Genomic DNA, 144,179 nt, shown 5'->3' with positions numbered 1-144,179 from the left:
GAAGGGTGGGGGGTGAAGCTTTGGGATGAAAATGGGGTGAAAATGAAACAACATGGAGAATATGGCACCAGTGGAACACAGCTCAGTCATGCGTTTGATGAAAGTCAGCAAGCCCATCCCCAAGGAATGTCTACATGCAACAAGGAAACTGAGGCTTGGGCTATCTACCATTCAACCATGGGAACCGACAGCCACACTATCCCAGTAGGACCTGATTCTCCATTTTACCTTCATGGTTGGTTAGGGCTTTACCCTGAGCAGAAAGACATCTCCAAACCTTCCTTCACCTGCCTGCAAAGAACAAACTCAGTCTGAGAGCCCTTGCCAGCTCTACCATGCTTAAGTTACTAAAGGGTTAACTGGCATCTCTTGTGCAGGGGAGGTCTGTGACTTCAGGATAATTCTCAGCGATGAGTGATACGATTTTATCACATATATTTAATAAGACATGAAAAAAGCCATTTCTCAAGCCAACAATCTGCCGGTCAATTTGAATACAAGGAAGACATTAAAAATATGTATTATCACAGTCCTGCTATGTGCCAGAAGACTGTTTTCAAGAGCCTCAAAGAGAAAGGAGTCTCCGAGTTAGCTTATCACTGAAGAACAAGGTACTGGCGATAACTTACAAGGATGAAAGGTTTATTTTGCCTTTCCAGGGTTGAGCTATTATTTAGACCATCTCTGTTGTATTTGGGTCATGTTGGCACACACCAAGGGAGCACATTTCAGAGAAACTTCCTCACTTCATGGCACCAAGAAGCAAAAATAGAAAGTGAGCAAGGGTCAGAAGGTTCCAGTGTCCCCTTACTCTGCTGATTATCTCAGGCATTTGTTACAATAAATAAAAATTCTACAAACTTTTCTTCGAAATTAGAAAAGGAAATACTTGCCTTCCATTTTTATGAGCCTCTGATTATGCTGATATTAAACTGCACTGTGCTAGCTTCCTGTCACTGTAATGAAATGTTCTTGTAAAGTAAACGGGGGAAAGATTCACTTGGGCTAATAGCTTCAGAGTTTTCAGTCCATGGTCATTAAGCCCTGTGGCTTTGGGTCTGTGGCAGGATCTATAATACACTGTGGTGAGAGCATGTGATACAAGAAGTCTGTTCACCTCAGGGCATCTCACAAGCAGAGAAGAAAGGGAGACAGAGACGGGGACAGAAACAGAGAAACAGACAGACAGAGGGAGACAGAGAGACAGATTTCTAAGTCCTGTTCAAGATCATGCCTGTAATGAACTACCTTCCTTTCAGTAGCCCTACTTCTTAGAGGTTTCTCCACCTCCCATTTGGACCACAGGCTATGGATCAACCCTTTAACAAATAGGATTTGGAAGGATGAATATTCACAATCCAAACTGTAGCTCATGCCAATATTTTTGTGAACATAGAGGGAAAGCACAGAAGCAAAATTTTAAGAGGCTAATTCTCTGTGAATAAATAGTTTATTTTAGGAAGGAATTCAGAACTCATTCAGCATTAATCAGTTAATGTATTTCATTATATTAGTGAGGAAAAATGATGTTTATTAATAATATTTGAAAATTTTAACATCTATTTATGTTTTTAAAATTCTTAGAAATCTGTTAATAGAGGGAAGTTTATTAACTGCTAGAGAAGTGGCAAGTAGTTAATATTTAATGTAAAAAGACTGAACACTTTATTATTTTCCAACATAATATTTTTGTTGATTATTTGGGAACTTCACATCATCCACCCCAATCACTTTCACGTCCCAGTCCTCCCAGGTCTGCCCCTCACCCTCATGACTCCCCCAAACACTGTTGTTGTTTTTTTTTTAATGTAAAACACTGTGAGGTTATTTACTCCTTCCATTCTTATACAACATTGTACTGAAGGTCTAACCAGTGTGATAAGGCAGAAAACAAAACAAAACAAACAAACAAACCCAGAAGCAGACCAGAAAAGATGAAACAAACCCTCTTTTGTAAACAATTATTTCTACATGCCCACGTGTGTGTGTGTTGTGTGTCAAGTGCGTGTCCATGGCTGCAGAGGCTGGAAGAGGATGTCAGATCCTCTAGAACTGGAGACTAGAGTTAGAGTTTGTTGTGAGCCCCTTGATTAGAGTCCTGGCGACCAAGCTCAAGTGCTCTGGCAAAGCAGCATGGGCCTTTAAGTGCTGAGCAGTTTCTCTGGCCCCTTAATCTCTTTTCTCAGTAAACGTGATTACATAGAAAATACCAAAAAATCTAAAGAAAAGTTCTAGTGCTAAAAAGTTACAATTCACTGAAACGTCAACATACAAAATTAATTTTATTTCCATATACTTCCAAAGAGAAATTTAATATTGAAATTTTACAGGTATATTATTTATAATAGTACCACCAAATGGCCTATTAAGAATAAATATAGTCACAGGATCTAGCTGCTGAAAATTGTAAGCCCTGATGTTAAAAGATTAAGACGGTCTATAATAATACATGCCTGTAGTTCCAGGACTCGGTAAGAGGATGGGGTGGAGGTGGAGGCAGGAGCATTAGGAAAGCTCCAGACCATTCCCTACTACACAATGAGTTTGAGGCAGGCTGGGACTTCATAGGAACCTGTCTCATAACAACAGCAACAACAACAACAAGACCAAATCTCAAAGAAAGCCTAAATAAATAGAGAGATATATTGTATTTACAGACTACTGAGTAATTAGATGTCTAATACTGATCTATACCGTCAATAAAATTTAGTGGAGATAGGAGGATTTCAACAACTTGAGTCAAAAATGAATCATAGGGCTAAAGCTGCTAAGTTTTAGAAGCAAACAGATGAGGAAATTATTACACCATACAGTTGGCTAATAGAATCCTTGAATATGATCCCCAAACATGGTTCAAACATGAAAAATTCACAAAGTGAAATTAATCAGAGGTTGAGAATTTTCCCAACATAAGTAATGGCATAGAATGCATAGACAATCCAGACTACTACAGAAACATTTTTAGAATAATTTAGATGCCAAAAGACTTGCATCCAGAAAATACAAAGTACTCTAAAATGTAACAAAATGGAAACAATAAGATCCTAAAACATGACATAAATTTAAAGAGTTACTTCAACCACCATATGTGTGAAGGTACATACGTATGCATATGCAGAGAACAAATAGCCACATGAAAAGACCATCAACCACATTAGTCATTAGGGCAAAACAACTCAAATCCAAGGTATTCATAATCCAAATTATGAATGAGAATGTTTAGATAAAAATACAGCTCTATAAAATGCTAGTGAGAACTCAGAGTCACCTGAGCATTTGTGTGAAGAGTTCATCATATACTGTAGGGTCCAACACACTCCTTCTAAAGGAGCCAGTGGTCTCCCTTTAGAGCATTTATCCCGAAAAAATGAAAACTTCTGGTGGTACAGACCCACTACACAAATGCAATGCAGCAGCTTGTCTGTAATTCACTAAAGCTGGAAACTACAGAGATGTCTATGAACCAGTGGATGAACAATGAGTAAGAAACCCAGTCAAAGACCCAAACAAATTGTTCACATGAGCAACATACATCAAACCCATTATGCTACATTTACAAAGGTTCAAAAGCTATCTGTGGTGAGTCTGTTAACAAGAAATCCTGGAAAAGGCAAAACAATGGGGAGGAAGAACAGGCCAGAGGATGACAGGAGTTCAGAGAGCTAGAACTGTGAATAGAACTACTGAAACTCTTCTTACTACAGTAACAACGTGGGCAAGTGCTCTACACAATTGTATGAATTTGGAAAACTTGTTTGTCCCGCAAATGAGTGAAGATCATTATATGTAAATTAAAAAATTTAAATTAGTGTCATGTGTTGATGCAAATAATTACAGCTAGGAGGCTGAGGCTGGAGGATTTTGAGTTTGAGGCCAGCCTGTACTACATAGTGAGTTACAGGCCAGCATGGGGTACAGAGTGAGACCCTTTATCAAGAAAATGAAAAAGAAGAGGCAGTGGGAGGGAGCAGGGGACATTCATATTAAAGCAGTTTTTCTTTGTAATAGTTCTCATTCATAATGGGTTTTAAGCCCACTGTCTGGTTCATAACAAACCTATGAAATAGATACATTTATTTCCCAAATTACAAGTGAAGAAGAAACCCAGATTTAGAGAAGACAGAAACATTCATTGTCATGTAGTTAGCAATCGGCAGAGCATTGAGAGTCTTCTGGCTACAAGGTCTCTGTCCCATGATGAGTGATTCACAGACAGCAACACAAACACTACACACACTACTTGTGAATTCAGATGCCTAAGTGAGATTGTGCAACACAGCAATATGCAAATGTGTAAATAGGAAATCGTGTTGTTTTTCATCACTATCCTATTAATTACATATGAAGTGCCACACATTGCAGACCCTTGTCTCCTTGGTCAGAAAACAGCAATTGTGTTGTAGCAAGGACCATTCCAAACTGCAGCAAGTGAAATGGGGATGGTGCCTGCAAGGGCAGACAATCAAAGCACAATAAACAAGGAAATGCAGAGAGGCACATAAGGTAGTCATAAAGTCTAGGAAGGCAAAATCAGGCGAAGCAAGGAGACAGAGTAAGGGAGGGGCTTTGAGACACAAACCCCTTCTGAGGTGGTGACTTTGATGGAGAAATCTGACTTAAGCAAAAGGTGGGGTGGAAGAGTATTGGAAAGGTCTGGGGAGATTTTTCCAGACTTTCCCAATGACTAGGACAAGTGTCAGAGTACTGTATGTTTGCAATGGGGCAGCTGGCAGAGCTGAAAGTGGAGGGGGTGTGGCTATGGCATGCACTTACAGGTAATTTCTAATTTTCCTGGGTAAATTTATCTCCCTGGTTAGATTCAAATTCTTTGTAGGGCCATCACTTGTGCTCACAGTCTTGCTGTGTCTGTCCTTGACACTGCACTGGGCATAGAGCAGATTCTGAATAAGGCCATGCCATATGATGATGTCAGAGTAGCCCTACAGAGGAAACAACTGGGGGATCAATAAACACATTCTAGAACAGTCACGATTTCCCAGAACTACTTCATATTGTCCTAGTTTGTTTCTGTTCTTTGATAAACATCAAAACCAAAAGCAGCTTGTGGAAGAAAGGGTTTATTTTAGCTTATAATTCCAGGCCCATCATCTGTAGAATCCAGGGTAGGAGCTCTAGGCAGGAACCGAAGCAGAGACCAGAGAGAAATCTGCTTGCTGGCTTGCTTTCTTATAGCTGTCCAGAGGTAGCACTGCCCACAGTGGGCGGGGCCCTTCTACATCCATCTTTAATTAAAAAAAAAAAAAAAAATGTCCCCACAGACATGTCCATGGGCCAGTCTGATGGAGGTGATTCCTGAATTGAGGTTCCCTCTTCTCAGATGTTTCATTGACAAAATCTAACTAGCATACTATATTGCTCTTGAGACTAACAGGGAGTTCTGCTGAGGACAAGGTCCTCATTTGGCTATGGTGACATTCGGCATAAACTAGCCTTGGCTGACCCGATAGTTGTTCTGGGCTAATGCTCCATTGCAACACTCCAGGGATGGCCAGTCAGGCCACAAAGAATCAATGTCCTCAGAGTAGCTAGGACCCTTAGAGAAACTGGTGCTTCTTAAAGGAGGGTGTCAAGAAGGTTGTTTTCCTACTGGGTACTTTGTAGGACCATGGCTTTCCATTTGGGCAAGAATGCTATTGTTCCACTGTGGGTTCCTGATATGACAGGGAGCCAGGGGAGACACCCCCTGCACCTCATCACTTCCCTCAGAGGATTTCCCCCACACTACTCCAGGAGCTCTGAGACTCTCTGAGGCAAATAAATTAGGGTGAGGGGCCAAGAAAAGCCACACAAGCTTTGTGAAGCATTTGTTTCTGCCCCAGGACTTTGCAAAGCCTGAAGCATGCTAAAATGACAGTCTTTCTTGTAAAATGCTTGCAAACCTCTTAGTGAATCGGTGTCCTGTGAAAGATGATTTAGCAAAATGTACTCTATGCACATCTCTGCTAGCTTCACGACTGTATACTGCCTAATTAGCTGCAACTGAATTTGTTTTAGAGCATAAGCAAAATAATAACTAGGTTTACCATCTGGGAAGCTTCCCCTGCTCCCACACTTTCCTCCTCCTCCTCTTCATCCTTCTCCTTCCCTCTCCCGCTTCTTATCACCTTCCTCCTCCTCCTCCTTGTCCCCATTCTCTTCTCCCCACCCCTCGTCTTCTCCTTCTCTATACTGTACAACAGTATCTTGAATAAAATAAACCCTGAAAGCAAATAGAAGCTTGGCAGTGACCATCTTAACTCGTCACAGAGTTTATGAAAGGAAAAACTATGAAAAAATGAACGACATTTTAAAGACGCAAATAATACATAGTGATTGAATTATCTCATTTATGGATGCTAAATGAAAATATATTACATGTATCTAATTGAAAAAGAACTTCTAATGGACATTGGGCACAGTGCCTCTGCAAGGCTGTACACTAGGGGGAGCCATTCAATGGGATTCTGTGTAAAGCATTCCCTGAAGCACAGCCTTGGAACGCAGCAGCAGAAAAAGCTGAGGAAGTAGATGACGATTTAGAATCTTAACAGGGAATGGTTACCTCAGGAAATAAGCTTGACCAAACCAGTAACACGCACCCAGAACACACATTTTCCCTGCAGATTAAGCCAAATATGAGTCCAGGGACAGGATGTAAGTTATCAGGAAGCAAGCAATATACTGTGGGCAGGTGGGATGACTCCCAACCACCTTTGCAGTACTGTCTGTGCTCAGATCGGAACAGACTATCTAGTTATGAGAGGAGAACTGGCAAGGGAATGAAGGCAGGCAGTAGGATCATCGCCACCTCTCAAAGAAGCCAGAGCCACCTGCACACAGCAAGATTCCAGGAAAAGCCAGGTTGTCCCGAGACTGTTCCTAGCGACCAGCAGCCATGGGGTGCATCTGTGATGCATGACCAGGGTGGGTGGGAAGGAGCTGCTTCTGTATGCCATCGGGGGAGGGGACACGGGCTGTCAGAGGGTTGGTATAATGCCTTAACCTCCTCTACTTCCCAAGGCTCAGAAGTCATCTGGTTCATTCTGCACTGAGTGGATAAATTGATTCTGAAATGATCCTGGAAGTCACTTTCTTGCAGCCTGGGGCACAGAGAATGACTCCGAGTTTCAGACCTTAAAACAACAGCAGACATTTATTATCCTACACCGCTTTGGGAGTTAGCCACACTCAGCTAGTGGGGTTGGGTAGATGACTGTCTAGAGTTAGGATTCTCTTGGGAACCTTTCCATTTGTAATGCCCTGAGCCTGGGGTGGGAAGACCTACATGTCTAGGGCTGGTACACTGAGGATGCCTAGCACCTCTCCGTACCGCAGTAGGGTCCTCCTTATGGGTCTTCTAGCATATAACGACCTGGGTCCAGGTGGAATTGTCAATTTCTTTTGTGATTAGCTGTGATTAGCTGTGCTTGGTGACCTGCTTCCTGGTCACCATGTCACTTCTAGCATGCATTCCCGGGGACAGGGAGGAATGCTGTCTGGGATCTAAGAGCAGGACTACAGACCTCAGAATCAAAGGACATATAAGTTGTTTGCAAAGTTCAATGGGCCTCAGTTTCTTCCTGTGTTAAGTGCAAATAATAACTTCTGATAGAGTTCTGTGGAGGGTGGGGAATAGCCGGGCTGAGGCAGGACTCATCTGGTGAACACTGGCATACTGTCATAAAACAGAAGACAGGAAGACTAACTTTCAGTTGGCATTATGCTGGACAGCTTTGAACCTGAAAACCACGTTTTTTTCATGCACAGTGTTCTGTTGAATAATCAGCCAAATCATAAAACTATTACCTCCCCCTTTAAAGCACCAATAAAGTCACTTTGAGACAGAAATATTGCCAGTTAGTAGTTTTGCTTTTCCCTGACCTTACCCTTGATCAAAATAAAGTGCTTACACTTATTGCCAAATCTCAGTGGTGGCCAGGCACCCATCGATTGAGTCTTTACAAGGGAAGGGAGTTAAGAGCCATAGAAAGCTACCTTTGGCCTAGATACCAAAAACAGTTGTATTTGTATAAGACAGGTCAATTTTTGTTCCATAGTCATTTTAATTGTCATACAGGCAATTTCATTAACTCTTGGTTCAGAAACATAAAATGACAACAGTGTGAACCCACTTAGAAAAATGTAGGGCGCTCAAGTACTGGAGTGTCGGGATGTGGCTGGACTTTGGGAAGGGCCTAGAACCAAAGACTAGTGGCAAGTGGCATTTTCTGATTCACACACTCTATATCCTCCCCCTGCTCCTTCCCTCCCTTCCTCTCCCCTCCCTCTTTTTCCCACTCTTCTCACTGTGGGGCATCCCCCTCCTAAGCTGATAGGCCGCCCCCCCTATGTTCCTTTTCTGAATTGGATCTCCACGCTTGCCCAGACTAAATGCTCACCCAGCACAATAGTATTGTCTCTCAATCACAGACTTAGGATTTGTGGTGGGAGCTGTCTTACACAATTTGTTGAGGGCAGGATCAGGTTTTGTTCACATTTATCCTCAACATCAAGTCCACTGAGCAGTCCCTACTAAGTCCTGAAGGTACAAGTCAATGTTTTTGTTGTTGTTTCTCTTCCTTCCTTCCTTCCTTCCTTCCTCCCTCCCTCTCTCCCTCCCTCCCTCTCTCCCTCCCTCCCTCTCTCTCTCTTTAATTATCACATTTCCCAACTAACAAGGCCTTGAGAATCTTGAGCTAATTACCAGGCTAGGTGAGATTGGATCTTTTAAACCCATTGTGACCATTTGAAATCTAACCAAAGGGCCAATATTGATGCTTGCAAACAAACTTCTCCCAAAAATTTCTCTTTTTTAGTGCAATATCCTCAAATGCATCCTATGTAAGAATTTGCTGGAGGGGAAGGATATATAGAGACTATATAAAAGTATACAAATATGGAGAATATTGAAACCTTAGCATTTATACTCAGCCATTATATAGATTCATTGGTTTTTTATCTAAATAATGCTTACATGGGTTGAACAGCAGCAATGTACTGCTTAGTATCTTCGGACCAGATACACATAGGGGCTCCACTAACCTATTCATTTGAAATGAAAGAGAAAGTAATTTGGGGGTGGATTTCTGGAAGAAAATTGAAGGCTAGAAGAAATAAGCAGTGAGCAGTCAGAGTTCACCCTTTCCGGTGGGAATAGAAATCCATCTTGGCTTCATTTTTATCAAAGCTTTGCAGATTTTCCCAGCTGGATAGGAATGATAGAAGTGTATGCTTCCTCTCCTCAGGCTAGCATTGAATGACTTCACCAAAGTCACAAACTGCCCTGGCACACCAAATGTCCCAGGAAGCACCCACAAGTCCTTGGAGAAGCCCCAATTTCTTCCCTCATGGTGGATCACGTGAACTTTCAGAGGGCATTCTCAGCCAGGGAGAACTGAAATCCTTGGCAACAATAAATCTGGGCTTTCCATCCTGAAGCCTGGGGCCCCCCACAGATGTCCTGAAGCTTATCTCTGCAGGCTCCCAGCAACACCCCCATCCCCAGTCCCGATCTCCACTTCTGCACCCCAGGCCTTGGCTGTATCACCAACTACGTTTTTTGTCTGTTTCCAGGAAGGCTCTAAGCCAGGAGACTGACATGCACTGCTGACGTCTTGTTCTGTGCACATTCCAACTACCTTTCCAACTTGGTTATATAAATATCTCCCCGCTCAGGTTTATTTTCCAAGCCATTGGGTTCCTAGCCATGGTGGTGTCACAACACACTGGGGTGTTGCAATGGGCTGTCAGCAGTGGAAAAAGTCATTTGTTACTAACAATAGTTTGTCAGTCTGCAAAGGGCCTATTTATAAATATATAATTAAAGGGAAGTCAAGTTAATCCCTGTAAAATGCTACACTCTGTTGCTTTGAACATACTGTGAAAGCCCATGACTGTAGTGATGGCCACATTTTCAAAGAAGCAATTTTGAGTTTGTAAGGGAAACTACAAAACACGGCGCCTGCCTTTTATGAGTACTACACCTCAAAGCAAGTGCAGTAGTATCAAGGGCATAATCATAGAGACCTGTTTGAGTCTACTCTTGACTAGCTGTGCAACCTCGAATGAGTTACTCGGCGTCTCTGTGTCCCTGCTCTGCAATACTGGGGGTGACAGCATGCCCCTTGCAGATTGCTGTGTGTGCAGGACTAGAACAGTGCCTGCACCCGGCGAGGGCTAGCTTTTGAGTGTTACTATTTGGAACAGTGAGACCTCCCCCTTCCATTTGTTCTGCTGTCTGATCAGTTTGTCTGTCTTTGGGTATGAAGAACAAATGCACATTTACTGTGTTTACTGCGTTGAGTCACACTGCACATGAACAAGTGGGCTTCCTCAGCCTGGGGTGCTTTTCTTTTGGGGATACCGAGAGCTCTTCACATCTCTCCCTTGCTTGTCTCCTGAAGTGTTCTGTGCTCCCGACTCTGGGGGGAAAAAGACGAAAAACAAAACCTGAAGATTCTCCCCGCTGGCTGTCGGCTGTGTCTTGCTTCCTTTCTCCCTCCACAGCCATAGCTTTCAGCTCTCCCTGTTTCTGGCCTGTTGCACGAAGTGGTGAAGGGTAGAGTGAGCTCAGGTTGCCAAAGCTACAGCCCAGCTAGGGCGGGCAGGGCACTTTGTAACAAGTGTTACAAGCACGTGGTTCTGTGGGCTGACGCCCTGGTCCACGTGCTCTTCTGGATCCTCCAGAAGAGGTTCAGATAGAAGGGGGACAGTTGCCAAGACAACCCCCGCCCCAAGATGTGTGAAAGAGAAGAGAACCCAAATGAGGACTAGTGTGAGACATGCTCCTCTCAGACTCGGGAAAGCCTCTTCCATGTTTCAACTTGCCATGTGAGAGGCAGCCGTTTGTTGTCAGCCCACAGCTGTGGGTCTCAGTCTGCCCATTTGACAGAGTCACTTCAGGACCATCTCAAGGTACTGGAGTGAGGGCTAGGTGTCAGCTGTTCTCAGGTAGCTCTCCTGCTCCAGAGATTTGAGGATAGAATATGGGCACTGTTTTAGTTGTTTTTCTGTTGCTGTGATAAAAACTTTGATCAAAGCAAATTAAGGGAGAATGGTTTTATTTTGGCTTATAGTTCTAGTAGGGTACAGTCCATTGTGGTTGGGAAGAAATGCTGGAGGTGGGGAGAAGGCACAGTGGCAGGAGGTTGGCTGGTCACGTTGTAACCATACTCTGGAAGCGTAGAGTGACCAGGAAGTGAGGCTGGCTATAATGCATCAAAGCCTACCCCTGGTAACACACATCCTCCAGCAAAGCTCTGCCTCTTAAGGCACCTTCCCAAAAAGCGTAACCATCTGAGGAGCAAGTGTTCAAATGTGAGCCCATGGGAGATATTTCACATTCAAACCACAAGTATCCATGGAAATGCTGTGGGTGCCCTAATTACTCCTTCCTCTCTGTTTCAAAAAGGGTGGGATACCTTCCAACGTTCTTCCACCTCTGGAATATTCTAGTGCTCAGATTCCTAAATAATAAAAATGAAAACAATTTCATGAATAGTGCTTGTTCTATAGTTATCTGCTTTGTTTCCTTGGCAATATTGTCAAGACCTGGCTTCAGGACCCCTCTCAAAGGACCCAAGAACTCATGTAAGTATTCACTAGCTACTCCTTTACAACAGGGCTTCAAGAAAGACGATAAAAGATCAACTATGTGAAACTCCTCTCTATTGCTTTTTCCATGGCTAGAGAGACTATATATGCTTGTGTTTTTTTCTGAATGTATCCCTCACAGGCATATGAATTACTAAATATTAGTTGAGGAAGAAAATATTTGTCCTCAAGAAACAGAAAACAGAAGGGGATACTTATTTGGAAGTGTGACCTCCAACACTCATAACTGATTTTTTTTTTTTTTTTTGCTGTAAATGAGACATTGCAAGATGTTTTTAGTTGCAAGGTGTGGTCAGAAACAACAGCATGTAGCACCCTGGCTAGAAATGCAGACAAGGTTCCCTCTCAAAGCCTAGGGACAGGGACTGATAATCTGCATTTTAAGCAAACTTCCTAAAGCTTTTTTCTTGTTGTCATTAATAAAGGTAATAAGAATTCATGTTATTGTGAATAAATATAATAATTCATTATTACTATTATTGTTTTATAGCTGATGCATGGTCTTTAGCATGAAACTGTAATTTGGAAGATTGCTAACCAAATTAGGTGAAGGTGGATGTCCTGTAGTAGATGCAAACTGGTGAGGGAGCAACCTGGGCTGGGCAGGTGGCATGGGCCTCCAGAGGGTCCTCTTTGAGGCCCTGTATCCAGCTGTGAGAGAGACTCCAAACAGCATGTCATCTCTGCTCTGGTTTCCAATGAACTGCTCCTCTGCTAACTTGTCCCCTTCCTTCTCTCCATCCACCTTGTCTCTTCTACCCGTGATGTCCTTGATAGGGTCCTCTGTCCTCCTTATATCTCACTGTAATCTTTCTCCCAACAATCTTATATAGTCAGGGGCTTTGAGAATACACACAGTTGGCAAACATAGTCATTGAAACAGTCAGATGTCCATGGTGTCTTGATAAGGCTGACTAACTTCTCAGACATTGCCTCTGGCTTGTGGAATAGTTAAGTGTTGTTACAGCCACTTCCCTGACTATCCTCTGCAGCTGGAGTGGGCTTCACAAAAGTGTGTGGCTCTGCTCTGATTGTCTGAGTGTTGTGGAATATTTGTTTAACTATGCAAAAATGTGTTGCATTTGTTTATGTTGCAGAATATTTGTTTAACTATATAAAGATGTATTGCATATGTTTAACTACGTAAAGATATGTTGCATTTATGTTGCAGAATATTTGTTTAACTTTGCAAAGATGTGTTGCATTTGTTTATGTAAAGATATGTTCTATTTGTTTATGTTGAGTAATATTTGTTTAACTATGTAAAGATGTGCTGCATTTATGTTGCAGAATATTTGTTTAACTATATGAAGGTGTATTGTATTTGTTTATGTTGAGGAATATTTGTTTAACTTTGTGAAGATGTGTTGCATTTGCTTAATTATGTAAAGACGTATTGTTGTTTTACCATGTCTGTCTAAAGCACTTGACTGGTCTAATAAAAAGCTGAATGGCCAATAGCAAGAAAGGAGGTATAAGGGGAACTTCTAGGTAGGGAGAGTAAGTAGGAGGAGAAATTTAGGCTGGAGGGAGAAAGAAGAGGAGACACCAGGGAGACAGCAGGAGCTAGCCAGCCAGACACAGAGGAAGCAGGAAAGTAGGACATACCTACTGAATGAAAGAAAGGTAAAAAGCCCTGAGGCAAAACAGATGAATAGAAACATAGAAACAGGTTAAATTAAGTTAAAAGAGCTAGTGGGATGAGCCTAAGCTAAGGCTGAGCATTTGTAATTAATAATAAGTCTCTGTGTCTTTATTTAGGAGCTGGTTGGTGGCCCAAAGAAAATTCCAATTACATCTGGGCTGCTCCCAAGTGCTGGTCTTGTGGTGTATTGGATACTCAGTAAGTCTCTCCATGCACATGTAGATCCCGTGAAAATATAATACTGATTAAACGTTGAGGTTAATACTTAAGGATTGTGTGTTATGTTTATTTCATCATGGTAGAGAGGAAAGGCAACAAACACATATCTGTGTGAGTTACAGGGCTACAATAAGCTGCCAAGGGAACCACAGATCAATCTGTGTCAGCTCACCTACAAAACTATTTCAGATCCAGCCATGAGTAAACTCTGTTGCACCAAGCAAACCACAAAACTGACACATCACCAGGGAGGACCATTGTGTTATCTGGTCAAGGGAATCCAGAGGCTCAACTTGATTTTCTCTGACTTCCACACTTTAAACACGTGCTAACTGAACGAAGTTTGGAGTCAGCAAGGGCATGGACCTGCAAGTCCCATCAAGTTACTGTGTTCATCCCTAGTCATCACCCTGTCTCCCCGACTCAATCCTCAAGCCTCAGTGGAAGCCCATTGCATGTGCAGTTACAAGACCAAGGATAGAATCTGGGGCCGCATGCTTAGTGGAAACAGCTGACTTTGTTGACTGTACGTGAAGACCAACTGCTTTCCTCCATCCGAAGGCCTTCTTAACTCACAACACTGCCAGCAGGGTTTCCATTCCTCTCAAGACTTCTTCTCAAAGCTCATGCAAAGTGTTCCTTCCCAAGGCTGCTGGGAGCCTACTGTGGTTTTCACTGCTCCACAAGCAAGGTAAAGGCCAGTACCACATGATTCCACTGAACTTTGCACTTTGGCTCTTCTCAAGTAATATTGATTTCTCAATGCCCAATGGCCACGGGCCAGAGGCAGAAATCAGTGGGTGTAACTGATGCTAGTGAGTTCTCTTCTGACAAGGCAAGTTCTCTTCCATCACTTGCCGCCTGCTACAAAACCTAGACAGTAGCAACATAGAACTTCTTGGTAGGCACAGCAGAGTGTTCCCTCACTTAGCAGTGTATGCACTGGGTCATCTGGAGGTGGCGGTGAATCATCTCCTGCTGTCTCTTCATGTTTAGTTGACTGACAGCAAAACAAGATTCCTAACATAAGCTGAAGTGAACTGAATACTTGCTTAGTGAGCAAAATAGCTAAATCTCTAAACACCTTAGTTTTAAAATATATCTGCAAGACGACTTAAAAATAATGTCTAATTTGAAATGAACAAATGCTTTGGGAGGGTGAACTTTCATCCATCTGTGGCCTACTCATCCAAAGTCTGTGTCAGAGTTCTGCCAGGCAGGACTGATTTGCTTACACTACAGATACATACTGTGAACTACTAATGAGCTTTCTGTCACCGCCAATGTGGAGACCATCGACAGGAGAAAAGATTCGTTTTGGCTTAGGTTTGAGTGGTTGCAGTCCATGACTGGCTAGCTGTGTTGCTATTGGCCTGTGGTAGGGGAGTACATTATGACATGATAGAGCAAAACTGTGCACTTCCTGTTCAGAAGGTAGCTTGCTAGTTAGGAATCATGCTGCGGAAGGTTGATTGGCAGTCATAGAAGATTCGGAGACCAATTTAGGTGTTGTTGAAGGCTTTGAGGGATTATACAAGGAAAGAAATGACAGATGCCCATGAGCAAAATGCCCACATTATGGATTGGTCAAGCTTGAGGAATGACAAGAAGGAAGAATGACTTCCTGGATTGAGGGAATGGTTAGTTGCTGAGATAAGGACAGTAGAGAAAACACAGGGTGAGGTTTGGGCATTTGAGGTACCAGGAGAAATTCTACTAGAAGTCTGTGTGGACCTGAATGTATATGGGTCTGAATGTCAGGGAAGGGAACTGATACAGGTTTGGATATGTGTAGCAAAGAATGTGATGGTTTATCTTCATTGTCCATTTGAATAGCTTAGAATCTCCTAGGAGACCAAGATACACCTCTTAGTGTGTGGTGAGGGTGTTTACAGTAAGATTAACTGAGGGGGAAACACGCATCCTGAGTGTATTTTAGCATGATCCCATGGGCTGGAGGCCTAATTGGTTCCTCTTCCTCCCATGACCAGGCTGTCATGATGCAAACAGCTGTCTTCTACAGTACACTTCACTGCCAATATATGTATCTACTGCAAAGTCAGAGTATTGCCTGGGAGAAAGGGAGTAAAAAGAGAAGAGGCAGCTTTCAAATTCTGGGGAATATTAATACTTGTAAATAAGAGGTACCTTCAAAGGAGAACAGAAAAAAGCAGACAAAGGGATCACCAACAACTGAGAGAGTGGTTCAGAGTGACCACAGGAAGTGAGTGATCAGATTCCAGGGCAGAAGGTGATGTGTTCCTATGGCTGATAATGTGAAGGTTGTTATGGCCTTGGCAGAAGAATAGCTGTAGGACATTAACTGTAAATGCCAGGGTTCCATGAGCCTGGTAGGAAAATAAGTATACAAATACAGCAGGTATAAGGAGCTCTGCTGAGAGCATCTATGGATGAAGGAAGAAGGGGATGGTAGCCTTGAGATACTCGCTTGCAGGAAAGTGCTAGTTAAGATAGGTAACATTTGACCTTGCTTGAAACTTGGAATCACTCAGAAGAATCAAGAGTAAACCAAGCATCTAGTTGATAGAGTGAAACACAAAGATAATCGGATGCTGTAGGCCACCAACTAGAAGAGAGGTTGGATATGAAGGGGGCAGCTCCTCTTTTTTTTATCAAAGGGAAGGAGACCAAGGATGACTCTGAGGAAAAATATGACATTTCCTTCTAAAAGTGTCCAGTGGCATGGAGGAGGATAAGAGATCATCTTCTAGGAATGAGAGGCCTGGTGGCATGTGTAGGTATAAAACATTAAGTGGACATTTTCTACACCTGCAATGGAGAATGGGGTTAGAAAAATGTAAAAGGTAGCTGTTAGGGTCTAGTTGGTGAAAGAATTGAGAATTCATAGGGGTTCCTACCTTCTAAGTTGTGGCATTTCCCTAGCATTCCTTAGCTGCATGGGTGCAGATCTCAGAGCTGTGCAGTGAAATTTTGCCATGTGGGTGAGATGAAACCAACCTGAGTTGCAGTGGCGGGTCTGTCATTGACTCAGAATAACAGACGATGGAATCACTAGATTTGGATAACTTGGATTGTACAACGCAAAGGCAGATTGGGGTGGTTAAAAGGTACATGATGAGAACATAAAACTGAGCAGATGAGATGGGTTAGGGATGCAGGTCCCGGGTGAAGGAAATGGAAGGAACTGTTTATCCGGAACTGTAAGGGAGGATGGGGTAGGGTTTGCTACAGTGAGTGAAGAGTGGAGAACAGAAAGGCCAGTACTACAGATAAGGGTTCAAAGAGTCTTTGCAGGAGGCAGAAAGGAAGTCTGGGAAAGTACTGTGGTGAAATGTGTGAGCCTGCCATAGGTTTTAGGGGAAGATCATGGACAAGGGCTGAGAGTGTTGGGTCAGACTGGATCTTGGGGTGAATGATTCAAAAAAGGGGGGACATACCTGCGCATGCACAAAGATTCCAGGCACTTCTAACTTTCTATTGGTGTGACAAAATAACCTGAGATGACTTAAAAGAAGAGAACTTGCCAGGCAAGTGCCTTTAATCCCAGCACTTGGGAGGCAGAGGCAGACAGATCTTTGTGAGTTTGAGACCAGCCTGATCTACAGAGTGAGTTCCAGGACAGCCAGAGCTACACAGAGAAACTCTGTCTCAACCCCCTCACCTCCCTAAAAGAAAGGAAGAAGAAAAAGGGAGGAGGAGAAGAAGGAGGAGGAGAAGGAGGAGGAGGAGGAGGAGGAGGAGGAGGAGGAGGAGGAGGAGGAGGAGAAGGAGAAGAAGGGAGGAGGAGGAGAAGGAGGAGGAGGAAGAAGAGGAGGAGGAGGAGAAGGAGAAGAAGAAGAGGAAGGAGAAGGAGAAGTAATAGTCAAGAATTTTATTTGAGCTTATTATTTCAGCCAAGGGGCATTTGGCTCAGTTGCTTCAAGGTGAGGCGAATCAGAACATCATGGTAGAAGCACACAGGGAACAGACCCAACTACCTTGTAGCTTTCAGGAAACAGAGAAAGGGCTAGGAATCCCTCTGTTTCCTTCAATGGTCATTTGGAGGTACCTTTTGACTTACTTTGTTCCCTATTACTATTTTCTATACCCAGCCCCTATTTCCTCAAGAGTTTACTTCCTCCTGATAGTGTCCCTAGCAGGGACTATGCCTTTAACACATATGCTTTCTGGGGGCATTTCAGATCCAAATTATAGCATTAGTTACCTGGCCCTGAAAGCTTCCTGTCCCATCTCACAATGCAAAATGTATTCAGTTCTTCTCCGAGAGTCACCAAAGTCTTAAAGTTTCTAGGATCACTCACTCAAAATCCAACCCAAAGTCTCTTTTGAGATGTAAAGCAGACTCTTAGCTTTGAACAACTGTAAATCTTTAAAAATAAGTTCCATACTTTCAACATACAATGGCACTCCTATTACAAAGAGGAGGAATGAAATACCAATAGCATAGGACCAAACCCCAATAGAGAAGCATCAGATTCTGTAGTGCCATGTCTAGCATCCAGACCAAAGAGATTGTTTGTGTATGCTGGGGTGTGCTCATGTATATAAAGAGGCCAGAGAAAGATTCCAAATTTCCACTTCTATGCATCTTCCCTTTAGTCCCTTTGGTATAGGTTAACAAAGAAAAACCCTCTTTAATAATAGCACACAACCGGTTCTTGGCTAATGCACAAAAGGGAACCAGAGCAGAACAGAAATCTTCATCAGCTTATATGGTTTCATAGCCCCAAGTTATAATTTTGAGTTATTAAACTTGTTTCAAAGAGACAGATTTCAAGGCTTTGTTATTTGGAGTAATGGGGAGATTAACCATGTAAAATATTGTCGTAGGTATCTCCAGAAAGACCAGGGCTGCCTTTGCCAGGAGATGTTACCCAGGGTTGTCCTGTCTGCCTGACAGAATTACGCTCTTCCTGAGAAGAATGACATCAATTTATCATTCTTAGTTTCTTCTGTATTAACTTGAGTCATGATTGCTCATTGAATCTGAAGTTCACTTTTTGAAGACTTGCTTTGTTGTTGTTGTTGTTGTTGTTGTTGTTGTTGTTGTTGTTGTTGTTGTGAGTGCTGGGGAATTAAATTTTCGTTCTTATTCTTGGACAGCAGATGCTTCACATGCTGAGCCAGCTCCCCAGGGCTGTGGCCTGTGTTCCCGACACCTCTGTTACCCTGAACTGTCTGTCACAGCTGTGGCTTCACTCAGTTTCATAGATTACCTTCTCCTAGACTGCCTGCAGGAACCCTGACCCTGCCACATACTCCAGGCTTCCTTGGTTTTTAAGAATTCTGTATGGATGCCTCCATTACCCCACAACTCACATTTATTATGCTCATAAAACCAGTACAACTGGCTGATTGTGCAGAAGCACATGCTTGGGGACCACTGTCTTTCTCAAAGCGAAGGTTTATGAATGTATACTTTAAGCTTGGGAGGGTGGCACTTGCTGATCCCTGAGATGCCCTCAGACATATTTCCCTTCTCTCGGTACAGAGTGCTTGGCTTCTTTTCAATGGTGTTAATAACTTCAGTAATCAGAATTTAACAAGCTGTCATTTTGTTCAAATTGTGAGTTTTTCAAACATGTTTTGCTCATGATTTTTAGTGTAAATCTGGCTAGACATAATCAGCAATATCCATGCCAGTGTCTGCATGCTGTGGTGCCTAGAATTTTCCTCCACCATGTAAACAAGTCCATCATCTTTTAAAACTAACCATTTTACAAAGTCTCCTGGCACAGGCAGAATATAGTCAAGCTCATTGCAGAATGTCACAAACTTGACAGTTAGTTCCATTCTCAACACTTGATCTCCTTCTGAAGTTTGATCAGCACAGTCTTCCTTGTCTGCATCTGTACTGGGGTTCTGGTTTTCTGAGCCCCCATCAGAACCACGTATTAATATTTACGGTACTTCAGGCTTTTTCTGACCTGATTTTTGAACCTTTCCCAAGTTCCTTCCACAAGCCTGTTTCAAAGAATTATGAACTTTGTGCTCAATGCAGGCCATATTAATGCCCCATTTTCGGACTTTCTTTGTTTGTGTTGGCTAGCTTTCTGTTGTTACATAACTCTCTGAGATAAACAAAGGAAGAACATTCTTATTTTGGTATACACTTCTAGAGGTGTCCGTGCATCACCATTTGTTTGGACTGTTCTGTGCCTGAGGCAAGGCTGACCATCAAAGAGCACATGATGGAGCAAAGCAGCTCATTTCATGACAGCCAGGAAGCAGAGGTGGCAGGGGACGTATGCCAATATTCCCTTCAAGCATACCCTACTGCCTAAGACTCCTATCATATCCCAACAGTTGGGAAATCAGCCTTTAACCTGTGACCCACAGGGAGGCAAGGATGCAACTCAATACAGACCTGTGCACTGGTAATAGGAGACTGACCATATATTTTGAGAGAATTATCCCTAATCTTCCTGTAGGCAAGTGAGAGGAAGGGCTGGGATTTGGCAAGGAGTTCACAGAGGCATGCTAGGTGCTAGCAAGTTCTGGTCCAAAGAGACTAGAGGTGGACTCTTGTCTTCCATTATTCCCAAGACTACCGATAGTATGGATGAGTCTCGGCACTCTGGATGTTGTCCAATCTAGGCAGATCTGGGAGCACTGAAAGTCACACTATGGGTTGTACATTCTGAACATTTCATGGCCCATTTATAAAGTAACTCATTCAGTCCCTTCATTCCAAACAGGATTTTAGATAGTCATATTAAAACATGCTATCTGACAAATACAGATGAAGGGCATCAGAAATGTGCTTACCCCTGCTTATTTTGATTTGTCCACAGTCCTTTTTAATCAAAATATATGCCTAGGTCAAATCTCTGTCCCTTCCAAAAACTCCTCCATCATGTCAGTCATCATTTCTTGTTTTGAGTTTATTCCTTATATTCTAAATCATACACTTTGTTGTGTGAGCATATTTTGTTCTATCTTATTTTTCTCACCAATTAAACCTTAGGCTCTTCCGGGATAGAGATTTGGCATATGAATTTTTAATGTTTGTAATATGTGCTAAGGCACTTGGGTCCTAGTAAGCCCTCAATAATTGGAATTACACTTTAGTTCAACAGACACGCTCCTCGGCAATAGAGTGATTGACTACACGCTATAACTAAGCCTAATAATGAACTCTCTAGGGAAAACTCATGGGAGTATGAATAGTTTAAATTACAAGGTCAGATACAAGAAAGACACAAGATAAAATATATGAAAAGCAATAAACCAGCAATTTATGTACTTTTTCTCCCTACTTTAAGAAAGTGTGTTAAAACAAACACAATGACAGGTTAATGTTGGAGCTCTGCTGAAAGCCAGATGCTACACAGATGGACTTTTCTGTACCCAATGTAGGCTTCGATGAAGTGCCAGGACTGTTCTGGTTCCTCTCTTGGAGGAAGCTGGAAACCACCTAACTAACTTTAGGGCGGTTCTTTAAAACAGAGATCAAAGGATGTGGTTCAAGAGAACAAAAAATAAATACCAGAGATTCCACATGCGTCTGTTACCTGTGAGTAGGAAAATGAAGGGGAGCATTTGGGAGATCCAAATAAGAGCCTTTAAATGATAACACAGAGACCAGTTCCCAGCTCAGCCTTGCCTTGATCCCACTGACTTTCCTCATTACCCAGTTGATGTCTCCCTGACCCCACACTGAAATGGCATTAAGTTTCACTCTCTTCATTACCACTCTTGCCTTAGGGGGTTATACTTTTAATCTTCGTTCTGTGTTTACTTTGGTAGGATATAACTCTACCACCACCCCTAAAGTGACACAAAGTGTTTTCAATATAAAGCTTTTATGTCAATGGGAAAATATAGTTTTATAGTGAGAAAGGGATCAGATTCAGGGATCCTTTCTTGAGTAGTATTTCTTTCTGGTACCTGGCTGTTTGTCTCACGCTAATATTTCTATACTGTCACGGTAGGAATTGTCTTTCTGGTATATCATTAAAGCATAGAAAGGAAGCATAGTAAAGAACTGCAATATGAATGCTTAATTTAAATTCATTATAACCTTGAATTGATTCATAGGCTCATGCACGTATTATTTTATATTAATAGAATGCAACTTTCAGTTTGTGAGGTTTTTTTTTTGGGGGGGGCTGTTCTTTAACTATCCACCACTTTGCAGCAGGCACTGGTTTAAGGATACTGAGATGAATGAACTGTATTCTGCCTCTTCTGGATTTTATGAAGATTAAATCGAGTCTGGCATATCTTGGAAGATGCCATGTTCAGTGTATCACCTTCCCTGTGTGAAACATCCTCCCTTGGGGGGGTGGGTCAGGGCAGCAGGAGTGGTCTGCTGTTTTGTCTAGGCTTAATGATTCATGAAATGGACACTATCTTGTACAGTAAGGGAGCCACAGTTCAGATCTGAGGAGCTTGACACGCAAAGAATTGAGGGCCACTGAAGTCTAGGGCAGCCCTTAATCTCTTGCCTCAGAATATCTTGGACTGTCAGCTTAAGTCTCTGGCAGGGCAAAGCATCCTCCTCTTCCTTATCATTACCCAGTGCTCTGGACACTTAACAACTGCCTTGCCCAAGTCCCTTTAACCCTTCATAGAGCAACATATAATTGCTAGAAACTCTACCCTTTCTTCCTTTTCCTTCCTTCCTTCCTTCCTTCCTTCCTTCCTTCCTTCCTTCCTTCCAAGTTTTGCAAACCTGTCAAACTTGCCAGGTAGGTATTTTTATTCTCCTTATCACAGGATGGGGCAACTGAGTTCAAAAAGTGAAGGGCATGAATAGGAGAGTCATGCCAGGCACAGGAGCAGGAACTTTGATCCAGTTCTAGAATGATCACTTTGCAATTTATTTTATTTTATTTATTTTTTTATTTTTTTGACAGAGTATTGCTATGCAGCACAGGCTGGCTCCAAACTTGATATTCATTTGCTTCACCTCACCCCAAAGTATGTACCACATTGCAAGTATGTACCACAGTGCCTGTTAAAATCATGTTTAAAACCAAAACCAAAACCAAGCAAAACTCCCCAATTGCTCACACGCTGCCTTTGTTCACGGTTGCTCATCACAGAAGAGGAACTAAGATCTGCCCAAGCCCTACCTGGTCCCCTTCAAGTCAGTGGAACAAATTTTCAGCCAAGTTCTGAGCTCGGGTCCTTGATGTAGTTCAAGAGGAGTAGGACAAAGAATTGGTTTCTTCCAGAAACTCATACCACGTGGAGAAGGTGCAAGGGTTAGGATCATCTTGTTATGAATGATTGTTCGATTATGCTACTTCCTGCACTCATTCATTCATTTACTCAACAAGAAAGTCATCTGATAGAATGGTACCAGCTAAAGGGAAGTTGGTTTTTGTTTGTTTTTTTCTTCCCTGCAAGTTCCCTTACAGAGCCCAGTATTCATAGGAAACAAGCACATAGAAACTTTTTCCTTTTTGTATACATTTTATGTAATTTTTTCTTACAATATATTTTGATCCCCCCTTCCAGAACCTACCTACCCACCCAATTTTCTTCCTCCACTCTCTTAAAACAAAAGCACAAAAACGGAAATTACAACAAAAGACCAGAATGACAGAAAAGCCAAAACATTTTGCAACAAAAATTTCACAAAAACATAATCATAGAGTTCGTTTTCTGTTGGCCAACCACTCCTGGGTATGAGGCCTGCCCTGGAGCGTAGCTAATATATCCAGTGACACTCTTTTGAAGAAATTGGTTGAGAAGCAGTCCTTAGCCGAGAGACAAGCAATCCAATACTGTATCTCTATATGCTTCCTAATTAATAAATTATGCTAATGATGACTTTATTGTTGTCTTTGGCAGATGCTGGGTAAAGTTTCTTTTTAATCTGGTGGGTGATAAACTCATTATCAACCCCAGAAACATCACTAGATTGACCGGATATCTTGGTTCACCACACAAGCCTTCTGCACGACACAGTCAATCACTTTTCACATTCGTGTCTTACACAGGTGTTCCTTGTTTCAATACATATTTTAATATTCAAACTCAGGAAACTTACTAAGTGTTATACAGCGCTAAGTCCTTTCACAAAATCCATTCTTTTTGCCTGAGTTAATGAATCCTGATATTAGTAAAGTCGTGAGAAAGAGAAGCCACAGACACCTGAAACTCCTGTAATTACAATGGAGAAAACCGGAATCATGTAATTCTCCAAGGCTTTGTGCAAAGAGCGCTGGGGTGGAGGCAAGGAAGATTAACTTTGGGATATATTCGGGCTTCTTCATTTACCCTTACACTTGGCTATGAGAAGATTCGTTTTCAAGTCTTGCATCTTAGCAGTTTCCATCCTTTCTAGTAAGGAAGATAGGACGCAGCAGGGAAAAGTAACATGTTGGTAACCCTGGCTGGCAGTCCCTTTTCGTTTATGCCTTTAGTTGGGGTTCCTAGCTAGGCTTTTCAGTTCACACTCAGCTCCAACCCATCCGACACTATTTCAATACTCGGTCCGGCCCCACGTTCTCCTCGGTGAACCAGAAAGCTTGCTGCTTGGAACAGCGAGGCCACACTTTACTCCGTTAGTTTCACGCACAAGCCTAACGCACAGAACTCGGAAGCTCACGCCCTGAGACCTTCCGTGGCCACCCGGTTCCCTCTACGCGCGATCCAGGGCCACGCAGCACCAGAGCCCGATCGCTTGCCCCCGAGGGCGCACGGCCGCTTCCGGGAGGTCGTCCGCGCCGCTCCCTTGGCCGCCGGTCCCGCCCCGCTCGCGGCCCGCGCGTGCGCGCTTGCCGGCCCGCACGCGCCTGGGCGCGCGCGCTGGAGGGGCGGGGCCGCGGCGCTCGCAGGTTGTCCCCGCCCCCGGCCCGCGGCGTTCCGCTGTCGCCGTGGCAACCCGAGAGCGGCAACGGCGGAGGCGCGCGAGTCCGGCGCCGCCTCCCGGCCGCCCAGCAGTAGGCAGCGGCCGCCCGGCCCGCGCTGTCCCCGCCTCCCGGCCCGCCCTCGCCGGCCGGAGTGAGCGACCGCCAGTCCGCGGATCCCGGCTCCTGTCCGGGCGCGCGCAGCTAGCGGGCGCGACTATGCTAAGATGGTCCTGCAGGCGCGGAGCAAGCACCGGGACGCGGCTTCCAGGCCGCCCCGGCCGGCCCGCGCATCACCGCCGCCAGTGAGCGGGGCATCCGAGGTGGGCGCCGGGGAGCCGGGGCCGGAGCGCGCGCCGCCGTCGCCGGGGCGCAGAGGCGCGGCGGGCAGGAAGGGGCCCCGCGCGGAGACCGCTGCGCCCGCCCCGGACGGCCTCGCGGGCCGCCTGGCGGCCGGGCTGCGCTGGGCGCTGGGCCTGCGGCGCGGGCGCGGCCGGACCTGGAGCACGCTGCTGCTAGGTGAGCCAGTTAGCAGCCCTCTCCGACTTTTCCCGGGACGCTCCTGCCTCCTCCCTGCTCCTCCCGCTCCTTCCGGGGGCCCAGCTCCGCTCACCCTCCGCCCCGCTGTCCGCCCGGGCTTTTAAAAACACGGCCCGGAGATCGTGAGCTGCTGGGCTGGCGGGGCGGGCGGGCTGGTCCGCGCGGAGGAGACCCGGCTAAAGCCCGCGGCGACAGTCCACGCACTCTTCGCCTCTGGCGTGGCCGCTATCTCGGAGGATGGCTTGTTTAGGGATGGGAGCGATTCCTGGAGCTCGAAACACTCAGGTTCCTGTCTTAGAAAGTTGCCAAACTTATAATTAAATTTTAGCGTGCTTTTTTCTTTCTTGGCCACAAACACTGAGGGTGGCACTTTGTGATTCTCTCACTTTCCAGGTTGTGTTGTGTTTTGGATGCTCAAGCTTTACCCTTCCCTGCTGGCGTCTCTCTTCCTTCTGTCCATGCACCAAATGGATGGGTTGTAACTGTCTAAAAGAAATAAAGTTGAAGCATTCACGTGTGGACTGCCTTCTGGGTTCGTTTTCTGATTGACTTTGTCCGATAGGGCAAGTTTATTGAAATTTCGATTAGCAGGCCTAATTTTTTCCAAGTCCCTCATTAAGATCCTTTAATACTTTTGCCACAGTAGGCTTTGCTTATTGAATTATTTAGTTACTGGTGATATTTTGTTACTATCTTTTCACTGTTCCTTAGTTGACATCTAAGTGTTTGGGGGTGCTTCGAGCTTTGGAATTTGGAGTTCGATGGGCCATACAGCAAAATCAGCCGTACTGTGGGGTAGCCTCTACCGCAATCATTTAGTCACTGAAAGCCAGACATGGTTCTGTGTTTGTGGGTTCAAGAAGGCTGGCACTGTTACAAGGATATTTTCTCTTTTTATAGTTGGGCCAGGATTAGGCAAATTCATTATTTTTGTCATGCCTCCCTTCAGTAGCTAGCTTGAGAACCTGGCTGGTGTACAGGTTAAATCCACCTTGGGGAGGCAGCGTGGTACAGTGGATGAGGTGGAAGGCATTCAGAGCTAGTGCACAGAGCTTGAGGTTGGTTTATGCCTTACTTTGAGGGCCTTCCCTGTTACGTGGATAACCCATGCCCTACTTACTCACGGATGTCCTGAGGAGCAAAACTAAAAATTCGGTGGGTGATGCAGGCTTGTGTCTAAATCATTTAGCAGCATCAGTTTCTATTGTAAAAGCAAGTGCATAATCCCGATTTCCATGACAGAATAAATCTCCAGCTTTCATGAATGGCTAGGATAAACAGCAATTGAAGTGAAATAGTGGATGGATTGTTTTTATTTCAGGGAAAGACAATAATAGATTTTTAAGCGATTCTGCTTTTTTCATATTTTACGGTGAGTTTCCTTTGGGTTTTCTTATATTGAATGGCTTATATTTGAATTTAGTAATGCCCTTGCAGAAATACAGTTTTGTGCAATATAGCATTTCTCTTGATTTGCTCTTTTGACATTGTGAAGCATGATGAACCACAGTCTTAGGTTTTCTCTGGACAGAGGTCATCAGGCATGTGGAGTTTGGAGGGACACCAAAGTCTTTGTCCTCTTGCTTGAATGTCTGCCGTGAGGCCTCACAGCACCTGGAGAGAAGGTTCTGGCGAACGATCAGACCTGCTGTGCTTGGTTCAGTTCTGGCCCTGAACGCTCAAGACTACTACTCAAGCAGTAGTGATTCCCTTCTCGCACCACGTTGCCAAAACACCATTCTAGCCATTTCTGTGTCTTCGCAAGCTGCTTCCTTTCCTCTGACTTGACCTTCTCAGAGTGGGTGAACTTTGTACTGCAGTGTGGAACTTTGAAATGGCTCCTTGGTCTTTTGTGTTGAGAGGCATTGCATATCACTTGTTGCTTGAATTAACTTCAGTTGCTCTGCTTTATCAGCTATATAGTGGGCCATGACAAAGTAGCTTGATTCCTGTTTAAGAATAAATATCCTTCACTTGAAACTCCATGATAGTGGCATACGTTAGAACTGGTTAGTTTTTCTTCATGTGTGCTGGGCACTGATAAACCACTTAGCAATGGTGCCCTCTCCACTGTTGAACAGTGGTGACCTTTTAGTAAGAATGTATGCTTTTCTTAAATATGGATGTTACTACTTATTCAGTGGTGACAAAGAAGTCTTGAAATGTTTATTTTTGGGAGTTTCAATCTAGTTGCTTCCAGCTATGGGAGGCAGTGGAGGAGGGAGAACCTTGAAACTATTTTCCAAACTTTCCTGACCACAGTAAATAATATACATTGCTTCTAACATGCTCCCACCTTGGAGAGTGGTACATAGATGTGTCTGCAAAGATTTCCGTGTTCAGGCAGGAACCATTAATAATTTGTTTTCAGAGTCATGAATAGGTTTGAGAAACCTACAAAAGCTGTTAAGCCATTGAGGTACACTGAGCAGTGGGCATGTACTCATTGGTGCCATGTGAGGCTTGGGGAGCCAAGGCTTTGTCGGGAGGTGTGTGTGCTCTCGGCTGTGCCGAGAGAGCCGAGGGCACCCGAGAGGAGCTGCACAGTCTCCCCACACTCCTGCTTGTAGTGCCTTCCACTGTCAGACCTGCTGGAGCAGCTACAGCCTGGGGTCAAGGCAGAGAGGTGAAGAGTGGACACCAACTAGCAAAGGCCAGTTAGTACTGCCTTTTAGTAAGTTTTTCCCCCTTTCCTTTTGTGCTGGTTAATTCCAGCTGTCAATTTGACACTACTTTAGAATTACTTGAGAAGAGAGTGTTAGAAATTATCTGATTGGCCAGTAGAGATTATCTTGACTGTTGACTGATGTAAGAAGACCCAGCCAGTCATGGGCTGTACCGTTCTGTTCCTAGGCAGGTATCTTGAACAGTGCAAGAGTGGAGACAGCTGGTGAGAACAAGCTAGCAAAGATGAATCCATGTGTTTGTTCTCTCTCTGCTCCCGACTATGAGTGTGGTGCTTTCCGTTCTTGAGTAATGGGCTATTGCCTGGGATTTGAAGCCACGTGGACCTCCCCCTCCCCTGTGCTGCTATTTGTCAGGATATTTTATGATAGCAAGAGAACTGAACAAGGACTTTCTTACTGTCTCTTGCCTTTCTTTCCACACCTGCTTCAAACTTGTTGGGTTTCTGAGCCACATACTGAGGTTTTTGTCATTCGTTTGTGCATGTGTAAGATGAGAGAGCTGGATTAGAACAGCGATTCTTTTTTGTTTTGTTTGTTTGTTTGTTTGCTTTTTGTTTTTGTTTTTCGAGACAGGGTTTCTCTGTGTAGCTTTGGTACCTGTCCTGGATCTCTCTCTGTAGACCAGGCTGCCTCAAACTCACAGACATCCGCCTGGTTCTGCCCCCTGAGTGTTGGGATTAAAGGTGTGTGCCACAACCACCCAGTTTAGAACATCGGTTCTTAACCTGAGCTGCACACTGGCAGTATCAGAAAACGTGAAACATCCTGTGAATCACACATTAGACCACTTAATTGTGTGTCTGGGCCTGGGAATATGGCAGTGGGGAAGCACATTGGAGGAAGTGGTTTTTAAATGCTGGGGATTGACTCCAAGGCTTCCTGCATGCCAGGTAAGGCCTGTACAACCACTGAGCTTTCTAGAAGCAGATTGGCAACTCTGGGAAATGGAATTCCTTCATGGCTGCAGCCTATAGAAACTGTAAATGTATACCCCTCCTTTTATTTATTTATTTTCATTTATTTACTTTCTCTCTCTCTCTCTCTCTCTCTCTCTCTCTCTGTGTAGGCACATGTATGTGCTCGAGTGTGTATATGTGCCACAGTGTTTGTATGTTAGAGATAAACTTTCAGGAATCATTTCTTTCCTACTGAGTGGGTGCCTGGGCCAGAACTCAGGTTGTCAGGCCCGGTGGTAGGCACCTTTGCCTCTACTCTGCTCCACCCACTTCCTTGAAATGGTCACACGAACTATCGGTGGCCACAGTTCCTCACAGTTCCTCTCACTCTCTGTCGTGTCTTCAGAACTGGAGTTGTCAGTTGCCACTTCTGAGCCACCTGCGTCCTGGCCGTTATCAAAAGCAGGACGGACGTTGTGGTCATGGGAGAGGGCTCTGGTTTGGGTTGAAATTGGGGAATATTCCTATTGAACATGCATACAAAGTATGCTAGTAGTGCAAGACTGTAATGTAAGATGCCATTTGTAAGTTATTAAAAAGGTAACTGTGGTGGTTTGAGTGTAGATGCCCCCATAGGCTCACATATTTTAATACAGATGTGTGTGTCACTGGGGAGTGGTGCCTCCTGAGAGAGTTAGGAGATGTGGCCTTGTTGGAGGAAGTGTGTCACTGGGGGAGTGGGCTTTGAGGTTTTAAAAACTCTAGCCTGGCCCAATGTCTTTTTCTTCTTGTTGCCTGTGGATCCAGATGTAGAACTCTTAGCTCCCTCTCCAGCACCGCAATGTCTGTGTGCCAGCATGCTTCTGGTCATGCTGATGATGGACTAACCCTCTGAAACTGTACGCCAGTTCCTTTATTAGTTGCTGTGGCCATGATGTCTCTTCACAGCAATGGGACAGTGACTCAGACAGAAGTCATGTCACTCTCTTACACTTCAGACCCTCTTCCTGTGGCAGCTGCAGCGCAGTTGAGCCTCATGATGTTTTGGGGGACTGTTGTGTGCCTTGCAGGGGGATGAACAGAGTCCCAGGTTCTACCTATGAGAACCTAGTAGTAGCACTTCCCCAGTGGTGGCACCAGAATGCTTCCCAAGTACTGGCAAGTGTAAGGGGGAGGCAAACACCCCATTGGAACCGTTATCATCAAGGCATGGTTTATGAGAGCCTGGGACTAGCCAGGGACAGGGAGGAAGGCCGTGAAGGCAGAGAGTTGAGTCTGGGTACTGGGAACTGGAGTGGTCCAGCAAGGGGTGAGGTGGTGGAAGCCGACCTGCATTGGAAGCCTATTCTCCTCCAATGCCTCCCATTATTTCCTTATCTCTAAGATGGGGATGGTAGATGCTTTGGTTAGAGTACAATAGTAAGTGAGATAATACATGTAAAATAGTACATCTGGTTCCTTTATACTCCCCGATTTGAATGCCTGCTGTGCCAGGTGCATCCTGGGAGGAAGACGGACAAGAAACCTGTACTGCCTACCACTGTGGAGTTTGCATTCTGGAAGTAAGAATAAGTGACTAGGTAGTTATGCTTTGTAGTAAGTGCATTGGAGGAAAGGAAAGGGCTTCTGTGTTGGGGAACATGAAGCAAAATGAACAAAGGAAATCCCAAAGCCGGGGAATATCCACTTTAGTAAAGCCAAGAAAGGCTTTGGGAAGGGGCCTTGTAGTTGACCTTTGCCAGAGGGTGGAGAAGCGGTGGCGTCTGTCTCAGAACTGAGCCTGTGAGAATTGTGTGGAGCATGAGAAGATGGGTTCCTGATGCAGCCAAGGGCACGGGGGAGGAAGGAACAGGTCTCACCCTATGAGGGAGGAACGGTGGCCTGTGGACCAGATGTGGAATAGGAGTGAGTTTATTTCTGCTACAGTGGGAAGCCCCTGAGGAGTGCTGAGCAAGACAGGGGCATGTTTACATTTTAGTTCTGAGAAATCTGTGCTTGGAAAATAAAGCAGGCCCTACTCCCAAGGTGGGTCTTGTCCAGGGCCCACAAGGGTTGTTGGCATGAACAGAAGGCATGGCTGTGGAGATGGCAGGAGGGAGTAGATTTCAGATGGATTTTTGTGGTAAAAACTGGTGGACCTTGGGGTGAATTGGCCTTAGTGTGAGGGGATGCGGGGAGGTCTTCCTGGAGGAGACAAGAAGACTGTACAGATGAGGACCAGAGCAGGTTTGATGGAGAAGGGCAAAGATTGTGTCTGAACACACGACTTGTGAGGTGTTTGTGGGGTACCCAGTTTGAAATGTCAGGTTGATGGTAGGACAAAAGAACAGTTGTGAGTGGAATAGAAAATAGTAAGTTTTCAGCAAACAGGTGGTTTTCGGCATCAGGGTAAGTGACTTCCTATTCCACAAATAGCATCTTCCTCTGGGGGAGGGGTCTCTTGCCCTGCCCTGCTTTGTACCCAGTGCTGCAGATGAACACTCATTTAACGGTCTGACCATGGCATTGTAACTATTTTATTTACTAGAAGGGGGATCTGAGGTACATTGGAGCTTAGTAACCTAACTTATGCAAGGTCATCCCTGGGTTTTTTTAAGGTCAGGATTTGAACCCAAGTCCCATGTCTTCTGAGTTCATGTTCTTAGGTGCTATGCAGTGTTTCATCTAGTGAGCCTGTAGCAAGAGGACACATGGAGCCTTGCAGCAGCCAGTTCTAAGAAACTGCAGCAGTTTTCCAGTAACGTGTTTCTCCTGTTGTTCGAATCTTAGATGGTTTCCTCACGCCTTATATACCCTTCTCTGCCCAGCCATATTACCTCCTGGGGTTAAAGGCATGTGTGCCTCCCAAGCAAAGGTGTGAGATCTCAAGTACTGGGGTTAAAGGTGTGTGCTACCACTGCCCGACCTCTATGTCTAATCTAGTGGCTGGCTGGCTGCTGATCCTCAGGCAAGTTTATTAGGGTACACAGTGTATCACCACATTCTCCCTTGTTTCTTTCTTTAGAAGGAAGGAAAAGGGATCTGATAGACAGATACCGGGATGAAGACTGGAGAGCAGGCAGGGTAGTGGGCCTGTGACCATGGAGAAGCTGAAGGGCCAAGCCCAGGGAGTGTTGTCTCCTGTGCTGATCTCAGGCAAGAACTTGGACCCAGCCAAGCAAGCAGCTGTGAACGTGTGCTGTGTTAATTACTGGAATCCCATCAAAGCCAGAGAAAAAGTCAGAAATTTGGGGTTTTGCAACCATTTTCCTTCTTTCTAAACTAGGCTTCTGGTTAATTCTTAAGAATATTTATAATACCTAAATATGCATTATTATTAAAATGGTGCTCTACATAGGAAAGTCTCTGGGAATAAAGCGCTCGTGAGCACAGAAACTGCATACAGTCAGCTTATTCTAGTTCTTGTCAGTATAAGGCTGTGTTATTTACTTGTGATTTATTTTTTTGCTGACAGTAGGACATCAATACTGAAAGTAGATGGAATTTTAATTACACACACACACACACACACACACACACACACACACACACCTTGCTAAAGTCTAGTTATTTAAAGCCTTATCCTGCTAGATTGTATTAATAATCCTTAATGAGTGTAAAGGTGTATTAATGTCTCTTGTAAGTTTAATTAATGACATTTGCATTTCATAGACTACAAAGCTTACTATTTATATATTTGGTTCTAAATCTATATTGGGGGCTCATCTTTTGCCACGAGCTGTAATTTACCATTAGGTCATATCTAAGAAATAATTTGTTACTTTTCTTTAGTCCTTAATTCCATCCCTTACTAGTAATCAAAACTAGTAACAGTTACATCCATTTCAAGATCCACACCTTTAATCCCATGAAGAAATCACTCCTCTGTGGGTGATCTTTTATAATGCAATCAAGAGTCATTTAGTAAGAGTATATTTTTAAAGTAGAATTAATTTTGAGACTACATCAGTATACAACAGTTGTGGAACGTGCTTTAAAAATACTTTTTATTTTCTCAGCAGTATCATGATTGAATGAAAAAAGAACTAGGAGAAGGATGTGGCTACTTCTAAGGGGTTGAGATTTTATTATAGTTGTAAGGGAGAATCCAGGCAGATGCAGAGGCGTCTGGGAGAGTCCAACAGTGGACATGACCAACAGACTAGACCTGGCCATTTGAGAATAGGGAGGAGAGAGAGAGAGAGAGAGAGAGAGAGAGAGAGAGAGAGAGAGAGAGAGAGAGAGAGATGTGTGTGTGTGTGTGTGTGTGTGTGTGTGTGTGTGAGAATCAGGAGCAGTGGCCAAGACGGCAAGAGGCCAAATGGTAAATAAAATAGGGGCTCATAACAAAAATGGCTGGGTTATATAAGGAGAGCAGCTGGGAAAGTGCAGCCCAGCCCCTGGGCTGCAGAGTTCATGGTAGGAGGTGGGATATACCAGCCAGGATTTTATAATAATTCAAATCTGCCCAATTATGTGATTGTCCACCCTCATTCTCACACTTCATAGTAATCATGGCTCTTGCTTTGTTAACATGCTTACACACAGCCTCATTGTGCTCTGCTGTTTTACTAGTTAAATGCTGTTTTTAGAAGACCTTGTTTTTCCATTCTTCACCCATCTTTGATGTCTACAGAAATGTCCTAAGTATGTATAGCTTAATGTTATTGTTGAGGATTTTACCTATGGGGACATCATTCTTGAGTTCCCTGCATGTGCTTTGGGCTTGAAGCTAATTATTTGTCAGTCATGTTGATCAAATTGTAAGGGTTCAGATCTGAAGGCTTACACAACAGTGGAATGCACATCAGTGGGAAGAGGACCTCACATGTCCTGAGTCCTGTTAATTCTTTAGAGAGAATAGAAGTTTCTGTTTCTGCTCATTCTGAGAACCATTCTGGTTCTCTGTACCCTCAGGTCTCTTCATGTGCCCCCATTTTCATTTTGATTTCATAATTAATTTTTTAAAAATGAATAAATTCTGAATTAAAAAATCATAGTTGGTTGTTTGGCAGTGCTATTAAGTAAGATAGTTAATAAGTGTCATGATTTCTGAATCATTTAACTTAAAAGATAAGCTAGATCTTGTGATACCCGGGGACAGTTTGCAATTGGAAGGGGTTTCATTATCGTAACATTAGAGTGGTTTATTGGGAAATAAGCTTGTTAAAAATTACTAAAGATTCACAGTCTTTCTGCTTCCTTCTCCCCTATGATCCATGAGCCTTAGGTGAAGGACTTGTGTTGTAGATGTGTTTCAGTTGGCTCTGGGCACCAGCCACATGGTCACTTGATAATTTGCATTTGATTAGTTGTGATTTTCTGTAATGGTTTCCATCTCTTGCAAGGAAACATTTCTTTTGCCTCTGGGTATAAGGATAACTAGTTAGAATATAGTTAGCAATTATGCTGATATAGTAAGCGATGGTTGTAGGTTCTCTTTCAAGACCCATGACTTTGCTAGCCTTGGGCAATTGCCTAGGTTCTAGTACCAGATGGCTTCGTCTTGTTGAGTGGGGCTGAAGTCCGGTTAGCTGTTGTTTACCACTGAGATGTCTGCGCCACTATTGCACTTGAGTTACTGCTATTGTGCCATGCTGGTCATCGTTTTTGTTCAGAGGCATCGTAGTTGAATAGGACTATTGGTTGCTTTCCTCACTTGGAAGCTTGCCGGGTGCCTTTGATACCATGAAAGCTAGTCCTGACGGAGGAAGCTTTCAGCTCAGAAGCATCTTGGATCCTCCAGGTCTTGAATCAGTCCTTAACATCATATACATAAAAGTAACTTTATGTGGACCTAGAAGGCTGTATTTGTATATTTAGGTGTGTGTGTGTGTGTGTGTGTGTGTGTGTGTGTGTGTGTGTCACACCAGTGCATGTCTTTGTGTCTCTTCCTGTTTTGAAGAGACCTGGGTTCTGCACTTTCCCTACTGATTTACCAGATTTTACAGTTTCCCTCTGTGTGCTCAGAAGCACATTATTTGGTTGTATACTTTATTTATTTATTCTTAAAACAGTAAAATACATTGTGTTTTGCCAATGAGAAGGAAGTTACTGTATGGAAATTATCAGTGCTGGTCCTGTTTGATTTGGAAATATTTGTGTTCACATTGTGTAAGGCTCAGACTTTTTTTTTTTTTTTTTGTTTTTGTTCTTGTTTTTTCGAGACAGGGTTTCTCTGTGTAGCTTTGTGCCTTTCCTGGAACTTGCTTGGTAGGCCAGGCTGGCCTCGAACTCACTGAGATCCGCCTGCCTCTGCCTCCCGAATGCTCGATTAAAGGCATGCGCCACCAACGCCCGGCAAGGCTAAGACACTTAAAGGAAGATGGAATTCACTACCTATAAACATGTTTTGTGTAATCATGACTTGCCTACTCTAGTATTTGTACATAAATTAATATTTGAAGTATGTGCGAGCTGACTGTACGTTTTTTCTGTTTAGAACCCCGGCATGCTGTCCGGGGTGGTGGTGTGTACTTTCTGTGCTCCGTTGTTTCATCTGTTCACTTTTGAACACACCATCTTGTCTTTGACACTGTTGAGATTTCTAAGGCATTTCTCTGTATGTCACTCACTCTGCTGGCTGATGTGCTCAGCGTTTTCGTGTCTGAACCTGGATTCAGGGGAACCTGAGCTCTCTTGCGGGGTTTACTGTGTCCTTGCTACATGAGACCTTGAGTCCTTTGGGGAAATAAAAGCCACAAGTTCTTTAGATGGACTCCTGGATCACTTTTGCTTAATACCGATGAGCAGACATTCGATACTATCATTATAATTAAGAGTGTCTTAAGTTTTTTTCTCAGCTTTTGTCAATTTTCCCTCAATGCTAAATGGATTAGAAGACCAGAATTATCCAAAGTTGCTCCTCAACCTATACCACTGTGACTTCTAGACCTTCCCAGAAGTGGTTTCTTTAAGTCAGACTGAATTTTAAGAGCAGTTTTGCTTCTCATTTTGAGACTTAATGTCTTTATTAGTAAATTGAGCTTGTGCCTTCTTTTCCTATTTAAGATAGAACATTCCTTCTAGTCCCAAAGAAGGAACAAATGAAATGGATCAAACCTATCAAGGCTTTGAAGTTGTGGAACAGGAAGATAAAAATGAAAATAGAAAATAGGCAGAAAATCACTGTTGCATTTCATTTCAGAGAGTGTGAAGTCCCGTGCTAGTGGGAACAGCTGTGGGTCATACATTCAGCACTGTGAGTTGAGATAACCAAACACCTCCCCACCCCATTCTGTATTCTCTGCAGATGGGACCAGCGGCTAAATCAGTGATGTCTTAGAAAACGTCAGTGTTTCTTCTTAGCAAGGGCTTTCTTGGAAGAAGGGAGTTTGAATTTTAACTCTTTTCCTTTCTTATTTCTTACTTGTGGCCACCAAGTTTTAACTGTTTCTCACTCAGAGTTACCTTTTGAATTTGTATTTTTTTGTTCCCAGTTCCTCTTTGTCACTACTCTCCAGGCCTCCGAATCTTACCTGAATGAATGTCACCCTGGTCTTGTCCCTGGATTTGCTATCATAATGACCACTTTCAAAGTGTGGACTATATGAATCACTTGAGGGTTTGTTAATAATGTTTGCCTTGGAGTCCCTTTACCTGTTGAATGGAGATCTTTTCAGAGCTGGGACCAAGAATGCTGCAATGTGGTGATGTGCTCCTCCTGTGGCTGTGCTCCAAGGCCACCTAGCAATGTGGAAGGCTGCCAGGGAATGTCAGTGAGCTGTCTGTGTCTACCTCTAGCTTCTTAAATGTTGATTGTTGGCTGGGAGGCATGGTTATGGCCTAAGATTGAGCATATCCACCTAGCTGCCAGGTAATAATCAGTGCTGGCCTCTGGGACATGTGGAGTACTAAGGGACCTGAGTACTCACACTAAACCTTATAAAGAGCACCCAGCTTTTGTCCCAGGCATTCTGTGACAATCAGCCTTGATCAGACTGTCAAGTTTTGAATGAGAAGTGTCTCCCATAAGCTTATTGTTGAAACACTTCTTCTATTGGTGGCTGCGGGAGATTACATTTTCCTCAGGAGGTGGGTCTAGCTAGAGGAAAATGGGTGGCTGTGGGATGGGCCTTGAGGTTCATAGTTCCCGCAGAGCCAGGTTCCAGTGGGCTTTCTCTACCTCTAGATGGGTCATGTAATTAGCAGTCACTGTCCCAGCTTCCCACTGTGAAGAGCATCACCTCAGACCATAAACAAGCATAAATGTTTCCTTCCTCAGCTTGTTCCTCCATACATTTAATCCCGGTGGTGAGAAAAGGAACTAAACATGTATACAATGGAAATTCGCCTGTAATCCCAGCAGTCGGGAGGCAGAGGCAGGTGTGTCTCTGTGAGTTCAAGGCCAGCCTGGTCTACAGAGTGAGTTCCAGGAAAGGCGCAAAGCTACACAGAGAAACCCAGTCTCGAAAAACAAAAACAAACAAACAAAAACAAAACAAAACAAAACAAAACAGAAATTCCTAGAAATTCAGATGTATGACTCTTGGGCTAGTAATGTAAATAGGACTAGTTAATAAAACTAACTAGTTTTAGTTAGTTATTTAGCTATTTTATTTATTTGTATTGTTTAGTTAATGTAGCTATTTTATTTTCATAAAAATGTCTAGTTTTATTTGGTTCTGTTGGGGATTCAAATGCAATGCCAGGGTTTAGAGAACTGTGAGTCTATGCTGCTGTGTTCTGCTTTCTCAAACACTTATTTGTTTTCTGTGTTAGCTATCTCAGTCCTTCTTACATTGTGATGCATGCAGAGGGTGAGAGCACCATACTGTACGGTGAACTGAATGTACATTCTCCTCAAAGCCCAGGTAGTTCATCCCGAGGTGACTGTCCTAAGGGATTCCAGCTCCTTCCCTTTTGGCCCACCGGTGTGGAAGCTCTGGTTGTTCCACACTCCTGATGTTCTTGGGGTACTACAGAGAGAATGACCCACTGCACATGTAACAAGCGAGACCTCAGTAGATGTTAGTGCATCGCCCTTATTTATTCCCATGCCATCGGTACTGGTGGCGAGGATTCTTTTGTCATGTTGGATCCAAGTCCACATCTAGCTTGATTGTATTTATCTTCTGGCTGTCTACTGTAAGACCACATTGTAAGGTCTCAAACCCGGGACAAATGGCTAACTGAGGTGCCTGTTAACACATCCAAGTGATGCTGGTCCTCAGGCTGCAGCATCACAAGTACCCATTACAGAGTCATCCTGGCTGGCATACCCAGGCCCCTACCCCAAACCTCTCCATCCCTTGAGCTTCACCCAGCTTCTTTGTTTCTTGTATAACCTAGCCATTTTGGCTACTCATCCTCTTGGCTCCTGGTTCCTCACTTGGTCTCTTGGTTCCCATACACTCTCTTGTCCTCCCCCACCCCACTGCCCAGTCTTTTCTCCTAGCCTGGTTCAGTATAGATGCCTTCCAGATGCCTCTGGCTGTTTTCTCTCTCATATCTACAATAAAACCTTCTCCTCAATCATACCTAGGAGACTCATGTCCTCATGTTTCATTCACACACCAAGCAATATGCATGCCTTGACCTTCTTCCCAGGGTCCTCCTTGAATAGCTGTGTTTTAGGAAGTCACTGATGCACCTTCTTCGATTTCTGTCGTTCTTAGTCTTCATTAGTAGGTCTGTTTGAGTGCTTAATGTGTTCACTTGTTCTGAAAACCTAAATCCTATCCCTTGAAAATTTTATCCCCAGGACCAGCTACTTGCTGATTATTTCTCCAGTGTTGTTCTTGGTTTCTTGGATGTGTTCTGCACGTCTACAAGGCTTTTAGACATTTGTTGTCTCTGAAGCATTCAAAGCCTAAAAGTCCTGCTTTCCTTAAATTTGGGTCCTAAGGAGTATGTTTTTATTAGCTTAGGTTTTGTTTTCTAAGTACTATAGCTACAGTAGTGGGAGCACACTGCATATATGTATGTACATGTACACTCACAGGCAGAGGGAGGGGTTTGACTTTGAAGGATAGATACAAATGCCTAGTCATTTAAGCTCTGAGCATTTTAGAAGGTGGTTGCTCAGTACAATCAGAGTGAAGGGTATGTAGTGGGGAATGACTGGGAATAGTCAGGAGTATGTGTTATGGAATATTACTTTGACTATGTAAAGATGTGTTATATTTGTTTATGTTGTGGAATATTACTTTAACTAGGCCAAGGTGTGTTAATTTATTTATGCTATATTTGTTTATCAATATAAAGATGTGTTGCATTTGTTTATGCTTCATTTGCTTAATTATATAAAGATTAAAACACATAATTGGTCTAATAAAAAGCTGAATAGCCAATAGCTAGGCAGTAGAGGGATAGGTGGGGCTGGCCGGCAGAGAGAATAAGGAGGAAAGAAGAGATGGGGAGGGACAGGAGAGGGAGATAGATGCCTGGGGCCAGCCAGTCAGGTAAGAATAGAATCGAGACATAGAGAATGAAAGAAAGGTTAAAAAAACAAACAAACAAACAAAACTTTGAGGCAAAACATAGATGAAGAGAAATAGGTTAATGTAAGTTACAAGAGCTAGCCAGAAATGAGCCTAAGCTAAGGCTGAGTATTTATAACTGATATCAAGTCTCCATGTGATGATTTGAGAGTGGTTGGTGGCCCCAAAGAAAGCCTGCTACCTCTATTCTGTTTGTTCAGTGGTTTAATTATTATGTGGCGAGGGAACTTTTTTTTTTTTTGTGGGGGAGGCTGGGGGTGGGAGGAGGGATGAGGGGGATATTTGATTGGTGTGAAAATGAATGAAAAAATTTTCTTAATAAAAAAAAAAAAGAAAACCTGCTACAAGTATGGGCCCCGTCATGGGAGCCATGTATGGAAGTCATGGGTTTTCAAGGAGTGGGTGAGGTGCTTAGATCTGCACATTTAGAACCTGGCTTCATGCTCCAGGATGTAGTTGGTGTAGAATAGGGAGGCCATTTACAGAAGATTTTAGCCTCCACAGAGAAGTGAAGGCTCGAGAGTAGACCCTTAAACTATAAGGAACGGCTGGTATTAGAAATGGTGAATAAATAACTTGTCACGGTTGGCTCAGAAACCTTGTCTAGATGGTTGTAGGAATGCCTTTAACCTTGTAATGCCAGTTTGTCATTTGAGGACTACTGAGACCAGCATGCCTTCATGAAAATTAACTTCAGGAATAGGCTGTGTTGAAGTGAAATTAGTATACATTTTTTTCATGTGTAAATTGTTACAAGATATGCTCATCAAATGCTCACAAATGGGAAGGAAGGAGCTCTGCTGTGTGGAAGGAGATCCACGCACCTCTGGGGAAAGACTTTTAGGGCTCGGCTTTTAATCTGTAGAGTGAAGATAAATACAGGGTGGTTGTGGAGGTCAGAAGTATGTAGAGGAGATTGGTAATTTTTGCTTTTGGCTTTTGAGACAGGCAGTCTTTGTGTAGCCTGGAATATATGAACTCCCCAGTGGGGCTGAGCATTTAAGAAGGAAGACTTGGCTGCTTCCTTTCTGCTACTGACCACTGTGGACCTGACCTAGGGCATGGCCAGTTGATTCTCTCCCCTACCTGCCTTGACACCTATGTTGTCTCTGGGGGATCATTAGGCCCTAAAGAAATAGCCCTCCCCTGAACTTATTTTTTAATTATATATGCCCTTTATTTCTTACATATTTTTGATTTAGGTAATTCACTATTGATGATACACAGATAATTTTTTGACTTTTTATTGCTTGAGAATTTCATAGCTGTATATAGTGGTGTAATGTTTTGATCAAATTCACCTTCTAGTCCCCCTTTCCATTCTTCTCTGCTCCTCCCCCCATCCAGCTTTTCCTCTCAACTTATGTGCTCTGTTTAAAACCCACTGTCTCCATTCAGCGCTGCGAGTGGGTATACATTGGTGCAGCATAGTCTTTGGAGGATGGGCGGCTTCCCAGGGGCCATAGCCCTGAAGAAAATAGAGTCTTCCACAGCAGGTTTGCTAGTAGCTCCACAGTTAGGGGTGGGACTTTATGAACTCCTCTCTTGGCCATGTTGGGATTTTGACTGACTGAATCTTGTTACCATCTTGTGCATGCAGTTACTACCTCTGAATCCTGTGTGCAGCAGCGTGGCTGCAGACATCTGCTGCCCCTGGCTGTTCCCATGTTTCCTTGGCAATGATCCCTGAGATTTTGAGGAAGGGGATGTATTAGAGACGTCCCATTTAGAGTTGACCCCGCCATAGTCTCTTATTCTCCACATGTTGACCAGTTGTGGGTCCAGGCATCAATCACTATCTGCTGTAAAAGGGAGCTTCCCTGATGAGGGTTGGGAGACATACTAATCTATGGGTATAAAGATAACCTGAGAGGCATTTTATTACTCTGTTCATTTAGCGGAATAATAGTAGTATGTTTTTCCCTAGGGCCTATTACCTGGCTAACCGCAGGTTCTTGGCCCGGTTATTTTCTTATGGATCAAGCTTTAAATCCAATCAAAAAGTGATTGATTACTCCCATAACATTTGTGCCACTCTTTCATTAGTGGCATGTCTTGCCAGGGCAGTAATTATTGTAGCTTGCTTACAGGGTTCACAGCTGGGTAAGACTTGATTTTGTAGCATGCATAGCACCTTCCAGCAGTATGAAAGCTAGCCAGCAGGAAGAAGCTTTCAGGTCAGTCCCGGCTTGGTCTATCCATCCATGCCCTGTGTGTGACTCAGTATGTCATATCCATGCCCTATGTGTGACTCAGTATGTCTTTAATGCTTATGTCTTTCCATTACCAATATAACCAAGAGCAATGCAGTTAACCATAATCTTTTGGGAGCATAAGCTTGGAAAGAGATAACTCATACCTGGCACACGCTGCCAGTCCCCTTCCCGCCAGTCCTTGGACTCTTGAGCTGTGGTTGGAATGAGGAGTTGGCATCGGGCAGGTGAGATGTCACTTTGGCAGGAGCTACTTGGGTGCTGAGAGGATAGAATGTCCAGTGGCTTATTCCTCACACCTGTGGCTGGCCCAGAAAGCTGAGGCAAGCTCAGGGCAGCAGGATCCTGGGTTCCTTGCTCACTGATATGGCAGAAAATCCTGAGGCTTGGCCCTTAGCTGCCTCCACCGAGCTGTTTAATTTTCAGAGAGTAAATGGAGAAAAGATTGCTTATAGGTGTGTGTCTAACAAAAGGTTCAATTTAGCTTCTTTACATCAAGGACAGGATTTGGGTTAGTTCATCCCTCCCATCACACTTAGTTATTCACAGTAATTTCTGACTCATTCGAGCCCCAGCTATGTACTCAGGCTAACAAGTGCTGGAGTACATGCAGGAACTTTGTTCTAAGCTCTCATCTGCAGGGGAGTTAGGCCCTATGGTGCTTAGCTGGAGTCTGGAGGCAAGGAGAAACTTGGTTTTGTTTGTAATGTTTCCCCTCGATCCCTAAGAGTGAAGATACATTGTAACATGGAATCTGGTACAGATTCCTTAGTCATCTGGAGTTAATTTAAGATCCCAGTGTCTGATTGAGCTTGGATGTGGGCAGTAGGGATGCTTCCCGCCAGATGGGGATGGCTTTCAAAACCATCATGGTAGGGAGCGGAGTCCTCTGCAATTGCCTTTCCTTAACCTTCTTTGAATTTTCTTTTTTGAGATTCTTTTAGTGTCCCCCCCCCCAATAAAAACTCGGTTGCTGAAAACACATAAAGGTTCTACTTGTTTAAGTAGAAAAGTGGAGTATCTTTTTGTTAGACCCCTCCTACACACACACACACACACACACACACACACACACACACACAGGAGTGGGCCTTAACTATGAAAATTCATGCACTAAGGTGGTAAAAAGGTCGTGATACTTTGTGTATTTCACTTGTAACCCTGGCCCACCAGTCAGGGTGGCTCTTTGTCCTTAGGCACCCTTACCTGCTGATCCTGTTCCCCTGCAGTCTTTTGTAATAGTTTCCATCCATTGGTTCCTGTACAGTATCTGGCAATAGCAGGGCCTCCCGCACTCCTGAGTGAGTGAAGGAAAACTGTAGCTACAGCCCGAGAGGTGGGTTGGTGTTGTGTTAGCTTCCTCAGCAGGTTCAGTAATCTCTCCGGACTCTAAACCTGCTTGAGTCTTCCCACAGCCCAGACACTGCAAGTTCATCTGGGAGTGTTTGTGTGGGTCCACAGCCACCCCGCCCTGACTCTGCTGGATCTCATTTGAAGTGCTTATCTGTAAGGAGAAGGTATTTATGCTAAAATAGTAATGTAACCTTCTTTCTTCTTTCAGCTTCCTTTGCAGCCCTGTTGCACTGGTAAGATGTTTTTCTTCAATGATATGCATTATGTAAATGTTTGTAACTTACCAAAGCTATAGTCCATGTATTTAAAAGAATAATATCTGTATCACAAGGATGAATGTATCTTATTTATACTATAATACTCCGAAAGATTAATTTAATTGATAAGTCAGCATCAGAATAGTAAAACTTTTATATAAAAATATTCATTATTAAAGAGGCTATATTTGATACTGTAATTTGCTTAACATTAATATTGTGTGCATGTTGAGTGTTAGATTGATGTTTTTAATCTTCTGGATGGAGCGTTGTATGAATTTTGTGAACTAGGCAGTTTCTGAATGGTACCCGATGGCACATTCAGTGTGATCTATATTTTTATAGTATATCACTTAAAATATTGTTATGGTTCATTTTAATGTTAAAATCTAATTGGAATGTGTTTTCTTATGGAGAGGAATTTTAGTAGAATTGTAAAAACCTGGTAGAAAACAAATATAAATACAATGGTTTTTGAGTTTTATTGCAAACTGTCTACAATCTGTAGGCCGTCCCTCTTTGCTTTTGGAGAAATTTACAGCTTCACAATGTTGACTTCGTTGTTTTACTGTTTCCAGGAGCCACATAACGCATCTTTTTGAAAATGATCGGCATTTTTCTCACCTCTCAACCCTGGAAAGGGAGATGGCTTTCCGCACCGAAATGGTTCGTTTTGTGTGTGTATAGTATTTCATTGTAGTATTTTGGGACTCTAAATATTGTAAAGTTTTTTTAGCATGAAAAGTTTCAACAAGACATTCCCAGGTAAAAGGAGCAGACAATTCTCCCTCCTCATCTTGTAGCTTCCATGACAGAGAATCCACAGTCATCCATATCTTCTTAGCCATCTCTGTTTAAAGGAAGTTACAGTTGCTCTGTGCTAAGCACATTCAGAGTTCCTCAGAGGACTTCCTGTTGTTAGAAGTTTCTTAGCACCATCAAATATAGATTGGTGTTTGAATGAGCTGATTGGCACTTACCAGCAGCTGATGTTCTGAACTGTCTGCACTTGTGTTGACCTGTGGTATTGCTGAGTCTTAGAATCTCTAAATCCCTTTCTGTTTCGTTTTTCTGCCGTTTGTCTATTGAGGAACCAGAACACACACACACACACACACACACACACACACACACACACATCGTATACATATATATATGTTTAGTAGAAACTGTCCACTGTAACTCATGTTCTCACTGTGTTCCTGTCTCCTGGGTTTTCTGATGGAAGATATGACTCTGTGAGGTGCTTCTAGCTGGTGCTGGGGACTTTTTATTGAAATGTCCTTGCTGAGTCCTTCTCAGAGCCCAGCCATCCACGTTGACTCATCTTGTTAGAATAGACAAACTCCTTATTTTCCTGCACAGTTGACTTGTAACTCTGTAAAGAATTTTCCTACATTGTGGCTCCAACTTCTTTCTGAGGTTTACTTTGTGGTGGAAATACAGGGAAATGATCAATTCTTTTATTTACCATATTTTTTCATAAAAACAAATTGATTGTCTCATCTTCTAGTTAGAATCTGTAGGCTGACTGGAATGTATTTGTAACCTTTGGTGCCTGGAGCTGGCCAGTCTCTTGCAGTTGACTGTCCTGTCCCACAGTGCGACCTCACTAGTGTTTCCTTGGTGTCCAGGACCTTTATTTTGGGGTGCTGCTTAACTGTTCCTACCCAGGGCTGGCAGCAGCCAGTTTTCCAGGGAGCCTCAGTTCTCTCCAGTGGCAGACAGTGTAGATACCAGGAGGTCTGTGCTGCTGGTGTCCATTGCTACTTTTTGACGAGCGGCATTAGCTAAAACATTGTTTGTTTGTTTATTATTTATACAACAGTAAGTCCTGAATTGATATTAAGATTTTAAAATTTAGGGTTTGATCTGTTTTACTTGATATGTAATTTGTTTTAATATGAGACTATTAATTTCAAATTACTTATTTAATAGGATAAAAATGTCAAACTCATTACTAGAAATACAATTATTAAAAGAAATCCAGGGTTTTCTGGAAGTTGTCTCTGCTCCAGTAGGATTATTTGGTGTCTTTATTTTTGTTACTTAAATATTAAAGTTGTATGTTTTATAATTAAATAAAATGCTATATGTTTCTAGAATGAAACTCACAGAGCAGGGTGGATGCAGCAGTCCCAGGCCCTGCCATGACAATGTCCATCCAGGTTGGATGGAAACAGTGGGGATCTGTTTTTGTCAGTTCCCAAGTCTGGAAAGGAGTTCAGCAAGGCGGGCTTCTCTCTGAGGCCGGCTCGGGTTCCTAGGCCTGTGTTGCATCACTCCTTCATCCTTCATGTCTGCCTTTCCATGCCTTAAGGCTCTGCTCAGTTTAGAGTCTCCTGATCTGCTTTGTCTTTGCTTCAACTTGATTACATCATTAAGGACCCTATTTCCAAAGGAGGTCATGGTCACCTGTTCTGGCCCACAAGAAAGTTTTAGAGCCTTTGATAACTTATACAGTAGGAAATGTAAGTTTAGAAAGGATTATGTGTGAACTATGCAAGGCAGAATCAAACTCCCCCCTCTGCAGACACTGGGTAGTGGGGCAGGCACCCTCTGTGTTCAGAGCTTGGCAGTTGCTGCTGCTCTACTGAAACCACAGAGAAGGTGGCATTTGTACTCTGCCCATCTGTATCCCTTACAATGCCCCCGGACTCTTGCCTAAACTTCACGGACTGTTAGGGGCTTTATTTTATTTTAATTTATTTATGTTGAGGAGGAGTCTCATGTATCCCTAGCTGGCTCAAACTTATTTTGTAGCTGAGGACGTTCCTCCTGCCTTCATTTATGGGATTGCAGTGTTAAATGTGTGGAGTGGTGAGCCTCGAACCCAGAGCCTCCTGCATGATGGGCACTCAACCAAGTGAGCTACATCTTCAGCCCTGCCTCTTTATTTTTTTCTCACGGGTTAGTTCACTCTTGTTAGAAACCTTTCAAAGTAGCATTTCAGACAAAACTTCCCCATTTCCCTCAAAAACAACCCCCCAAGACTCCCACTCTACCCCAGTCCCAGTGCCAGCTCATTTGTTGAGTTGCTGTGGGGGAAATGATCTGTAAAAATATTGTTTAATAGGAATATGTATAACGTGCAGTCTTTTTATAAAACATTTGGATATTTGAATGTAAATCTGGAGGAAGTGAGATTGATACCATTTGTGTATTCAATAGACTTTTCATACATGTCATGTGCTGAATTACGTGTATATATATTTAAATTCTGAAACTACTTTTGAAGCTACTTTTCTACATAATTATTTTAATTAAGATGAAATTCTTCTAAAATATTTTTTACAACCTAAGAATTTATAAGTGACTAGAAGCCTGTGAAATTAATTGTAACTATTACCTGCTTGAGTGCTCAGTTTTCAAAACCAATGTATTTTAAATATTTGTAATCTAAGGAGATGAATAACTGTGCACTTTTTGTTATAACTGGAGCGAATCCTTCTTTCAGGGGCTGTATTATTCTTACTTCAAGACTATTGTGGAAGCACCCTCATTTTTGAATGGAGTGTGGATGATAATGAATGACAAGCTAACTGAGTACCCACTTGTTATTAACACATTAAAAAGGTTCAATCTTTACCCAGAGGTAAGTTGTTACTTTTCTCAGTTGTGATTTTTCATTAAAAAAATGCCTTTAAAAAATTAAATGTAATTCACCATACTAAGTTTTATTTCACTTTTTTTTAGAAAATATGCATTTTGGGGGAAGGAGTTTATTGGGGGATTTTGAATCTTTGGGAGCTATAATTGATTGCATTATTGGAAGCTGAGGGACTGTCTATATTTGGTGAGTTCTTGTCATGTGGCATTTGCCAGATAACAACCCTTCCCTCTGTAGGGTCACACCCTTCCCTTCCCTCTATAGAGTCACACCTTTCCCTTCCCTCTGTAGGGTCACACCCTTCCCTTCCCTCTATAGAGTCACACCTTTCCCTTCCCTCTATAGGGTCACACCCTTCCCTTCCCTCTATAGAGTCACACCCTTCCCTCTATAGGGTCACACCCTTCCCTTCCCTCTGTATAGTCACACCCTTCCCTCTGTAGAGTCACACCCTTCCCTTCCCTCTGTAGAGTCACACCCTTCCCTCTGTAGGGTCACACCCTTCCCTTCCCTCTGTAGGGTCACATCCTTCCCTCTGTAGGGTCACACCCTTTCCTCCGTAGGGTCACACCCTTCCTTTCCCTCTGTAGGGTCACACCCTTCCCTTCCCTCTGCAGGGTCACACCCTTCCCTTCCCTCTGCAGGGTCGCACCCTTCTCTCTCTAGGGTTTTTCTTTTAATCGAGAGCATTTTCTTGGGCAGGGCTAGGAGGAAGGTGGGCTCACCCAGGCGGCATGGAAGGAGGACTGTGATATAGATAATGTTTTTTGGACTTTTGTTACCCTTCCTGCCTTTATTGGACATACTTCTTAAGCATCTTCTGGGCCTTGGGCTAAGAAGCCACTTCCTTTGTGACTTGAAATCAGGATATCTTGTAAAGACCATGTCTGCCTTTCTACCTGCTTAGTACGTGGCACACAGTGGTGCCCTGATGGCTGGGCTGTCTGCTTAGGTCTCTGCTCTGCAGCTGTTCTTAGTGAGTCTACAGTCTTTTTTTCTGTTGAGAGGACTTCACTTCTGGATCAATGACTTGGTCGATTATTGAGTAATCAGCAAGCCTGCCCTCCACAGTTCAGTGTTTTCCCACAAAGTACTACTTTTGAGTATTTTCTGTGACTGTATGAAAGTAGACTTTACAAAAATGGGATTACAAGGTGTGTGCAATCTTTTTATGTGTGCATTTTGCTTTGGGGATATTTATAGCCATCGTCTCTACCACTTCCCTTCCATTGTGTCATTTTTGTTGTTGTTTGTTTTTAGTTTTTCGAGACAGGGTTTCTCTGTGTAGCCTTTCCTGGATCTCGCTCTGTAGACCAGGGTGGCCTTGAACTCACAGAGATCCGCCTGGCTCTGCCTCCCGAGTGCTGGGATTAAAGGTGTGCGCCACCACCGCCCGGCCCCATTGTGTCATTTTTAATGGCTGTGTGAGTGATCTACTATTGTCTCCTTTAGCCCATTTTTATGGACGTTTTCACTTTTCAAACTTCTGAATATTATAGGTAAAGCTGCAGCAAATGTCCGTGAATCTAAATCTTGATCATCCACTGCTGCCTTTTTAGGTTCCACTGCTTTGGTAAAACACTACAGCGCAAGGGAACCTGGGGAGGAAAGGGTTATGTGGCTTATCTGATGGCCATAGTCCATTGAGAAAGCCGTAGTAGGAATTTGAGGTAGGAATGGAGGAAGAGACCACGAGAGGATGTGCTTTCTGGCTTGCTCCCCATGACCTGCCCAGGAGTGGCACCTCCCACGTGGCTGGGCCCTCACATATCAATCATTAATCAAGAAAATGCCCCCAGACTTGCTGGCAGGCCAGTCTTTTGGAGGCATTTCCTCAATTAAGAGTCGTTCTTCCAAGATATGTCTAGATTTGTGTCAAATTGACAGAAAGCACCAGCAAAACATTTATTTATGGTTTTTAAAACTATAATTTGTGGATATAGCCCTCCAGCTCCGGAGAATATGTCTTGTAATGATTTGGGAGCCATATTGCCCAAAGGCTTTCCACATAGGTTGTAGGGATTGAATTCCTGCCAACAGCAGTTTGGAAATGTTGATTTGCATCCATGCTGATTTTGATGGACAAGGAAATTATAACTACTTGATGTATTTTATTCATTCATGTATATGTATGCATTTTGGTGCTATGTAACTATCCATTTCTATTTTAAAAAAGAATCCTGTTCATGCCTCCTTGTCTGTTTCTTTTGGGTTTCTTAAAGACTCATTTTTTTATACATAAGATGTTATTATGACATAATAATACATTTTTTTTAGCTATGGATACATACTTTTCTATGCAACATTTTATGACCACGAATCTTTTTTAACTTACTACTTTTAAAAATGCATGTAAAATATTTATTATTTATATTTATATTTTTAACTTATGTGGAATTTGTGTTGGTGGTTTTGTAGAATAAGATTTTTTTTTTTTTCATACTGGTCTTCTATATAACTTAACCCTGAGAGGCCCATTTTCTCCCCACTGATTTCAAGTAGTGTACATATAGATGACTGTCACCTGTGTTTGGATTTGATGCTCAGTATTGCCTCATTTGGGGTCCTAAAAGTGGGCTCTGATCTGTTGATTTGCTTGTAGCAAGTGTTTCAGGGAGCGAGTGCCCTTGGGTTCACATCTGAGCCAGGCTGATAGAACAGAAGGTGTTCTAAACAGGGTTGAGCTGTGAGGGAGCCTCATCAGAAGCCCCGGGAAACCTCGTGGGCTCGCTGGTGGGGATAGCTTTGCAGTTAGGCTCCCTTTGACAAAGGCTGCTGGACCAGTATCAGTTGGGTGGAGTCTGTTGTAGGATGTAGTCTTCCTTGTGTGACCTTGAGTACAGTACTTTCTTCAGCCCAGAGCAGTTCCTTAGAGTTGACAGCTGTCAGCTGCCAACCATCTGGGCAGCTGCTGGGGCAGGGAGTATCTCTGCCTGGAAGGCACATCAGCTTGTGTCCACCGCCTCCACCATTCCAGGGCTCCATCTGGGTATCCCTCTGCCGGCGCCATGCTGCGTCAGTTATTTTCAGTGGTAGACTTTATGTTCCTTAGGACTTTCCCCTTTTATTCTTCCTTGTACTTTTCTAGAATAATTTGAGGTATTGAGGCTTGGAGTAGGGTTGTTTTATCTTTATGAATTAATTTGAGATGTGAATTTACATCTTGAAAAATCAGACATAGTATATATATTTGTTTAGGCCTTTTATGTTCCTTGGTAGAATTTTATGTTTTAAAAATATAAATCTTGCAAGTTTCTCATTTTATTTTTCCTTCCCTGTGTGTCAGCAGTCAAAGACTTGTATAGTGAGGAGTCTGTGTGGGAGAGGCTGAGCCTCCCGTGACTAGATATAGAGGGAGCCAAATAGCCAAAGCATGAAAAGAAAGTTTGACAATTAAAAACATCTCTAAAACACATTCTAGTAATGAAAACTAATTCTTATGATATCCTTATTTTCTTTAAAAAGGTGATCTTAGCCAGCTGGTACCGCATTTATACCAAAATAATGGATTTGATTGGTATACAAACCAAGATATGCTGGACAGTTACCCGAGGAGAAGGACTCAGTCCCATTGAAAGCTGCGAGGGTGAGCTCCTTTGTCATGCTGTCTAGTTGTCTGTTGGAACGTAATACCCTTTAGTGGGAAAAATAACAACCATTTCATTGTAGCTCTTAGATTCTTCAAGTCACAAATTTGGGCAGGCTGGCTTGCTTCCATGGTAACAGGGTAATCACATGGCTGGAAGAAGTGAGCTGAACCGGAAGCTGTTTTAGTCACATCCAGCCCTTGGGCTGGGGTGGTTCAGGTATCCCCTGGGATGTTACATGCCACCTTTCTGTGGACTTCGAGCTTTTTTATAGCAAGGTACTTGGCACAGCGTAGCAGTGCTCTTCCCAAGGTAGCATCACTGTGGCTGCTGATGCCCTCTTCCCAGAGGCTATGGTGATGCCCCTGCCTTATTCTCTTGCAGCCTAACCCAGCCCCACTCAACCACCCGCCACCTCCTTAGCCAGTGTGCGAACAGGTTTGCAGCCCTGTGTCAGAGCAGCATGTCTGCAATGCTCTTCTCATAATTATTCTGCATCCCTGTCCTGTTCTCACACGGGAACCAAGGAAACCATTTATCTGGCAACCGCTTCACAGTCAGCACAGTTTAATGTAAATTGCTAGACTCATAACATAATTTGTGGCTAGAACATATGTTTTGTTTATTTTTAAAGGATTGGGGGATCCTGCTTGCTTTTACGTTGCTGTAATTTTTATGTTAAATGGATTAATGATGGCATTATTCTTCATCTATGGCACATACCTGAGGTAAGAATATTTCAATGTGTTTATAAAATATATCATAATAAAAAGCTTTTAGTTAATAATTGTTGATAACTTATTGCTCAGTTTTAATAGTGTTCCTAAAATGTCTATTTGTGATTATAATAGGATTTCTTATTTATCTGACCTCACTGTTAGTATGACAGTCACATTTCAGATAGTTTTAGAGGCTTAAATAGAGTGTGGTGGGCATATGCATTAAATGCTAAGATTCATAGGCATGTGATCATATGTAATAGGATCATTTTCATAAAGTATTAGAAAGCACCACCTATATCAAATGATAATAGCAGTCTCTGCTTTGCTGGTGTTAAAGCAGAAGTGTGCTCTGCACAATTCTGTTTCCTGTCTACCTGTCTTCAGTCAGACAGTGTTCCTGCAACTTAAATAACCATAGTGCTTAAAGGTTTTGTTTGCGCATTTCCCTTTTTAGTTTGATAATATATTGCAATAGGTGTCTCTGTTTGTCTGAACTATTGTATTTCATTTGTGTGTGTGCATGTGCATATATGTGGGTGTACATGTATGTAGGGGTGCACATGCATGTGTGTGGATGTCAGAGGAAGATGTCAAAGGAGGATGTCAGAGGAAGACCATCCTTAGGAGACTAGATTTGAGTGAGCTAAATGCACACTTGGTGTTCCCGCTAGGCCGCATGGATAGTTCTACTGCTTCTGTGGTCGGAAGCCTTCTCCCCCTTTATAAGAGTCAGTGTTCACACTGATTTCCTCCCAGGCTTGCCGTAACTTCTATACATAAGGTTCTGGCACTAGTGGCACATGCCCTGGACAACAATCTCTAGCCCTGACCTTTTGTGATAAACAAACACTTCTCCATACATGGGCAGTGCATGTTCACTTGTTCAGTCAGTTCCTAAGGCACATGCTGGGTAGCTTCTTACCTAAGACTGTGGGCCCTGACAAAGCGGGAGCAGGCAGGGCAGGAGATGAGGATGGTGGCATAATGTGTATCAGTGAATGTCTAGGATCTCGAGGGAGAAGTTTGTTCTGATTGAAGGGGCACTTTAGCCCAACCCTGAAGAGGATCTGAAGAGGTGGAAGTAGCAGGAAAACACCCCAGGTTAGGCAGAAATAGGGTGTCTAAGATGTGGAAACAGACAGCGAGGTGGCAGTTTTACCTGAGGGTTCATGTTCTCCAGGGGCTGGGGGCAACTCGAGTTACAGCCGTGGGTGGCCTGGAGGATGAAGACCTTAGTGTGAGGCTGGTTTCAAACTTACTCCAAAGTGAATGGAGTAACTTTGAAGTTTCACAAGCAGTGGGCTGTGATTCAAGCTGAGCTATGATCTTAGATGATCTTTAACTGCCAGAGGCACACAGAGAACCCCAGCACAACATCACACTACAGAGCATCACCCTTAGGAAGCTTTGAAATCAGTTTTGTAGGTTGGTACTCCAGTGTTCTTGTTGTTGTTTTTTCTTGGAGAAGAATATTTTATGGACTGGGAAAACAGCTCAGTTGGCACAGTGCTTGCTTTTCATGCATGGAGACCTGGGTTTTTACCAGAACCCACACATATTAGTCATTTTTTGTTGCTGGTATAAAACACCATGACAAGGCAAGCTGTGGAAGAAAGAGTTGACTTTGGCTTATTATTCTAGAGGGCTAAGGGTCTATCCTGGCGTGGAGGCATGGTAGCAAGTGGCAGCCAGGGCAGATCAGGAAGCTGAGAGAGCAAACTGGAAGTGTGATGTGAGACAAGGGTATAAATTCACCCCCACCCCCTAATTCCTCTAGCAAGGCTTTATAATCCCCACACAGTGCCACCACCTGGGGACCAAGTTCTCAAAGGCCTCTGGGGACATTCTTATCCACACTACTCTGCCTTGTTAGGAAACAAGGAGACATGCAGGCAGGTATATCCTAGAACTGGAATGTGGGGAGGCCAAGACAAGTGGATCCTGATGCCCCTTGGCCAGCCAACTTAGCATCCTCAGCAGTTTCCAGGCCGGTGAGAGACAGGTAAAGAAAAGCAGAAATACCACGAACCTCAGAGACATGGTAAACCACCTTCCCCAAAGGCAAGGCTCACTTTGGAATGGAGGAGGGCCCCTGTCTCCGTGCTCTAAAGCCTGCTGTCAGATGGGATGGAATGTAGTTTCTACAGTGTTTCTCTTCTGCCTTCTCAGATCTGTGCAGCTTAAAGGTTAATTCCCAGCTTGGTGTATGGGCATCTGGGGTGACAGGCAGTATGAGGTCTACTTTGTGGTTCCACAAACCACAAAGACAGCTGCAAGATGAACATGTACTGGTTAATGCAGGCTGTGATGGAGCATCAAGCTTGGGCAGTACAGAAGAGGTCAAAGGTAGCAAAGCAGGCCGAGCTGAAACAAGCTGCAGGCCTTGACCCTGGGAGAAGAACAGACCACTGTCTGGCAGGTTCGGACAGATTTGGACCCTCTGAGTCTAGATTGCTCCCTCACTACCACCTAAAAGTGTAGTGTAGACATTTGGAGGACTACAGCTACAGATAGAGAAAGCATTACAGCATAACCCAGCTCACACAGACGGCAAATACAGCATGCTTAGGTTTACTGACATCATTAAAGATGGATAGTCCAGCATCTACTTTAAACGTGTGTGTGTGTGTGTGTGTGTGTGTGTGTGTGTGTGTGTGTGTGAATTCCTTTCTGCAATTTGAAGTCCGGTGTGCCTTAGAACACAGAATAGAAAGTGCCTGTGTGCACCCCTGTCCTCTATCATTTTTAGTCCTGTCTGAAGGTTCCTCTGAAGGTCGATGGAAAACCAGCCCAGTTTCTCTGCTCACAGTCTCTATTTATCGTCACCAACACAAAAACTTCTTTGACATGTCTCCTGTTCACCTGTCCTTTGGCTGCATGGCTGTGGGCACAAGTTCAGTGTCCCCGTTCTTGACTCAGTCAGTTTGTCAGAGCTTCTGGTTAAACTCAGGAAACATGCGCCTGTGCTGCTGGGCTGCTAGAAAGCCAATTCCAAAGGACGTGATGGAGAGACATGTAGGGGGAGGCATGTGGAAAGCACAGGGCCTCCTTGTTCTCGGATTGTACCACTTTTCATGAACCTTTATCCTCTGCTTGGCCATTTGGAAGCTTTCTAAACTTCGTCTTTTTGTCATTTTGTGGAAGCATTGTCATGTAGGGAAGATTGAGTCACTGCTATCAACTTGACCTTTAACCACTTTCCCATGCCGGGGTTTTAGTGGTTGATAATGAAAACTCCTAAACCCTCAACTAGGCCTTCACTTTCTGAGACCAGTCCCTGTCCCCAAGCTGTCAGTGAAAAAGGAACCTGTCACTTTGGAGAGTGCAAGGATTTCAGTGACACAGCATCCTCAACTCAGAGGTCTTCCGCACTTGTCATTCCCACAGAGCTTGGAGCCCTTAGCGTAGTGGGCCAGAGGATGACCCTGGGGTATGAGACAGGGTCTCACTGACCTAGAAGGTGCCAGTGAGGCGAGGCTGGCTGTCTAGGGGTCAGCCTGTCTTTGCCTGCCCAGCACTGGCATTGCAAGTATAAAGCACCATGCTTGGTGTGGGCTGCGAGGACAGAACTCGCTCCCACTACTCCAAGTGCTTTTCCAGTTAAACCAGTCAGGCTGTCTCTCTGGCTGCTGGTTGTACTTCTACGTGTTGGTGTTAACCGCCATGAAGTGCTTTCAGAGTTACTATATTTACAGTTTGCTAGTGTTTTCTTATTTGAAGGCTAGTTTAATTACTTTTCTAATATTTTGAGTGGGATAAAGATGCAGAGTTTTTTAAAATCTGAGTTAAGAATAAAGAGGATGATATAAAAAGTTGTCATAGGAATTTGTCAATATGAATTGTGTTAGGTAGAGAGAAGTAAAATTTTAATTTTTGTCTAACACGAGAAATTTGCAGTACAGACTTAAGTGTATAACACTTTTTCAAATGTATGTTTGTTTTTAAAATAACATGACAATGCAGATATATATATTTGCAGAAGCCAGATGACTATCGCTTTTCATCAGAAGTAGAAGTAGAAGGGAAATAGAAAACAGTGATTGGGGCTGGCTCCCAAATTTGACTTAAGGAGACAAATGAGATATGTTTTCCAAACATAGCCTATTCACAGTGTAATCCTTTTCCTGGGATTCTCAGTATTTTAGTATTTCTCCTAATACCCCCTTCTAATACTCTTCAGGCTGTATTGTTAGTTCATGTTCAGTAGGGATCTTAGTATTTCCAAGATCCATATCTAAGGATAGCGTTTACTCCATAGTTTTGTTTTTTTTTTTGGGAAAATTCATACATGTCCAAGGCATGAACTTCTTTGATTGGTAACTACTTTGATTGGTATTTGTTGTTGGATTCCTGAGCAGATATCAAGCAGGCAAACAGTTCTTGGCAGTGTAGCATGGCTTCACAGCCATGGTTTGGAGTTAACGCTGGTCATTGTGCACTGAAAGGCAATTGGCCAGTTTATTGTGGAATTACTGTTTCCTCTGCAGTGATCACTGGTGGATGTTTTGCAACTGGCAGTCAGGAAAAATACACACACACATAAAATTCATTAAAAGTCACCAATGGAAGACATGTACCAATTACAGCATTATTCAGGCAAAGATTTGTTTTCTTTTTGGAATCAGTGTGTCAGAAATGTTTTGACTGGTACAAACAAAAGATGGGCTGCAGTGCTGGGACAGAGGCATCGGAAGTGAAAGGAAGGACACAAGGGTATCTGCGCCTGACAACTGAAGATGAGAATTTGAAAGCCCTGTAAACAAGAGGGCATTTATGTTCGCTTCCGATTGCTCACAAGCCAAAGGTTCAGCTTGCAAAGACATTTGTTCTGCTCACAGCTCTGGAGGTTCCACCTATGGCAGAGTGGCCACATATAAAAGGCATGGTGGAAGTGGATTATTCTTTATCATGTAAGCCTTACTAGAACTTACCACCTTAGGAAGTATTTGTGTGGTGGCATCCATTCTGCATTGGTTCCCATTCTCTCCACATAGTCTGATCATTACTGAAGACTAACTACTTTTATGATGAAGAAACTCATCTTATACTGTGTACCGGCTCTTTGTGGTGGCAAACTCACTTAGGCCTATGGTGCCTCTATGAGACAGGTGAGTAGGTTCTTTAGATGAAGCTGAGGTTTAGATAATAGGAAGTAATTTTTCTAAGATCTCCTGAGAGCTTTTCTGTTGCAGTGTTGGGATTGAGTGCAGACAGGGCTTCAGAATGTGTGTTCCACAGTCTTCGTGTAAGCACATTTCAAATGTTCTTTCTATAGAAGTTAAATTATCTATAGCTTAATTTATTATTTACACATTCTGAGTAATGAAAGAAAAATAACTATTTGATTTTCAAGGAGAGTAGTATTTTATTTTTTAAAAAGCTTCACCTAAAATACTTCAAAGATGAATGGAACGCAGAAGGATCTAGACTTTGTGTTCGTCCCCCATCTCCTCATAGTGCATTCCCTAAGGTCTTCACAGTCCCAGACTTTGGTGTTCTTATGTCAAGACTTCTACAAACCCTTCTATTTCCACTTGACACCTATAAGGTGACTGTTTTCAAAATTGCCATTTATCAGCATCTGGTTTTGTTCTGTTTCCACACTATTATACAGAGGATTTTTATAATCATTTGAGTGGTTTTCTCATTGATTGCTTCTTCTTGGAATCACTATATTGACTTTTTACAGCAAAAATTGGAAGAAAAGGTGACATGCTGTTCGCCAGCATGTCTTGACCTGTGGGTCATGACTATTGGAAAACACTTATTTCCCATGGTCTTAGGAACTGAGAAACTGCTCAGTAGCAAAACCACAGTTATGGAGTAGTAATGACAATAAAGCTATGGTTGGGGGTTGCTAGGACCATCAGAAATACATGTTTTCTAGTGGTCATGGTCTAGCAGCACACCTGCTGCTGTGCGGTGCTTCTGTGGCACCACAGGTCCCTTGTGACTGTGCCTGCCCTGGGTTCATTCTCCCTTTATCACCCAGCCCATGGCTCCATCATTTTCCATGATATGGCAATTGGTGTTTGCCCTAATCTGTTTTCGGGATAGTTGAATTAACCACATTACTATTTTGGGGGTATTGGTATGTAGGAATATCTGTTTTGATACCATCTGGGGTGTTTTCATGGTTTTGTTTCTCACAGTCATTTGCATGACAAATGCCAGTTGGCATCAAATCTGTGTCTATGAAGAACTGGCCCTGGTGGACGCATAGTCGGCAATGTCGTCATTACACATTGAGATTCACTGACCTGACCAGAAAGGTTTCGGATTTGGCATTTTTTAATTTGGAACATTTGTGTAAATGTATAATGAATGTAGTGCCTTGGAATGACATCAAAATCTAAAAGGGGATTTCATTATATAAATAATTGCTTATTAATTTGGTTTCCCTGGTTTTCTATATTCTGCTTACTCCTTCAATTTTACAGCTGAAGTATAAGTTCATATTTTTTACTTTTTATTTCATACCCCCCCCCCCCCCCGCCACCTTTTATGTTTCTCTTCTGGAGCTCCTCTGCTGCTGCTGCTGCCATCTAGATGGACCTTTTCTAGGCTGCCCAGGGCTGTTCCCTGGGCCTCTGTCTCCACCATCCTGAGAAGTCTTCCCTCTGGCTTTGTCTTCACCTGGAATTCTGTAGTGGTCTCTTATGTGTTCCTTTATTTTTGAGAATCACTTTTTTAGGTAGTTCTGAAACATCGAGAAAACATAGAGATCATCTTAAAATACATACATCTTGAAGATTTGAACACTCCTTGTTTTACTTTTTTTCTCTTGCTGTTTGCCTTGTTACAGAATTCTATTCTTTCTTAGGCACTGTTTTGCTGTCTTCTCAGCCCCATTGTATGACACTGTTTCTGGGAAGGTGTGAACTCTCTCATCTGTCTACTCTGCTGGGTAGGAAACTGACAGGCTAACATAAAGATACCAACAAAATCCAATTTGGTAAATCAGGGAGTTTTATTGGGATTTCTTACAGGAGTATGGGTGAGGGGTCACTGATAGGAGCAGACATGACTCAAAGACAGCAGCATTGCCACAGCCCACCCCAGAGCACAGGTGCTGGAAACTTGGAGTTCACTGCACAGCCTGCAGGCAGCTCATGTTGGAGAGTGACCTTCCCAGGTCACTCAGCTGATCTGGGCTTCTTCCAGGCCGCTTATCTGAACTGCCTTTTTGGGGAGCTCAGCTTGTTTCTCAGCAGTCCTTACATTTATCTATGTTTGCGGAGGTGGGGACCTGATGAGTCTGATCAGATTCAGGGATTTCCTGAGGTCTTTCAGTTGTTTACTTTATGGGCTCAATGAAGGATGAAGCCTCCATCCAAGATGGAGGTTTTATCTTGTAGGGAATTGCCTCACAGCAGGGATGCCTGCCATCAGTCCCTCTGACTGGTTCCCCTTCTGCCCAATATGTTCCCTTTGCATCCATCTTTTTATCTTTATCACTCAGAAAGTCTTAATGTAGAGATGAGAGTTCTTCTGTCTGTGGGAACTCTGGACTCTGCATCTTGGACAAATACTGTTTTCAGTTTGGATGAATACTTTGTCTAGTAGTATTTCTAAGATGACTTTCTTAGCCATTGTTTTTTCCATTTTTCTCAAAGTCCAATTGTTTGGATATTAGAATTTTTTAAATTAAAAATTTAGGGTTTTTCCTCCCTCATTTTCTCCACTAGGCTTTCTGTTCCTCAATTTCAACTTTTTAAAGAATCTGAGGTCAGATTTTTTTCTGGCTTTGTGTGTGTGTGTGTGTGTGTGTGTGTGTGTGTGTGTGTGTGTGTGTTGTTGTTTCTCAGGTCTAGTCTCCCCCTTTAATTGTAGTTTGCTTCCACACTGAGAGTGACCCCAGTGTGGTGACCCTTAGTGCAAACAATTCCATTTTAGAAGTAGAGTTTTTAAAATCTGAGATGACAGTGTTTAAGGGAACTTAAGACTTTGAGACTAGCAGCCTCGTGAGGCTGGGAAGCTCTCGGTGGAGGAGAACCAGACTCCTTTTGTCTGTACATCTTCCCTTATGGCCCCAGCAGCCTCCCCATCTGGAGAGAAAGGGGAAAGGAGGAGCTTCATTTTTAACCTTTTCCTCCTGAGTGTTCCCTTAACTTGGCCTATGGAAGTGATACCTTGCATAGTGCTACCCACCACAGGGAACAGTGATGAAGGAGGGCTGAGTGGATGCATGCTCGCCCAGGAACTCTCCTGTTCCTCCTTTGCCTTCATGTCTTGTACTGAGCTGGCTTTGTGAGAACTGACGGTCTTTTTCATGATTCCTGTCATTTCATATCTGCTGAACAGGGTTTCCATGGCCACTCTGACCTGTCCCTATTGCTTCCTCCTCATAGGGAATATTCATTTCCTTGTGTCTCAACTCTCCATTGCTTCTTCGTTTTGTAAACTAAATTAGCAGAAAATGCTCTTTCTTTGCACTATAAACCCTCCAGTCAGAGCACAGTGTATTCATCTCCAGTCCTTCCATTAACTTCCCTGGTCACTGCAGGTCAGAGAAGCTTACTTGGTGGCAGAGAAACTTTTAAAATGTGATTTTATTTCTAGATGTGTTACTGAAAGCCCAAGGGCCCAGTTCATTCATGTATATATTGCCCATTTGATTTTATGTCCCTCTTTATCTCTGGAATGAATATTCATTACAGTCTCCCCAAAATCCAATCCTAGGTACTGATCAAAAAATCTATTCTTTTGAAGCTTTGTGGTAGAATAAAATATTTGTTTTATTATCTATTTCTTATTTCTCCACTGGTTCTTGTCTATTTTAAGGGAAAGTTAAATTTCTCATGAGAATATATTTACCCAGTTTTATGTGACAATTTCTGATTCTTGCCTTAAAGCAGGCATTTATTGCTTATCCAGGCAGGATTTGGTAAAATGTGTCTTAAATAGGTTGCGTATTGTACCATCTGAAACTTGGCCAGCTGCAAACTTTCTGAATGTTCTAGTAACTTGGCCTACTGCCATCTTTAATCCACCCCATTTGGCTTAACAGTTGTATATGAATATTTAAAGTATTTCCTTTTGGTATGCATAAAATGATGAATGTTGTTGTTAGAATATACTAGCATCTTTTTTCCCAAGTCCTTTCCCTTGTATGTCTTCCCTGTCTGAGCAAATGAAAGAAAGACCGTGCCTGACTCCTTTGAGGTGCCTGTGGCCTTCCTCTGCCCTTGGCTCTGTAGTCTGGTGGACCCTGTCACTTTCCTAAATCCTGTCACTTTCCGTGGCATCCCAAGTCCTCCCACTGTCCTCTGCATCACCATCACCTCAGACCCCAAAGCCTCGGCTAACTGGTTTCCAGCTGCTCCATCAACCCTGCCCCTCAACACACTGTCCCATACACTGCATCTGTGTGCTCATTTTACTTGAGTGTGACAAAGACATGGTAGCTGGACCACAGATCTCAGGTTGGAAAGAAGAGGGAAGGGGTCTGGCAGTCGAGCAGGGGCCAAGTCTTGCAGGACATTTGAATATGCTCTCATGTTTGGATCTGAAGTTGAGAGAGAAATAGAATGGCAGTGACGTGTTGTTGAGGACAGTGGTGGCCTGTTGCAGTTCATGTATGATGTGCTATGTGGATGGTGGTGATGGTGACCTGAGGCAGTTCATTATGTTTAGAGAAAGGAAATAGGCATGGGAAAAGGAGGCCTTGAGGAGGAGAGGATGGCATCCTGGGCTAGTGCATGGGTATGCTTTGAGGAAAGAGTGTGCTGCAGAGCTGGGGAGAGTCTTCAGGGAAGCAAACACACACAGACATGACGGGCCTAGCAGCATCAGGAGGAAGTCCCTGAGAAGAGGCTGCCAAGGCAGAGCAAGTGGGAGTTCCCTGGTTGGAGGTTGTGGAGGGCACAGTGGAACGGCTGTGTGGGTGCTGAGACTCCACTGACACATGCTGTTGACAGTGAATTGCCTTCTAGGTCTGGGCAAGTAACTAAGGACAATAATGACCTGTCCCACAGCAAGTTTCCAAAACCAGTGACCACCAGCAGCCTTTTGATTGTGTGCCTTTTATGTGTTTATCCTCAGGTGCCATCTGTGAGTCTCTGCCATGGGCAAGGCTTGTTCTGGTACTAAGTATGTGGTTCCTACCATGGTGAGAGGGAGGTTTGCTTAAATGCTGGCAGACAGTTAAATTAAGGGCTTTAACTTGTTGTTATGTAAGATGGAGACCTGCACAGGGCCAAGCAGAGAACGATTTTTTCTTTTTTTCCCTACTTTGTTGTCATTTCCTTCCCTTGCTTTTACTTACTTCTTTAAATCATTATTATTGTGTCCATGTGTGTGCATGACATGTGTGTGGGCATGCGCCTTGGTGCGTGGATGGAGGAAAACCATGGCGTTATTTCTCTAATTCCACCTTTGTGTAAGCTCAGGGGCTTGAACTTGGATTCCAGCCTTGAGTGGCCAGAGCCGTTACCCACTGAGCCCTCTGGCTGCCTGACTTTCTTCTCTTTCTTGATTGCACCATTGTGTCCCGTAACTATAGGGAGAAGGGTCTCACCTCTGAGCCAGGCCAGCAAGGTCTCAGAGTCTTAGTTCCCAAACTAGGAACTGAAAATTCTCCGTTCAGCTTCCACATTTTTTCTCTTCCTCTTCTATTAAGTATTTACACAAGAGAAGTCATTCCAAATGTTATTTACTATAGTTTTAAAAACTCTGAATGTGCTTTTCTTCTCTTCAAATGTTCTATTTTGTGTTCCATCATCTTCCCTATGTGTTGCTATAGTCTGATTAACAAAACCCATTAAAATTTGATAATTGATTCCAATTATCAAGGAGTAAGAAAGATTATAGAATTATTAAATCTCAGAAGTATTTTTAATGAGTATTTTAAATTTTAAGCTTTAATGCCCCTCCTTACTTTTCTGTCTAAGATCATTGAGGCCAGAAGGGTAATAAAGAGGTTAGGTAGATGTCAGCTGGTAAAGCCTGCACAGGATGCTGATCTGAGTTCAGATCGCTGGTGTCTATGTAAGGTCAGGTACTGCAGAAGCACACATCTGTGATCCCCAGTGCAGGGGAGGCAAGGGGGATGGAGTGTGCCTGGAGCTCATTGACCAGTGGATTTGACAAGCTTCAGGGTCACTGAGAGACCCTCTGTCTCCAAAAAAACAAAAAAAAAAAAAAGTTGGAGAGTCACAGAAAAAAATACCCAGTGTTGACCTCTGGTTGCCACACACATATGTACAGATGTGGACACACACTGTACATATACATAGACACATACATACACATAGACCACACACAAAAAGATGAGTGAAATCTATGAGTGTACATGGCTAATGTTCAGGAGCTTAGCATGTTTTATAAATTTGCACAGCATTGGCCTTCAGCTTTCTGACAGTTGGTGATATTACAGAAGAGATTTTTTTTTATTACTTAGGAATGCTGAAATATCAAGTATAATGGAGAACAATTTAAACAATTTTAAATATTCTGATTACCACTCCTTTTTCTTTTTATCAAAGTAAAATCTTTGTGGCAATCTCTAGGCTCAGAATGGTAGTTCAGTGTTAGGGACACTAATTTTGACTATTTGCAAGTCACATCATTAAATAGTGTTTCCAACTCAGACTATTCCTTACAGACAAGCAGGCTGTACTCCACCTCACAGCTTTTTAGGTTGTGAAAGTGGGTCAGAAAACCTGTCTCCCTGGATAGTTAGGCACAGAAGACAGATGGTGCCAGACTGGAGCCTGTGCTGTGTGGTTTGGTGAGAGGGGGTGTTCTTTGGAGATGGTCCAGTCATGGAACCTCACAGGCTGGTGGCAGCCGAGTGACGATGGACAGCTAAGGCAGCTGAAGCCTGAGATTTGTTCAGGCTGTGCACCTCTTACGTGTTCCATCTACCTCTACTCTTTCATTAAGAAAAACTGAAGTTAGAAAAGTTTAGTTTGGGTTCTGTTTTGCTCAAGGGGAGTCTTAAAAAAGGAATTTTATATTAAGCTTTTAAAATGTTTTATTTGTCTTATGTTTTTGACTATTTAGAGAATGAGTTGCCTCCAGAGCCCCGTGCTGTAGGGATGTAAGAAGTAACACATTCTTTGTTTGGTCAGAAGGCTATATTTTTAATAAAATTGAGCATTTCGGCTATCTTCTTCAAATCTCTGGCATGTTTTCCTTGGCTTATGTGACCTGTCACATTCTGAAAGTGTGCAAACAGCCACCATGGTTAGAGTTCACCACATTCTCTGTATTTATAGAAGGTTTAACTTTAGTACCTGACTGCTGTATTATTGGCTTATAAATTTTTTTGAAGCAATATAATTAGAACTGAATAAATGGGGAGTGGTATGGTATATTTAGTGATTGAGCAGGCAGAATCAACACACACACACACACACACACACACACATACACACACTTATGTGTGTGTAATATATATGTGTATTTACATACACTTGAATTACTGAATTTACATACTGAATTGTGATAACATTGAATTTACTGAATTACTGGCACTGAATTTATGTACAACTTATGATGGACTGTTTATATATATGTATATATACTATGGACTATTATATGTATGTGTGTATACATATCTATATCTATCTATATCTATCTATCTATATCACAAGTTGTATATAAATTCAGTGCCATTTTGATGGAAAACAACATTTGTGTGAAAAGAAGCCTGTTAGACTGTATTCTGTGCAGAGTAAGTTGCTGGGAATCACCTAAGACAGTCTCTCTGTGTGGCTGGGGTTGGGGAGCTTTCTTTAGATGTATTAAAATAACCAGAATCTTACAGGATGAAAATGGTGCCATGTGACAGGAAAGGATTACAGAATTAAATCAGTTAATTAGACTAGAAAAGACTCTAGCAGTGCAGGAAATTACTATATGAGAAAGGCTAGATGGCATTTCTCTGAGACAGGGACATGCACTTGCTTGGTATTTTAGCATGAGTGGTGATTTCAAAGAAAATAGATTAGAGCTCTCCAGATGAAAGATCTAAATGGAAATCCATGGTACTAGAAGAAATTGTAGGTGTCTATCTATAAAATTTTGAAATAGGAAAAAACTTTCCCAGACCAGGCATGCAATAGAGAAGAAATAGAATTATTAGCATACATTAGATACATCATATTCTTCAAGTTCTAGCTGAATACTCTATAAATTATGTCTAAGTAATTTGTGACATGTGACAGCCAAACATTTGATCCCAACAGTGTTTTAGAAACATGCAGTCACAGTGGATGGATCCACAAGGGACAGTCCCAGGCAGTTCATCACGCAGTCATAGTGGAGGGATCTGCAAGGCACTTACAGGCAGTTCATGGGAGAGAAGTGCACATTTCACATTGAACAAGGACAATGGTCTGCCATACAGACAGGGAGAGAAGTAAACATAAAAATAACAGCGTGGGAGTGGTTCACCTTTCTGAGGGTGGACTGGGGAGGAACTGATGTAGTACTTACCAGCGTGGTTCATACCTCAGTCTGTCTCGGGAAGAGAAGCACAGGTATGTGCAGTCCCCAAATATAGACATGGTACATAGCAAGAGACTGAGAAATAGTTGCACTTCCATTCAAAAATAGATGAAGAAATTGCAGTACTTTGGGACTGCAGTATTTCACATTGATTTAAAAAGATGCCTTTGGTAACAAGTATTGATTATGAATAATCTTCATAATAAATTAGAAAAAGAACAAATGTCAGACAGATGAGGATGATACCCTCACACTAGAAATTGTTCACTTCTAGAGAATGGTTGACTTGGAAGGAGAGAAAGGTTCAGCACTGTTCCTCTTTCTTTCTTCCTTCCTTCCTTCCTTCCCTCCTTCATTCCCTCCCTCCCTCCTTCCCTCCCTCCCTCCCTCCCTCCCTCTCTCTCTCCCTCTCTCTCTCTCTCTCTCCCTCCCTTTTTTCTTTTTTGTTTTTTTAAGAGAGGGTTTCTCTGTGTAGTTTTGGTGCCTGTCCTGTAACTCGCTCTGTAGACCAGGCTGGCCTTGAACTCACAGAGATCCGCCTCCCTTTGCCTCCTGAGTGCTGGGATTAAAGGCATGTGCCACTGCCTGCCCATTTAACTTTCTTAAATGATTTAGTTCAGTGTTTTTCTTTTCTTTTTCCTGAGTGTGCACATTTTGTGGGTGGCAAATGAGGTGGTCGTTTTTGTTTTTCTGAGACAGGACCTCATACTCTGGCCTTAAACTAAGCAGCCAAAGCTGCCATTGAACTCCTGCTCTTCCTGCCTGCCCCTCAAGTGCTGGAATCAGATGTGTGTTACTTTACTCAGCTGACAAGTGTGTTTAAAATGCGTTTTGCATTTTGACTAGCTAGAGTTTGGGAACAGTCAACTATTTTTTGAATAAGCACAGAAGAAGTCTCTAGTGGCCAACGGTCTGGTGGTGGAGGGTTATCATGGAACTGTGTTGTGAAGTTTTCAGGATTGACCTACATTTCTGACACCGAGTTGTATTTTCTTACCCTCTTCTGCAGTGGCAGCCGACTGGGAGGCCTGGTCACAGTGTTATGCTTCTTCTTCAATCATGGAGAGGTAGGTCAGAAGATACTTTCAGAATCGCTCCTGAAATGCAAGCTTCTTCAAATTAATGTCCTTATGTTGAATCTGTAATAATGTTCCTTAAGCATTTGGTCTTTTTATTTTGACCCAAAATTTAAATGCTGGTGGTCTCTTAAGTGACAGGAGTCTCACTGACTTGAGCAAATAGTGAGCCTGGTTTTAAAGTTGGTGTCTCTTATGTTCAAGAACCAATGCACTTTTAAGTATTCTATTCAGAATCTTTGCTAAACCTAAAAAAATACAGTTGCAAGTCTTCAAGGCAGTCCAAAGGTAGCAGCAACATTGTCAGGTACATAGTCTCTGGATCCACACTGCCTGGATTCAAATCCCAGCTTTTCCATATAGCATCTATGCCACCTGAGCAAGTCAGTTAACTTGTCTCTGCATTCCCTTGCTTTGTAAATGGGATCATGGTGTTAGGCATCTCATACAGTTATTGCATAAATCAGATGAGCTCATATGGGTAAAGTGCCTAGTACAGGCTTTAAAACATAAAGTGCCATATGCTTCTTAGCTCAGATGAGTAGTTTTATTCATTACTAATGGTTTTAAGATAAAATTCTAATAAACTCAAATTTTCAATAAATTCCTTCCTCTAAGTTAATCATACTTGTAAATGAATTTTCTAGTAATATGTCAATCCAGACTTCTCATGGAAATGTTTGTATGGGGGAGGAAAAGGATGCGTGAAATGTCTGCATCTTTTATCTTCATGCTGCAAGTATCTGTAGGCTTTGGACATACACTGGTTTTAAGAGTGAGGATGGTACACAAACTGCAGTCAGATTTGGACTGTTAGCCAGTCGCTAATGGCTTCTCACCTGATTTGCACTCACTGTTTAGAGTTTCTGTAGAAACTCAAAGTGGAGTGGCCTTTGGTTAGAGCTTTTGACAAATGAGTGCAGCAGCAGCAATGCATTTGGTATAATGTGAGTTTGTGCCAACGAAGGAGAAGGATTTGCCTCTTTCTTGACTGGATACTGCACATTGTAATAGCCTGGTCTGTAGGATGTCTTGAGGCTGATTGTATGAGAATGATGTCCAAAATGGGAAATAACTGCTTAATAATGCAAGAAAGGAGCATTGTGTGTTAGGAGTAGGATGCTGGGGCATGGAGTTATTGAATATGTAGCTCCAGATGTGGCGAGAAAGGCACTGTTGTGGAGCACAGAGGGCCTTGTGCTATTAGCTCCTCTCCTTACATTTCCTTATAATCCTGATGCCCAAGCAGCAGGAACACTGTTTCTTACAATTTTCAATTTTACTCTGATTAGTGGATTTTTTTTTTTTTTAGGTTGACGGATTTTTCCTCTTGACATTTTTCAGCTATTTAGTTTATTTAAAACATGCTTAGTTAGATATCATTTTCTTAGGAAAAGGTACATGAAACAATGTGAAACAATTAAAATTACTTTTGTTTTATGGGAATGACCAATTAATTGTTATATTTTCTTTAGCTATCCTAGGACAAAAAATGTAACATTTTTTATATGACATTAAAATTTAGATCGTACAGTACAGTTTTGGTAAATATTGGTAAGAATGCAGGTAACTAAAAGCTCACTATAGTTTTGTGTGTCATATGGCTTCAGGTTATGACAGCTTTAGTCCCTGTTTTCTTCCAATCTTTTAAAACTGTTTCTAGCTAGGTGTCCACCATTTATCTCACCAGTCAAGGGGCAAGAAAGGGGCTCTCTGGAGTTTGAGGCCAGCCTGGTCTACATAGAGAATTTTAGGCCAGCCAGGGCTATACAGTGAGATCTTGTCAAATAAATCAGTGAATTGTATGTTTCTAAAGTATCTAATTTTTATATTCCAGAAATCATCTACTCTGCTTATACCTATTCATGTATCTAGCCATTTTTGTAGAACCTTGCTCGTTGAAATTGCTATTGGCTATTAATCAGTACCTTTATTTTTAAAATTAATTATATTTTTTTATTCAGTGAGTGTGGGGGGTGCATATGGCATGGCATTCATGTGAAGGTCATTGGAGAGCTCTCTGGCATCTGTTCCTCTCACCCCATGTGCACTCTGGGGATCAAATGTCAGCTGTTAGGGTTGGCAGCAGGAGCCTTTACCTGAGGATCCATCTTGCTGCCTGGGTACTTTACTGTCTTAGAAGAGATATTTATGCACAGAGTGAGTTATTCACATACTGAAACATAGTCATGGTTTGTTAGTTACTTTTAGGTTCTATTTTCAAATTAGTTGTCTTAGTAGTGGATCCAAGATAGAATTTGGTATATTATAATTTTTTCCCCCCACAGATGATATTACAAAGAAAAATTTTGCCTTAACAGAAAAACTGTAAATTGCATAGGTCAGGGGATGTTGCTCAAGGGTAGAATGCTTGCCTGGTATTCTCAAGGTACTGAGTTTGTTCCTACCTTACCTAAAATAATGTGTAGCACGAATGGATTAGTAAAGTTTTTAAAAAATAAATAGAAAATCTTGTAATCTGAAAGGTGAAAATGGAGCACAGGGTTTTCAGCATCCGGAGTGGCAGCACCAAGCGTCTGCATTCTGGGATAAGACAAGTAGATGAGTTTCTTCTTGTTGATTCCATCCCCGTGGGAAGCTGCATGGAAAGCCAGCCACGTGCTGCTTTTTCAAATGTTTCCTTGTCATAAGACCAGAAGTGTGTGCCGTGGGCTGATGCCGCAGCACACTGCTGAAAAGAATGCCTGGGCACTGCTCAGCCTTAGACAGGACATACATAGATCCCCACAGCTCAGAGATCTTCCAGGAAGAGCGGGGAGAAGAACTGTAAGAGCCAGAGGTGGTGGATACCATCAAGGAAACAGTGTTTGCAGCCACTCCAGCACAGGTGAACATGTGAACTCACACTGATTGTGACAGCGTGTGCTCGCCTGTGTTAGCTTCAGCCAGACAAACCCCAGCATAGAAGAGAGAAGATGGGCAAGAACTCCCGCCCCTAGCTGAGGAGCTGCCAATAGTCTGTAGCTTCTGGGAGAGGGAGAGGCAGGTTTTTTGATGTTGTGATGCCCCAGTAGGCAGACCGCATTCACTGGGCAGGCCCCACTCCTGAACAGCCTCTACAGCAGGAACAAACTGGACTTTACAGGGTGGGTGGGGAGGAGGGAAAGTGTGATTATGGGAGGGACTGGGGAAGTAGGTGAAGATGTTGAAAATATGTTGTGTGAAATTCTCAAAGAATTAATAATAAAAACATTCTTTAAAACAAAAGATGAGCCAGGTGGCAGTGGTGCACGCCTTTAGTCCCAGCACTCAGGAGGCAGAACCAGGTGGATCTCTGTGAGTTTGAGGCCAGCCTGGTCTACAGAGCAAGATCCAGTACAGGCACCAAAACTACACAGAGAAACCCTGTCTTGGAAAACAAAAACAAACAAAAAAACACAAACAAACAAACAAACAAACAAACAAAAAGCAAAACAAAAGATGGTGCACTGCAAGTCAGCAGAGGGACAGTGTAGGTCAGGTTTGCATTAGGAATGGCACCCATGTTGAGCAGATACAGTGGGAAGAACGGGAAGTTACAACTCCCAATGTTGGCATTCAGCTGGCAAGGTGGTTATCACAGGTTGAATCTGGATTAATACTACAGAAAGATCCAGCAGTAGGAAACCAAATCTCAGCAGTTAGGAAGGAAAATGACAGACAGAAGGAAGAGCACGTGAGGATGAAGGTTAAAGGGAGCTCACATGGTGTTCATCACAAGCCCGCTAAAGGGAAAAAAGAACATTTTTTAACCTGATTTTGTCAGAAACCTTTATACATGAAAGGAGTTTGGGAGGGAAAACGTGGGGAGAGTTCAAAAGAGTCCCTGTCCAGGGCTGGAGGAACAGCTAATGTGAGAGTGTTGGCCTAGCACCTGCAAGGCTGTGGGTTCAATTCCCAGCACCACAGAGAACCAAAGAAAAACAATGAAGTACTGTATGTTCTTCATCCTGTGTGCCTGTGTCTGTGTGTGTGCCTGTGTCTCTGTGTGTGTACCTGTGTGTGTGCATGTCTCTGTGTGTACCTGTGCCTGTGTGCATGTCTATATGTGTTCCTGTGTCTCTGTGTGTGTCTGTGTATCTCTCTGTGTGTCTATGTTTATACCTGTGTCTGTGTGCATGTCTATGTATGTACCTGTGCCTGTGTGTGTGCCTGTGTCTATGTGCGTATCTGTGTCTGTGTGTGTGCCTGTGTCTGTGTGCATGTCTATGTATGTACCTGTGTCTGTGTGTGTATTTGTGTCTGTGTGCGTGCCTGTGTCTGTGTGTGTACCTGCGTCTGTGTGCATGTCTGTGTGCGTACCTGTGTCTGTGTGCGTGCCTGTGTCTGTGTGTGTGCCTGTGTCTGTGTGCATGTCTGTGTGTGTACCTGTGTCTGTGTGTGTATCTGTGTCTGTGTGCGTGCCTGTGTCTGTGTGCGTGCCTGTGTCTGTGTGTGTGCCTGTGTACATGTCTGTGTGTGTACCTGTGTCTGTGTGTGTACCTGTGTCTGTGTGTGTATCTGTGTCTGTGTGCGTGCCTGTGTCTGTGTGCGTGCCTGTGTCTGTGTGTGTGCCTGTGTACATGTCTGTGTGTGTACCTGTGTCTGTGTGTGTACCTGTGTCTGTGTGTGTATCTGTGTCTGTGTGCGTGCCTGTGTCTGTGTGTGTACCTGTGTCTGTGTGTGTATCTGTGTCTGTGTGCGTGCCTGTGTCTGTGTGTGTACCTGTGTCTGTGTGTGTACCTGTGTCTGTGTGCATGTCTGTGTCTGTGTGTGTGCCTGTGTCTGTGTGCAGGTATGTATGGATGCCTGTAGAGGCCAAAAGAGGACATTGGATCCCCTGGAGGTAGAGTTACATAGAGGCAGTTGTAAGAAGTCCACCATGGGTGCTGGGAACTAAATTGTCCCACGTAAGAGAAGCAACTGCTTTTAACTGCTGAGCCATCCTACAGCCCTGCTTTAGGTTTTAGCTGTTAGAAATTCCTGTGTGTGTGTGTGTGTGTGTGTGTGTGTGTGTGTGTGTGTGAAATAAGACTTTTTAGCCTTTTCCATTAAGTAAAAATTACTGTGCATGATTGATATTTTAGATAAAACATACTGTCATCTATGAATAGATTCACATATAAATAAAAAAGCCTTTAGAAAATTTTAAGATTTCACTTTAGAAAAGCAAGTGAAGGCAGATGAAAATATTGTCTTGTAGGCTATATCTGATTCACCCTTTAAATTATCCACAGCATATTTCTTATTCATGTCAGTTTCTGAAATGTATTTATTTGCTTATCTTTGAGAACTTAGTAATCTGCTTTATTCCCTCTCCCCTCACCCTCCTGTGTCCCCTCCCAAGTTCATGAATGATCTTTAAGTATGTTGTGTGTGTGTTGAGTTCATTTAGCATTGTTCACATGGCTATGTGTCCAGGGATGACCATTGTGATTATACAACCTATTTGGGTGCTCATCCCTGGAGGAAACTGACTCTTCCTGTCTCAGCAGCTTCTGGCCAGGTGTACTTCATCTCGGGTGGGCCCATGTGCAGTTAGTTTCCCTGTCCACAGTGACATGTCCGTTAGCTTGCCACCGTGCTTGTCTCATCTTGGGCAGTCACATTGTTGAGATTTGGTGGGTGCATTTCCCCTCTTGTGTCTAGAGGAATTTCTCTCCACCGTTCCATGATTTTCCTTGAGTCTTAGGTGTAGGGATTGCATTGCGATGTGTCATTTGGGCTTGGGTACCTGCAGTCACTTAGTTCTGTGGGTCTCTGTGATGGTTCCCATCTGTGGTATAAAGAAGCTCTCGGAGGGGTGAAAGCTCCGCTGCCTGTTGGTATAAGGATAAGGCTTTAGACTAGTTAGACATTTTAGGAAAATGGCAGTAGCAGGTTCCCTAGTCATGTCTGTGGCCTTTCCAGCTGTGGGGAGTTAGTTGAGTTTATATTGCCAGGCATGAGTTCCTGCATATTGAGCAGGTTGAGTTTAATTAGGTAGCTACTGTTACATCCAAGATGAAAAGTTCCACTAATGCACCATTGCGGATATCTTTCCAGTCCAGACTTCGCTGTGGTTTACAGACTTTGTCACTGGATAGGACTATCGATGCCAAGGAGGCAGCTTTTGTAGGCCTTCTAATACCATGAGAGTCAGTCATCAGTGAGGAGGCTTGCTCCAGATCTTAGGTCCGAAGTGTGTGGTGTCTTCAGCAATAGGGTCTTAATGTTCAAGATCTGGAAGGTGACCAAAGGCCATGGAAATAATAGTCTGTATTGGTTTTGGAGGCTCTTGTTTCCTCTGACCAGCAACTTGAGGGGAAGATTCTTGTGTCTGGGACTGGGTTTTTTTTTATTAGGTATTGGAGGTAGCACCAACACCCTATGTAGTGTAATTCCATTAAACACATACACACACGTATACACACATATATTAAGTTATCTTATAAAATGTTTCCCTATGGCTTTTCCGGATACCTTTAGTGTCCTCTCTCCTCTCTGTCCTATGTTGCTGTCACCTTACCCCAGTGTCCCCATCTCTTCCTTCACAGCACCTGCTTTCTACAAACCCTGTCTCTAGAGCTTGTTCCTTGCTTCTGTACATCCTTCAATTTCTACAAATTGGAACTAGGAGCCACAAATATGAGAGAACACTCAGTCTCTCTGGTCTGGGTGACCTCACTCAGTGCAGTATTTCTAGTTCTATCCATTTGCCTGCAAATTTCTTGATTTCATTTTCTTTGCAACTGGGTAGAATTCCATTGTGCACATGTATCATACTTTCATTAGTCATTCATTGGCTGAAGGACGTTTAGGTTGTTTCTATTTCCTGGCTATTTTGACTAGGGCAGCAAAGGACATGGGTGAGCGAGTATCCCTGGAGTAGGAGATAGAGTCTCTTAGATGTTGTTAACTGGACTGTGATTAAAATATAAATCCTCATGATACTAATTACTTATTGGCATGATTAGTTTGCTTATAAAAGATTTGGAAAACAATTCTTAGGACACTGGAAACAGTTTTGATAATGTTCATAATGTTCTTTCATAGTGGGAAGTTAGAATATCCCAGTATGTATTAAGTAGAATCACTAAAGTTTTAGTAGTTCATGATTACTAAACAGGGAGATTTATTTACTTTCAATGTATATCTTTTAACTGAAAACAGTAATCATATGGTCTATGTATACATTGTACATTTAGTCAAAATAATTACGAACTCTTGTGATTAAAGGTATTAAAGTTCTCTTGGAGTCACTTTGAAATACGAAGTGTGTTCTTTGTCGTGGTTACAGCAGTACAGCAGGCCACCTTGATCTACATTTTCCCTTTCCCACACACCTGTCTCCTTCCTACCCCAGCCCTAGGAGGCACCAGTTTTCTTTATTTCTCTGAGAACATTTTGATTTCTTATATATGTAAGATCATGTTTACCTTCACTTTTATTTACCAATTTTTCTTTACATTTTAAAGTTTTCATTAGTGTGTGTGTGTGTGTTCATGTTCATAATGCATACACCACATATGAAAGTCCAGACAACTTGGAGGAGTTGGCTTTCTCCTTCCCCATGTGGGTCTTGGGCATTGATGTCAGGCCATGAGCTCAGGATTGGGGCATCCTTTACTTGATGAGCCATCTCACTAGCTCTTCATTTACCAGTTTGCATGTTTGCTTTCTCTTACTGTTATGTACACACTTTACCCTGACAGGCATTTTCCTGCTCCATTTGGATATGAGATGCAGGCCTGATGGCGTCTTGCTGTAAATACCTTGATATATGGTGCCTAAAAGCTGCTACGTTATCATGACTGACTTATGTTGCCTAAAAGCTACATGACTCATACTTAAGAAATTCAGTGATAATATATTATAATCCACAGTCAACTTTCCCCAGTTATCCCGGGAGTCAGTTCCTTCATGCTTTTGGTTTAGATGCAGAGTTTAAGGACTGCACCTGGCTTTTAGTTGCCATTTGATGTAGAATGCTTCTTCCAGTACAGTCCTTCTTTCTGTCCGAGTGAGTGGGCATTCTTTCAAGAATTCGCGCCTGCTGTTTTGTGAATGCTCCATCATTTGGATTTGTCTATTTCCTCACTATTGGGTGCTGATGAGACAGTTTTTGAAGACTATAGCAGATACATCATTTTTTTTTGTTATACATTGAGAGGCTTGTGAGACCAGTTTGCTACATTATTGGATTTCTTCAAGCAGTCCCATGATTCAGGTGGTGGGAGTCAGTTTATCTGTTGGAAAAATGTTCTTGTTCGTTTTTGCAACAGTAAGCTGTGTGGGTCTTGATGCTTTGAGATATAGAATGTCTCATTTCCTTAAAGTGTCTTACCAAATGCTCACATCCATTGATATCACTGCCTGAGTCATTTACGCTATTGACCATTCACAATGGCAGTTTCCTAATTCTCTTATTTTATCTGTGATTAATAATTGGTGCTCTATATAGACAAATCTTTTCTTTTTTTACTGTTACTATATATGTGGGTTCTTTTTATATGTAGTGTTCTCTAACCTGTCATCATAATTCTTGATGTTCAAATCATTACAGATTCAATGATAACCTTGACTTTAGATATTATATGATTTACATATATTAATATCCTGTGCGGTAACTGTTAAGCTGAACAGATTTTACATATGTACCCAATTATGTAGCCACTCTCTAGACCAGTGGTTCTTGTGGAAGCCTGTTTTCGGGTTCCTCATGGCTTTACCCAGCAGGTCCACATAGAGATGATTAGAGCCACGGCCTGAGTGCAGGTGTCTGAGATGGTCTGCACCTGGCTGTGCTGGGGAAGGAGGTCTTTTGCTCCACCCCCTTGGCGTCTTTATAAATATTCTGGGGCAGAGACAGTCAGGGCCCGTTGGAATAGGCTCCAGGTCCTCTTGAGGCTATTCTTTATTTTCTATCTGTTTGTCTCCACACTATAAATCCTTCTGTCTAATATTTCCTGCTGCTCACACTCAAGGAAACTCTGGGGAGCTGTGGGGTTGGTGGGTAAACACCCCACAGAATGGCGCCATGAACAGGGACTAAAGAAAAAAAGGAGGAAAGAAAAAAAGCAGGACTCTAAAGAAAGAAAAGGGACTAAAGACAAATGAACAGGGACTAAAGACAAAGTAACAGGGACAAAAGATAAAGGAAAATAATAATTTTATTAGAGTTTTTGGTGAAAGTGTGAGTCAGTCTGCCAGTGGAAAGTGGCATGCCAGTGTTATGGAATATATATATATATATATATGGGCAGGGATTTTATCCTCGAGAGAAAAGGAAACGGACTGGAAGGATGTCCAATGCTGCAGCGCAAAGTTCTCTTCTGTCAAAATTTCTATCTTCTATCCAAATTTCTATCTTCTATCCTGTTCTCAATTTCTATCTGTGAAAAATAAGTAAGGCATAGTGTAGTAATATAGTGTAGGAAAAACTTAGAAGTGTAAGATTGTGTAGAAAAAATAAGTAAGGCAACTAGACAGAAAAACTCTTCCATTCTCTAACTTTGGGGGCTATGAACGCAAACTGGGGAAGAAGACAATCTTTGAGCTTTGCGGGTAGTAAAAAAGCTCTTCTTTGACCTTATGGGGAAGAAGGTTTCCTATGGAAGCTTTTGACCTGAGGACAGCTGAAATGCTAAGTCCAAGTGGCAGGAGAAAGTGACTTTTCCATGAGGCAAAAATAAGGGTGTAAAAAGCCAAAACTTAAAGTTGGGAAGTTTTGGGGAAAGTTGGTCTTTCTCTTCTGGGGGAAAAATTCTCTTAAACTAAAAAGCTTTTCTTGAAAAATTTGGGGGAAATCTCTCTAAAAAGCCTTAATTTTTCTCTTAAAAATCTTAGGGGTTGGGGATTTAGCTCAGTGGTAGAGTGCTTGCCTAGCAAGCATAAGGCCCTGGGTTCGATCCTCAGCTCCACAAAAAAAAAAAAAAAAAAAAAAAAAAAAAAAAAAAAAAAACCTTAATCTTAAGAGCTGTCAAACTTAAAAACTAAAGCCTTTAACTTTCTCAAAAGGACGAATTAGAATCACCTGAAGGTTTTAGTATGGAAACCACCTGTGATTAGTTCTAAGGGAAAACAAACCTCTTAAGACAGCAAAACCTCTCTAAGTTCTCTTTCAAGCTTTAAAAATCGTCCCTGCAATGCAAGTTCCTAAAAACCTCTAAGCTCTGTCCCTTCAAGCTAGTAAAAGGCAGTGGGTCCGAGTCCCCTGAGGGAAACGCTGGGAGAGTGTGGGCAGAAAGCTACAGAGCCCAAAGGACAGAAAACCTTACCTGAAAACAAAAAAGCCAAGCTTTTCAGTTACAGCCGAGCTGAGGCATCAAGGGTTTCATTTCTGAGTGAGCTATGAAAAGGTGCTCCTAATCGTCCTATCGCAAAGATCCCCTGAAGTGATACAAACTGTTAGCATGGTATCCTCGCTTCTGACCAAAAGCCCAGAGGTGACTGGCCAGTGTCTCTGAGTTGGAGTGTATTTCGGGGATACTACGGATCCTGCAGTTGCAAACTTCTGGAGCGCACAGGTGAGGCAGGAAGGTGCAGGACCCAGGGGAAGATTGCTAATGAACAAAGCAAGCTAAAACCGGTGGGAACAGCACAATTGTCCACTTTCCTACAAGTCCTGGGTTGATAGGTCCACAGCTGCAAAAAGAAATCTGAGAAAAGCTTTCCTACCAGAGAAAGGACCTTTCTGGGAAAGCAGTGAAGCTGAACTGTGTCTGAAACAGTTGAGCTGCTGAATCAGTAACGCTGTCTGGGAAAAGAGCCCAGCCAGGGCAGAACAGAAATATCCAGGAGTAAAGCTTTCTTTTCTGGTCAGAGAAAGCATCTCTTTGAGGAAAGCTTTGTTTCAACTGACTCCAGGTGAGATGGAGTATAACCCTAAGGGGTGATTGATTGCCTCTGGCATAAGCTCTGTCCTTGAGCACCCAGACAAGCAAATGCAACCACTCGGGGGGCTGGGCCAGGTGAAGACCTGAGGGGGAGAAACACTTCTAATGCGAGTTCAGAGATGGCAAAAACCTCCCTTGTTAGATTTTCAGTCTGCAAACCACACCTTCAGTAGCAGGGAAAGCTGCCGCTGTAGTGTCGGAAACTGTTTCTGGGGCAGAGGGATAAATTGAGACCGAACTGGGAACTGTCAGGGAGAAAGACTCTGAAGAAACGGAGAAGGGACAGATTCCTCCCCAGAAAATACATGCCCTGTGAAAGCTGCTAAGAGTTTGAGGCAGATTCTGGGGGAAGAAAGCCCCTACCTCCAAAGGCAGTTAGCAGAGGAACAGAGCAGACTGAGATACCTGAAGCTCTGCATCTGGTGGAGAGGAAAAAGCAAACTGTGATAACGATCTATTAGTGGGAGGGAAAAAAAAAATCTCTGAAGGAGCTATGAAAAAGCTGTGTTGTAAAAGTTTTTCACTGACTGGCTAAGGCAAACACAAGCCCAGAGGAAAGTTGCTATCAGAAATTGCCCTATCAATGCGTGCTAACGAGGCAGGTGCAGTTCTAATTCGGGGGCCAGTGTCAAATGAGGAGAGACATCTGTTGAAGCCAGCTCAGAACAAATCTCCCGATGTCTCGTAATTGAGAACTTAAAACACTTGGTTCAAATCTCTTGTCGCAAAAGCAAACACTTCATAAGCAAGATCGGTAAAAGTACCTGAAATCGACTCCTAGACCCAAAAAGAACAACTATGGGAAACGACGTCCGAAAGTTAGCTCATAAAGTGAGCTGCTGAAGAGCAATGCATTCTGGGAAATGTATTTCAGCTAAAGATGGCGATACTGTCCAAAAACTTTTCAGCTCAGAATGAAGTTTCTTCTCAAAGCAATGCTAGAACGCTTAACCTTACCTCTCGAGAACTCAAATCAGATAAAAAGCTACCTATAAGAGCAAACAAGCCACTTTAAAATCCTTAAAACAAAGGAAAGCAGTTTATACACTGAATTTTGTCTTAGCTATGAAGAAACTTACGTTGAAATTAAAAAAGTTCTTTGCTTTTTGAACAAACGCCTACAATGAGTAATTCCTTTGCAAATCTAATAAGTAGACAAGGAAACAGGCATTCAAAAAGAAATGACTGCTTTATAGATGGGAAACAAACTTCAGAAAATCTGTCTTACAAAAGAGTTGCTTCACCTGAAAGTTCCTTATAAGAAATCAATGCTAAATATCACAGCTGCTAATCAGGAGAGTAAGCTAATGAAGGATGTGTCTCATGAAAGAACCTCTATTCTTGACTCCTTTGAATAGGAAGTTTTGGTGAAAATATTGGAACTAACAACAATCAAGTCAAAATGTTTCAATAAATTCAAGGCGCTATTCACAAAAGAAAGCTGCCATGCTTTGTGGGCCATATTAGAGCTCACTCCAATCTTCCTGGTCCTTTAGCTGAGGGTAATGCAATGGCTGATAAGTTAACCAAGACAGTAAGTAGCATTTTCCCAAGTAGAAATGGTTCAATAGTCACATGCTCTTCATCAAAATAGCAATGCTTAAGAAAGAAATTCAGTCTTAACAAAGAAGCAGCTACTCATAGTTAAACTATGGGATACGTCCAAAATATTTTCCTTTCCCTTACTTAGGGGTAAACCCTCGAGGTCTTCCTAATCATCTATGGCAAATGGATTTACGCATATTGCAGAATTTGGTAAATTAAAATATGTACATGTGACCATTGACACTTATTCAAGATTTTTAATGGCTAATGCACAACCTGGAAAAGCTACAAAACATGTAATTGTGCACTGCTTGAAGTGTGTTTCGTATATGGGTATACTAAAAATTATTGAAACTGATAATGGTTCTGGATATAGTAGTAAGGCATTTCAACAATTTTGTACCCAATGGGAAATCATACACAAAACAGGTATTCCTTATAGTCCTCAGGGATAAGGTATTGTGGAAAGGGCTCATAGCAGTCTTAAAATACAACTTCAAAAAATAAAAATAGAAAAGGAAGAAATTTACCCTCAATTGCCACATAATGCATTAAATCACGCTGTTTTTGTTCTGAACTTTTTTAATATGGATGTCCGTGAGCAGTCTGCCACAGATAGATTTTGGCACAGTGGCACCCAAGTGACTTTTGCTCAAGTGAAATGGAAAGATCCCTGCTCGGGATTATGGAAGGGTCCTGATCCTGTTTTAATATAGGGATCAAGGACATGTTTGGTCCTGGTAAAGAGCCTGGACCTAAGGAAGGTCAGCTCCAATGACGTTCCCATAAAGGAAGCAGAATGGAAGTGGCTCCATCAGTGTTTCTGAGGTTCTGTCACTAGTTAATGCAAATAGGGAGGAAATAGAGTACAGAGCTGCGCTGCTTTTGGCTTTACTAGCTCCTTTAGAAAAATACTTTATATCACCAAATAGCTGTGCAGTATTTTGTAAAGAGCTTTACAGCAACTACATACGGTAATTTCACCCTCAGTGTGAAGTGAAGTTTTTCGGTAGAACAAAAGTACTGCTGCAGTAGAAATGTTTGTCTGAATTGAAGCACTTAGGGGAGATATTATGAATCTGGGTGAAGGGTTAAAAACTGTTTGCCACTGATAGTGCATCTCTGCCATTCCTAAACCGCTGAGAGAACTCACAACTTTGGGGTGTGGCTTCGTCCTGAGAATGTTACAGTTCCCTAGCAACTAGTATCACAATTCTATAATGACAACACTCACTAGATCCCAGTGCTGTATAGCAAAGCTGACTATAAACTCTAAACTTTAGAAATGATGTATGTACTTCCTGTCTAGTTAAGAGAATTTAATAGAGACAGTGATAATAATTAAGAGTAAGAAGTAGAAAAAGATGAAAATAAGTTATGTGAGTTTGTAGAAATTATTCTGTCTTGTTAGATCTGTGTTAAGAAATCTTTAGGTGTTTGCTAAGTTAAATATATGCTAATGGTAGCCCTATAAGCTTGCAAGAAGTATCTAAGGTAGTCTTAAGACATGTGGTAATAAACTTGTAAGAAGTAAAGATGCTAGTTGTAAATACTAAATTTAAATAAGAAATAAGAAGATGGAATGAATATAAGTATATAAGAAGTAATAAGAAATATATTTGCTAAAGTAGTTCTATAGTTTCATTAAGAAGTGTAAATAAGTAGATGTTAATGTTTGTGAGTTTGTAAAAATGTGTAGATGTTGAGTGTGAGTTTATGCTTAAGCACATGTTATATGTGAGTTTGTGAAAAAGTGTAAATGTTGAGTGTGAGTCTATTCTTAATGTACATGGTGAAAGAACCTGAGACACAGAAGGTAGTGTCCTAGTAGACTGCAAAGCAGGCAGTCTGAATGGTTTCAAAAGCTCCAGCAGCCACTAAGAAGCTAAGAATGGAGGATGCTAGAACCAGCACAACAAGGCATCCACAGCTGAGATCCATGGAAAATCAACGCAACACAGAAAAACCTGAGCTAACATCAAAAATGGTGCAGTTTAGAATACTACTGTAACTAAAATGATCTCTGTGAGAACACAAGTTGCAAAGATGCTTGTTTGAACTAAAATTGTTAACTGCAAAGTTTTGGTTGTAAAACATCTCTTCGTATTTGGACATGAAAGCCTGATACCAGATTTTACTTTTTTGAACTTAAAATAATGAGATAAAACTACAAAAAAGATTTTTGTTATGGATTTCTTCATATTTGGAAGGCACTTACCAGAATTTATTATTTGAATTTTGGGACTTAAGAAATGAAATGAACAATAGATTTCATTACAATGGGACAATTTTGAGTTTACTTATAGTAATGACCTAGAAACTTTGCTGGAATTGGGTTAAATATGGAACTGTTTAAATGAAGAAATTTATTGTTTCTACCTAGAGTCAAGATGCAATTTTGTATATGCATATATGCTTTATTAACTGGTGATTCATGAATTGTTTTATGGAAAAGTTTGGGTTTTCTAACTGGGCTTGAGACTTTGCTTTAAAAATTATTATAAAGAAAAGGGAGAAATAATATTCCTTAGTCTATTTAATTTAAAAAATATTTTGAGTGGATTAATGTCATATTTTATTAATAAGAAATGCAAATGGGTATACTAAGATTACTTTAAAGTGTAAAGAGTGTGATTAAGAAACTGCTTTTGAATGTTTTGCTAAGCTTTCAGTGTTAATGGTTAGATTGAGAATATTGTTTTTTAATATGGGTTTGTAGGAATTGTGTAAGTTTGGGTTTTTTCTAACCAGGTTTGAGATTTTGTTTTAAAAAATTATAAAGAAAAGGAGGAGTTATGAGTGAATTAAGGTTGAATTACAATTGCAGAAATTGTTTAACCTATTGGTATTAATGCACCCTGGTTTTGTGGAGTTAAGGAAATATTTAAGTTTGACGTGAATACATCAGAAGTTTTTCCTATGTACTGAGTTAAAGTTGTAAGACTGAGAAAATTGTTAACTATATATAGCACCATATATGCTAATTCTAATGGTTCTGTAAAGAGTTTGCTTTGAGTTGTAAGATTGGGAGAATTGTGACTATGTATAGCAATATTTATGTTAACCTGTTAATGGTAATGATGAAGCTAAGGGATTCTTTAAGTTTGTAGTTGCCTTAAGAGTTTTTGGTTTAAAGAGGGCTTGATGCAGCTTAAGACTGCTGTAGTCACCTTGGACCTAATCCAAAAGAGAAATGCCATCTTTATCATCCTCTACTCCCATACTGGGAGGTATAACAGCTATGGAGATTGCTGTAAGCTATTAATGAGATTTATTTATATATATGTAAATATATGTAATATATATATAATATATATTAAGAAAGGGGGACCTGTGGGAGCCTGTTTTTGGGTTCCTCGTGGCTTTACCCAGCAGGTCCGCATAGAGGATGATTAGGTCCATGGGCCTGAGTGCAGGTGTCTGAAGTGGTCTGCACCTGGCTGTGCTGGGAGGAGGTTTTTTGCTCCACCCCCTTGGCGTCTCTATAAATACCCTGGGGCAGAGACAGTCAGGGCCCATTGGAAAAGGTTCCAGGTCCTCTAGAGGCTCTCCTTTATTTTCTGTTCATCTCCACACTATAAATCCTTCTATCTAATATTTCCTGCTGCTCACACTCAAACTCTGGGGAGCTGTGGGGTTGGTGGGTAAACGCCCCACAGGTTCTCAACCTTCTCAATGCTGCGACCCTTTAACACAGTTCCTCATGTGGTGGTGACCCCCAACCATAAAATTATTTTGCTGTTACCTCATAACTGTAATTTTGCTACTGTTATGAATCAGATATGTAAATATCTGATATGTTACCCCAAGTGGTAATGACTCACAGGTTGAGAATAGCTTCTCTAGCAATATATAGATGGTTTTAACCCTCAGCAGGCATTCCCCTGACTGTCAAATCTATCTTCCTTACTTCCTCCAAGGGGAACTGGTATAGCAGGAATCTTAACAGGTCTTATTAATAAAATCAAACCTGCGGCCAGTTAATTGGGGTGAACGCTGGAAGATCAGAGAAGCAGAACAAACCACAGCCACCTCATTTCACCAGTTCCTCAGCTGATCCTGTTTCCTCAGACTGGAAGCCTCTGAGTCTTATCCAGATGAATCTCAGCTGGACTGCTGCTCCAAAGCCTAAAAGCTTAACCAGCCAAAAACTTAATTCCTGGTCCTCACGCCTTATATACCTTTCTGCTTTCTGCCATCACTTCCTGGGATTAAAGGTGTGTGTTACCATGCCTGGCTGTTTCCAATGTGGCCTTGAACTCAGATTCAGAGGGATTTCTACCTCTGGAATGCTAGGATTAAAGGTGTGAGTGCCACTAGTTTCTAGCCTCTGTATCTAGTGTCTGTTCTGTGCCCTGACCCCAGATAAGTTTATTAGGGTGCACAATATTTTGGGAACATAATACCATCACAGGGAACCCCTGTCTCTGTCATTATTGAAGGTTTGGTACTTTAGAGACTTTATAGAAATGGGTTCCTACTTCATTTTTGAAATAGTGTTCTTCAAAAATTTCTTACATGTATATGGTATATCTTAGTCACGTCTACCTGACCTCCAGTTCCCTCTAAAACCTTCCAGCACATCTTCCTTCCTATTTCATGCTTTCTTTTTAATTATTATTGTTTTGTTTTAGTCCACTGAATCCAGTTAGAGCTTCCCACAAGTGCATGGGGGTGGGACAACCCATTGGGACAGGGGCAACCTAGCACCCTCCAGAAAAGTGACTCTCCTTCCCCCAGCAGCCATCAGCTGGCACTGGCTCCTCAGCCAGGTGTGGGGCTTTGGGAGCCCCTCCCACAACCCTACTGGATGGATCTGTAACTGGATTATGCAGGTAGCCTTAGCTGCTGTGGCTCATGTGTAGTAGCTAAGTCACATCCAGAAGACTGTTGATTAGCACTCTCCAATCCTCTAGCTCCTGCACTCCATGCTCCTCTACATGATGATCCCTGGGCCTCGGGGGTTGGGATGAGTTGATTTAGATGCCCCATGAACAACTGAGTGCTCATAGTCTCTTACTCTGAGCAGTTTCAACAGTTACGAGTCTGAACTAACCATTACTGCCCCCTCACAATAAGAAGCCACTTCTGCTAGACTTGAGCGTAGCACAAATCTGTGGATGTGAACCTTAGTACTTGTAAGGCAGTTTGATAGGATGAGCATTTAGTTTCTATCTGTAGCCATCGGGTCTGGTTTTGTTTACAGTACCTAATGGTTGGTTAATCCCACGGTAGTCATGCCACTACTGCAACACGGGCACACTTGGTCCTTGTTGGTCCTTGCTGGCATGCAGGTGTTGGTATTGCAGCGTACAGGCTCAGCACTGGGTAAAGCCCTTGGTGTGTGTTCGACCCCAGCAGCCTGCATAGCCCCCAGCACTGCCAGCAAGGCTAGCAATCCGGGGGAGAGGTGCATGGTCAGGTCAAGCTTGATTTCTGTCTGTACTCTAAGTAGAAAGGAAGTTGAAGCAGGGACTAGAGTGATGAGGATGAAGAACAACGGGGGTGGAGGAAGGTCATCCAAAATGAAGTGTGCATGAGAAAGCTATATGGAAATCTATGTTCATGTGTATCAAGGAAAAAAATAAGATGGTAGAACACATGTAACATGAAGGAACAGGAGGATATTTGGGGCGGGGGGAGGGATTGGGAAAGGAGGGGTTATAGGATGGTTAGCTGAACCTAAGGGATGTATGAAGAAGCCTTAGGAAAACCTAGTGCTCTGTAAGCTATTAATATTAATTACTATTTTTAAAGGAACTTGAGCAGAATTGTTGTGGAATATTACTTTAACTATGTAAAGATGTGTTACTTGCTGGGCAGTGGTGGCGCACACCTTTAATCCCAGCACTCGGGAGGCAGAGGCAGGCGGATCTTTGTGAGTTCAAGGCCAGCCTGGTCTACAAAGCGAGATCCAGGAAAGGTGCAAAAGCTACACAGAGAAACCCTGTCTCGAAAAACAAACACAAAACAAAGAATGTGTTACATTTGTTTATGTTGTGGAATATTACTTTAACTATGTAAAGGTGTATTACATTTTTTTAAATGCTGAATTTGTTTAATGATCTAAAGGTGTGTTGCTTTGCCTGCCTAAGGCATCCAATTAGTCAAATAAAAAGCTGAATAGCCAACAGCCAGGTAGTAGAGGGATAGGTGGGGCCGGCGGGCAGAGAGAATGAGGAGGAGGATTCTAGGTTTGGAAGAAATAGAGAAGAGAGAATGTGGGAGAAAGAGAAAGATGCCCAGGCCAGCCAGGCAGCCAGACACGGAGTAGGACACACAGAATGAAAGAAAGGTAAAAAGCCCTGAGGCAAAACTTAGATGAAGAGACACGGGTTAATTTAAGTTACAAGAGCTAGAGGGATAAGCATAAGTTAAGGCCGAGCATTCAGTAACTAACAATAAGCCTTTATGTCATGATTTGGGAGCTGGTTGCTGGCCCAAAAGAAAGCCCGCTACACAGAGGTGCCCACATGTGTGAACAGTGCTGCTCCCAGAAGACAGACGTGTCTAGTCATCCCAGAGTTAGGCACAGGTCCCCTTCCCACTGGCTGACCAGGGAGGCCCCACAGGCACCCAAACAATATAGACACTTGCCATTGCTCTAGCTTGCTTGCCAGCTGGATGGAAAGACCCTGTTGCTAGATTCATACTTTCCTGTGTGTGACTTCTTCCTCTCGACATGTGTCTAGGCATTTACCCATATTGTCTTCTGAAAGTACCAGCTCTGGCTTCCATCAGCATAGTGCAGGATCCATTTTCCTTCCCACCTGGGTCAGTGTTCAGGATCCAGTCCTCTTCATTGCAGTCCTTCTGAGTGAGTGCAGGAACAGCGTGTGAGCTCTCCCAGTTGGTTCTGGTGTGGAGCACTTCCACGTCGCTTTCATCTCTCCTGAGGGTCTATTAAGTCATTGCCCATACAGGTCTGAGTTCTTTCTTTTGGTCTGTGGGAGCCGCAGGAATGCTGCAGTTCCTGTGGGTGTGTTCTGAAGGACCATCTCATAGCTACAACATTTTGCTTTCTTCATCCAATGTCTTTGTGTTTTGTTCTGTGAGCCACTCAGTGAATTTAGCCAGTAACTTCTGGGTCACCATGCATCTGGAACTTTCCGTTTGAACCTGGTGGGCTCACCAGGATTACACAGCTAAAGACCATTTCCCCAGGACTCAGTAGCCACTAGTACAACAGAGAGAAAGGCCCCAGGAGCCCTCCTAGATTGGCTGTTGGTGGGTCCAGTTTTGTTCAGGCAGGGCAGGCAGCCATAGTAGCTGTGGCTGTGCCATGCACAGAAGAGAACTGTTCAGCCTTTCTCCCTGCCTTGTGGCTCTTAAGATTTTTACACACTGTCTTCCGAGATGTTCTCTGAGCCCTAGCAGAGATGAGATAAATGTCCTTTTTAGGGCCGAGCAGTCAATTGCAACTTTATGGCAGCCGTGCGTCTACATTCATTGCTGTTCATCACACAGAGAAGCTTCTCCGGAAAGGCCTGGGGGGCATTTCACTTCTTTTGATATGTTCCTTCAGTCTTTGAGTGCTTTGTGGTACAGACACTGCTGTTTTCATAGATTCTGTATCCTATTGGGGAAGTGGTATTTAGAGATCAGTTTGCACCGGAAGTGCTTGTATCCCCCCCCCAGCACTGAGCATGTCTCTCAAAACAGTCTTGCTTCTCCAGCTGTTTGGAAACACATCTTGGATTGTTGTAACCAATACTGACCCATTATGGCCATCCTACTCTAAGGTATATCTCTAAAGGAAATAAAACCTTTATCAAAAGTTACCCATACTCCCGTATTCACCACAGCACTAGTCACAACACCAAGACACAGGATCAACAACAAATGTTTACTGATGGACAGGATAAGGACGATATGATATTCATGCACTCCATATATGTCTGGAGCTGCGTGTGCTTTTCCCAGCAGTACCTCTCACGTCCCAATGTTTCTGTTCATAGGAAACCCAGTGGCTTGTTTGCAATACGCCATCTGAGGTTCCTGTGGGAAGGAGTTGGTTCTTGTTGATAGCGCCCTTCACCTTGCCCTCACTCAGTGCCCGGAGCAGGTGCGACCTCTGACCTGTTTGTTTTTCAGTGTACCCGAGTGATGTGGACGCCTCCTCTCCGGGAAAGCTTCTCATACCCATTCCTTGTGCTTCAGATGTTGCTGGTGACTCACATTCTCAGGTAACTTTCACTGATTCTTCTGCGGAGTGTGTGTGTGTGTGGGGGGGGGGCTATTTTCCCTTGAGTAACTGAAACTAGCAGCTTGTAAGTTTTGTTTTAAAAGAATGTCTTGTTTCTTTAATAAAAATTAACATAGTAACATAACTAGGGTGATCTTGTTATATTGAATTAATAAAGATAATTTTAAAGTATTTTCTTTTTAAATGTAACTTTAAAAACTACTTAGCACCAAAGAGCTTTCCTTCCCTACCCTCTGGTCCTCTTTTTCTTTGGTGTCCATGGCAACTCAAGATGAGTAAGTCCCCTTTCACTTCTACCTCTGTATTTCCTAGTCTTGCTCTCTTACCATGTTGGCTGCCAAGAGAAGGGAGCGGCTGGCCAGGCTGAGCCTCATCCTGTAGGACTCAGACCTTTGGAACAAGAAAGTCCATCGAGTCATCATTGGGAGCATTAACACATGGAATTTGTCCTGAAACTCGTTTAGAGTATGGGTGTCAGAGTAGAAACAGCCTACATAGACCGAAGGTGTGCTAGGAGAATTCCCGTGAGAAATCCAGGATTGACTTAGTCTTAGTTCATAGACCGGACAGCTTTAAGCACCACTGAGGAAGAGAAAGAGCAGCTTCTCTTTCAGTGGACATGTGCTAAGTGTAGACAACATAGAATAGGGTCTGTGAAAAACAGAGGTCCACGCCTGGGAAAGTTGGAAGCTGTCTTGGTCTGAGGACCCCTTCAGTGGTCTGCTCACTCGGAAGAACGGCGGTGAAGGTTGCTGTGCTGAACCCTTTGGGCCTGCGCCTCTGTGATGTACTTAGAAGACGGGGCCTCCTGTGTCGCATGTGGTCTCATCAGACAGACCCTTCATAGGTCCAGTGGGGGGTGGCTTTTATATTGTGAGCTTTTAGAAGTCAACCTCCAGCATCTCCCCAAGTCCACGATTATTATAAGTTTTGGTGTTTCTTTAGCACCTCCAAATGAGGTACGGCTCTGCCCACTTGCTTCTGGGACTGAGAAAGGACTTGTGTGCACTCTGGAGGAAGTGCTACACTGCAAACCTATCTCCAGCTCACCTGCAGAAGCCATTTCCACATCCACATGGCCGTTCTTGACTTTTCCCTCCCGTGTGTAGAGACACTAGGCTGCTCAGGAGCGTCAGGTTACTTCCCTTTTTCTGCTTCTGTTAAGTCCGATGAGGACAAGCCTCTGATGCTTCTCCCTCCCTCCTTCCCCTGAGCTCTGGATTGGTGGCAGCTGAGAGAATGAATGAGTGTAGGTTGGTGCTTGGAACCTTCTGTGTGGGGCAGAGGACCCAAGCTGCAGGTTCTGGCAGGGCTGTACCCTTCCTGGGGACTTTCAGAGAGAATCAGTCTCCCTGATCCTCTAGCTCTCCTATGTATATTAGCTCCTTTTAAATCATGAAAGCCAGCAAGGGAGACTGGGCCCTTCCTTCCCCACGTTCATTCTGCCTTTCTCTGCTGCCTTCTACCTCCAAGAACCTTGGTGCTTACACTGGGCTCACCTGATAATCAGCATCCTCTCCCCTCTCCTTAGGTTTGGGGATTAGAAATATTAACTCCACGTGCATGTCTACTTCCCCTTTGCCATGTCCTGTAACATCCTCACAGGCTCAAAGATTCAGACACATTCTGCCCAGGGCTGCTCCTATTGCTGTGGCCTGCTTTTTCTGTGGGTTACTCTGACTTTTCATCAAGGTTCTTCTGTGGCATTCACTCCCCCACCTCCTTTTTCTCCTGCCTCTTAAGGGTAGGAATACCTTAGAAATGAGGTTGGCAATAGGTTTTATTTTTAGCAAATTGGTTTATACAGTTCAGAGTTTTAAGTCTTTTTGAGCATCTAGGTTTACAGAAATCACCCCCAGCGCCACAGTGTCCGTTTTTCTCAGTTGTTCTTAGTAATGTTTATGTTTTCATTTCTGCTGTCCAGAGTTAGTGGTGTATCGATCACTGCCAGCTGGAATTCCTTTGCTTTCTTTTGGTTCGTATCTTCTCTTGAGTGCATTCTGTACCCAGCTGCCAGATTAGTGCTACATTCTATCCCTAAATCCATAATTTCCCTTGTTACCTAGCTAATGAAAATCGAGCCTCACATTCAAAAGCAGTAGAAGAATGTGTTATTTTACAGAGTGGTATTTGTACCCCTTGACTGTGATCTATTGTATTAGAAGTGAGTGCTCACTGTGGTCCAGCACATGCATGTGCACAGGAAGCATGTTGGGGAAGCAGAAGCTTCACAGACCAGAGCCCTGTTCCTGCAAGGTGCTGCCAGATATTTTCTGTTTTTTTTTCTGCTTCATCAAAAGTGCTGGCTTTCATCTAGTTACTTGATTGTAAAGGTTGTCTGCAGTTCAAGAATCCCTGGATTACTTCCTCAGGAAGGAAATAGTTGAAGGCACCAATGGTGGTGTCCCTGCACTGCCTACTTCTCACCCCGTGACTTCTCACCTCGACTGTGAAGACGGTGGCAGGCTTAGGGCTTGCCATGGGCTCATATGTGGGAGTACAGGTTGTGCTAAGAGTCTCCTGAAGTTCTGGCTGGTAATGGCGGCTCAGAGCAGCTCCCTCCCTCCTTTGCTGCCGCTTCTCTTTCCAAGGGGCAGCTGCAGAAGACTGGCTTGTATGCTACTTCCTCCTCACTCACTCTGACCCAGCATCCCTGCAGTGTTGGTCTATACACTACTCAGTTCCCCATCACCCACTCTTACCCAGCATCCCTGCATTGTTCATCCACACACTGATCTGTTCCCCATCACTCACTCTTCCCCAGCATCCCTGCAATGTTCATCTACACACTGATCTGTTCCCCATCACTCACTCTTCCCCAATATCCCTGCAGTGATTGTCTCTACACACTGCTCAGCTCCCCATCACTCACTCTTCCCCAATATCCCTGCAGTGATTGTCTCTACACACTGCTCAGCTCCCCATCACTCACTCTTCCCCAGCATCCCATCCATGCAGTGCTGGTCTACACACACTGCTCAGCTCCCCATCACTCACTCTTCCCCAGCATCCTTGCAGTGTTCATCCACACACTACTCAGCTCCCCATCACTCACTCTTCCCCAGCACCCCATCCCTGCAGTGTTGGTCTACACACACTGCTCAGCTCCCCATCACTCACTCTTCCCCAGCATCCCATCCATGCAGTGTTGGTCTACACACTGCTCAGCTCATAGAAGATGCTACTTTTGTCATTTTTCCTAGACACTCGCTTCCTTCTCCAACTAATGAATCTATTGACTTATATTTTAAGAAGTCTTATTATGAATTCCCTAAAATATAATGTGAAAAAGAAAGTAATGACTGTATTCACCTGGCCTCCCTCTCTTTATTTGGCAGGGCTTTGTAGTTTTGCAGTAATAATAGGTATTTACTTTTTTATAGAAAATTATTATAATTGAGAATCAGAAGGTATAATTTCCAACCCATTGGTTCATCTTGTGTGCAGATTATGTGAACCCCAGATCATGTTCAAGATTCTAATTGGCAGTAGTTTGGAGCTATGCTGGACTGTGGTGTAGTTAAACCTCCTGATATTTATCTTTTCAAGGGCTTCAAAACTTTACAGAGGGAGCTTGATTGCACTCTGCGTTTCCAATGTCTTCTTCATGCTTCCTTGGCAGTTTGCCCAGTTCGTGCTTCTGACTCAGGTAAGGTGGGCACAGTTTTCAACTGGGCTCTTTGAACCTAGTGCTTCTGATTTTGTGAGCTCATCTGTATGAAATTGTAACAAAGATTAATTTTTCATTTTTATATATTGAGAATTACATATGAGTACTGTACTAACTTCATTCCCCTACTCTTCCATCTAAGTCCTCCATGTCTGCCTTTCAGATTCATGGTTTTTTTATTGATATATGTGTGTGTGTGTGTGTGTGTGTGTGTGTGTGTGTGTGTGTGTGTGTGTGTATTTATAAATACAACCTGCCGTGTCCATGAAGTGTTACTGATGTGTCCATGTACTGACTGTCCATCTGTCTTCATCCCTGGAGCAGACCGATTCTTCCAGTTTCATGAGTCTTAAGTTGTAAGATTTTTCTTGTTCATTCTTCTAAAGGAAATTCAGAGTATGAGTCTTCATGAGATTAATTTATTATATTACTTACTAGTAGAATTCAGGTTTATTGGAATGCTTATCTTGTTATTCCATAATTGTTAGAGTGCTGAGAAGAAAACCAGCGGTGGGCCCGAAGTACTTCTCTTGAGGAAAATGTGTTCCTTCTATGATTAGTCTGAAGTATTCCACTAATATTCGTGCTTATATATCATTTATGTGGATCACTTCCATCCCTCGTTCCCTTCCCTTGAATTCCTCTCCTTTTGTCTCCACTGCCACTGTTCCCTCCCAACTTAAGTGCTTGCACACTCCCATGCCCCCTCTCCTCCGCTCTGCGCACCTCCCAGCTGAATGCATTCGGTTCTGTCTGTATGTGCGTGAGTGTACGATCATCATCTCCGGGCCCTGAATCTCTGAAGACAACTGACTACCACTAGTGATGAGTTACCAGTAGATCTCCAAATAGGGGTGGGACCTCCAGAACCCGTCTCAATCCATTGTGGGATTTTTGCTGGCTTTCTTAAATCCTTACATGCAGAATCAGTGTATGTGGGATATGAGAATGAACAGGCAATAAGTTCATGTTTTATGTGGCTCCCTGTAACAGTCCACAATTTATCATCTTCCCATGTATTCTTACTTCTCTCTTTTGGGTTTATAAAGCAGAGTAGCTCTCTGAGAAAGGAGGGTTTTGTAGGCTTGGGATTTTTCATACTTACTATTTATGAAATTATGCTTGCCTTACTTATGTAACATTGTTGGAGGGATGCTTTTAAATATTCAGATGCCTTGCCTCAGAAATAAAGGCATATCTGGATTTGAGTTTTAACTATTTACTCTTTTCTTAGACAAAACAAAAGAAATAATCAAATACCCCAGAAAGACAAAAACAGTAAAAACAAAAACTAACTTTTCTTTGTTCTAGATATCGTTTTGAAACATAGGGAATGAAAGTGCCCACTCTCCTAGGTTGGTTTAGCATCAGATAGTAGTGTGTTTAAGTACTCAGCAGATGACAGTGAGGTCAGCTATTTAGATTTAATTTTTGAGGCAGAATCTCGGTGACCTCAAAGTGATGATGCTCTCGCTTCAGTCTCCTGGTTGCTGGGTTCCCAGCTGCTCCTTTCACTGGCCCTCTTAATTACTCTTTTTATTGTTTAAAAAACAAAAAGTAGGTTGGGTTTTATGTACATCATCTTTGATCTGATCTTTGAGACTTCTTTTTCTTCTTTAGTTTGATTCTATTTAAATTCATTTTATGGGCTGAGTTATCCTTGGAATCCCAAGATTAAACCTGTAAGTGATCTGTGTGTGGCTCTGCTCCAGCGGTGAGAAGGGCCTTCTAATTGCTTACAGGCAGTGGGCTAGCCTTCATTAACTGTAGAGTTGAGGGGTGTAGGAAAGGAGCCAGCTCATCTTGCCTCTCATGGGTCTAATGCAGAACAACACACACCTGCCCACAGTCATATCCTGTTAGTCACCCTGAAACAGTCTGCATGGGGAGCTGAGGAAAAGAAACCATGGTCTTCTTATTAGTAGGAACATTTGCTGTAGAGGATTTGGAAATTAAAAAAAAATCAAACAAAAAGCTTAGCAGTTGGAACATAGGTTATATGTAAATATTTACCTGTTAGGCAGTTTTTCCTTGTTTGTATGTGAAGAGGTGCAGAATTTGAGTGGCTTTCCCTCTGAAAAAGGTAGAGAAGACCCTGTCTGATATGATGCCTCTCTGCATGAGATGGAGTATCATTCAATCGGTGAATCATCTAAATCTAGTAATTCGTGATGAATCTGAGAATTTTGGAATTCTTTATAAATAACAGAATTTATTCAAATGGAAAAGTTTATGTATTATTCTTTTAAATATAAAGCTTGATAAATTTGTAACTAGCATTGACATTTATTTGAATTATTCATAATGCTAATGGAGGTGGTAAGCAGGAAGACTTAATGTGTTTTTACATAAATATACATCACCTAATTACTTTTTAGTTTACTGTGGTTTCTGCAATTATGTCTTGGTGGTCACGTTATAATTACGTTTTCAAGTGTTTGATTGGCTAGAGGACATTTTAATTATATGTGTTGACAGTAGAGTCAGCCTGATATTAAAATGAGTGCTGTTTTGGACAATCCACAGAGTAGATACTTCACATAGTTGCATATTAGGAGAGCTGTGTGAGTGAAAGATCAATTAATAATCATATTCAATAATAAATCGGCAGCTGGAAAGAAAACTAAAACACTGTATAAAGATGATTAGGAATAAATAAAGTAGTCTAGTCTTTATTCTTGTGACTACTTATTATATATGTATATATAAGATTTTTATTTTTAACATTTCTGTTTTGATTTCAGATTTCATCATTATTTGCAGTGTATGTTGTGGGATACATTGATATTTGTAAATTACGGAAGATCATTTATATACACATGGTAATGCTTTTTATTTGTTTTCTACTTAGTGTGACCATAATAAACTCCTAACTGATGTCTGGTTTGTTTATTTCTGAAACTAGTTGTAACATGATTCTTTAATGACCATAAGTATTGTTCAAACACTGATACAGTTGTGTTAAAGTTTTAAGTTGAATTTTGTTATCTTATTGCCCGTGTGCCAGCATATGTACCTGGGCATGGGGGTATGAAGTGGTGCACTGTGCAGGTGGAGGAGCCTCTTCGAGTGCATTGAAATATCCACTCACTGGGCGTATGAGACACGCACAGGACCAGAGCTGCAGAGCACTCAACATTCATGCTTCTGACCTAGTAGAGAGGGAAAATTGGAAATATAATGCATGTTAGAAAGCAATTAAAAACTAAATAATGAAAACAGAGTAGGGCATAAAGGAGCACAAAGCCAGGGAAGTAGATGGAGGCTGTGAGGAGGAGCAGGACAGAGAGAGGAGGGCAGACAGGCAAGTGACATTACAGAGGACACTGATCTAGGTTGGTGAAGAGCTAGAGGAAGCCTCAAGGCTGGTGGATGCGACTGCATTTCTCTTCTCTCTGCCACCCTCCTCTTACACGTAAGTGAGTGTGTTCTTCCTCCGGTGACCTTGATGTTGTTTCACTGGACCACAATTGCCTTTCCTTTTCTTACACCTGACACTCTGTGATGTTGATATGTTTGCTTCTAGGAACCTTATGGATAAAGGTACAATATTAATGAGCATGAGGCTGCCATCCTAACAAAGCATAGAGTACTCTCACCTCTCCAGGGCGTGACCACTGTCCTCTCTGAGCTGTCATTGAGTGGCTTTCCTTCTGTTTTGCTGTATGGATATTTTGAAATAGTCAACATGCTTATGAACTAGAAACCTAGTTTTTCAGGCTGATGTAAATGGCCTTTTTTCTGAGACTGAAGTTTTCTCTCAGGTTTCTGGGATGTGCATGTTACTGAAGTTCAGAAATGTTCACTGCTGTGTGTTTTCCATTGTGTAAATAAAACAGTTTATTTCTGTTTCCTTGTTAAAGGGCGTGCAAGTTTTTGTTGCTACTTCTGTCCTTTCATTAACAAGTAATGGTGTGTATGTAGTCTTACCGTGTCTCTCGGGGCATGCGGATCGGCATTTCTCAGGAGTCCTTCTGAGTGCTGTATGTGCTCCATGCTAAATTATTCACGTGTTCAACTTTACAACTGCTAAATCAGTTTTCAGATGATGAGAGTATTTAAAATAGCAGTGTATAATGGCTCATGACACTCCATTTTATTTAAATATAATGTTGTCTGGTTATATAAAATAGTATAATGCAATTACAGTTTACATTTTTCTGTGAATCTGCATCTTTGGTGTGTTTAGTCACTCTCTGTTTTCATTTCTGAGACTTTCCTGCTCAAATCTTTTTGCAAATTTTCTCTTCTATTAGGAGAGAGATGGGATCTCTTCACTTTTGAGCAGTATAATCCATTGTTTTCATTTTGTTTATGGTGTGACTTTCTCCAGGTTCATTCCACTATTTTTTAGCGTGCTCTTATCATGCTTTGACTACTTTTAAAAAAAAAAAAAATGAATGACAAGTTTCATGATCCTGTGCCAGATGATCCTGTGTGCTGTTCCCTCTTCAGGCTGTGTTATGGGAGTCAATTAAAACAAACAAAGCGGCCGTCATTTGGGGGCTAGACATCGTTTCTCACTGTTACCACATTTTTACCTCTCTATGAATTATAAAGTTTAAAGTTAATTTTTTACTGTTGTTTTCTCAAATATACATATTTTTTCTTCCCAAACTGATTTTTTTTTTTTTTTACTTTGAAGTCAATTCAGAATAAAAGGCAAATGTTCCATCCCATTGGGCTGTAACACAGCTACACAGGCAGCTATGGCTGAGAGCTTTGAAAGCTGAAAGTCCATTAAGTATTGAAATGACAAAATTTTGTTTATTCTCTTTCTTGGGAATATGATACATGCTTTTAGTAACTTACTAATTATCTTCTGTTTTCCTCTGTTATCACTTTACCTATTTCTAGATTCTTAAAGTTATATTAACAAAAATATGTAAAATTATTTCCCCAAAGAACTTTCCCCATGTCTTATTTGGTAGAAGTCATGTAACAGAATGTGCCCTCTGAACAATTGGAAGTGTGCGGCTGGGTGATTGTAGTGTTCACACTGGTTTGCTAGCATCACGGTCCAGTTCAAGAACTGTCTTCATTGTGCAGGATTGAAGCTGTGCATCTGCTGCACATAAGCTCCGTAGTCTCCATCTCTTCAGTCTAGGGAAGCTGCCGTTGTATGTTCTGTGTCTGATAAGGCAGTAATTGTTAATTATCATTTGCAACCCAAAAGGGAAGTGACTAATGGGGAAATTAATTAACTAAAGGCTAAATTCGGGTAATATCTAAGAGGGATCTTATGTGCTCAACTATAATCTTAAACATGATTGGTAGAAAATGATTATAAGTTGCTAGGTCAATGGGAGAAAACAAAACTGCCTTCTTTTTTCCTGTGGCTCTTATCTGTCCAAGCTATCTGCTGTTTTTCTGCAGGGTGGGGGAAAGTGTCCATGGTCGCTAGGCAACCTGTGTACAGCTAGATGTCTCTGGTGATAGTTAAAGGGAGATCTGGAACTAGAGGTAAGATTTGGGAAAGGAGGTATTTAAGCTTAATTGGCCCATCCGCCAGGCCTGGGCAATTATTTACCAGTGTAAATCTTTTCCTTCTGACAGATGGTCTGTTCTTAGAAAGTCTGGGAGTTTCTCAGATAAGATGCTTTTGTCCAGGAGAATCTCTGGCAGGGTGTAGCTAATGAGGATAATTACAGGGAGGCTTGAGCTGGGGTTCTGGCTTTGTGCTGTTATCAGCGCAGAAGGTTATCTAAATATTCCTAGGAGTGGTTAGGTATGGAGTTAGAGGTCTGTAAAGTTAGTAAGGCTGTAAGAAAAGGAGGGTCTGAGCTAAATTGTGCGAAGCTATAATTTAAGGTCCACCTGACCTAGGTGGTGTCTCCATGTGGAATTTACCTTAAATCAGGAGACTTATTATGTGGTGGACTGGACTGTTATTCCTGTTAGTCCTTGAATGTGGCTAAGGGAGAGACCTGATTCCAGCTCTAAAAGGAGAAGAAACGGATGGGCCTGAGGGAAGGAAGTCTTTCCTGAGGTTGTTCTCCAAATACCTCGAAAGTATATGTCCAAATAGTGATCAGTCCACACTGTTAGCCCTTCTTAGGGAAAAATCAATTGGGAAAGCTATGAAGGCACACATGATTTTCCTAACAGAAGACAGCTAATACATAACAAGCCAAATAACACCAAATGCTCCCTAGAATTTGGCTTCCTGTGAAGGAATTCCTTGATTCCTTTAGGTAGTGATTTTGCCATAACTTGCTGAGTTCTTTTAATATTTTCCTGTGGCCCGTAGCAGTCTCAAGTTTATTCTGTGTTGTAGTTTTGTTTGTTTCTGTGGCTGACCAATATGCTATTGTTCATGTGTGTGTGTGGGGGGGGGGGGGACAGGAAGAGGTATCACACTGTATTGTCTGCTGTGGACACCTGGATTGCTTCTGGACTTGAACTACAGCAAAATGCTTCTATGAACATGAGCATCTCTTTGTTTTCTGGCTTTTAGAGTAGAATTGATCAAGTGGTAAACCTACTTTTATTTTTTTGAGTGACAGTTATACTGTTTTCTACAGTGATGGTACCATTTTATATTCTCTGCAACAAATAACATCTATTATCTGTCTCTAAAAAGTTACTGTAACCTATCTAATGGGCATAGGATGTTTTAATTTTCCTTGCCCTTGTTTGAATTAAAAGATTGCATGTTGTAGAGCAGATTTAGGCTTATGGCACAGTGGAACAGGAAATGTCCTCTGCATGACACCCTAATTGTTGTTGTCCTTCACCAATATGGCACTGTCGTCACAACTGATGAGCCTGCAGTGACGTGTCCTAAGCACCGAGTCTGGTCTACATCAGGGCTCATTCTGCACCGTGTATTGTACAGGACCTGATGGATGATGATGCATCCTGCAGAGCAGTTTCACAGTTCTAGAAGTCATCAATCCTCCCTCCCGTTCCTGGTAGCTGCTGTCCTTGCATTGTTTGGCCTGGTGCAGAACGCCATGCATTTGGAGTCAGATAGCCCATAGCCATGTGCAGACCCACTTCTTTCACTTACTGAAGACAGTTCAGTTTACTCTACTGTGCCCTGGTCACTCATGTTTTCATAACTGAATATAACATTTTGACTTTTTTTGGACTACGTCATAGTTTACCTATTTAGATACTGAGGGACATGTTGGTTAATTCCAAGTTTTGTAGCTATAAATAAGCTGCTGAAGCATTTGCCTGCAGGCTTTAATGTAAATTTAAATTTTAAATTCATTTGGAAAAATATCAAGGGAAGTGACTGTTGAATCATAGGGCAACAGTTTATCTAGTGTTTAGAAAATTGCCAAACTGTTTTCCATAGTGGCTGCACCATTTTGCATTCCCATTGTAAGAAAGAGGGAGAGAAGGAAGGGAGGGAGGAAGAGAGGTGCGAGAGAAAGAAAGGGGACCCTGCATCTCTACACCCTCCCCTGAGCCCCTTGTCAGCTCTTCTGATCAGTGTGTCATGCTTGTCTCATTTCTGTGTGCTTGAACATGCTTTTGTACTGTTTATCTGTGTTTCTGCTTTGGTGTCCTCTTTGTTCAGATCTTTGGCTGTTTTTGTTGAATTTGGTTGCTCATTTTCTTATTACTGAGTTTTAGTAATTCTTTATTAATTTTTTTATTTTGGATAACAATCCTTTAACAGATGGTGCTTTTCTCCTCTTTCTAAAGCTGGGTACTGGGGATTGAACCAAGAGCCTTATAAATGTTAGTCAAGCTCTCTGTCAAAAGCCCAGCTGCAGCCCAGATCAGATGTACCTTTTACAGATACTTTCCCCTTAGTCTATGGCTTGTCATGATCTTGGCATTGACTTTCTTGGAGTTGGAATTTTTAATTTTAAAGATTTATTTATTTACCAATTCGGATACTCTTAACCAGTGCTGCATCGTTTTCTCTATATAGATCTGTATATGTTTTGCCTGTGTGTGTGTCTGTGCATCACATGTGTGCCTGGTGCCTGCAGAAGTCAGAACAGGGCATTGGATCACTTAGAACTAGAGGAACAGAAGGTTGTGAGCTGCCATGTAGGTGCTGGGACCTGAGCCTGAATCCTTAGCAAGAGCAGCTAGTACTTTTAAACACAGAGCCATCTTTCCAGCTCATATATATTCAGTTATTTATTTAAGTTTAAGTATTTATTTGTATGTCTTTGTGTATGTAAACTTGTGTCTAGAGATCTTGTGCACATTTTTTATATAGTTCATCTTTTCAAGTGCTAGCTTAAATGGCAATGTGTTATTAATCTCAGACTCTTGCTGCTACAATGGAACCAGTTGCCTTGGGACAGTAACCATCTTGCTGCAGTCCCTTGTTAACTCCGGTGTTGTTGGTGTGTTGTTTGCGATGATACTCTTTACAAATCACCATGATACCTGCAAAGATATCAGATTTCTTCCTTTCTAGCCTTCACATCCTTCCTCACTGTAAGATGTGGGCTTTTTGAGAGGTAGTGTCGGGGGAATGTACAGCCCCGCTCCTGATCTTGGCCAGAAAGCTTCATCACCCCATATTAATGCTGATGTACACACATGAACTTCTGTAAATCTTTGTTGAGTTTAGGGATTTTCTTTGTTATTCCCAGTTTGCTGCAGGTTTTTTCCTTTAAACCTTGAATGCATGTTGAGCTTGGTCAGGTAATTTTTTCTTTACCTGTTTTATTCTTCAGGCTGTGGATGTTATAGACTAATTGGCTTTCAAATGCTGAATGCTACTGCCCAGGGTACATCTACTTGGTTGTAGTGTGTGATTCTTTTTATCCATTGTCCAATTTGATCTGCAGATATTTTGTACTTTTTTTGTATCTGGCAGTAGTTTTATTGTATCATCATTGTCTGAGTTAGAATGAAAGTAATCTTATGCCCTAGAGGGGGTTAAGAAGACTTGCCTCAGCTCCCATCTTCCAGAAGAGAGTGTAGAAAGCTGGTGTCATTTCTTCCTAAGAGCAGGATGCATATTTCATAGCAGTACTAGTTTCTCCTCCTGCTGGGAGCATAGAAGGATTTTCCTCTGTGCTTTTTGCTCTGAGAGGAAAAAAATGACTGAATTATAAGCTCCCCTTTCCTCTGGACCCACAGCAGCTTCCATCACTCTGTTATGGTACAGGTCTCCCTGTCCAGGATTGCTTCCACAGGGTTTGTGTTCCCAGGAGTTGAGATGCACCCACCTGTTTCCTCCATTCAGAGGCAGCTTTCCCTGTGACCTCCATTCTCTGCATAGACAGTTGTCAATTGGTTACTGGTCTCCCTGTTGCTAAGACCCAGTGACAACTTCTAAGCTCTCCATGTGCACCTCTCCTTGTGGAGTCTCTTAATTTACATTTCTTTGATGCTTATAGTAAGCATTTTGTTATTTGGTTCTTAGTAATTTCTGTATCTTTGAAGAGTTGTCATTTCAAGTTATTCATTCATTTTTAAAAGAAGTTTTTTTTTTTGTGTGTTGAGCTTTAGGAGTAATGCACATATTATGATTATGACTACATCTGTAAGTTGACTTTTGACTCTACTGCCCTGTATCCTTTGACCATTAATTTTTAGATATTCTAGAGTTCAACCATTTTTTTCCTGTTTTCTGTGCTCTTAGTGTCACACCCAAGGAAATATTATGAAATCAAATTATTGGAAGCTTTACCATTCCAGCTCTTACCTTTAGAGGTTCAATCTGTTTTGAGCTAATTACTGTGAATGGCACTAGGTAACAGTCCATGTTCATGGGAGTATCTAGTTTCCTAAGCACTGTTTCTTGAAAAGGTTGTCTCATTTCCATTGTCTGATGTTGGAATTCTTGTCAAAAATCATTGGTTCATTCATTAGAGGGGTTGTGTCTGGATGGAGTTCAAGGTCATTGGTCTGTTCTTTAACTTTATTCCTGCCTTACAGCATTCTTTGTACTTTGGTTTCATATCCACCTTTGAAACCCAAGTATTAGTCTGTCCCCTGTTCTTTTTCTCTTTTGTTTTATCTGCCCTGTGCCCCTTTAGATGCTACATCCATTTTTGTTTCTGCAAAAGATGTTGGGTTTTCCTAGATACTGCACTGAATCTGTAGATATCTGCATGATCATGGCATGTTAATAGCATTCAAACAATAAACATGAGCTGTCTTACCATTATTCATGTCTTTATTTCTTTCAATGTCAGTTTATAGTTTTCTAAGTGTTGTGCCTCCACAATTAAGCTAACCACCTGATGCTATTGGCAAAAGGGTTTATTTTCTAGATTTCTCTCTCAGATTGTTTCCTGTTAGTGTGTGGATTTTTTATGTGTAACTTTACGCTCGGTTACTTTGCTGAACTTTTAACAGTTGTTATCCTGCCTTTAGGCTTTTCTTCCTCTGAAATTGTATCTGGGAACAGACATTTCACTCTTTCATCTCCACTTTGCCTTTGATGTCTTCTTTCCCATTGAAGTGACACAAGTTTGTAATGTCCCATGTTACTGCTCCTTGAGGGAGAGATTTCAGTTTCTAACTGTTGAGAACAGAGCCTGCTGTGGCTTCATATATGGCCTTTAACATGTAAAGGTAGATTCGGCCATCTGTCCCCAGTTTGTTCAGTGTGTTGTAAGTGGATAATGTTGAAATTTGCCAAATATGTTCCTGTATCAGTTGAAACAATTGTACATTTTATTCTCAAGTTGTAATGTATTGCATTGATTTGTTTTTCAAAAATATAAATACATATTTTGTAATGAAATCTACATGCAAATGAAAATATATCAAAGAAAAGGTGAAACTTCTATAATAAAATATGGGCCTTTCATTCTTAAAAGCTTTTTAAATGATAAAGATAAGTCCTGAGGACCTAAAGGAGGTGAATGGTAAATACGACTAACATAAACATTTAAGCAGTAACCATAATACAAAAATAGGACAAAGGGAAAATGAACTGGGGAAGCCTTGTCATGTATTTGTTTCATAAGGAGTTTTGTCCTTTGACACCAACTAGAGCCTGAAGGAAAACCGCAAGCTAACAGAAAAACACAGCGTAGAAATAAGCAGTTCCCTCTCATACTGCATATGTAACCCATGGAAGGCACTGTCTCCTGTGCCATTACAGTAGTGAAGGGGAGGCAGTGATGAATGGAGCATTTACCCAGGTATACTGGAATGTTTTTAAGAAGTATGTGCAATGTGAGTCAGAATGTGTGCCAACAGAAACGTTCATCCAGTTTGTGGGGCATAAACTGTCACATCTATTTGTGTAGCAGTTTGTCAGTATTTTGTCTTTTGTTTTTGAAATGGCTGTATCAGCTTTTCTTGAGGTGGTTTATCTATGGGAGTGTATTGACTGGTATGGTGTGTAAAATGCATCCAGAGGGCCTTGTCATTTGGGTCAAGGAAGAGAAAAACGGGGTAGAACCAGAAGGCACTTGAGTGTTGGGCAGTACTCAGGACAGTTTAAATAAGCTGTGGCTCATCTGTAGAGTGCATGGGACATGCTTTTCAGTTGCCACTTGTGGCTAATGAATAAAATATAAACTGGAATTTCAAATGCTGGTATCTGGGAGGGTGCACAGGAAATGGCTGGTGATGGCTGTCTTGGAGTGTGGGGTTTGGGATGTAGAGTGAGCGGAGTTCTGCCTGGTAGCCCTTTAAATCCATCCATCATGGGCATATACAATTGGAAAATGAAAGTCTACATTCTTCCTATATGTCTGTGTGCACTGATTGCATTTCTTTGGGATTTTTACAGATTTCTCTTGTGCTTTGCTTTGTGTTGATGTTTGGGAACTCGATGTTACTAACATCTTACTATGCATCCTCTTTGGTAATTATTTGGGTAAGTATTCCTTTGGCTTTTTTTTTTTTAACTTTATTTTTGAGAAGTTTATGCATGTATACAATGAAGTATGATCTCAGATATTCCCCATATCCCTTCAGCATGTCTTCCAAGCTTCATGTTTTTGTTTTTGTTTTTGTTTTTTATTAATAACTTAACTATGTTCAGTTAATCTTCCTGGCTGCTTTTGAAACAAATAGAGTCAACTTCTTTATCACTGGCTTGGGATGCCTGAGTAGCTTCTGCAGGGTGCTATAAAGTGTTTTCAACTCTGTCTTTACCCTGCGAAGCAATGACGTTCTCAATACGATAGCAGAGAAAGTAAGACTCCGTGATGTCACTATTGGAAAGCTCAGAGCCGCACCCCTCTGTCCCTGGGTTGCTTTCCCCCCTCGGCTTCGGAGCCTTCGGCTTCGCTTGCGCCTGCTTTGCTCTTGGGTTCATTGCGGGAGGTTTCTGTGCTCCCTATGTTTTCTTTTCATCTTCAGTGTCGTCTAAGTAGAAAAGCTGTCTTAAGTGTAGACTTCTGTGCATTTTGATTCACTTTGAAATGACTTTGATTCACGGGTGTTAGAATTACAGTGTTTGCAAAGCAAAGTTCTTCCTTCCACCTGTGGCCCGTGCTCTTCCACTGAGCCTCTTTATGACGACCCCCACATCGCACTTCCCCGGTGGAGTGCTCCCTGCCTTTTGAGTAGTCCTCATTTGAGTCTCTTGATTTCCAGAACCCATTAATAAATTTGCAGAGCCTTACATTCCTGCCTCACAGATAACTAGTTTAAAATACCCATTTCCAAGATGTGCTTTTTCCAGCCTGAGGCACCACCTGTAGCTGATGTATGATTTATTTCCCTGTAGCTGAAGTATGTTCAGCCATAGCCTTGGGCCTGTGATGATGCTGTTTGCAATCCTAACCTAAGAGTTGCTGTTGTGCCTTGGGATTAAGATTGACAAATTCTCTAAGATTTTTTTTTGACATGTTTGAAGTCTGTTTTTCTCAATGGAGGTAATATAGTTTAGGATTCCATGTACCTGGACAGACTTGATTTAACACAGAAATATCTTGTTAGGACATGTATACTTCATCACATAAGTCAGGAATTTTAAGCTTAAAGGAAATTTTACACTTTTATGAGCTATTTACATTTCTGAAATTGGTTTACCTATGACTAAGAGGTATTCAACAGATAGATAAAACAGAGAATGAATCTTTTATATAGTGATTTTCTTTTCAATTTTACAAATGCACTGACAATAGATTTTTTTTAATGTGGATTTTTTTAAGGTATGCTTTGAAATCACTAACTGCAAAGATGGACATGGGGTAATAATTGTGAAAAATCCACAAAACAAAGCAAAGGACATGAATGTGAGAAAGAAATTTGTAGGGAGAAGGGATGGGGACTGGGAGAGATAGGATGGTAGGGTAACTAGGATATAGTTTATACATGTATGAAAATGGCAAAAAAACAGGTTTAATTAATAATCAATATGTGCTGAATTTCATATTCTTCAAAGTCTCAGTTATCAGAATAATTGTTACCTGAACGTCTGAGCTTTTGTTTTCCTATGCAGGGTGTGCTGGCAGTGAAACCACAGTTCCTAAAAATGAATGTATCTGAACTTAGTTTATGGGTAAGAATAAACCTATGCATGTTTTTTTTTTTCTTCTCTAAAATATAGCATTGGTTTTATACTTTACTTTTAAAGGAATTATACACACAATGCAGGGGCTCAGTAGCTTTGTAGTAAACATGAGGGCTCTGTTTGAATGTGAAATTACCTTTTCATTAGGTAAGTGAAGAGCCGACTGGATTGAGTAGTCCATTGAAGTTGTATTTATTCCCCACATTTCTTCTGAGGAGCAGCCACGTGTAACAACCCCACTGTAGGAGATGGGCTGCAGTTCTTGTTTACATCTCTGATAAGCCATAAATACATTTTGCTAGAGAGGTCATATGTTCTCAGTTTTATTTTTAGCTATAATAACCCTTTGTTTTGGAGCAACATGCTGTTAAAAGGCATTTTCCCTCAGAGATTAAGATACTGCTAACATGGGAATAAAATATTTGTTCTGTTCACTTCACCAGGCTACAGAAGGTGGAAGCAACGTTATTTATTTTTCTTTTGTAGGTTATCCAAGGGTGTTGTTGGTTATGTGGAACTGTTACACTCAAGTATTTGACTTCCAGAATCTTCGGCATTGCAGATGATGTAAGTGTATTCTTGCTTAAAATTGAAAGACTTGAAAAGGATCCAATAGGCAGGGAATAAATTAATGGAATTATTAGAGTATCATTACTTAAGCCAGATTCCAAGGTGAAATAAATATTATTTTCCCTCTTTAACGCAAGAAAGAAAATCATAAAAATGTGCTTATGTATATAGTTTTAATCTCCGGAATTAACACAGCCTCCTTTGAGTGTATTTCTATGTCACAGAGATGTAGAAGATATAAAACAGGAACTCTGGACACTAAGGCCTAACATTTAAAGTGTGCCCAGCCATTTTCTGACTTCTTTATGGTCTCCTTTTAAAACCAATGAGACAATGTCCTCAATGTCGTGGAGAAATCCGCCCTCTCCATCTTCTCTGGTTAGTGTGGGATGTTTAGATGTCATTATTCAGTTAGAGCCATGTTAGACTTCAGAGATTCTGTTTTGTTTGGCTAGGACAGAGAATAAAATGATAATGCTTCTGATTTGTTATCCTAAGGATTCTTCTTAGGAATAGTTGCTTTATTAATTTATGTGTGTGTGTGTGTGTGTGTGTGTGTGTGTGTGTGTGTGTGTGTGTTCATGATGCTTGTGTGGGTGCCTACCAGTGAGCAGAATTGGACACGAGGTATTCTGTTCTACCATCTCTACCTTACTATCTTGAGGCAAGGTCTCCCATGAACCTGGAGGCCAGCAAGCCCCAGTCATCCTCCTGACTTACCCTTGACAGCGCTGGGCTTACAGGCAGGCTAACCTTGTGCTTTGGCCGAGTGCTAGTGCCCCTCTCAAGCCATTCCCTGGCCTCACGGCGCTTACTTTATTTTCATGTTGTGATCAGCACATTCTAAGTTAGGGGCCTCCCAGCAGTTATAATAATAAAGATAATGAAGGCTGTGGCAAGCAAGAGTAGTAAGTTCAGGATGCCACAGGAGCCCGCGGAGGAGAATCAGGAATGGACCAGAAGTCATCTGTGCAGATGAGAGGGAAAGGGTGATGGAGCTGGATATAGAATGTAGGAAGGAGTTGGGTAAAATAGCTCCAGTCCCAGGTGTGTGGACGCTTCTTTCCTTTCTGGTGGGGGACAAACCAATTAAGACAGTGATTCAGACTGAAGCCACTGGTGACATTTCTGGTGTAGCCTCATGTCCTAGTGAAGTGAAATGACCGAAAAGTAGTCAATGCAGGTTTCCACCCAGGAGATGACATGAGTGGCGAGTGTCTCTGCACTGTAACATGAGCAACAGCAGTGGCTCCTGTGTTGCTGAAGAAGCAAGTGCCAGCCACCCCGCCCTGGGAAGGGCTGTGCCTCTCCTTCTCTGCTCATTGTCCTTCTGGAGGAACCTGGGCCTGTCCCTGCACCTGTCACTCCTTTCTAGGCTGAGGAGCTCATGGTGTTTGGGTTGGGAATTCCCACTCGCAAGTTTGTGGGTCTCATTTCATTGGTGATGAATTCAAAACAAAACCAGAAACAAACAACAACAGAACACTTGTACTTCACAGGAAAGGCTTTTTAGCAGAGTTTTACAGTTAGCTTGGAAAGGCCATGTCTCACCTGTGAGATCTTATAGTTTACCTGAATTGAGGAACTTACTGAGGGTATCATGGGGTCATTAAGCGTTAGTTGGTATTGTCATGGTTGTTATTATTGTACTTAATTGTGTACACACGCATGCACACTATTTTCATCTTCATGGATTCACTGATGGTACTTAGGTTGCTAGGTTGGCGGATAGTGCTGCAAAATTAGTCAATTTTGAATGGTGATTCTAGAGATTGCAGTACATATCTTAATTTAAAACAATCCATGCAGGCTCCTGCTGGCTTAATTCAGGTGGAATGTACAGTGCCTCTCCTTAGAGTCTGCCCCTCTCCCTTTGGGCCGTTACTGTCAACCATTGGCCATCGGTGTGTTGGTGCCGGCAGCACAGGTTCCCATTGTTGCTTCATGCACTCTTCTATCTTAAACGAAGGGAAAACGAACAAGGGGCTTCATACGCCTTTTGTATTTATCAACATTTTCTGCCATTTTTATTGCCTTTTATTCTTGTGCTTGAGGAGGCTTGTTTACACTTACCCATAGGACTCAATTCTCAAATTTTTCATAAACCAAGTCTCCTAGCAGTGGGTTCTGTCGGGTTTTGTTTCTACCCCAGTGTTTAGTCTTGATTGGTTGTTGTGGTTTTTGTTTTGTTTTGTTTTGTTTTGTTTTTCTCATTTTGCTGTTTATAGAGTTGTTTGACTGTAGTTTCTTTAAAACTTCTGGTCTTTATTATTTCTAAGAAGCCAATCAATATTATTTAATAAATACTGAAAAATCACATCTTTGCTGCCCTCCATGCTCCTTTGCTTGCTCCTTGAAGGTCTACACCATCTTCTGCCCCATCAACTGTGAGTTTGTGGAATACTTGGATTTTCTTGGATCTCTCTTGTACATGTGTATGCTTCCCAGTCCTCCAGGGGTGTAAAAATGTCTCCATCCCATAGATGGTTGTCTCATCTCTAGCTTCTCACTGTAGCCTTTACAGCCCATGTTCTGTTGACGTCACTGGGATTGAAGTGGTGAGTTCTGGCGAGAAGGCTTTCATCTTTCATTTCCTGCTATTGCTGAAGACAGCACAGATGTTTGTTTTTAATCTACTCCAAATCAAGTTTTCAAAATTGGGCCCATCTTCATAGAGACCGTGCCATTGACCCAGCAAGCTAAACAATCCATAGTGGTATTGATGGTTGATGAGACAGCTACACACTTCCATTTCTTCAACTAAAGTTCATTTTTATCAGAAAACACAACTTGATGGTTGTTAGATTAGAAGATTGTAACTTGGTTCTTTATGACGCTTCTGTCGTGTTATAGTTGTCTTGGGGGAGAGAGTTTCTGACTCTCTCTTCTACAAGCTCCCAGATTCACTGACTTTCTTACACTGACCCAATGTTGTGCTCCTGAAGCAAATCTCATTTGCTCATTGTATTCTTCTGTAGGCGGAGTTTCTCTGCGTCCTGGCAGCCAACTCCCAAATAACCACTTATTATTAACTATAAATGCTTGACCATTAGCTTAGGCTTGTTTTTTGCTAGCTCTTATAACTTACATTAACCCATTTCTGTTCATCTGTGTGCTGCCCCAGGCTCGTTACTTCACGAATGTACTTTCCATCCTGCTCACTCTGCATTTCCTCTCGACTCCTGAGATTCCACCCTTCTTCCTCCCAGCATCCTCTATCTGGCTGTCCTGCCTAGCTACCTGCCAGTCAGCTCTTTTATTGAACTAGTCAGAACGTGCTTTGGCAAAGACACATATACATCTTCACAGTATACAAAGATTATTCCATAGCACTGTTCTTTCTTAATACTGCTGAATTTGGCTGGCTAGTGTTTTGAGAATATTGCCTTTAATCGTGATCGATATTAGTCATTGTTTTCTTCTTGTAATGATTTTGTCTTCAGGATAGTGATAGCTTCCCACATTTTTGAAGATGGGTTCAGTCTCCTACTTTCAGAGAGCATTTGAGTAGAACTGCAGTTCCCTCTTAGATGTAGGCAGACAGCAACACTGAAGCCCACAATGTTAAGGATTTTCTATGTGAGGAGGTTTTCAGTACAAACTTGACTTTCTTGAGAACTTAGCCATCTGGCTGGAGCTTTGACAGGTGTCCTCAGGGCCACTTTACCTGTTCTCTGTGCGTGGAGCATGCTTTTAGAATTGTATGTGCAAGTGTGTGTGTGTGTGTGTGTGTGTGTGTGTGTGTGTGTGTGTGTATGGGAAATGGTCTTTTCTTATTAAACAATTAAATTTTCAACTTCTCTAACTTGACATTCTACATGTATAGCATCATGTGGGGAAGTGTTTATATACTATGGGAGGCTGAAAAGCAGCCTTTCCTCAGATAAACTTCTCGTTTCGTGGCTGGAGATCCTCACATCCATTTTCCACATTGCAGTGGCATGCAAAGGGGTCACTAGTGACAGTCACCTGATGTGCTGAGTTCCTCCTGCCTAACTGCAGCTGTGTGGCCTCTGGCCACCTCTCGCCCACTCTGTCCTCTCCCACACCGTTTTTAACCATTCTTCTTTTGAAAGTCGTTTTTGAAGAGTCTGTTTGCAAAGTTGAGCGTGTAGGAAGATGTGGGGCTCTTTTGCTTTTGCCGCACTTATTTTCTGGTAAAGTTGTCTTAATTATTCCTGTAAGTAGTGCTTTTTGTGTACTTTATAAATTTGCTTTTTGTGACTTTCTACGTGCTCTAAAGGTTTATTAAATTTTGGCCTATTTAGTTTCCAGTCAAAAGGACTCTTATAGCCATTCCTAGATATTTCTAGTTTTACTGCATTTATGATTAGAAAAAAATTATATGAAATTTCAACATACTGTTATGACATGCTATATATAAACACTTAATTTTTTTTACTGTGCTTAAGGAAAATGTGTGTGTTCTTCCTATAAAGTTTATAGTCTTTCTTTATGGACTAATTAATTATATTGTGTTGATTTATGTTAAATTTCATCTTCTCTTGCTCTTGGAATAATGCTCAACACTTGTAGTGAATACCGTGAGCTTGCCTATTTCTCCTGCGGCTGTCAGTTTCATAGACATACATTTGGTAGTCCACATACAGGCGTGTGTCCTTTTGCCTTGCTAGGCACTTCTTAGCAAAGTATTGTCTTTTCACAAGTTTTCCTGAATCTCTGTTTTTTATCTTGAATTTTGTATTTTGTGTGTGTGTTTTGGGAGGGAATGTGGGGGGAGTTCTCTCTTTCCACTATGGTTCTGGGAGTACACTCTGTTCATCAGTTTGCATGGCAAGTCCCTTTGCCTGAATATCTCTGGCCTTTGAACTTAATTCTATGAAATGCCACAGTTACTACCCTAGGTTTTTGTTTCAAACTTACGTTGTTTATTTTCTTTTATGCTTTGGTGTGAACCTTATCTTTAGTAGACACCATAATATTGTATTTGTTCCCTTAAGTCAGTTTAAGCATCTGCTTTTTAATTAGGTAATTTAAACTCTGTGTACATGGCAGTTGCCTTTTGCTAGGAAGTTTTGCTTCCTTTTCTCTCCTCTCTGGCAGCTCGTGTTCCATTGCGCTCCCTCATCCTCTCTATGCCACTCTCACCAGCTCCTGTGCTGTGGCCTTTTGGCAAAATCGCCTCTTTTCCTAGGCTTTGAAAGTTTGGTCAGTGTCTGATGTCTTCAAGCCTTCCTTTTCTCTATAAAGTGAAGGAGGCGAATGTGACTGCTTGCATGCCCTTGTTGGCTGTCAGTCAGAGGTGCCTTTTTGTGCCAATTCCTCCCATGTCTGCTACCTTTAAACTGTGCTAAGTCCCTTCCCAGAACTGAGAATCAGTCATCCCTCTATGCTCCAGACTGGTTTCCTATGTGGTTGTCAGAAATCTTAGGAGTTCCTGGGTTCATACCGCCTAGTAGAGAGGAAGGTGGGCCTGGAGAGCTATTTTCCCAGGGTTAGCACCAATTTTGTTACCTTGGCTTCAGCCCTCCCCTTTCTCATAAAGGATTTCCTGCTGTTTCGGGATCCTCATGCACTGTGAGCTTAGAAGAAGTTGAGCAGAAGAAAGCAGGCTAGGGAGCTGTTTTACCAAGTTTAGCACCATGAACAGAAAAAGGGTAAAAGCCTTGGGCATTGTTGAGTGGGCGGTAGTAGACATTGGTAGGAAGCTTTGGGAGCTGTCACTTGCTGGCAGAACAGGGGACACAGCTGTGAGGTTGGAGGAACAGAAGAACAGAACTTTCTTTAACATAAAAGCCCAGATTTGGAACAATGGACTTTTTCATACAGTGAAAACTATTTTTAGATACTGTTAAGATTAAAATGCATAATTATAATGTTTGTCTTAGTATAATGATTCCTGACTTTATTTCTTTCTAGGCTCATATTGGCAACTTATTAACATCAAAATTCTTCAGTTACAAGGATTTTGATACTTTACTATATACTTGTGCAGCAGAGTTTGACTTTATGGAAAAGGAGGTAAGCTCTGACTTCCAATTCTATTCCCTTGGCTTCAGCCCTTCCCTTTTTCATAAAGGATGCCCTGCTGTTTCAGGGTCTGCATGCACTATTATCTCAGCTTAGAAGAAGAAGTTAGCAGCTTAATGCAAGCTTTACCCATTTGTATATTTATTTATGACCTTTTCCATGTGGGTAATTTGGAAATATGCATTCAGAATGCCCACAGTGCTTGAATGGGTGAGCACAGGCATTTCCCATTTGCTTCTTTTCAGAGACAACATTACACAGTTCAGTCAGGTTCTTGGGCTTGTATGCTCCCACTCACTGTGTCGATATTTGAACGATCTCATTGCATTTAAATATCATTGAGCACAAGTTTTTCATATTAACATTTCTTCTTTGAAAACTTGATTCAGATATTTGATATTTATAGGTAAACCTGAGAGTGGGTAGATTGTGAGACAGAATCCTGCGATGTGAATTAATGGTCTTGAACAAACACGTCCTATTCTTTGTGTTATAGTCTACTAGTTTCTAGTAGTATATTGCAAACAGATATTGTGAAGACAAAATGAGATTTCACATACTAAGGTGCTCCATCTCCTAAGTGAAATATTATTTTCAATACTTCATGAGGTAGTTTGTTTCAACAAGCATGTGTATATTAGCCTTGGAAGCACCATCCATGTTGAATTCCTTTATTGCTGTTTATACCCAATACATTTTCCTCTGAGGCTACATATGTGTACGAATATACTAACCTGGCCATCACTTTATTGACATATTCATTGTTACTATAATCCCACTCTGATAATTCTGTGTCCTGAGTGCCAAGTCAGCAGCCTTCAGTGTAGACTTACTATTCTTAGTCAAGTGTGCCTTCATGGCTTCAACTGCGTGTTGGTCTTCATTCATCCTATTTATGAGGTTGATACACAATAGCTGATAAAACCGTACAAAAGATAGTGAGAAAAATCAAAGGAAGAATATCTTGTAGGGTCTTAAAATACTGGTTTATAGGAAATGAAGACTTCTTCAAGAAAGTGGTAAAGAAAATAGAAGGTAAATATAAACAGAGAACTGAAATGTTGTAGGTGGGCCTGGAGACTACTGAGAACATCGAGCAAGCTACTGTAACCCAAGAGTGGTCCTTGCCAGGACAAGTGAAATAAATTGTGTGTTGAGGCATGGTGTGACATCATCCAGCTTCAACAGAAAGCCAGGCTCTAGTGTGCCATTCCTGTCTCCGTGTGCATCTGAATTCAGGGACAGTGCTGCCCAGGCAGTTGAGTGTCTGTCGCCTAAGGGAGTGCATGCCTTTCTTTTATAGTACATCAGTGTAGTAGGGAAAAAGATAAACCTTGAATGCTAGTCCCTAACAGTTCCAAACTGACCCGGAAAGATGCTTCAAACATGTAATGGAGTAAACAAAGGAGATCTTTCCTATAATTGACTCACCAAAGTGAAAGAGCCACATCCCAACAGTGGCTCAGGTCAGGAGGTAACTGAGAGGTACACAGTACTGTGTTACTAAATGCATTTTTATAAATGTATCTGTTGATGAAATATAGTAATTAGATTTGTTGGCTTCATAAACGTCGGTCATTATCCAGTGTATATGTGTGTATAAGAAAAAAGAAATACAATGGGAAAGAATATACATAAAATGCACAAGGTAGCTTGTTCCATGTAAATAAGCACTATTTGCTTGGAATGAATAGTGAGGTCTGCAGTTAGACAAATATTGTGTGAAGAGAAGACTCTCTTGCTGCCTTTCACACGAGATTTGAGAACTGTATTTTTAGTGTTTTCAACTCAGCACTGGTGAAATGTGTTTCTATGGAAACATGCTTTAATTTCAGTGATGGGAGTCAATGGATAGATTGGACTCTTGGTTGATGAATGTTTGTATTTTTCTACTTATGCTTTTAGAAATTCACCCATTTCATCATTTGAAAAGAAGTTTTGTTTGGCTAAAACATTTCCTTCTAACAAATTCCCCTCAATTTCAGACTCCACTGAGGTACACGAAGACACTGCTGCTTCCTGTTGTTCTTGTCGTGTTTGCCGCAATTGTTCGAAAGGTGCGCTCACCACAGAATGCCCTTCACAATTAGACATCTTGTTTTTGTGTAGTACTTACAGATAATAGGATGGTTTCGTACTGATTGATTGAAACATTCTGTATTTTCTTACCTGACAGCCTTTGATGAATGCTTACAAATCTTAGATAGTCTGCTCCCTGCTAGCCTAAAATAGACCCAGGAAAGAACGGCTTAGGTTCTGATTGTGCATTTGGAAGTCATGTCTAGAGGTCATAACTGACTGAGATCCAAGTTGATCTACCTGTGTCTATTATTGGCTGGATTTTAATGCTAAGTAATATTTCCAAAAATATTTAATATTTAGCTGTTTTTATATGAGCAGTTTGCAGTTACTTCTGAATGGGGTTTATTGTTAATCAAATAGAAGAACTGGGAAATTGCAGTGTATTGATGAACTGGATAACTTACTTATGCTCCAACTTTACTTTGATAATGAAATTCTAAGCCCTTGTGTAAACTAGGCCTGAGAAACATCAATCTTCTATGAAGAAAAGCAGGTGTGAAGCTGTTTCTTAAGTAGCTTGTGAAGGCTCTAACTACATGAGACCTAAGAGATAAGATTAGCCTGTGATCGAAGAAGAGATGACAGAGCCTAACTATTTATTGATCTCTAGTGATTTGGGTTAACACAGTGTATTTATCAGTGGGGTATTCTGTACTGTGGTTATTGTTCACATTGTATTTGTACTGTTCCTTGCACTCCCCCAGACTATTTCCCCACAGCATATTTCAATGTGTTATTCAGCCAGTGACCCATGGGGTAGACAGACACTGCCTTGGAAGATCACAGGTTGTTAGTAGCTCCCTTTGTGCCCATTGTCACCCCAGACTTAGTCTTAGCACCCCCCTCCTATACCAGACACCTGCTGGTCCTCAGCTTGGCACTCAGCATGTTTCAGCTTCTGCCGCTTTACTTGGTTCCATTGTGTGCCAGGTGTTGCAACTGCCTTGCACTTTTGCATTGACTCTTACATAATAATCCTTAAAAATGATCAGATATTGACTGTCAAGAACCTATTCAGACTACAGTGGCCCAGCATGATAGCACATGCCTTTAATTTTCACACTGGAGAGACAGAGGCAGGTGGATGTCTGTTAGTTCTAGGCCAGCTAGAGCTGCACAGTGAGATGATACTCTGTTCAATAAAACAAAACAAAAATCTGCAGCTTTGATGGCAAGATGTGATGGAATATAGTAGGTCAGATGAATGGAGCGGCACTGTTTAGTTTCAAGAGCAAAAGATTCAAATAGAAGCTGAGTAATTTAGTTTGTTTTATTTTGTTTTTCGAGACAGGGTTTCTCTGTATAGCTTTGCGCCTTTCCTGGAACTCGCTTTGTAGACCAGGCTGGCCTCGAACTCACAGAGATCCGCCTGCCTCTGCCTCACGAGTGTTGGGATTACAGGCATGCACCACCACTACCCAGCTTAGTTTCAAATATTTAACAGCCTACTATTTGGAAAATAAGACTATATTCCTGTTGGTGCCTTAGAAATATGGTCAATGATCAATTCCCAAAGATAGGACTTTTGACCAGAATGCATAAGACCAATCAGGAGAGTATTAGAACCTCAGGCAGCAGCCCATTGGCTCCTCCAAGGGTTAAACTAAGGCATGTGCAAGATGTTGTCTCTGAGCCCCTGTGCAGTTTGTGTATGTGATTGAGGGAGATAGTTGCTGCCACTCCCATGGGTGGGAAGGAGCAGGAGCGTCAGGGCCAGCAGAGCCGCCTAATGTTTGTCCCCCTCGGGAAGACCATTTCACCCTTCTGAGTGCATTGCTCATGTCCTAGGTCTGTATTGTAATTTTCCTAATAGGACTGCTAAATTAGACGCATTTGAGGACTGTGCTAGTACAAGATAATGTTGAAATTATTACTTTCTAAGTGATGTCTTAGCTCTATACTTCTCATTTATATTAAGAGTTTTAACATTTATTTTCTTTATAACAGCTTTTCTAAAGTCTTTAAAAATCCATTTTCAGATTGTTAGTGATATGTGGGGTGTCATTGCTAAACAACAGACACATATGAGGTAAATATGCACTTCATTTTCTTACTTCCATTTCTGACGCTTTGCTGCAGTAGATACTTCTGTGCTTACATGTTGTACACTTCGTAAGTGACAATTTCCATTGTCACTGATGCCCTTCCTGTAGAGAATACTGTGCTCTGTGTATTCATTCATTAGTTCTCATCCGGAGAAGTCTGACGATGGCCCCTCACATCCCCTTTCTTGGAGGGGGACACAGCTTTGCCAGTTCAGCAGAGAAAATCAGTTATTCTGTTTGGGGGCCGATGGGTTGCCACATTGAGAAATAAGCAGGGAAGTAGAGAAGTGGCTCCATCCCTCATTTTTTACTCAGCTTCCCCAAGAAGCAGTTTCAAAACATAGGTGAGCAAATGTACCTAGAAACTGACAGAGAGAATGTACTTGTAACTGAAGAAGTGAAAGGCTTTTCAGCATGATACAACACTTCTTCTATGCAGGGAAGGTTGACAACATCACCCAGAAGTACTTCAGCTTGATGAAAGTTGCCAGAAGCATTATTGAAAGGAAAAGGACAGTTACAGTGACTATTTGTGACATGTGACTCAGGATGGATGACAGCCAGAGACACTAGAAACGTAGAAAAATTAATAGGAAAGTGTTGAGCCACACTAGGAAATGACTGGAAGACACAGAAAAGTGAGTCTGCCTGTTTCCTCCCCACCACACTTGTGCCCCAGGGCCTTCTTGTGCACTTCAGCAATGGGAAGTTGTCCCTGTCTCTGGGGTTGCAGGAGTTGAACCCTCTGCCCATTCATTTCCTGCTCTCCCTTATAGCCTGACCTTTTCCATAGCCAATAGGAAGGAGTAGTAGTTGAAAGGGTGAATCTTTCCACATGACTCATAGAGGCTCAGAAAGGCCCACAGTCTTGGTGATGAAGACATTTTGAATACAATTAAAGTCGTTCTACTTACCAGATTAGTAAGAATTGGTAATATCTAGTGCTTACATAGCTGAAAGAAACGGGTGTAGTTGGTTGTGGCAGGAAGCCATACAGTAGGCCTGCCCTTCAAGCCAGCAGTTCCCTGAGTACAGGTACATGCTCCGGAAGTGTTCACATGGATGGAGGCAGTGGTCAAAGGTTGCTTAGCATGGTGTTGTGTATAATGAGGAAAGTTAATATGGTCAAAATATGTATTAGTACAGAATGTCATTATGGGCCAGGTATAAAGTGAAATGTTTTGCCATCTTTATGGGAATAGTTCAATCATACATCATTGGATTGTTTTTTAAAAAGTCAAATAATATACATATATGGCAACTATGCTTTTAAGTTATGTGTGTGTGTGTGTGTGTGTGTGTGTGTGTGTGTGTGTGTGCATTTTCTTTTATAACTTGAATTTCCTCACCTTTACACTATTCCCTGAGCTTCGAAGCTCTGATAACACATGGGAAAATTTTTTACATCATTTAGAAACAGTTGGCTGTAACTGTGCCTTGCTTGTACCTGTGTGGACAAGCAGGAAAGGGGAAATGATTCTGGTATATAATGTCAAAATGTCTCTTCATCTGAGGTATTTTTTTATTTTGATTTTTGGAAGAGTTTGGAAAAGCTTCAAAGTTAGAACTATAGTGTGCAACTCTGGAAAAGGAAAGTAAAACTTTTCATGGAAAAAGAGAACTGTCTCATCAAGAAGAGCTTTACTACAGAGGGAATTTCAGAAAACCTAAGCTTCATGAGGTTTTCAGTTCAGTTGAGTTGAAGCTCTCTTGGGGAAAAGGGAATGGTGTGTTGACATTTCATTTTGCATAAGAACAAAAGTTGTGACATTATAAAATAGAGGAAGAGAAAAGGCTACATTTAATTTGGATGTGATCACCATTTAATGCTCTATTCATGGCTCTGGAGATAAAGGAGAGTAGCTGTGCCCTCATATAGAAACTGCATCAGCTTTGAGGTCATCCTAAGTGCAGACCCGTCTGCAGGAGTGCTGGGCTTGGCTTCCTTGCCATCTGTGGGTATGACAGATGATAGTAGCTTATCAACACTGTGGATGCTCAGGAAACAGAGAGGGAGTCCTTGCTTGGAGTGAGTGAAGAAGGGACATTCCACCTTCTTCCTGCTTGGCCTGTGTATTTGCTGAAACCAATGCATACACATCTTTTGAGACTAGATTCCCAAATCAGATTGTGTTCTGCCTAGGTTGGGGAGGATGATCACTGAGACAGATGTTCATCTGTGTTCAAGCCTTGGAAGAAGGTCTGAGTTTCTTAGTGTTCTCTCTGTCAGAAAACTTCCAGATCTGCCTCTCCTCTCTGATACCCCCATCCCCCCCACAGATGGTCTCAGAAGCTGTGAGCTTTGACTCTGCTCCTAGGTCCATACCTACCCTAACGTATGGGCTCTTATCATTGTCTTATTTAGAATCATATCCAGACTTTGGCTGTTCCTGCCCACTCTTCCCTCCCTGTCACCACTGCCTTCCTGGATTACTGCCTCCTGACTGCCCCCTACCCCTCACCTCCTCTTTCAGTCTTTGCCTTCTCTCTTCTCCAAGCACACTGTCTTCATGGCTGGGCCCAGCAGAACCTCCCTACACTGGCCCTTTTGATCCTCTGAGTCTTCCTGCCTCAGACCCTACTCAGTATCACTCATTGTGGATGAGACTGAGGAGCATGAGCCTCTGGGCACTCATGTTCCTGAGTGGTATACCATTTCCTGTTCTTTACAGTTCTAGCTACTGGGAGACAAGTTCTTGTTTGCCCTTTTCCCCCTCTTTGATTTATATGTAAACTGAGAGGATTTGTTCTGTTTTGTTGTTCTCTATCTGTGTGTTCAGTACTTAGTGAACTTGAAGAGATGGATGGATAGATCCATAGACTCTTGCAGGTCCTATTTTAATGGGGAAGGGGAAGTGAGGTGCTATGACAAAAACAAGTGTGACCCTGGGATAGCAGTGGGATAGGCATGACTACAGAATGGGCACTGGTGTAGGATACCAGCTTCTCTGATGGCCTATGAGTTGGTCATTGCAATCAGGAGATAACAAGGAGGAAGCAGCTGTCCAGGGAGAGAAGTGGGGTCATTGGAGGAGCTACACTGCAGATGATGGATTGACAGCATTGCAGAGGGACCTCTTCTGTTTTAGACTGAAGTAAAGCAGTAGACAGCTTGCTGGCCCTCTCTATAACTGCTCTTCTTGCTACTGTGGGAGTTGATGGAGGACCAGGAAAGATGAGGGCAGGCCTTGTCAGTCTCTAAGCACATAACCAGATTTTTTAAAAAAGAGCATGTTCAAGTAAAGCCAAGGGCAGACGTTACCCCTGTTTTGACGTTAAATCCCTGGTGCTGAGAAGACCGTGTGAGGCTTCTGTGGCCCTGTGGTCTCCATTGCAGCAGTAGTACATAGAGTCAGGGCTCACTAGGGACGAAGCAGGTACATGAGCTATGAAGGCCTCTGAGTTCTTCACTTGGTGCCTTGAGTGAGCTGGTGTGCACACCATATGATTATTGGCATAGTAAATGTGTACCTAGTCCGACGCACATTGCCATTTTAAAAATAAAGTGCCTTAAATGGTTGTACACTAGTGCTGGGATAAAACTTGTTATTTTGATTTACTGGTATGTGTCTAGGGGGGAATACTATAGAAGTTGTCAAAAGCTCACATTTGTAGATAAAAGAACAAATAAAGGAAGTGAGTGCCTCAGTAATGAGTCATTTTTTTCCCATTTCAGAAAACACCAATTTGATCATGGAGAGGTAAATATTTAACATTACTAAGACTTTACTTATTTTTATATGTATTTGTGGATTTTATTTTATACTCCTGATATCTAGGTTTATTTACATTTATCATTAATTTATCTTTAATATTCTTTGGTGTGTGTGTGTGTGTGTGTGTGTGTGTGTGTGTGTGTGTGTGTGTCCGTCCATCCATCATCCATCTGTCCAGGGGAATGTTACAAGCTGATAGGGTGATTATTTTGCTGAAATGATAGACACTATTGGTCTGTGAGTGAGTGAGCCCTTACAGTAATAGTGGTTTCTAGAGTCCAGTGTCTGTGAGGCAGGTGTGTGGGGTGCCATTGCATGGGGGAATGCCATATTTTTCTCTACCCACCTTGTCCTGAAGCTTCAGAGGTGTGACTGGCTTCTGTTCTCACCGTCCTGAGATCGGTCAGCTTCCACACAGCTCAGGGTAGAGCACTGTGGTTGAGTGGCAGTGACCCTCATTCCTCTGACCACTTCCATGCCCTGGGCACATGGCAGAAGGCAGATCCAGAAATCAGGCTGTGTGAACTGCAGGCGTGGCTCTGAGCACAGTTGCACAAATGCTTGACTCGGGTAGCTCTCTAAAGTGAGGCAGCCTACAAGTACATTTTAACCATTTCTCTGTGCCCATAGATTGAGGCAGGTGATGTCTGTATGGCCCCTCCCCCTGCCAAGCCAGGCCCCAGCTCAGAAAATGGGGCGTGGGGAGTGGGGAGCTATGAGAGCCAGGGGTCAGGGAGGACTTCTGTACTCCTGAACATACAGCGGATGTGGTTGCCTGCACAGGCCAGTCTGCATTCTAGCATGGACGGGGTGGGGCTCCTGAGCCTTCATCACTAACTGAGGAGCTCTTGGTAGTCAATGGCTTCTAAGGGAGGAGGATCAGTTTTCTTTAAAGATGTGGTCCTGGTAGGTCTACAGTCTCCAGCAGATGGTCTCAAAGCTGTGAGAAGATGGGGGAGGGAGGGAAGGAGGGAGGGAGGGAGAGGAAAAAGGAGAAACAGAAGGAGGGATGGATGGAGGTGTGTTTGTCCAGGCAGCTCAAATTGGACTCTGGGTTTTTGTTGTTTTGTTTTTTAAAGGAGGACATAAAGTTGAGGTGTGAAGAGTCTGGGGATGTGGATCTGAGAGGAGCTAGGGGAAGATGTGGGGAATGATTGTGTTTAAAATGCCTCATTTGAAGTTCTCAAAGAGTTAGTGAAACTAGGATGTAGAGTCATTTGGGAAGTCATTTCTGCACACCCAGATGAACAGTATATTCTTGATGTGACAAATGGCAGACACGGGCCCCTGTCTTCCCTCCCTGTAGTTGGTCTACCATGCTCTGCAACTGTTAGCCTACACAGCGCTCGGTGTCCTGATCATGAGGCTGAAGCTCTTCCTGACACCACATATGTGTGTGATGGCGTCCCTGATCTGCTCCAGACAGGTAACGTGGCAGTGAGTGCTACTGAGTGGTCGTGAGCTGGTGCTGGCTGGCAGCCTTCCTCACCACTGCAGCTCCTCTCTGGTCCTGTACACAGCTTCCTAAAGCCAGTGGCCCACGCCAATCATGGCTTCTCTTCTACCTTGTAAGACTGTCCTCGGCAAACAGCAGGTGCCAAATCACTGCAGACTGGGTTACCTGTAATCAGTACAGGCGCTGATAGAAAGTACAAGTCAACTATAGAATTTTTTTAATATTTCTATCACATAATTTCTAAAAATGGATTTCAAGTTATCTTTCAAATTATATTGTCTTATTCAGAATCCAGTTTTAAAATGCTTTTCGTTGTATGTACATTTGTATATATGTCCCCAGTTTTAGTCTAAAGTTTAATTGCCCTTGACTATTTACTCTTATCTGTCATGTAATAATTAATATATATATATAATATTTAGAGATTTTCGTTCCTCTGTGGTATTGCGGTCTCATCAGTCTGGCCGCAAAGGTGCAGATGCATCGCCTCTATTAACTGCAACGAGCGTTTACGAAATTTGAAATCCAGCTCCCAGTCAGGCTGGATGCCTGCGGAAGAGAACAGTGGACAGTGCTGTTAGTGTGGACTGCCATGTGGGCTTCAGGCTCCTATCACCATGCACACACTGTGTTAGAAAGGCCTCAGCTCCCTCATTTCAGGCAGGGTTGGGACAGGAAAGAAAGCTAGTAGCAAGTCCTCCATCTTGATTCCCATCCTGCTGATGTGTACCATTTCTGAACTTAGGACTCTGCACTGGGTTAAGCTTGCTCCTGCTGTGGTACTGGAGATCAAACCAGGCTCCCAGGCAGGTGCTCTACCTGTGAGCTGTGTCCCTAGCCTGTCCTGAACCCACTTATAATTGGTCTCTCATTTTCATTTGGGTGGACCTTGTAAAGCAAGCAGGTGGCCTGGCTCTTCCTGCAGTGCCTCTCGGGCTGCCCCTCTTGAGTGGAAAGAATCATTTTGATGCTGAAGATCATTGTTGAAGGACTATTTGCTGGGTCAGCAAGATGACTCAGTGACCTGAACTCAGTCCCCGGAATTCTCATAAAGTGGAAGGAGAGAACAGGCTCCACAGAGGTTGTCTTCTAACCTCTAACCCTCCCACAGGTTGAGTTCTTCCTCAGGATGGTTTCTTCCTGGCGCCCACTGCTTTGCACTGACAGTGACAGGTGTTTTTGCTGTGATTTCAGCTGTTTGGATGGCTCTTTGGCAAAGTGCACCCCGGTACTGTTGTCTTTGCTGTATTAGCAGCAATGTCCATTCAAGGCTCAGCAAACTTACAAACCCAGTGGAACATTGTAGGGGAGTTCAGCAATCTACCACAAGAAGAGCTCATAGAGTGGATCAGATACAGCACAAAACCAGGTAAAAACAAGAACACCCTGTTACTTCTTATCTAGCCAGTATTCTTTTCCTCCATAATTTTATATGTTACCACAAAACCTTATCCTTGTTTAAAGGATCTATCACTACTGGGTACATATAAAAGGGGATTCTGTATAACCTTAGTAGTTTATTTTGCTATTTTCATAAATTTAAATTTGTAAAAGTTTTCCAAAGTTGTAGGTGCTACATTTAGCATGATTTTGTTGTTTCTTTCCTTAATAGAAGTTCATTATTAGCCTTCTCACCCCCTCTTACTGGTGACCTGCTCTTTAATCCACGTGTCCCTATGGAAACTTATTGTCCCAGTGTGATGTGGCTGACTCTTTCAGAGCTACTTGATATTGTGAAATGTTCTGAGTCAGTTGGATGCTGCTCCCCAAGATACTGAAAAGAAAGGAAAGGGAAGGGAAGGTGATAAGCACTCCTCAGTGCTGATGACTATTCCCCAAGCCTGGCTGCAGATCTGCACTCTGCCAGTTTTCCTGGCTTCATTCTGCTGCTGCCTTTGATCCTGTAACTTGTGATGCCCTTGAACCTGTAACTTGTGACCCCCTGGGCCCCCAGGCGGCTCTGTTACTTGTGACATAGCTGGGCTGTACGGAAGGAAACCCCTGCTGATGCTTGCCCAGCGTGTTCCTGAGACCATGTCTTGCTTCCAGATGCAGTGTTTGCAGGCGCCATGCCCACCATGGCGAGTGTGAAGCTCTCTGCTCTGCGGCCTGTGGTGAACCACCCACATTATGAAGATGCAGGTCTGAGGTTAGTGTGCAGATGCATGCGGGAAAAGACAGATGCTCATGCAGATGGACGGCGATCGAGGAACCCACAAGAGTGGAGTGTTTCACAGAAGATAGGGTCAACAGGGTTATTTCAGAGTTATTCATGGGGAAGGAGATGCTGAAATAAGATGGCTGGGCTAGAAACAGAACTGTCTAGGCTCAATGGTGCAGCAAAGCTTTTTTCTATTCCGCAGAAAGAAAATCCGATCAATTGTCCAAGATGGCTAGGCCTCCTCATGGCGTCATCCACAGTTGTCTGACACTCCAGATTAAGGGTTTTAGTAAAGCCTCCTCCTTACAAACTTTTTTCTTGAAATCTGAGGAGTCAGTTGGAAGGGAATCATTCCATGGATTTCTGCTCTGCTTTGATGAAATTGTTCACTGTAATGAGCTTAGATATTTTTTGATAGTATAAGATTTGTTTTTCCTGTAAATGATGCCTTGCATTCTCCTAGAAGAGGTGAAGATTTAATATCAGTGTACTTCCTAGAAGAGATAAAGCTATCCATTTCCCAAATGATCAGATGAATACTATTAGTATATTGTTTTGCATAACAACAGGGTATAGATTTTATAAATAAAAAGCTTTTTCATTAAAAAAATCCATTTCAATGAACAAATTTCCAAAGCAGTTTTGTACAATGAGTTTTTTTTTTTTAATCTACAAGTCAAGTGGGGAGCCTGTGAGCTGAGCCCTTGGCCCTTTTTAGCATTGCTGGGGTGTTTGCTCTGAGCCCTGTCTGTGAACAGGGTTGTTGGACAGTTCGAAACAAGAGCAAATGAACAAAGAGAAGACTGAGTTTGGAAATGTGGGCTTGTGTTAGAACCATACGCCTTCTTCCAGACCCCACAAGCGACATCTGCCTTGCAGTTGTCTGCTCACCCTGACCCCCTTGCAACTCCTCCAGGGTGTCTGCACCTCTTCCTTCTCTGGAGTGTGCTCACTCGTGCCATGCTTGCTTCCAGATAGTGTTGATTGTATCCTTTTTAGTCTTGAAAATTTGTTTGCTTACTTATTTTTTTTTTTCTTGAAGAGCCAGAACAAAAATTGTGTATTCGATGTATAGCCGCAAAGCAGCTGAGGAAGTGAAGAGGGAATTGATGAAATTGAAAGTGAATTACTACATTCTAGAAGAGTCATGGTGCATAAGAAGATCCAAGTGAGTATCCGTACAGTTCATAGTTTATAGTATGAGTCAACACCCTGTACATAATCGGACCTTTTTACTCATTATAGAAATATACTTTTAAATAGTGATATGCATTGTATATATTGCCTTAAACTAAAATATACCCATTTTTAAATAGGTAATTATAGATGAGTTTTTATAACCTTTTACATTTGCAAAGAAAACTTTCCTTAATTCTAGCAACGGAAGTTAAATAAAGTTAAAATAATTATATTGAGAAGGAAATCATGCAGGTTCTCACTGATGCTTTTTATTTTTAGCCTTTTTTCCCTTTAATAATGAGTGTTGCTCTGTTGTCCAGCCTGGCTCTGAACTGCCCTTAACTGATGCTTCTAATTCAGCCTTCTGAGGATCTAGGCTTATAGACATACACCACTGTGCCCAGCGTCACAAATGCTAGTGAAAGATGGGGCTGGCCACCGGGGGACTTGCAGAATGCCAGTAGCAGGTGTTATAAAGACAGATGGGGCTCCTAAGCCAGTTCTTTGCCCCTTCGCTTTTCCCCAGTGTGTTGGGCTCTAGAAAATCAAGAGTAGGTTATGAATTCTCAGCTGTCATGTTCTCTACCACCAAAAGTGTGGTGACAATTCAGCCTTGATGTGTGTGAGAACTTTAAGGGTGGAAACCAAAAGCCCAGCCTTACTATTCTAGGTGAGAGGTCCTCAACCTTCCTAATGCTGTGACCCTTTAGTACAGTTCCTTATTTTGTGGTGACCCCAACATTATTTTTGTTGCTACTTCATAACTGTAATTTTACTGCTGTTATGAATGTAATGTAAATATCTATGTTTTCCGATGGTCTTAGGTGACCCTGTGAAACTAATTCAATAACCCTCATAGGTCATGATCCACAGGTTGAGAACCACTGTTCTAGGTGTTCCTCTCAGTAGCGTTGGATGTTAATAAGGCTATTCAAAGAGGTGCTCTGGGACCTCTAAGTGGGGGCTGTCATTTGTAGGCTTTCCGGCAGTTAATCAGATGGAAGCAAAGTGAAAAATTATGTCTTGTACACAATGAACATTTACAAAAGAGAGAGAGGCAAGTGTGGTTGTTGGCCTATGGCAGCCAAGTGAGAAGTGACCAAAGTGTGCACTCAGGAGAGAGGCCTTCAGTGATTCCTCGCTCAGAGCTAGCAGACATGAGAAGTGCAAATGGCCCTGTGTGCCCAGATACAGACACAGCAAAGTGTACTGTTGTGAGCCCCGGTATCCTCAGTTCTCCGAAAGCAGCACAGGACTGCCCTGTTCATTGTGTGTGCGTGGGAACACGGGTCATCGCTCTCCAGGACAGTTAGATGCTGATATCCGTAAACGGTGCTCTGAGAAATGAGAGTCAAGTCGAATGGATGTACCTGCCAAGTGGTGAATGTTGGGCTGGATAGTCACAAAGGATAAGAATAAAGGGAACTTGGACTTCCTAGAAATAGTTTCTTCTCATTAAAGAAAAGAAAGGAGAAAGAAAGGGAGGGAGGAAAAGAGAGAGGGGGGTTGGTGGGGGGAGGGAGGGAGAGAGAGAGAGAGAGAGAGAGAGAGAGAGAGAGAGAGAGAGAGAGAGAGAGAGAGAGAAGTAGAAAGAAAAGTAACTATGACAAAACAGCCGTGGTCAACTTTCTGTTATTTTTTTCTTCTTAATTGTTTATACTGGGGATTGAACGTAGGGCCTCATGCATGCTGTTAAAACAGCACTTTTTCCATTTTCTTGTTCTGAGATATCATCTTAGTAATTTGCTCAGGCTAGCCTTGAACTTGAGATATTTCTACTTCAGCCTCAGAGGTAGGTGGGATTATAGGCCTGTGCCACCAGCACCAGCTTTTCTTTTATTTAATATCTTCCAAAGCAAGTAAAAATAGAAGACCAGGCTAGCCTTGAACTCACAGATCTGCCTGCCTCTGCCTCCCAAGTACTAGGATTAAAGGTGTGTGCCACCATGCCCATCTACTTACATTGTTATTATAAAATATATTATTGGCTATGCATGATACATTACACATGTAATCCTAATATTCCTGTATCCTCAAGCCTTGGGACTCTGAGACTGGAAGATTACATGTTTAAGGCTATTCTAGGTCGCATGATGAGTCCCTGATTTTTTTCGGGGAAAAGTACATCATATTTGAGATTTCATTTAGCTAAGATGGAAGCTTACCACTATAGGTCTCAGAAAGTCCATATATTCAGAAATGAGCTCAAACTGAGCTGTAGCAGGATTTCTGGTGGTTTAAAAATCCAGCATTCCTCAGGAAGTTGTGAAACCAATTCACATCTGCCAAAAGGAGTCATTTCCCTCACCTCTGTCAGGAACATCTGCCTCTGTTGGCATGCACATGTGGTGGTAACTAAAGTCCATGCTGTGCCTGCAGGCTCCTTCACTGTCTTCTCCCAAGTATGCTTCTCACCTGCCTGACATTTCAGAGTCTCCCTTCACACAGGTGGGAACCCACTGCAACCAGTGCATGGACATCTCCCCCTTCACACAGGTGGGAACCCACTGCAAACCAGTGCATGGACATCTCCCCCTTCACACAGGTGGGAACCCACTGCAAACCAGTGCATGGACATCTTCCCCCTTCACACAGGTGGGAACCCCTGCAAACCAGTGCATGGACATCTTCCCCCTTCACACAGGTGGGAACCCACTGAAAACCAGTGCATGGACATCTTCCCCTTCACACAGGTGGGAACCCACTGCAAACCAGTGCATGGACATCTTCCCCTTCACACAGGTGGGAACCCACTGCAAACCAGTGCATGGACATCTTTCCCCTTCACACAGGTTGGAAACCCACTGAGGGAAAGTAACTATGACATCATGTTCTTGACAAGTAGCAGAGGCAAAGCTTACCAGGGCCTCTGAGCTGTTGCCCCGTATTCTGTAGGTCTGTCCTTATATACGCTGTTGCTGTGTTTCCCATGTCCTAAAGGGGAGCTATGGCAGCTTACAAAAATAAAGGATTATGAGATTTTAAAAGGTACAATGTAAGTAGGAGAGCTGAACTGAGACGAGGTACGTGGGCAGTGTTCTGTGCTGTCTGCAGTTGGATAACATGCATTGATTTTAACATGTGCATTTACTTTTCTAGGCCTGGGTGCAGCATGCCTGAAATCTGGGATGTGGAGGATCCAGCCAACGCTGGGAAGACACCCCTGTGTAACATCTTGGTGAAGGAGTCCAAGCCTCACTTCACCACAGTGTTCCAGAACAGCGTTTACAAGGTCCTAGAAGTTATCAAAGAATGACTGCCACGTGCACCGGCTACAGAGACCTCATCAGTAATGGCTTTACTGCTTTGCAACTAAGTCGTGTATTGTTTTACTCAGATCGCAAAACCTTTAAAAAAGTCTTTCAAAGTAACTGTTTTCAAATGGAAAACATTTTATTTGGTCAATTTGTCATTCTGATTGTAAAAATGACTTACATCAGATCAATTAGTTACTGTTTCAGTGCACCTGTTAAAATTTGCTATGCAAATGAGTATATGCTTGTACTTCATTTAAATATTTGTGTTAGAGTGAACAAAGCCATCTGTGTAGAAATACATCATGGGTCATGACAAAGATGATATGAAAACATAGTTCTTTCTGAGCTGTTGAGGGCCTGTTAATCCACCTCACTTCTTACTTACCTCCTCGTCTTACCTCTGGACACTCGGGTGACTCTGTCCCAGTTTTGTCAGCCCATCTCACCATAAGTCCAGGTGCAGCTGGCCTCTGGGTCATCTGCACATCTCACTTCCTGGTGCTCTTTTGTTCTGTATGGCACTTGTGAATCAAGTGTTCCTGCCCATTGTTACCCAGACTCCTGGATGTGGTGGGAGGAACAGCTCCTTAGTTCCCAGCCATGTGGCATCTGCCTCATCCCACACAGATGTTTTTCCCCCAGATAAATGCTATCTTGTCTTTAGGTTGATTAGCAAGTGCTTATTCTTGGTTAAAAAAATTAGTAAATATGTATTTTTCTCATTTTTAGTATTAATCAAATATTATATTTTAATATTTTTAATCCATTTAAAAATTTTTCATGATTAATTACAGTTTTAAGAAAAGCTATTTTGGACAACCTCAAATATGATTCATCTAGAACCTAATATATATAGAGACGTAGCTTATGGTAGACTGTAGTATATGGTAATTTTTCTTTACTATTAAGATAAAATAAAACATAACTAACATTTCTGTCAAATGTAAATGAATAATGATAATAGAATGGAGTTTTTCTATTTTGCTTTCAAAATTGCCTGTCTTTAATAAGACAAAGCCTTAAGACTTATAATTTTACCTAAAATAAAGAATTCAGTATGAGGAATGAGTATGTTCAGTCTTCCCCATTTTTTTCCCTTGTTTTTTTTGTTTGTTTGTTTTTTTTGAAAAATTTCCAAACGTGCTTTGAATTTCTTATACAAATTTTGTTTCTTAGAAGTTAATTTGTGTGAAATGGGATTCTTCAAAACCATGGATCTTCATTGTTGTAAGAAATGGTTTTCAGGTTTTATATTCTAAGCAAATTGTGACCATGGCTGACTACACATTTAATTACAGTCTTCTCTTTATTAACCACAGGCTGATTAACCTCAGTGTGGATTGCCCTTGAGACTGGAGTCCTCAGGGATGGCTTCTGGTTCCCACTCCTGGCAGCCACAGAAGAGCTGTTCTCTTTCTGCCTTCTTACCAGAGCCCAAGGACGAGCTTGTCTGGGGGAAGCGCAGGCTTGCTCTTATTGGTCACCTGCAAAAGACAGCATGTGAGACTGATTGTGGCCTCCCTGTCCCCAGAGCCAGCCTCACCTCCCAGGGTTGCCCTCCCTGGAGCTGCCCAGGGACTGTCATTCCCAGTGTCAAACACTCGGACTGTGCCTCCTCACTTGGAACTTAGTTTTGTTTATAAGCTTTCACCAACTCAGTAAATAGGGAAGCGGCTGGAGATAGGTGGGTTAGGAGTTGCAGTGATGGTGCAGTAATGCAAGGAAGTGGAAAGCGGGCTGTTGAGGTTGGAGAGAAAGAGTGGGCATGGGTGTGAAGGGGCATGCACACCTGCCCTGCTCATCCGCACTCATTCTGCAGCTTGAGGTGGCTGGTGTGTGTATACAGCAGTTAGATTTTTTTTTTTTTTAATCACCTTTTTAAAGTTCTTTTCTATCCTTACCCTCTAACAGTTCCCTTCATAATAAGTTCATGTGTAATGATTGGAAATTCTGTACAGAGAAACAAAACATTAAAATACTATTAGAGCCAGTTCACATGCTGGGAAACATTAAAGTAGTATAAATTAGCTCTTTGCAGAAGCCTTTTGTAACAGTATTTCTTAATGTAACTCCACCAGCAAGCTCCGCTTGTATTTTAGGCAAGTCAGCTTGGAACGGAGGCCTTGGGGGTCCACTGCATATTTAGCCTCCAGCACATCTAGTAGCAGCCGGTGCTCTGCGGCATAAACACTTTTATGGCGACATGGAGCAGTAATAGATTCTGTGTAGCTGACAATGCAGCATTAAAGCTCAGTATTTTGCATATTTTTAGCATTTACAAATATTTTTGCTTTAGTGTGAGGAAAGTAAAGAAAGACAGGAGGCGATTGAAATAGTTATTATTGTGACATTTAAAAAAAGCTGGGTAATACTTCCATAAAAAATAAGCCTCTAAAATGCCTGACAGAAAATGTGTGCTGTTCAAGTAGGCCAATAGCATTAAGGAGAAAACAAAAGGATGTGTCCCAAATAAAGTGGTAACTGCATAGGAGTGTTGTATTTTTATGAATTTTATGCCCCTTGTTTATATGTACTATATATGTTAAATAAAAAATACATGAAAAATGTACAGTATGTTTTCTGTGCCCTCTATTTTCCTTTGCACCCTGACTGTGACCGTGCACATTTTCATTTCTAGTCAGATGGCCATGAACTGGTCTGCACCAACTTGCAGGCCTCCTTAAAAAAGGATGGTCACCACATTGTTGATGGTAGGTGCTAGAACCATCCAAAACTTTTTTCTGTGTATGGTCAAAGCCACACATTTTCTGTTGTCCTTTTCAGCAAGGGACATATGTGTTGGTATAATTACAGAGTTGCTTAGAGCTTTCCCCATACATTATACCACAGACAATTTGGTATAAATGATTCCTCAAATTATAGCTCATATATGTGTGCATTATTGTTTATGCTGCTCAGAAGGAAGGCAGTTTAGTTGTGTTCGTCCACATAAACTGACTATCTAACACAGTTGGACTTTGATTCTGACATCTCGTGGAGAATAATAATCTCAAGCTAGTCGTGGCCATCAGAGGTACCTGCAAAGTCTGCAAGTGGCCCTTCCACAGAAGTTTCTCACTTGGCTGGTCTAAGATGGGGATCCCAGGAGTTGCATTTTTATTAGCATATAGTAGTTATACATGATGGGCTTCATTATGACATTTGCCTACATGAATATATTTGGGTCACTTTCACCACTCCCTCCATTGTCCTCCCTTGTCCCCCCTCACTCTCACTGATTCCTTTCCTTTTCCCAAAGTGTTCCCTCTACTTTGATGTCGTGTGTGTGTGTGTGTGTGTGTGTGTGTGTGTGTGTGTGTGATTCAGTGTATTTATATAGGTGTTTATAACTTCATAAAAGCATGGGTGAGGGATTGATTACAAGAGCAGGGGCAGTTCCCGGAGGCTAAAGACTGAAGAAACTGTCCCTTTCCCAGCCTAGTAACTGCCTGGAGACCTTCAGGGGTGAGTGGGACTTCTGGAGACCTTCCCATAGCAGTTGTTAATTGCCTCTAAGTAATCAGGGAAAGGTGGGTCCTGTGAGTCCTCCCTCTCCACTCCATGACGAAATGATGGGTCCAGTCTTGTGTAGGTTTTGTCAGTGACCACAGCTGCTAAGAGTTGAGTGTAGCGGCCTTGCTAGGTCCTGAAGACAGTGTTTCACATGTTCCTAAACCTGGAAGGCAGGGATATAAATGTTTCATTCATGGATTAGCATTCAGGAGTCATTTATTCCCAACATCTACCAGTCCTGAGCTTCTGTAGTAACTGCAGCCCAATGCAAAAGGAAGATTCGCTGACTGCAGCATTAGTCTATGGGCATAATCCTATTCAGAAGCAAATTGACAGGCTGTGTCTATTTAGCAAGAGCTTCCCCACAAGAGCCTTTCCCAGCCCTGGCTTTTGACTAGACTTGCAGCACCAGGCATGTGAAGCAGTTATCCTCAACAGCCCCATCACTGTTGCACCACTGGGCTCAGCCCTGTAGTTTACAAGGTCCATGGGCATGGACAGGAGCATTTTCCCTACCAGCAGCTTACATTGCACAGTATCTTCCAGCACCATAAAATCTTGCCAGTGGAAATGTAGGAGCCCAAAGAGGTTTCCTAGTAAGAACTAAGCTTCCTTTACCCAGCAGGGCTGCATAAGGGGATGACTTGAACATGTGCATTCTTATCAGGTGTTTGGAAGGGTCTGCATTTGGCTGTGTGGTGTGCTTTGATCTAGCAAGGTGAGGGGGTCTTTTGCCCCACTCCTTGACATTGTTATAAAAAGCCCTTTTGAAGAGACAAGGGGCCGGTAGATTTTGATCCAGGTCCTCCCAAAGCTATCCCATGTTTCTGTCTCTTCTATCAAAAATGCCTCACATTCCTCTCTCCTCATAGGAATCCTTTAAAAAGGTGGGAGCTGGCCTCCCACAGATGGTGCCTGAACAAGGACTTGGGTGTGGAAGAAGTTAAGCAAGAATAGGAAAGTCCCCCATGGGAAGCAGTTGGACCTGTCCAGTTTTGTAGTAAAAGTGAAGGCAGTATTTTATTCTTCGGGAGCAAAAATTTTTATATAGAAAGGATTAGGCTGGAGTGAGTATCTCTGTCTAGGTTTCTTTCTTATTTCTATCTTTTAAAATTAGATAAAAATAGGAATGTTGGGGAGGAAGAAACTTAGGGTAAGAGTGAAATTTCCCTAGTGCCAAAATGGGGCAAGGAAATAGTAAGCAGATCTTTGAAGACTCACTTGTAGAAAATTTTAAAACTAGAGGGGTTAAGGTAAAACTACAACAAGTACAGAGGTTCTTGGAGTTCACTGGAGTAGCTGTGTCCTTGGTTTTTCAACTATGGGACTCTGGATGCAGACTCCTGGGAGAGAATCAGAGTTGGAATGCAAAAATACTGTGAGGAAAAAAGGCCAGAAAAGATTCCTGTGGCATTAATTTGAGACAGCTTATATCTAAGCCCTGAGACATGTGGGAATTTTCCCTGAGGCATACATGGACAAGCAAAGCCCTCTGCTCAGCTCCACCTGAAGTGCCTGAAAACACTTTACAGCACCAAATAATCAGAATCAGTTCCCTCTTGGCCATGAAGCAGAGTTTAGGGAACAGGAATCTTGGAATAAGACAAGGGAGAAACTAAAAGGCTTGAAAAACTTAAGTTATTTCTCTTACTCAAAAACAGGAAGCTCTTCAGGTCTCATTTTTCCTTCTGTAGGGGCAGAATTAGACTCACCTGAGGGAACATCTATCAGAATGGAAAAGTCACCATAATTGCCCTAGCACAAAACCCACTGGAGCATTGCAAACACTCACTGTTAGCACTTTGTCTGCTCTTCAAGCCAGCATTTGGGAGGCAACTAGCAGAGGGCTGGGGACCAGGCAACTCTAAGCTTGAACGTGTCCTGGGGTCATGGGGGTCCTTGGGGTCCCCAGGCAGCATCCCCAAGGGCTGGACTGTGGTAGAGCTGATGCAGGACCTGGGGGAAAGCTGCTGGCTGACAAGACAATGGGTGGGATGTACCCTGGTGTGGAGAAAGCAGCAGAGGCTTTAAAATCCTCCCTGCAACTAAAAGAGCAGGGTCTAAGTCCCTAGCAGTAGCTGCAATGGCAGCATGGGAAATGCTGAGGCTGCACTTGGCCATACAAACAAGGCAGAAATGGAATGCAAGCCCCTACCCCAGAACAGAAGGTGGCATCAGGGAGTCTGTAGCAGGGAGGAAACAAGCAGGGACAAAGGAGATCTATCAGGGAAGAAGTCTCTCTGAAATGCTCCTTTCAAGTACTCTTGTTTTTTCACTGACTCAGTGAGGTGTGGGGGTAGGTGGGGGGAGAGAGAGGGGAGCCCTGAAGGGTCCTCTCTTCTGATGCCAAGTGCTGGTCTGTGAATGTGGGCAGGCACAACCTGCTTTGAGGACAATGCCAGGTAGGGAGTTTTAATTGAGGTGGCACACCTGTCAAACTATAATGCAGGTGTCCCAAGACAAACTCAGGGAGGACAGAAACCTCCTGTGGCAAAAAGAGCAAAAGCTTGATCTTAATTGTACAAATACAAACCATGAAAAAAGAGCCCTTTTTAGGTCAGGGTGAGTCCAGAGAAGGCTTTCAAACGTTCCCCATAATAAAGCAGCAAGATGCTCAGGGAAATATCATGCATATGGATGTTCCAGTTCCTTTTAAACAACTTAAGGAGTTAAAAATGCCACTTTTTTTCAGCCCCAATGTCATTTTTTTTTTCCTGCAAGCTTTGTTAGCCTTACCTCCTGCGAGCTAGAAATAGATGAACAAAATTTGCCTGTCAGGAGGCAATTAAAATGCTGAAGCCTCTTTGAGACCCTTTACAAATCAAGGGAGAGTGGTTCAAACACCAGGAAGTTGCTTTGGGTATGGAAAAAACTTAAGGGCAAATAAGGAACCTGAGTTATGCCAGAGATGCAAAAGAGGGACACATTGGGCTAATACAAATCTGTCATAGACAAGGCATCATTGAAAGAGTTGATGGCAGTCTTAAGATGCACCTTCAAAAAATTAAGAAGGAGGAATTGTATCCTCAGTCATCAAGTGAAGCTCAATGGCTGCCTGAGCACTTGGTGCAATGTGTGGAACAGAAATGTAAGCTCTGTTGACACCGTAGCTGCTAAAGGAACCAATGTTCCTGATATTGATGTCCCATCCTGAAGTTGGGGGCAAACAGGAGACTAAGGAGGGCCCCCAGACTGCTGAGAAGGAGTTTGGGACAAAAGTTTTATCACATTTAAAAATGAAACAGAGCCTGGAGCCATACCGCTCCTGTTCACTAGCAGCAAATTAATGTGTGGCCCCTTTAAGAAGCAGTTCCTGAGTCCTACTAGCTGAACAGAGAGGCTGCTCAGTTACTATGGTGACCATCCTTGTCCAGAAGCAAGGTTCTCAGGAAGGACAGTCATAAAGTGCTGCTACAGCAGGGAACAGCATTTGTTTGAATTGTGGCACTCAGGGGAGCTGCAATGAATAAAGTGACAGCCCCCTAGCTGGTGATTGTCCACCACTGTGTGCACTTTTGTTGGCTCAGGAAGAGATGGGATGGCCCAGAGGGGGAGGGGAAGAGTGGCATTGTCCCAAGTGTTACAGCGCCTTAGCATCAGCACTCATCAAATTCTGAGGTCAAGGGTGTTGGATATAAATACTCCAGAGCCACTGACAATTTAGGCTCTGATTTCAAACTGTTTGTGGAACTTTAAGGGTGTTATCAAAACTGACTCTGAACTTCAAACATTAGAAATGAAACAGTTTGAGTTCACTTGCAATTTTTACTGTGGTGACTCGTGATTCGTGTACTTTCTGTCTTGTTGGAAGAAAATGTAAATAGTTCTGTAAAGAGATCTATTTTAGATGTTTGCTAAAGTTTACAAAGTAGTCCTATAGAGAGTTTGCTTTTGAATGTAAGTTTGTAAGAATTGTAAATATGTATAGCCATATTCATGCTAGTTGTAAACATATATAATAATATTCATCCTAGAATTATGTTGATATTATTGAACCATGGTTTGGTGAAACTAAGGGAATCTTTAAGTTTGATGCAGTTTATTTGATGTATGATCAAGGGTTTATTGATTTAAAAAGGGTTTGTCACAGCTAAGGCTGTTATAGACATCTTAGACCCATTCAAAAAAAGAACATTCCATATTTATTATACTCTACTCCTTTACTGGGAGACATGGCAGCCCTAGAGATTGCTGGGTTGTTCCAGATACTTGCAAGCTCTTAGTAGGGTCCTGAGTCAGAGCTAAGTTAAGCTCTGTATCCCCTCCTGCCAGAGGCTGGTAGTCAGAGACAGGCAATGTTCTTCTTGCTAGCTTCTTATCTAAGACAGAATATGCTTGACAGAAATTATATCTCTATCTAACTGAAGAAGATGACCTAAGGCAGGCACAGTATATCTGGGGGACCTGAAGGGCCTTATATTATATTAAGAAGGGGGACCTATGGGAACTCACAGAGGTTTTCTAGTGAGATCTGAGCTTGCTTTACACAACATGCCTGCATAAGGGGATGACTTGACCATGTGCATAGTTACCAGGTATTTGGAAGGGTCTGCACTTGGCTGTGCAGTTGCTTTGATCTGGCAAGGGGGAAGTCTTTTGCTCCACCCCTTGACATTGCTATAAAAAGCCCTTTTGAAGAGACAGAAGGGGCCAATGGATTTTTATCCAGTGTTTCTGTCTCTGTCTTATCTCCACTATCTATCTACTACATTTCCTAGTCCTCTCTCCTCCTCATAAGAACCCTTAAAAGGGTGAGAGCCAGCCTCCCATATGGTAGGACACTTCTATCTCAGTTGCAAATTGATTTCTGCATGTTCTTCAACCAAAGTATGTATTGAACAGTAATGATGTCTTAACACCTAACTATGGTATACAGCCAGTATCAGGGGCAATTGGCCTATATTGTTTTAGGTGCATCAGAAGAATTTGTGGTCAACAACCTGTGGGGAGGTACTTCACTCCTGTTACTGGGTTTTTCATTTTTAACATTTTCATACATGTATACTATGTATTTTGATCATATCCACCCTATATAACTCCCTTCTTCCCCCTCTTGTTCTCCCAGCCAGTTGCCCTTTTTGTCATGTGTTTGTCTTTGTGACTCAGAGTTTCATTGCAGGTGCATTCAGGATCATGAATAACTTAACCTGAAGCTAGATCACTCAAGAAAATTGCCTCCTTGGTACCAGCAACCATTAACTGCATTTATAATCTCATGGGAAAATGGGCCTTGTGATTCCTTCTCTTCTGTGACAGTGTTGGTGGGAAAATTTTTCATAGCTGATGAGAGTCCAGGAACACAGAGAAGAAAGTGTTCCACCACACTGTAGCCCTTCCTCCAGTTCTTGTATTCTTCCTGGACCCTCTATGATGGTCCTCAAGCCTTTGAGGGGGTGTGAGTGGCATCCTGTTTGGAGAACAATTACTTATAAACACCTCTCCTTAGCTTGGCTAGTTTCTTGTCAGCTTTCCTTAACTTTAAATCATCCCATCTACCTTTTGCCTCGAGGCTTTTCATGTTCTCTTGCTTCTGTAAATTTTACTCTTACTCATTGGCTTGTTCTGTATCTGGGTGACTGGCACCTGGAGTCCTCCTCCTTCTCTGACTACTTATCTTTTTACCCTCAGATTTCTCCTTCTATATATCCTCTCTGCCTGCCTGCCAGCCCCACCAATTTTTTCTCCTTCCTTGTTATTAGCTGTTCAGGTCTTTATTAGACCATCAGGTATTTTAGACAGGCAAAGTAACACAGCTTCACAGAATTAAACAAATGCAACATAAACAAAAACCTTATAAATAAATAATGTTCCCCAACACACAACTTCCACCATTCAGTTATTCTTAGCACTTTAACCAGGCATAAATCTCCAGAACAACCATCACCTATTACAAATCTGTGCTTTCCTGACCAAACCTTACAGCAACACTGACCATCTCTGCTGCTATGATCATAATACTTGATAAAGGCAATTTAAGGAAGAAGTTTATTCTGGTTTATGGGTCCATGTTGTAGTCCATCACGGCAGAAAAGTCACAGCAGTGGGCGTCAGAGCTAGCTGGTCACATTGTATCTACTGTTGAAAAGCAGAAAGGAACCAGTGCATGCTTAGCTCCCTCTCTCCATTTTATATGCCCCATGATGATTCCCTTCTCAGGGAATGATCCAGCCCACAATTAAAATGGATCTTCTCACATTAGTGAGTATAAAATCATGATAATCCCACAGACATACCCAGAAGCTTATCTTCCCAGTGATTCTAGGTTGCATTAAATTGACAATTAACACTAATCATCACAATGGTCATAGTCCAAAATATTTAGGCAAATAAATAACCTTATAGCATCTGGGAGCAACTTTACCTACCCATTTTGCTGTATCTTAATGGCTCTGTTGGGGGAGGGGGTGAGAAGGCATGGTATCAATGATACAAACACCAAGAGTCAGTTGAAAGCAAACATCAAACTTGTTTATTCAATAATAGGGATGGCCTTATATACCCTCCTCTCAGTACCCAAGCTGTGGCCCAATCTGGTGGCATTACATCATTGCCCTTTATTGGCTGGGCATGATCAGGAAATATGACAGTGATCAGGAACTCTGAGAACACCTGTTGCTAGGCCCTCAGGCAGATTCCATGTTGGCTCATAAGGAAGTATGTTACATATATGCCTTGGCAACTGCTTTGAGCTAATTTCCTATACCCTATGGACCTGTCATACTACATACCCACACAAGGTACCTCTGCTCAAACATTTTTAATTTTATTTTCTAATTAGCTTAAAAAGTAGCAGGTTTCTTATGGATTTTATACGTAGTTTGCTTGATCTATTATTTGCATTTCCACCAGTTGGGTTATGATGATTTTGTCCAGGATCCCATGCTTGAGAATGTCTTCTCTAATAGATGGAAATAAACCAGTTCAATGGCTGACCGATAGAGGCACTTCACTCCTGTCTGCTTACATCAAGACCAGTCCCTTAGATCCAGAACTTTCTTTCTTTCTTTCTTTCTTTTTTTTCAGAACTAACTTTCTTTATTGCTTTGACACTTAGGGACTTCTGTGGGATGCCTTTCTATATGCTGTGAATAGGTGTTACTCTGATTGGTTAATAAATAAAGCTGCATTGGCCTATGGCAGGACAGGATGAAGCCAGGCAGGAAAATCCATGATAGATAGTGAGAAGAGGGAGATGCCAAACCACTGTCCAAGTAACATGCAATGGGATGCAGGTAAAGCCATGGGCCACATGATAATACACAGATTAATAGTTATGGGTTGAGTTAAATTATAAGAGCTAGCTAGTAGGAATCCTGAGCTATAGTCAAATAATTTGCAATTAATACTAAGCCTCTGAGTGATTATTTTATAAGCTGCTGCATGACCATAGGGCAGAGCAAGACTGGATAAACTTATGGCTACATTTTGGTGCTCAACATGGTAGCAAGAATTTCAAGCCAAAGCCTGAGAGAACTTAATAAAAGATTCTAAAATGGAGCTCAAAACAGCTTCCTACTTCAGGTCTCATGCAGGATCTCAGTACAGAGACACCACAGTACAAAGACACCACAGCTTTTAGGCTTGAACATAGCATGGTGGATTCCTGCCTCAGTATAGCCTTTACTCATACAGGCAAAAGGGGTTTATGGGCCAGCTGTATGCTACCTGGTGGCAGCATGGCCCTCAGAGTTGGCAGGGTAAGTATAACCCTCCTGGGTACCTTCACCATGTTGGGAAGCTGAGGTGGGTGGAGTCAGCAGCCAGGGTTGCCTTTTTGTTCTAGTCAAGTAGTTTAACAATTTAACATCTCTCCTGGTCAGAGAAGGATTATAGATACACAAAAGACAGATTCAGATGGAATACCCCTCTAAATGGTTTACAATGTATGTAAAAATGTACATAGGCTTGGGAGAGGAAAAGGAGGATAGGCAGTTATATAAAGAAATAGATAGTTTTAAAAAATAAAGTCTTTAAAGAGACAGTAAAAGTAATATAAAAAATAAACATTGTAAGCGTGGAAATTACACAGAGAGTCTAGATTATATTGTATTTGGGATTTTTAACTGCAGAAAGACATTTGATTGTAAAGGCTATAAATTAAACTGATATGTATATTTTAAAGGTATCTTGACTTCAAAATTTATGTCTAAGGATACATTGCTTTGGAAAAGATGTTCTGCTGTTGTTTCCACAGAAGATGAAAACCTGTAGATTGTTTCCAGGCTAATATGATTTGATTAACCAATACTTCCTAAAAGATCTCCAATGACAGCCATGGCCCAAATGATCTCACATTCAAAATCAGCTTCAAAACAACTGGCTGAGATGATCCATCATCTCAGACTACTACAGCCAATATTTAACTATAATTCTTAATTTTCTCAGGATTCCCAGATGATTGCTAGCACCCCCAATCAGCAGGAAGTAGTAGGAGAAGCATCACCCAAATTCCCAAAATATTGTTTATAAATGTTTATTTTCATTTAAAGGGGATTAATTATAAATGCAATCACTTTCTAAAGAAAAAAAGAGGATATAGATATGATGAGATAAAAGGGTAGATTACTGAATCTACTTTTAAAGAGCAACAACTTATTTGAAATGTTTTACATTGCTATGGATTTTAGTTTTTTGATACAAATTTAAAGTTAATTTTGTTATACTGTATATATATTGAAAATTTTTACATTGCTATAAATTTTAATATATTGATACAAATTTAAAGTTAATTGTGTTATACTATATGTGTATTTCTACTCTTTTTTAAGATAATATATTTATGTAACTCATTTAAAATTATAATATACAATTAAGAAATATAGATTAATAGTCATCTAGGATAATCAAACTTATAGTCATGTTAGTTAAGTTTTTTAGGTATATAAAGGAATATTTCAATTAGCAAGATAATCTTAAAATACTTCAAAGACTTACAGAATATGGCATTTTAAATGTTTTTAAAACCTAGACTTTTCTGGACAATGAGACATGTCTGCTCCTGGCAGCACCAATTTACTTCAAAGAGGAAAATGGGCATCAAAGACACTCCATATGGAATTTATCTTCTTCTTGGCACAAAATGGCCTGCTAGGCAAAGAACTGCTTGTCTAAACTGCTTGACAGTATGTTATATAGACTGGACATGCAGGACCCATGGGAAAATGACTACTAAATTTTGCCAAAACAAGGTGAGATGGTCCTTCAGGTTCCTGCTTTGCAAAAGAGACTGCCAGGTAGGACACAGGGAGAAGCAACTGAAAAACTATTAGGTGAGGATGGATGCCCCAATGTTGTAGAGGAATTTTGGGTGTCTGTCTAGGCAACCAGCTGTCTCTGTCATTTCCAGAATTTTGGAAGTTGCTTATAATGCATTTCCTGTTTACTTAGGTAATATTATATCCTTCTGGGGGTCTTTGATGAAGTTGAAGACTAGGTAGTTATAATTATAGTTTTCCTTAGTCGTGATAAAAGGTAAATTAGATATAAAACTTTAGACTCACAAAATAGGACAGATGGTAGAATATTTTCTAATTTTGCCAAATATAAATAGACTAAATATTATAACTATAATTCTTGCTTAATAACTGTTTTGCTATATATAATTTTACTATGTTAAAATTAAAACCTTCCTTTTTGATTAGATAGAAAAGGGGAAGTACTGTGGGATATCTTTCTGTATGCTGTGAATATGTGTTGCTCTGATTGGTTAATAAATAAAGCTGCATTGGCCTATGGTAGGACAGGATGGAGTCAGATGGGAAAATCCAGAAGAGATAGTGAGAAGCGAACGTAGAGTGGGGGGAGATGCTAAACCACTGTCCAAGGAGCAACATGTAATGGGATGCAGGTGAAGCCACAGAACATGTGGCAAATCATACATTAATTGTTATGCATTAAATTAATTCAATTAAGAGCTAGCCAGTAAGAAGCCTGAGCCACAGGCCATATAATTTGCAATTAATATTAATCCTCTGAGTGATGCTTTTATAAGTAGACCATGGGGATAGGTGGGACCAGAGAAACTTCCAGCTACAAGGGACTTTGATTTAATTGGAACAAATGAAATACATTTGTAGCAGAGCCCTGATAAGAATTATGCATCATTTAAGTATTTCAAAGCTGTAAAGGAGACTTTCTTTTTACTTCAGAGATGGAAAATGAGCAAAAATCTCTTGAAATGGAACTAGCCTTTGAAACATTACTTTGTCTAGAAGAAAACAAACAAATTCAATGATATGTCAGAATTTTAACATTTTGGGTTCTTTTTCCACTTTATTACTTTTTCTTGCCTCAGAAATCTTCAATCTTCTCCCTCTAGTTGGAGGCCCCTGTGAGTCAGTACTCAATCATCAACCACCTGTTTCTCCTGCCTTCTGTAGTCCTCTGCCAACTAGATGTTCCTCATGCAAATCTGGAAAATAATTCTCAGCACAAAAAGCATGGAGCTACCTCTAAGCTTCATTGTGTTTGCAAATTATTTCACAGTGCTGCATCAGGAGAAGGTGGAAGAGGTACCAGAAGGTTCTAGAAACTTAACTTCCATATTTCCTCCCATGAATTCCAAATAAGACAACTGAGAACTTTCTTCCTTCCTTTCTCTTTCCTTCCCTCATTTCTTTCTGTCTATTATAATAAACTTTAGAAAGCAATACTGACACTGACTTGACTTTCAAAGCATTTTTTCTATGCTCAATTATCTCTAACCACAAACAAATTACACACAATGTTGTTAAATGACTTTCAAATAAATGGCAATGGTGCCTGGTATTCTCTTAGGGAAGGCATGCTGTTTTAAATACAATATAATGTCATTTAATCAATCCACCTAGGTATGGTTTTCTTTTGTGGTATGCAAATTTAATACTTGGGGAAAAGTTTAATTTAGCAAAACTAACCTCATTTAGTTGTTAGGCTGATTGTTTCAACAGCTTTAATCCTTGTCATGTTATTTTTAAAAAGACATGAACATTTTGAGAAGATGCATGGGAACACTCTCTGGTGATGCTTTAATGATGTCTTATGTGGCCTGGCCCCTGATGGTCTTCACTCTTGCTCCCCTGGTATCTGCTTATTGACAGCATCCTTCTGGCCCAGGAAAGCCATCTTCCTGGGTGCTACTTTGATTAGGCTCCACCCCTTCACCTTGTTGATGTTTTGAGCTTTTCCTAGCAGATACTACCAAAAAAATTCTCCAACTTGAAATACTACAGCATCCCAGAAAGCTACAGACTGGGATTCAGAATTGTTTTAAATCCCCCAGGAGACCCTAATGTCTGTGTGTTAACTTTTTGTTTTGTTTTGTTTTTGAGACAGCCTTATGATGTAGCCCTGGCTGCCTTTGGAACTTGCTATATATACCAAGCTGAAGTTGAACACACAGAGATCTTTCTGCCTCTGCCTTCTGGATACCGGAGTTAAAAGCATGGGATATGTGTTAGTCTGGATTTTCTAGAGTAACAAAATTTATAGAATTGATTTCTATGCATAGAAAGAGGGCTTATTAGGATGACTTACAGGCTGTGGTCCAGAAAATCCAACAATTGCTGACTATGAATGAAAAGTCCAATAACCCAGTAGTTGCTCAGTCTATCAGGCTGGATATCTTGGCTGGTCTTCAGGATACCTTGGAATTTCAAAGAAGTAAGCTCCAATGCCTGTGAAGGAATAGTCTTGCAAGCATGGCCAGAGCAAGCATGTAAAGAGCAAAAGCTTCTGTCTTCCATGCCATTATATAGGCTTCCAGCACAAGGCATAACCCAGATTAGATGTGGATTAAAGATCTGGATTCAAAGTATATCCTCTTACCTCAAAGATCTGGATTAGAAGTAGATCTTCCCACTTCAAATAAAGAAGAAATCCCTCACAAGTATGTCCTCCATTTTTGGACTTCAGTTAATTTCAGATGTAGTCAAGTTGACAACCAAGAATAGCCATCACAGGCCACCATGCCTCGTGTGTGCTAACATTTTACAAACTGCTTTCCCTGCTTCATTTTTTGATTTCTATGCATTTTGGGTCTGTGCCCAGTCAAAATAGGAAAGATATCTCTCAAGCACATCTTTTATTAATAGTAATTGATGGGGTTGCACATTTCTCTCTGTCAATAAATTACTTGGAGAACAAACATGCAGACCAGAATTGGATCCACAGCACCCAGGTTAAAAAAAATGCAGTACCATGGGAAGGTAGAGACAGGAGGAAACCTGGGGTTGGCTAATCAGTCTGGACAACCCAAAAGTTCTCAATTAAATAGCATGTCTCCAAAATAAGAAAAAGAACAAATATAGGAAGACACCTGACATTGACCCCTGACTTCTGCATGTATCTGCAAACACATGACTACAAACATGAACAGGCATACACAAAGTGGTTATTAATGATTATTAATTCTTCTAGTATTTCTACTCCTCATGAAGCCCACAAATGAAAATTGTGGTGGTTTATTGAAGAAAGAATCTATGTACAATTACAGCTTTTGCACATGACAAGGGCTGAGGAAGGAGGGAGTTTAAATTGCAGTTATTTGTAAGCCCTGACTAGTGTGTTGTGTAGAAATCCAAAGGAAAAAATACTTTAATAGTTACTTTGATCATTCAATATGTAGGAAAAACCAAGTTCCTTCTTTTTGCATATTTTTCTTAGATTATGATTTTCCTAATCAGTGTCTACTTGAAGATGCAGCTCAAGTGTTGCTTCCTTTAAAGCCTTTTCCAATTGCCTATCCAGGTGAACTGATCACTCCCCATGGTCTCATCACCCATGAGCTGTGTACACTTACCAGCATGACTTTCCCTGTACTACATTGCATCCTCACAGAAGGAACATGTGTCTTATCTCACTGTGTGTTCACATGCCTCCTAGCAATGATTCTGGCAAGTCATGAAGCTTAACAATATTTTAAATAAAGTATATTTTATATACACAATGTGGTAAATTCTAGGGGATATAAAATTTATTTTTCAAACTAAAAGAAATGGAGATTTATGTAGTTATGGAGAATACTGGAAAGCAAGGTGGCCAAGGCAAGTGTGTCTGTCATGGGTCCATGAACCTGGGTGGACTGTATGTCTCAGAACTGCAGTGGCTAGCTGAGGGTACAATGTGCTTCTGACTCAAGTGTGGGAAACCTGGTTATGTGGCTAGAGTCAGGGAAGGGGCATTTCTCAGAGGATGAGAAGAGATTAGCATTAGTTATTACTTGAAACTGTTAGGTAAAAAGACAGTGGCCATATAACAGTTCACATTTTTATAATAGCAACTAAATTGGGATCCTGGACTCATCCTATACAGACTGTGAGATAAGGCATATGTCTCAATTTGAGTTTCTTGTCTGTCAGATGATTTGCCTACTAGATGGTAATTAGAAACAGAAGAGGCAGACAAATTCACAACCACAGCAGGGACTTCTAACATAACTCTTTAGAAGTTGATAAATATGATTGAAAGATGAGAAAAGAAATAAAAATATATGATGTGAATAATAAGCAATCTTGACTTAGAAGCTAGGTGTAGATAGAACAGGAGCACTGAACAGATAAAGAACAGATATTCTATGATGTGATTTTCCAAGAATTGACAATGGAACATGCACCCAGGAAAACATGAATTTTGGGCCTATTGGTTCACAAGTTCAACTCAAGTGCCTGCTATGAGCTGCAGAAATATGAAGTAGGAATTCAGATGCCTATGACAAAGCTCTACCTGAAAGAAGCCAAGGGCCTTCCAGAGGATAAAGCCAAGACTTAAGAAGTCTTGGTGCTATTGGCTTTTGAATATCAGCCGATTCCTGCTATGAATTTCTCATTTGCTCATGTGGCTTTCCCATTCCTAGATCATTCATTAGGCACAATTTCCCCTCTATTTGGGATATTTAGATAACTTCCTCCCAACTGTGTTGATGGCAAATCCCACAGTCAAGACCCCTCTTTTCAGGCTTCTGTTCCTTTATTTTTTTAGCATTAGACTTAGAAATCTGTCTTTCTGTAATTACCATTATTAGCAAGTATCTGGCTATGGCCATCTCCAGAAAAAAGTATTTTATCTGAGATACCTCCCAGATTTTCTAAGGACAGACTGAAGATAAGATAAGCATCCAGACCACCTACTTGTCTCCCGAATTAAGGCAAACGTCCATACAGAGACAACCACCAAAGCCAGGCATTTGACATCCCTCTGAGTAATTCTCATCACTGGCAGCATTTCTTCTGGAACTCTGGGAAAAGATTATAGAGGAGCTGGACCCCCATAGTCTCTGATAAGCACTTAGAACAATCTCTGGCCACACAGGTGCCCAATACTTGTTGAATAAAGGAATTGGTCATACAAAGGGCAAAAGAGCAATTCTCAAATGCAAAATTGAGGATTGAAAGTCCTTAAGTTGTAAGTCAATACAAAATGAAGAAACATGACTTGAAGTAAGGCAAAAAAGAATCTATGATCAAAATCGAAAGAACAAAAAGAACTAGGATACCAGGAAAAACTTGAGGAATATAAAGTGGGTACAAAAATAGTTATCTTTCTCTTATTCTAAAATACATGCACACAGCCAAAAATTGATGAATCCAAATGTCTATATCAGGAATATAGATAAATAATTGCAAAACCATCTATCCTAGTCAAATCTGAAGAAAATGAGCACAGATTGGTGAAATAGTAAAACGAACAGAAGAGACCAGCAAACTCAAAGTTGTTCTTTGAAACTATGATCATGAGAAAGGCAGGAAGTTGAAAATCCAGGAGTGGCAAATTATGGAATTTGCAGAGAGCTAATAGATGGCAGGAAATCAGAAGCAACTTGCACAATAAACTTGGATCACGCTGCATTCTTTGAAAAATACATGTTTTTAGAACTAAACCAAAAGGAAAAAGAAATTGCAAGTAAGTCAGCTGCAGCAAAGAAACGGAGTCAGTTTTTCTTTAAAAGAAAAAAGTCTTCCCCCTGAGAAAATATCCAGTCTTATTATGCCTTCAGAACAATGACATACTGTCTAGTTCTATGTCAAGTTGGCACAAGCTTAAGTTATTTGGGATTAGGACCTCTCAATTGAGAAAATACCCTTAACAGATCCTCCATTGGCAAGCTTGTGGTTTTTGATCGATGATTGATGTGGGAGGGCCCAGCTCATTGCGGGCCGTGCCAACGCCTGGGCAGTTGTTCCTGGATGCTTTAAGAAGGCAGGCTGAGCAAATCATCAGAAGCAAGCCAGTAAGCAGCAGTCATCCATGGCCTCTGCATCAACTCTTGCCTCTAGGCTCCTAGTTGTTTGAGTTCCTGCCCTGACTTCCTGCAGCGATGGACTGTAATTGGAACTGTAAGCTGAAATAAGCCATTTCCTCCCTCAAGTTGCTTGGTCATGCTGTTTCATCACAGCAATAAAAACCATAACTAACACAAATGATGTTGCCATCCTAGTCTGGAGACCAGGAAATAAGGAAACAAT

General features: G+C 42.0%; 1 protein-coding gene across 1 annotated transcript; it reads left to right on the top strand.

Moving 5' to 3' along the window:
* Positions 1–24,358: 24,358 nt before the first annotated feature.
* On the top strand, positions 24,359–127,800 carry Dpy19l1 (dpy-19 like C-mannosyltransferase 1). Its single transcript, XM_036192159.1, has 23 exons — positions 24,359–24,783; positions 42,583–42,607; positions 43,210–43,297; positions 46,089–46,226; positions 49,707–49,827; positions 50,463–50,556; positions 65,015–65,072; positions 85,577–85,668; positions 89,238–89,337; positions 92,103–92,180; positions 101,036–101,122; positions 102,698–102,757; positions 103,256–103,336; positions 109,220–109,321; positions 111,316–111,387; positions 113,392–113,441; positions 117,134–117,158; positions 118,480–118,599; positions 119,824–119,998; positions 120,679–120,778; positions 121,833–121,958; positions 125,069–125,258; positions 126,546–127,800. Exons 1-22 carry the CDS (start codon positions 24,492–24,494, stop codon positions 125,223–125,225), a joined length of 2,241 nt encoding a protein of 746 aa, XP_036048052.1. The 5' UTR covers positions 24,359–24,491; the 3' UTR covers positions 125,226–125,258; positions 126,546–127,800.
* Positions 127,801–144,179: the final 16,379 nt, after the last annotated feature.

Source organism: Onychomys torridus, chromosome 7 (assembly GCF_903995425.1).
Source record: "Onychomys torridus chromosome 7, mOncTor1.1, whole genome shotgun sequence".
Lineage (NCBI taxonomy): Eukaryota > Metazoa > Chordata > Mammalia > Rodentia > Cricetidae > Onychomys > Onychomys torridus.
Note: the sequence above shows the minus strand (reverse complement) of the source record. Positions and strands in the feature narration are given on the sequence as shown.

What these genes read in the sequence shown, in the direction of transcription:
- Dpy19l1 (XM_036192159.1), top strand. Translation starts at nt 24,492, where the DNA reads ATGGTCCTGCAGGCGCGGAGCAAGCACCGGGACGCGGCTTCCAGGCCG. An exon ending in CTGGAGCACGCTGCTGCTAG is followed by an intron (nt 24,784 to 42,582) that starts GTGAGCCAGTTA and finishes TTCTTCTTTCAG; the next exon opens with CTTCCTTTGCAGCCCTGTTG. An exon ending in AAACAACAGACACATATGAG is followed by an intron (nt 113,442 to 117,133) that starts GTAAATATGCAC and finishes TTCCCATTTCAG; the next exon opens with AAAACACCAATTTGATCATG.